General features: G+C 45.6%; 1 protein-coding gene across 2 annotated transcripts; it reads left to right on the top strand.

Annotated features, from left to right (window-relative positions):
- The first annotated feature begins 215 nt into the window (after nt 1–215).
- On the top strand, nt 216–86,891 carry LOC126543358 (uncharacterized). 2 transcript variants are annotated; one of them, XM_072286723.1, is made up of 10 exons: nt 216–475; nt 18,660–18,758; nt 30,630–30,728; nt 43,394–43,492; nt 54,059–54,123; nt 58,916–58,993; nt 70,564–70,687; nt 74,783–75,153; nt 83,519–83,596; nt 86,706–86,891. In XM_072286723.1, exons 1-10 carry the CDS (start codon nt 427–429, stop codon nt 86,832–86,834), a joined length of 1,191 nt encoding a protein of 396 aa, XP_072142824.1. In that variant the 5' UTR covers nt 216–426; the 3' UTR covers nt 86,835–86,891. The 2 variants fall into 2 exon arrangements, with proteins under 2 accessions (XP_072142824.1, XP_072142825.1); XM_072286724.1 differs by lacking the exon at nt 30,630–30,728 and having other exon boundaries at nt 217–475.
- Nucleotides 86,892–144,179: the final 57,288 nt, after the last annotated feature.

Consider the following 144,179-nt stretch of genomic DNA (forward strand, 5'->3'; position numbering starts at 1 on the left):
GCCGTGGCAAGCGCACCTGCGTTTTCATATTCACCGTATGGTGGTACTCCCACTTCTATAATAATAAAGAAGCGCTTACGGCATTAGTCCTGCCTTCCTCTTCGTGCACCTTTAAAGTTTAAATGCTACGTCGTTCTATCGGAGGTCGTTGTGAAGTAGTTAGACATTTCTGCATGGAGCACAGTGAAAAGGTCATCACATAGCCTTAAGCGCTTTTTTTTTCCTTTCTCGACAGCTTTCGAGCTACAGTTTATTGAACACGACGATCACATTCATTTGTCGAGTTGAAAACTTCCTTCTGGTATATACATTTGAAACGTCATCTATCGTGTCACTTATAGGCGAAAATTCATTCTGCTCCTTCAGACTAGCGACAGGACGACGAGTATATACCGTGTAAGAAATCACTTCGCAGATTTACTCGAAATGGGGCGAAATATTGTTATCGCTGTGGCAGTCGTGACTTTCGTTGCAGGTAAGAAGCTTCCAACTGAGTATTATACTGATTACATACAGAAACGCCTGTACTACCTTAAGTGACTAGCATGCGGTCTGCAAATACGTATGTTTCACTCAAGTTGACCATAAACATAAACTTCTTCAACATTCCTGCAACCTATATATTTTTTTAAGAGAGACAATCTCCAATACGTTAAGTGGAAAGAAAGTGCAGGAAAAAATTACGACAGCGTTTGCGACTTGCAGCAGAAATTAGAACATCGAAAAAAGGAGAGTAGACTTGTGCGACCTTGCAGAATCATAGCACTATTTCCAGCGAAGGTATATCTTTCGAACAGTTACATTAAGAATTTCAGTTGCCTGTAATTAGGTCGCACACTTTAAGACGTTACCCGAATATGAGTCACTCGTTCCAAACGTGAATGCGTTCAAGCACTTGTGTAACACATTTTTCGGAAAGCCCATACTTCTTCATATTCTTCAGGTTTACATGCACATCCGCCGTAATGCCCCTCGCCCCTCACCCCGATTAAGCTTTTAATTAAATTTGACCTGAGTGGCACATATAGTTCTCCCAGAGCAGTAGGATCATTTTTGCGATGTTCTAAAACACAGTTATAACGCTTTAGGGTGCTTACATATGTAACTTACTCCAAAGGCCGTAATTTACCCTGACACTTTGAACTTCGCTTACGCATAACCTGTAAACTGCCCCCTATTTTCCCGAAACAGAAACTAGGTGTCTCGTTTAGAGTTCAACACCAATATCCGGGAAATCCGCTACGTACCTCATAGAAAGCACGAAGATAGGCTGGAAATGAGTAATTATTTGCGACAATAAAACTAAGCAAGAAATTCTACCGTTTCCCCTGACATGGCCCCTATTTCCACTGCCTGTGCACTCGGTGTAGCGTATTCTTTGGCTAAGGGTCTGGGAGACATAACGGATAACGGCCGTATAACAGCTCGGAACTCTTTCAAGCACTTTAAAGCACTTCTATCTAATATCGCAAATGTGAACTCAATGCCCCGTGCAGTTATCCTAGGACTTTCGGAAACATTGAGGATAACGGCCACAAAATGCTTTGAAGCACTAGCATAAGAATTTTCTTTGCGAAGACCGTAATAACCTAATGCTCTTAAAACCTTCCCCACTCATTACCCTTAAATTTCCCCTTAACCACTCAAACGAATTATTAGGTCTGTGGTGCCGGATATTGGGTAAACTTCATATGAACGCTTCGTAATATACGCTTGTAGTTCTCTGGCACGATTGATGAAGGTTTTTCTGCGTATAATCAAATTAACCTGCACAGCCTAAACATTTATCGTGCATCCCTTACAACATGCTTCCTATTTCAACGAAATATAAAGAATGTGCCTTGTTTAGTTCACCGAGGAGGGCTGAAAAACAAATTATGCGCCTCCTATACCGGCTGAAAATGCAGTTTATTTGAATTCCGAGGTTTTACTTGCTAAAACTACGATTTCATTATGAGGCACACCGTAGTGGGGGATTCTGGATTAATTAGGACCACTAGGGGATCTATAACGTGCCGTCAATGCACGGGACACAGGCGTTTTTGCATTTCACCCTCATCGAAATGCAGCCGCGGTGAGCGATGTTTTATCCCGCGACCACCTGCTTAGCAGTGGGTGGTTGTGGTAACACCTTTATTGAGATCCTGATCAGTTATGATCTGGCATGCCCGAGTCCTAGGATGGCCCCTCACGAGGAGCGACCCTTTCGGCCCAGGCAAGGAGGGCTTTTTGTAGTTTTTGATACCGCGTTCTGAGCAGCTCCTCCCACGTCTGTTGTGAGAGAGCTGGCGGGAACGACCTGGGAGGGGGTAAGCCCTCGCACCCCAAAAGAATGTGATTTTGGGTAGCCAATGTTTGATTTGTGCAGTTTCGACATATTGGGTTCCATTGCCCGTTGGTAATTATGGCCAGCCAATGTGGGCTGGGGAACGACTTAGTTTGGATTCGACGCAGGATCGAGGCTTGCGCCCCCGTGAGACTTGCGTTTGGAGGCGGGTACATTCGACTTTTTTGCTTGTAGTAGTTTGTTATCTCGTGGTATGTCGTCAGTGCCTCATCCATGGGATCTGAGTCTGAGGGGCACACCTCCTGGTTGATTAGACCTCGGGCTACCCAGTGCGCCTCCTTGTTCCCTTGATTTCCCGAATGGGCAGGGACCCATACGAGTTCAACAGTATTTTCATTTGTAAAGTCCCGTAGGACTCGCGCTGCACAGACGCCTATGCTGCCTTTAGAAAAGTCGACGATTGCCGTTTTGGAGTCGCTTATGAAAGTTTGCACGGAGGGATTCATGATGGCCAAAACAATGGCAGTCTTTTCCGCTTCCATGTTGGACGCTGTTTTTATGGTCGCGGCGTTGAGGATACTTCCCGCTCCGGTCACGACGCTCACAACGTAAGTTTGGTGATTTTGCTTTGCTGCATCGACATAAGTGGTGTGCTGGTTGCTTTGGTACCTTTCTGGATGGGCCTTTGCTCTGGGAGACCGCGTCTTGTCGTGTCTCCCAGGGAGCATGTTCTTGGGTAACGGTTTTATAACCAAACGGCGTTTGACCGCGCCGAGTAATGTTGTTCTTCCTGCTAAATTCATAACGGCATTCAGCCGTAGTTTACTTAGAATGACCCTGCCAGTTGCAGTGCTGGGGAGTCCTCACGTTGGGCTGTTTTGCGGACCTCCACGAGTTAGTCTGGGGTGTTGTATATACCTAGCTCAAGTAATCGTTCAATGTTCGCATACCTCCGGAGACTAAGGCCTGCTTTATGAGCTGTGCCAATGACGCTGTTAACCTTTTCCTTGTCAGAATAATGTCGAAAAGGCGTCGAATCAGAAATACCTATTTTTCTTTTGTTTGGTCCAATCATGCATAATTTGTGTGTAATGTCATATCAGATGGAGAGCTATCGCGGTTTTCGAGACGTTGCATCACAGACAGGTGAAGTGGGGGCGGTCCAAAATAATTTTTGTCCAATCGCGGAGGGCTGATTACAGAATTGGAATAGAAAAGTTTCGAGTAGCTTTACGTTATAACACCCGTGATGCCACGCTTCCTCACTCCAGCGTTTAGCCCTCGAGTGTGCGCGGTCATCGAGGGAGATGTCTTCGTTTAGTTGTGCGCGCGTGACACCAAGGTTGTTAGTTTAGCCACTAAGCTAACGTTTACAAATTGATACTGCTGATAAAATTACCATCAGTACTTCGTACAGCTCTCCCCTAATTTGGTATCACAATCGACGCTTCGCCCTTTGGGCAAAACTCCGACTTTTTGCTTTCGTGTTCCTGTAATTACCAAGGTACAATAATGTCGCACCACGGCATGTCGCTCGTGAAAAAACAAAGTTGACGATTATAGTTGGAACTCAAGAAGGATCACCAACGAAGCTGTGTATGTGGGCCCCTTAATGGCAAACAGCACCTCTTCTGCGGGTCCGCCCGACATCGCACCATCTTCGGGATCGACCCACGGTTGAGAAGTTTTGTGTCTACGCACAGAGACGATCCATGGGGCAACTAGCCGCTAACAGCTTCGCTGTAATTCGCTGTAAAATTGGTTACGTCTTTGTGTGTCTTATTTATTTATTTATTTATTTATTTATTTATTTATTTATTTATTTATTTATTTATTTATTTATTACGAAGATGAACGCGAGAGCACTGTTAGTAGCGCGTGTTCGCGCGGTAGCGCCGAGGGGCGCTAAGGAGCCAGCTGTGAAAGGAGACGACGACGCTGGAGCCAATTCTCATGATGATAGTTTTTTAACACGCAGGCACGATCCTGGGGCAAGTAGCCCTTAACAACATCGCTGTAAAAAAACAAAAAAGAAGAATAAGTGAGGATGAACGTAAAAAGCTATTGCATTTCATATAATGTTCATTTGCTCTATATACTTCCTGTGATTCCTACTCCGGTAACTCTTACTGTTGAACATCTAAGCTCGTCACTGTCGTGTCATTCAGGTGGATGTGTGTAAATTCTGGCTGTAATCTATAAAAAGCAGATATACCCATACGTTGGCACCACTGCGACTCACTGGCGCGCTGCGCGATACTCAAGCTGAATCGCCACAATCTAGTACCCACGAACATCCTCTCTCCTTTGGCCGTGAAAGAGGCATATAAATTGAGCCAGAGCTGCCGTCAATAACGTGGCGTTTCTCATTTCAAGCGAGGAAACCCGCTAGGAAGAGTTTCTCGATAAGAAACTTCCGACAGCGGAGAACTCTCGAAATGGTGGAGAACTTTATTACCGTTAAATAGAGAGCGAGTGATACAGTATTTACATAGGCGAAGTTTATACTTAGTTAACACGGCGTCAATGGAGACACGGAGTTGCCGAAGACCCAGAATGAAGCTTACTAGCAGACTAATCACACGCTATAGATAATGACGACACAGTTCCGATCGAGTACAATCCTCCGTGCAGTTCAACTAAAGCCAAATGAAGTCAATGGTGTCTCCAAATCAAGCGCTTCATTCGAATCCACACGTCACCCCACCGCAGCGCCACGGATGGCGCTGTTCACTTGCGGAGTCGGCTTACGTTTATTATCCCGTAACTAAAAGCTACTAGACGATGTGGAAAGGAAAATACCCCCCGCCCTTTCCACCACTCCAACCGGCACCCATGAAAAAGGCATTCCAACAGATTAGCAGAACATTTGAAATTGAATTATGGGATCGGCTTAGCGAAAGAAAATAGCCGTTGGCCGAAGATTCTCGGAACAGTATGAACTGTAGATTAGAATTGACGGGCACCGACATACGTTGCTGATATGCACTCACAACTCCGACATGTGACGCTGACCTTTAAAATCACCGACGTATTTAAGTGTGTATTTCTATATCATTCTATATCACCATGGTTAGCGCTTGAACTGATAGAAATATGGGACAACGTGCTTTGCCGCAATATGAGCCTTCACCGCACACAAGTGCGCTGCTTACCAATTTCACCTGGAGCATAGGCTTTACGTCCAACCAATGTCGTTATCGTTTCATTGCAGTTTATCTGTGTGCGCCCCACTTGCAACCTGTGCCCCCTGTGAGCTCGCCAAATTAATCGTGATGATAACAACCTATAGCTCCTTTTATGCGAAGCATATTACTAGAGCTCAACCCAGCTCCTCAGGCGCGGCGGTGTCGCCTTCAATGACCTTTAGTGACCCCATGCCATACCACGTGACACCGTGACGTCACGACAGAGGAGAAACGGGGCTCCAATTCGCGCCGTCGCTCGCGGCGTCGCCTTCAAGGCTGACCACGTGACACCGTGACGTCATGACAGAGGAGAAACGGGGCTCCAATTCGCGCCGTCGCTCGCGGCGTCGCGGCGGTATATAAGCAGCTGCGCTTGTTTCTAGGTGGCTTTGGCTCAACTCTTGCAAGATGGGCTGGGTGGGAATCGAACCAGGGTCTCCGGAGTGTGAGACGGAGACGCTACCACTGAGCCACGAGTACGATGCTTCAAAGCCGTACAAAAGCGCCTCTAGTGAATGCGGTGTTGCCTTAGAAACGAGCTGTTTCTAAGGCTCAGGCGTGCGTCGCTTGCTTAGGCGCACATTTCGTTGCCGCGCCGAACGCTGCGTTGCTCGACGCTCACCGCGTCCAATGCGGGGCGCGTAGTCGCTGCGCCGTAGCCCATTACACCCCTTGGGGGGTCGACGGGAACGCTGTCGCGTTCCACTCTTGAAGGCGAAGCAGAGTAACGCATGAGTTGTTTCTTCGTCTAGCCGAACCAAATATAGCCAAGCAACAGCAGTTCACCAGGCTAAACAGTGGTTCAACAACTAAAATAAAGGCTAGTATGCCTCGCATCCTGGGCTTAACCTTAGCTAAGCCACAGCCATTTTTTCTCTTATATTGAGTCCACGTCAGTGGATGTTGCACCCCATGAAGTGTACCGCTGCGACTGATTTTCACCTCCACCAACTGTTTATAAGGGTTGCATAAAGTGTGATATATAGCAATTGTCCTGTGGCGGTCCGAAATATAAGATTGTTGCGAAGGCATGTGAGTTGCTATGGCAACTTGAGTTCACAGGCAGCCTTCATTATTTTCTGTAGTGCGCCGTATGTATACAGAAGCACTACCTGTAGAAAAGAGACCCCGGGCTATGAAGTCCTTCGCTTGCCTGCCTTGGTGTTATGTTTTTCACATACTGTATACATCGGTAACATTTTATTTCTTTCCGTTCAATAGCGGGCCACATTTTATAGTGTCGATCGGTCTGTCTTCCATGTTACAGCAAGAACTATCCTTATGGTAAATACTAGCTGCATGGAAGGTACACGCACGTGGACTGCCCTTCAGAAGCCTTTCTTTCTTTGTGTATTTATTTCCTTAAAGACCCCCACAAGGGGGTATTACATTCCATATCGATTAATGATCGAAACTGCGCGTGGCTGTCACCAACAGGAAATTCCGCCGGAAATGACGCGCCTCCGTTCCCGAACGCATCCAGGTCGCTGTCAACATGAAAAACTTAACGATGCTGATAGTGCTAAACAAGAAACGGATAATGAAAACGTCTGCCAAGGGAAATTTGTTCCTCCCGTTAAGTCTTTTTCGCACTGTACCCAGATGTTCCATTTCTCGCGACTTAGACGATTCCCATAGCATCCGCGGTTTATTAAGGATTTTCACAAGGAAGCGTCAGGACGACCTTCAGTGCTTGGGCAGCAATCTGGTTAAAACATTTATATGCGCCCTGTGCTTTCACGTGCTCTATACTCGGCTGTACAGCTTTGCCGACACAACGCTTTTTTTATTTTGTATTCATTCTAATGCGTATTCGCCACCGTTAAGCGTTCTATAGTATGAGTGTTTGCTATATCGCGTTTGAGTTGAGTGCCCATAGTGCATTAGAGGAAAAAGTCTTTAAACACGCACAGCGCCGAAGATCCGTTGTAACATCGCCTCCTGAATTGCACCATCTTTGTTTCCCGTAGAACAAAACAATTATTAGTGTCCTTCAAGGCAATTTGAATTTCCCGTTACAAAATTGAGATGCTGTATGCCGGTTCTAAATGTTTACTCATACAGGTCTGGCCTCACAGCATCTCCTCTATGATCTGTTTGCAAAGCACCTAATTCCATCAAGCTTTATTTACGCGCAACCGTCGATACGCCGTCTATGAAATCGACGAAAATATATTTGTCGCCATGAAGGAAGCGAGCGCCGGAGGAGGAAGGGGCCTGGAGGTGAAGAGAATCGCCGCGTTCGCGTCCTTTCCGTTTGTGTTTCGACACCACGGTCAACCCCCAGAAGGCGAATGATAGTTTCGGTTTCAAGGAACATGCGCGTTCCAAGGGGTTGCCAGATATCCTAACTTATTTTTTATTTATCTTTTTGGGAATTTTAAATCGGGCGAAGTGCGAGAAGTGCTCGTCTTCGTGCGTCGGTCGAGCTCACCTCCGCTCACCCTTGCCACTCGTCCAGCGATATCAAAAGTCAAATCGCGCTTAGTCATCTGCTTAGGTTGTCGTCCGAAGTATGAAGATGGGAAAGATAAGACAGAGAAGCTCGATCAGGCGTGCAACGAAGGGAAGACACAGGTAACCAGGTCAACCAAGCATTAGACGAAGAGGGCTAAAGCGGGGCATCACATGTATTCGCGGCTCTGTGGTGTTCTAACACCGGGAATTGCAGTCTGCGAAGTTTTTCTGGTTTCCTAATGACAGCTGGTAAGCTCAAATATGTCACTTGATTTTCTGAGATCGTATTCATTTTGCATGAGTAAACCAGTTATGTGCAAGCCTTAGTGGACCGGCATAGGAGCAGTGTCGCTCGACCCATTCGTCATGACGGCAGCCCATCTGCATGCTGTCGGTTAAATACTTCTACTGAAGGGATTGAGTGCGTGTTTGTTGGGCTATATACTTTGCGCACTCTTTACTATGTCGACACACACGTCCAAGGCAAAAGCAAAAAAAAAAAAAGCCATGCAGTTTTATCAAACTTCAAGAGCAATGACGGCAAAAGGATGCACCCACGTAATTTCGTGTTGCGTTTTCATGCACCATTACTAAGATATCCTACTGAAGAAGGTTGAAGCTGTATATTTCATCCAAATTTCGAATCGTAGATGGTAACTTACTGTCCGTTACTTTGCTTTAGGCACAGCGTCGGCGTGTGCAAGTTTTTGAGCACCTGTATTATAGCCGAGGCGCAATATTATTTGTTTTGCCGGCAAAAATGTATTTATTAACACCAGTAATACAAGTATAGAGTATTTAATGCTAACTATGTGTGAACTTGCGATGAAGAGTGCTATTAGAATTTTTTTTTTGTGTGTATTTTAATTGTCGGTTCCTTGCGTTGCTATTGTGTCAAACCAGTGTCCTAATACGCTCTGTGCTTTTTCTGTATATATGAATATGACACAACGTATGACAACAGGCAGATTATATGGGCTTGTAAGCGCTATAGAATTGTACTCCCTCATTCGGCACGTAGTTCAAATAATGAGAGCAATCTTATGCTACCTCCTGTTCATGCAGATGCACGTAGTCAGTCTAAAATACTGTGGTCCTTACTTCATACTGCCAATGAAATACATGTGTCGTACTCTAACTTCTTTCTATAAGTCATAAGATGTGTCGCCGTCATAACACACGTGATAGTCAAGTTCCCTGTGACCAGCCCGTGATGGTTAATTTTTCATTCGTTTGAATCTTCTGGAATCTGCGTTCGCTCATTATGTACAAATTTCACTTGTTAATGAAAAATGTTTCTGCAGATTGACGTTTTCACCCTGCGTCTAGGTCAGTTCTTTTCCAGTACGGAATGTGTAAATGACAACAAAAATGTTCAGCTTTTACTTTTGTTGAGTTTTTGCTGACTGGGAAATTGGTCAGCTTTAGTTTATCCACTTCACGCAACGCGAACAAAATGAACGATTGATGGTGTCAGGAAGTTATTTTCTTTATACTACGCCCCTATATTACGTGTGGGCTAGTTGAACTGCAGCCCTAAACTTAACCACAAGTTAGGAATTTCAAAGCGACTAGTTTCACAAAATGTAATATATTACCTGCGAATATTGGTAGTCAACGGCTGTTTGCTATATAAATATTTTTCATAATTGTTTGGCACTGGTGTGTACGAGCGCTGCCCTAGTGCTTTAAAAAATGAAGCTTCCAAGGAGAACGTCGCTGAAAAAAAAAGCACTTCGTAAACACGGCACACTTAAGCGGGGTTTGCTCCGCGATTTGGCCAATGTCGCCGCGCGGCCAGCAGACCTGCAAGCGACCACGAACACAGCCCGCTTGCATACGAACTGGGACAGGAGGGCTTCGTGGCAAGCCTCCTCCTTCCGGTGGCGCCCCCTCTCCTTCTACCCTCTGATCTCATCAGTGACATCACGGAGGCATTGTTTTGTTTATGAATTATTTCTAGTCAGACATAAGGTAACACCCAGTGGTGGAAGCGGCGCTGCCGCCGCGTATCGGCTAGTATCGGCATGAGACCGAGTGTCCCAAAGGAGGTATAGGGCGTTTCCACCCCCTGCCGCAGTGCTCACTGTGCATGTTCGCGGCGTCTCTTTGCATGTGTGGCGCATTCCGTATGGCACATAGGGGTCGCACCATTCAGATGAATGTAGCGTCCGCGTCCGAGTCACGCTCACGGAATGGGACCGCTTCCACCAGATTCGGGAGACAACCGCCACCGAGCATATAAACGATCTCGACACCTGGATCAGGGATCTCAGAGATTGCGGGAAACGCACCACGAGGGAAATCCCTGAAGACGATAGTCTGGTCGAGGTGGATAGGCGGCTCCTACATTTGTGGGAAGCCAAAAAGAGCATGCAAACCCGCTGGAAAAAGAATAAAATAAACCGTACACTCCACTTGCGCATCGCGCAAATCAACATGAAAATCGAAGAATACGCTAACCAATTAAACAAATACCAATGGGCGAATGTATGCGACAGCATGCAGGGACAACTCGTAAATCCGAGCGTAGGGAAGACCTCAGTAAGATCACTCACCAATACCAGGGCACGAACGATGAGCTCCTTACAGAGCTCAGAACCGGGTACATAGGCACATCCACAAATCCACCAATCTCCCAAAAGCCATACGCTGGTCCGGAGAATCCTAACCTAGACGCACCCATTCTAGAAGCTGAATTACGAGCCGTCTTGCTGAAACTCCGAACTAAATCTGCACCAAGCCCCGATAGCATAACAAATAAGACCCTCCGAAATCTAGATGACGCATCTATCACTGCCCTAACAGAGTACTTCAGCCGCTGTTGGGAAACAGGTTCTATCCCCTTGCAATGGAAGCATGCACAAATAATATTCATGCCTAAACATAGTAAGCGACTACAGCTGGAGAACTTACGCCCGACCTTTCTGACCTCGTGCGTAGGAAAACTCGTAGAGCACGTGATACTTAACCGCCTCCTCAATTTTGCGGAGGACAACGACCTATTCTCGAACTCCATAATTGGCTTTCGTCCTAAACCTTCCACGCAAGATGTCACGCTTCAGCTTAAACATCAAGTTCTCGACCACATATCCAAGAATGATCCCCGGCCTGTCCTGGGTCCTTATCTTACAAGGGCTTTTGACAACGTAGCGCATCGTGCTATACTGGAGAATCTGCACATAGGTGTAGGCCAGAGGACCTACAACTACATCAATGATTTCCTCAACCACCGCACAGTGGAACTAAGAATAGGGGAACTACAATCGGACAAGATCCCTCTCGGAAGTCGTGGCACACCGCAGGGATCAGTCTTGTCCCCTTCCTCTTTAATTTAGCAACGATCCTTACCGGAACAACATAATCAGATTCCAGATATACACCACAGTCTCTATGCCGACGACATCACCCTGTGAGTGGTTAAAGGTAGCGATGGAGATATAGAAACCATGCTACAACAAGCTGTAGACACGGTTGAAAAGTACGTGACCGACAAAGGCATTGCCTGCTCCCCGCAAAAATCAGAACTCTTCCTCCTCAGAGCCCCTACAAACCGCGAATCCGACACTGCATCACCCCCAGAAGTCACTGTGCGAGCCGGAGGAGGCGCGATCTCGGTGGTGGCCACCATCCGTGTACTCGGCCTCTTCATGCAAGCCACCATAAGCCATCATAAGCCATCGCAGCAGAGGGCGACGAGGGCACTGTTGCGGTTTTTGAGGGCGACAGAATTGGACTTGCGGCTGTAGCCTGAACAGCTGTTGATAGTGCTGTGCTGTGCTGGATAGTCACTGATAGTCACTGTGCTGATAGTGCTGTGGATAGTCATTGTGCTGTGCGATGACAGTATTCGGTGACAGTGACCGATTGTGATTGTGTGTCTATGCTCCTTCCTTTCCTTATCTCTACTTTGTTACCACTTTACCTCCCGCTCCCCTCTCTCCCCAGCGTAGGGTAGCCAACCGGATCTTTTTCTCTGGTTAACCTCCCTGCCTTTCCTCTCTCTCTTCATGCAAGCTCACGGGCGAAACGGCAACACAATTCATAAACTAGAAGCGCGCGTTCAACAGACGATGCGACTCATCTCAACAATTGCCAACCGACACTCGCATGAAAGAAGCCAACCTCATAAGGTTAGTACAAGCCTTCGTGCTCAGCCACATCACCTACATGAACCCGTACATCTGCCTAAAAGCGGCTGAGAGAGAGAAAATAGAAGGAATTATCCGGAGAGCCTATAAATAGGCTGTTGGGCTAACTATAATATCGGCCAACGCTAAATTGCTAGCCCTAGGTATGCACAACACCCTCGAAGAATTTGTGGCAGCGCACCTTATATCTCAATACGAAAGGCTAGCTCAGAGTGCCGCCGGGCAAGGGCGTAGCCAGGGGGAGGACTTATGCCCCCCCCCCCCCCCTCCCCGAAAATTTTTCGTGTTGTCCATGCACCGCCGACCAAAGCAGCCCCCGGCGCCGGAAGTCATTGTGAATTTTGTCTAGAACGTCTTTTTCACTCTCGAAAAGCCATTTCACCGCAAAAATTGCGAACTCGGGCTGGATTTCGCGGCAACGCCCATGCACCGGGAGTCACATAACGAACGCAAGCAGCCCCATCCGAGCACTAAGTTCCAAGGACGTTTTGATGGCGAACGGGCTCGCCGCGGCATCTCGAGGAGGCCGCGGAATCTACACTCTATCAGTGAATCTACGGAGCGCGTGGATGTCAATTCCGAAACATTACTGGTATATAGTTCTCATAAACTTTTGATGTGAAAGGTGCATTGACATTTCCAAACGTGTGCTTTAAATTATCAATTGTGGAACTTTGTAAGTTTGACGTTCCCATAAATATTTGACGCCAAAGATTCATTAACTCTTCCAAAGTCGTACGACGGGCCATACAACCAGACAAGCCAAATCAACACACTATCATACAAGTTGCCAATCCCGCAGCGAGGCCCGATGAGACGAAGCGTTGTGGTGGTTCATTCGTGCCGTCATGTCACATGAAAAAAATATCAACATTTTTTTTTTTTCACCTGCGCCAAAGCATCCAGTGAAGACACTAAAGCCAGCCAAGGTAACTACGTTCTTATTTACTTTTACTACTTTGACTTTTAATCGCGGGGACACATTGAGCCTCTTCAATTTTTTTTTCTCACTCCCCTACGCGCGGGCTGCCCGAGCCAGCTAGAGCGCGTGCGTTTTTCTCGTGTTGCCCCAACCACACCGCACGGCGCGCTTCGGTGCGCGTTCGGTTTTCTCTTGCCCAGTACATTTACACCTGGCAGAGTTTTGGACGCTTTCAAGCTAGCAGACGAGAAAAAGAAACAATGGTCGCTCGCCGCCATCACTGTGGGGACTCGACGGATTGCACCGCGTTCGCTTGAGCGCAACCTCTCCAGAAAGTCTTGTCTCGCCGGAGTAGGATACCGAGCAGTATGCGCATGGTACTTGGTCGTCCAAGCGCCTCGTGTTTTCTTCGTGTTCCATTAATAGCCACATTAGTTGCCCAAAGTAGGCATTCGATTGTGACCAACATACTTTCCTTTGCATTTTTTTTCATTACGGTGCCCCCACCCCACAAAAGGAGAAAAAAAGACCTTGTTGCGGCGCAGCGAATTGTCGCATAGTGAAAGTTCTATTTTGTTACTTCTTTTGGGGAAAGTAATGGGCCATGGGACGCTTCAGCTGATTGATACTCTTATTATATTGCGACAGCAACTATATGGACACTAGGCGCATTCCTGCCGTCGCCGTCGCCCTCATGTTCCGCATAAAATCCAAGGGCGATAACATCGTTACCACGCGCCGCATGCTGTATGTGCGAGTGAAGGCGTGTGGAGGGTGGGGAGGGGGGGAATTGGTGAGCCGACGATGGTGGCTCAGTCTTATGTGCGCAAGGGAGAAAAGTGAGGAGCAAGCGCGCCGCTTGCCGTCCCGCGCGATACGTCGGGGGGAAGGGATGGAATGGGGGAGGGATCTAGGATTGTGTGAATCTGTGATTGCGCAACATGTTTATTTGCTTTGTTTGACCCATTATATACCGTGACTTTTTCTTAGATACGCAGATTTATTGGAGACTTATACGTATGTTTAGATATCTTGTTGCGACGTTTTGTGCACACGTGCAGTGAGCTTTGTTTCCAGTGGCACTTTTTTTTTCCTTTATCAAGCTGTATCTTCGCCTTTCTAATGTACCAGGGTGAGTCAAATGAAAGTGAGCCTACCCACCCTGCGAAATTATGGTTCTGTTCATTATCTGCAAGGCCTGCGCGTAGCACAGAGGCATCTCTCATTTACAAAAGTGACACGCAGGTGTGAGAATAAATGTTCTTTAATGCGCACATATACTGGGTTGAACATGGTTGCGTGACTTAATGGACGCTCCAGAAGTTGAGCAGCATGGTGCCGTGAGGTTTTTGACAGCTGAAGGTGTTTCCCAAAAAGAAATTAGTCACCGTATGGCTGCCGTGTACGTTGAACATTGCATTTCATTGGCCACTGTGAAGCGTTAGAACAAACGGTTCAAAGAAGGACGTGAAAGTTGCGAAGACGATCCCAGGCCGGACCAAAGCCGTCGTGCAATTACCCCTAACAAAAGTGCAAAGGTTGATGAGCTCCTGACATAAGAACGGAGGATAAGCATCGATGAACTGGCAGAGCATGTGAACGTCAGTCATGGTTCGGTTCGCCGTCACCATTCACGCCATAATTCATGAACATCTCGGTTATCGGCTCTTGTGTGCGCAATGGATACTGAAGACTTTGAACCACCGCCAGAATACAGAGAAGTTTGGCACTGCCTTTACTCATCTGATCCGGTATCATAATAAGGGTGACGATTTCTTGTCTGCAATTGTGATCGGAGACGAACCATCATGCCACTACTACGAGCCTAAGACACGACGGCAAAGCTTACAATGGAAACATTCGAATTCACCAGCCCCAAAGAAAGCAAAGGCCGTCATTTCCAGCGGAAAGGTGTTGTTGACTTTTATTTTTTGATCGTCAGGGGCCATTACTGATAGAATTTGCTAAATCTTGCGAGACTATCAATTGTTTCCGGTATTGTGAAACGCCGGATTGGCTGCGTGTCGCAATCAAGAACAAACTACGTGAAAAATTGACGAATGGGGTTATCTTGTTCCACGACAATGCCCGTCCCCAAGTCGCTGATGTGGTTAATACAAATCTGGCAAAGTTCAAGCAGGAAACGCTGCAATATCCGCCATACAGCTCAGACCTTTCGCCTTGCGACTTCCATATTTTGGGGCAACCGAAAAAACAGCTCAAGGGAACCAGATTCGTCTCGGACGATGACGTGAAAGTCAGTTGCAGGCGTTTTGAAGCAGCAACCCCAGGAGCTTAATGAGACGGGAATTACACGACTGGTTAGTCAATGGGACAAACGTTTAAATGCTCATGGAGGCTACTTTTAAATAAAGCACCCCTTTTGTCATATATTCGCATCGGCTTACTTTCATTTGACTCGCCCTCGTATATTCTACAGAGCTCCTGCTCCTTATACGTGCTCTCTGTTGCGACTATAATTTCGGTGCAATTACTAACGATACACGACCGGTGACAGCTGCTCCTGCGTAATACATTGGAACAAATGACTGCGTCATTGAGATTTCTCACTGGCCGTTGCATATGTACCAGAATGTAAACAAGGATCTTGAATGACAAAGTTTCATTAACACATTTGTCCTCAACTTGTTCATTTCATGGCCTTTACATTTTTCATATCAGCGGCATGCACTGCTTTGCTGGTTTCGAACTGATGTAGTTCTAAAGTTCGTGTGATATTTTCTTTACTTACTAAATAGGCAAAAAACATGGAAGCATTGACATCAGTTATGTTGGGAACAATTTTTGGCGCTTGCAAGTATAATATTTTATCAAAAATACATATTTTACTTGTATTGACAGTGCGTAGCGTTCAAGAATTCGTTTGCAGCATCTTTGGCACTGGCAATGCAGTTATTATTCCTGTATTTGATCCCTAGGCAAATTGTTTAAGAGGAAGCTTTAGCTCGGGCCCAACTCCGACGCGGCCTATTCAGATACATGTAAAACGCAGAAACGCTTTTCTGAGATAACTCCTGAATCGCTTTTAATTAAATTTGTTGCATTTGAGAGAGTAAGTTAAATTCTAGTGTCTGTTGGAAGCGAAATATCGATTTAGGGCCCGAACTTCGTTTAAAATATCTTGAAAAATTCGAAACATCGAAAAATATAGAAGCACGAAGTCTACAAATTAATAGCTCGGCACCAAGAATAGATATCGCGGTTCTATCAATGGCATCCATTACACCATTCAAAGCGGACAAATTCGATATGTCTATTTCTATCTTATGCGAATTGGTTATGTTATGTACAAGGGTTCTGCAAGAGCCGTATTTTCATAATACTTAATTTTTTCAGACTCATGTGTAACATCAATTTTGTCCACTGTACATGTACTATTATGGGCAATTCACAGAATTGTGACATCAAATTTTATTGCTGATTTACAGAGTTGTAAACTTCATTGTTTCGTTTTCTCAAACTTTTCGAATTTTGCCACTTTTCAATAAAATATGGACGACTTAAATTGAAAATTCGAAACAAACAATCGCTATAATTTAAGTTTTTCTTTTAAATGCAACAAACCTCATCAAATTTGGTGACGTGGTTGCCGAGAAACACGAATTCTCCTTCTACATGTATTTAGATAGGAGCATCCGACCTAATGTTTCCTCTTAGGAGTAGGCCGAGCTGCATTGTGAGCCCTCCCCCCCCCCCCCCCCCCCCCCCGTACGATATTTCTGGCTACGCCACTGCCGCCGGGCGAAACATCCTCCAGAGTCTCGGCATCAGCTACGAGTTGATGCAAAGCACTAAAATAGACATTCCTCCCGATCAGAGGCGCCATCTCAAAATTATACCACTCACTAAAAACCTGCACCCCGAACTCCACAAGGAAAGGATGGCCGTACGGCCCAAAGCCCTACATCGTAAATTCCGCGCCTTCAAAGACGTAGTCTATGTCGACGCAGCAGAATACATAGAACGCAACTGTATGTCCCTCGCAGTAGTGGGCTCCTCAGGTCAAATACCCGCTGGTGGTTCAACCGCACCATAAGCTCTGAAACAGCGGAAGAGGTGGCTATCGCTCTAGGAATAGCCTGCACACATTGTCATTGCATTATTAGCGATTCTAGAGCAGCAGTACGCAATTTTGCAAAAGGTCGAGTCTCGGCTCCCGTAAAACACATACTATACACCAACGAACACCCACGACCATTCCAGATCATCTGGGCGCCAGCACACTCCTCCCTACCCGGCAACGGTGCCGCCCACACCGCCGCTCGAGCACTCGCCAACCGAGCACTCGGATGGCTCACGCTAGGACGAGAGAGGGATCGCATGGTCACTTACAAGGAAATAACTCAGCACTACAGGTTGGCCACGACAATGTACCCTCCAGCACACAAACAAGAAGTAGCTTGGAGACGACTTCAGACGAGCACCTATCGCAACCCCGTAGCCTATAACTACTACTACCCGGACCAATACCCTCATACATGTAACCATTGTAAGAAAAAAGCAGATCTGTTCGATATTATGAGGTCGTGCCCAGCGGACAATCACACAAATCACGAAATAAGTAATACTGAGCAGTGGGAGGCCGTGTTGCTCAGCTCCGACCATGAGCTGCAGGCAAAGGTCATGAAGAGAGTTGAAGAAGCCGCCCGGGCCCAGGGGCTCGTGGCTGCCTAACAACAAGGTCATCCGTCAATACCTTGTTTTCAAATAAACCCTTCACTCGCTCACTCACTCACTCACTCACTCACTCACTCACTCACTCACTCACTCACTCACTCACTCACTCACTCACTCACTCACTCACTCACTCACTCACTCACTCACTCACTCACTCTCGTGCCGCCGATCTTTTAGACAAGAGAACCTCTTAGAGAATTTATTTCGTCCATTTGGGCGATGGCAACCCTGCCAACCATTCTTTCTTTTCGGGCGACTTCACTGGGTTCCAGTTACAGGGATGCTTTTCTCGCAGTTTATCATTTCATTAGAGACAGAAAAAAGAATAGCCTGCTGAATTCCTGAAATTATCAATTATCCCTATTATTTCACTTTCTTATATTATTTTATCTCAATACTCCTAACAGTATATCTTTTCCAATTTCTAAATTATGTTTCTTGAACCCACGCTCTACTATGCACATTTAGTTTTTGATTTATTTCGAATAAACAACTTGAAACCGGTCTGCTCTTTGGCCAATCCTCCCTAGAGGGTATGAGCCAGCATTTCTAAGAAAGGCAAGAGGAGATTCTGGGTTCCCTGCTAAGCATTTACGCCCATAGTGACTTTGAATCCTGATAGTTTTGACCACAAATTTGTTGCGCTCTGGACAATACATTCTCTATAGATGGGGCGATGATTCGAAAGGCATAACCTGCACGACTGCTGATCACGCACATAGCGACAAAGAACAAGATTACATGAATTCTGTACCGGAAGTGGCTGCGACCGAAAAATGTTCCTTTAAGAAATTTTACTTGTGCGAGATCACTCAACCTATGATATCAGTTTTACAGGACGCTTGTATTGCGCGAGTCATAGTTACGAGGTTATGGTGTGTTGAAACTGTGGCCACTTAGTCCAGCTACTGCTAATGACGACGAAAATTAATGGCGGCCGTTTTTCTTTCTCGCAGGCGCCCAAGTCTCTGGTAAAAGCGTCCAAACCTCCGAATCACCGTCTAGACTAACTCAATCGTCTGATACTACAAGAGAACAACAAGGAACAAGCTCAGGTGCGGCACTTTGCAATACCCAGCTAATTTTTATTTTTCGGAACCGGACGACGCACGAATTTTATTACAGCAAGGCCAGGCAGGGGCAGTTGTTGTCTGTTTTCTATGAAAACAAAAAGTTCACCAATGATTACGATACTCCCTAATGCGAAATTTCAGCGCAGCTCTATACGTGTTTGCACCTCACGATATCTTGGCTAGGGTGCACAATCTGTCTCGTGTGACACGCTGCAAACAGAGCGAAGCAAGTAGAGCGCAAGCGCAACGATAGCGGCAAGAAGAGTCGCGACAGTCGAAATGTGATATGCGGCTCAAGCGCATCGGCTTTTGTACACGACTCGTCAAAGGTTGCAGCGTAATCGCTGGTACCTGCGTGGCTTCGAGAAAGTACACTACACAATTCGCGTGGCGCATACAATCAGATTACAAATCCTGTGGCGCCATCTCGTAGTCATATGCGGAACTATAATTTGCTCCTCACCCTTTCTCCATACTCTCCTCCTCCGCTTTCTGCCTCATGCTTTCACTATAGCCTCCTCCTACGCTTTCCTCCTCACACTCTCTTCTTTCATATCTCGCTGCGCTTCGCGTCCGCTTTCATCTTTCACTGTGCTCGTGCGAACGATTACGCCGACTTAACGACGTCGCGGCACGCCAACGCTCGCCTCAGGAACGGGCGCTTACCAGCTGCGCTCTAAATTTCGCAACTTCGCGCGAAAGCCAAAGTATCATTTACGATAACAAATTAGTAGACAGCTTTACGAAGTAAGGACAGTAGTTTCGTCGGCCATGTAAACTTGTAAACATAGCACACTAACCAAGAATAACCTAACACAAAAAACCACGAATAATCCACTAACAACCTTCAAAACTCAACAGAACTGCTGACCTTTTGCCTTGGAGTCCGGTGGCATACAGCTTGGATTTCTCCTGCGACCAAAAAGGGAGGCGACGCGCGTGATGTCAGCAACCACCCCGCCTCGTTCCTGCCGACGATCAGTTGCCGAAAAGAAAAGAAAAGGAGACAGTTCGAATTCACCTCCTACACGTCAGTCATACAAAGACCCACTTTTTAAAAGATATTTCTAAAACCCGTGCTACATCTTGCTTTGGACAGGCCATCGGAAGCATATCTATTTCGATTCCTGCTCAGGCGTCACAAATTATGCCACGAAACTTTTCACAATGAACACTGTCCCCACTGGAAATCGTGCCATATATTCCTGGAATCAGTGCGAAAAAGAAAATGCCTCAAGCAGCGACTTATCAGATAGCTTTGGAATATATGCACAAAGAATACGCAGCCGCAACAAACATTTTCACAGATGGCTCTACAACTTCACATCGCTCATCGTGCGGACTTTTTGTTCCCTCTACCGGGCTACGATTCTCATTTCATCTTGAGCGAGGGCCATCAGCTACTTCAGCAAAGCTATACGGCATTAAAGAGGCCCTTGTGTATATACTTCGACAGCCGCCGCCAAAGAGATCAGTGATTTTCACGGATTCCAAAGCAGCCCAACAAAGTTTGTGGAACTGTCACAAGCGTTGTAATAATCAACCTGCAGCATTTGACATTGCTTGTCTTCACCACAAGGCTAAGATTGCTGGATGAAGCTGCCCGAAATGGGCTCCTATACCGCAATTTCTAAAGAAAATTTTTTATGAAAGCAAAAAATATAGCAAGAAGTATGCCTATCAAGACAAATCTGCCGCTTCACCAAGATAACTTCCTGCGTTACATTGACCCAGAAATGAGACCGAAAATTGCACGACCACTTCCTCGACACTTCGAGACTTTGTACCATCGTCTTCGACTGAACGTGGCATACACGAACAATTATCTCTACCGCATAGGTCTTACCACTAACCCCTGCTGTGATAACTGTGGCAACTTAGATACAATGGAGCCCATATTACTAGAATTCCCCGCGTACCGCGACGAGAGAAACATTTTCGAGCAACTAATGGACATTACTTGCCACGATCCATTAACATAACTCAGCATCTAAGGTCCAATGCCCAGCCCTTCAACACAGCGGCGGGTTTTGGATTTATTGTTCAAATACCTGTCAGAACTTGGTCTAATAGGAAAGCTGTAAAGATTGAACATTTCATATAGAAAAGCCTAAGTTTACCCGCCATGTCGCCTGTAAATATTAGTGTCAGGTCCACTTGCACATTCTATATTTATTTTTATTCTCTTTTTCTCCCACTCTCCTCTGGAATTTTTTTATCCCATTCCCCATCCCTATACGGAGTAGCATGCAAACGGTTGTATACGTGCCGGCAAAATTCTGTTTTTCTAATAAAGAGCCTCTCTCTCTCGCTCTCTCGCTCTCTCTCTCTGAGGCAGAACCGGCCCATTGTTAAGAGGGAAAGTCGCCACCAATCGCCCGTCAGTCTAGCGTTTTTACCGCTACCTGTATGCTGTCTGTACATATTGTATAAAGCTTTTCATTTCCCATTCGTCTGCTCGAATAGTCCGGCTCTCGTCCTCTACCCCAAAGTAACAGCAGTGCATGACAAGCTGTGATATTCGAAGCCAGATAACTCCCGCTATACCACTAAACGGTAGCCACGATTTCAATCGGCTTCAACCAATTTGGTAGGGGGATCACCAAAACTCTGTCGCACAAGAAAGTGCTAAAGATATCTGCTCAAGGATTCTGAAGGGGAATGGAGCGATTTTACCTTAGTTCGCCTCAAGGCTTGCATGGATTTCCGGCTTCGGAAGCAAGACCTATTATAAGCAAAAGCGGAGACGAGCTGTCATGTCCCGATGGAGAAGCTCAGGATAGAGGATCTTTTTGATGTTTATTGGATGGGCATTTCTGCTTCCTTAGCAAGGTGAAAGAAAACCATTCTTAACGTAGGTAACTGAGGAGAGAGTCGAATTGGTTTGGGGAGAAATTCTTGAGAAGAGAAACAGTAAACACAAAAAATGCGCGAGAAGGTAGAAGAGAAACAAAAAAAGTGCGAGGAGGACGAAGAGCAGAAAAGGCGCGAGGAGACTGAAGAGTGGAAAAGGCTCGAAGAGCGAGATCATACTCTTGAAATGAGACAACTGGAAATCTAGCAGAGCCGAATAAGCTCGGCGCGTCCAAGTCCCGTTTCTGGTGGAAACGATACGCCTAATCTGAGAATACAGGGCCTGATGCTACCGTACAGTACAAGCGGTGGTGTCGCACTTTTTTTTAATGAATTTCGAACGTAAGTGTCAAAAGATTGGGCTGGACGAAACGTTCTGATCCCAAAAGCTTCTTTCTGTTGTCGCAGAAGAGGACACGGAAGCTCTCCAACGCTTGTCTAAAGAGGACTACGATAACTATGGGAAGGTAAAAGCAGCGCTTCTTCGCAAATATGTGTCTCGGCTGAGGCATTTCGACAATGGTTAAGACAGGCAAAACGGAGCAGCGAAGCGCACACTGAGTTCGCGCACGAGTTAGAATCTAACTTAAAAGAGTGGCTCGAAAGTGCAGAAGTGTATGGCAACCACGACATGGTGCTTGAATGCATAGCACTGAGGCAGTTTTACCGAGTTCTTCCAGAAGAAGTGAGACTTTGGCTGCAGGACAGGCTCCCAGAGGTAAACCTAGAGAAGGCAGCCCAGCTCGCGGAGGAGTATTACACGCCCCAAAACTTCCAAGAAAACCTATTCAGGAAGATAGGTTAGTTAAAAAGGAGTATTCTTTAAGGCGGTTTTCCTCTCAACCACACTTTGCAGCCTAATTATAAATTATATACGAGCGATGAGTTTAGCAGAGGGCTACCGAATAGAAATGAGGCGGTAAGGGAAAAACTAACAGTGATAACCCGGTCGGCAGAGGCCCCTAGAGGTAAGGCAGTTGTAGAGCGCGCGTTCGAGGCCCGGAGACCAATTGTCTGCATTCGTTGTAGAAAGCAAGGCCATATTTCCTTAAATCGCATCGAGCAAATCGCGTTCGCCAGCATTAGTCAGCCACATGAAAATGGGCGGTTTCTCGAGCCATATATGCTGGATATCGTGGTAAACGGGAAAATGTGCAGGGTACTTCGCGATTCAGGCGCCACCATGGATGTTACTCATCCGTCCTGTAGGGGGATGTGCCTGGATCAGAACGGAGGGGAATGTGCCTGGATCAGACAAGTCGCACAAGAGCAGAGTCCGTGCTTGCCACTTTCGAGGGCAACTCTCGAGGGCGTTTTTGGTAGGTTGGAAACCGAGGCAGCGTTGAGACCGAGTTTCCCCTAACACTTTCCTCATCTTTTTTCAAACAAATCGGAGCAGTTTCTTCAAGAGGGGGGGGGGGGGGGGGGGGGGTCATTCTGCGCCAGTCTCGCTTACATGGCATTCACGAGATCGCGGTCAGGCGTCCTGTAAAAAAACTTGAAAGCTAATCTTCAAACGAGGAAACAACTGACAGTGTAACGTCCCCACAGCAGCCTACGCCGGGAGACACGTCTGATAAAAAGCGGAGGCCGGAAACTTGTGACGAATCAATTACTCGATCAGTGACAGAGGGCGAAGAGCCTTTCGAGACGCGGGAAAACGGGGCGCCTCGGGCAGAAATGAAGGGGTCACTGCTTAGTGCCGCATCCTCTCACTGGGAACAGCTTAGTAAGGTTGACCGATAGGCGCTTATAGCGACACAGATAAGTGGCCCTTCGCTAACTGTTCGGCAGGCTACTGTGAATGAAGGAGTGGCCCGAAAGAACATCTCGTACTACACTAGGTGTCAGGTGTTAAGTACCGCCAATCTCAGGATTCCAAGCGTGGGACATACAACCAACTACTCGTGCAGGAAAAGTACCGGCCACAGCTTTTAAAGTTAGCGCACGGGAATGCCTGGGCGGGTCACCTAGGTATCAAAAGACAAAGGCTAGGCTAGCGCAGGATTTCTACTGGCCGGGATGCTGGAAAGAGGTGGAAGCACTTGTTTGGTCGTGCCAGTGAGTTGGTAAATCAAATGACATGTGGAAAGCCCCATTGAAATTGGTGCCCATTATTACAGAACCGTTCCGGATACCTGTCATAGATGAGGTATCCCCCCTCCGGGAATCGCATTCAGGTCGCCGACACACTTTGACCGAATTGCGTGTGGGAACAAAGTTTCCCTAGGCAATTCCACTTATAGAACTAAACTCCCCATGCGTTGTAGATGCATTATTATCCACATTCTCTCATGTTTTCTTCCCGGCGAAGATTCAAAGTGACAACGGGAGCGTGTTTACTAGCTGGTTAACAACACCGTTCTTGGAACGCTGCAGGATAAAGATAATTCGTAGCTCTATTTATTAGTTCCAGTCGAATCCTGTTGAGCGGATGCATTCCGTACTTAAGCGGGTGTTGAGAGCACTTTGTTTTGAGCACGACGAAGACTGGGAGGCTTGCAGCTCGGCAGCACTCTTCGCAATAAGATCCGCTCCACACGAGAGCAGTGGGTTTGGCCCAGCCGAGCTAGTTAACGGGCGTAACCTAAGGTCACCAATGAGAGGACATATGGGAGGGTTATCAAGGGAACCTACGTTATCAAGGGAATCTACGGTAGTTGTAGAGGTAAATATGAAAGCTGCTCAAAGTGCAGCAAATACGATTACGATAAGTCATCACGAAAGCGCATATTCCACATTGGCGACGAGGTAATGTTGCTAAGACAGGGCAAGAAGAACAAAATGTAGGTTCAATGGGAAGGGCCTGCTAAAGTAGTGTCGAGGCTCTCCGACGTGAACTACGAGGTGAAGCTCGGCAGAAAGCAAAACAAAATTTATCACAGCAGCCTAATGAAACCCTACTTTCAGCTCACGAGGGTTGCAATGTGGGCTTGTTGGTAAGGCATCTTCAAGGGGAGTACGGTAGCGCGATTAAAAGACGGGACAAAAGAAGACACATAGGGACACACACAGCGCTATATTTTTTTGGCACTGTGTGTGTCCCTATGTGTCTTCTTTTGTCCCGTCTTTTAATCGCGCTACCGTACTCACCTACTTTCAGCGTCAGACAATAGTAAGATTAACCGTAAAGGCGCCGCAAGAGGGACAGACTGATTTCTTGGGTCTTCCTCATGGAAGCGACGCCGCTGCAAGCAAGTTTCTTGAGCTAATCACTGATGTACAGCGCCTCTAGGGAAGCCAACGAGACGACTTAAGGGCAATTTTTCAAGACTTAGATCCGGTATTTTTTGTCTGGTCAGGGTAAACAGCACTAATCGAGCGCGATATTCTGTTGTCGAGCGAACCGCCAGTCTGCAGCAAGCTGAACTGCATCTCGCCACGGCATAAGCAAATAATGGAAGACGAGATCCACCGCATGTGCGACCTGGGTGTCATTGTGCCCATTTTCTGTAAAATCTTTATTATGCACTGTGACGCGAGTGAACCCGGCCTAGGAGACATACTTTTCCAAGTGGAATCCGACGGGCACGAGCGGCCCGTTTTATATTTCAGCCGGAAGCTTGGTGTCAGAGAGGAGGCGTATAGTACGCCTGAGAAGCAGTACGCTTGTCTTGTGGACTGCCGATAAGCTTGCTTGTTATGCCTCGGGGTCCGCAGTTATTGTTGAGGCGGATCATTGTCTTTTGACTTGGTTGCACACCATGTCACTAAGAAATGGCCGTCCACACCGGTGGAGTTTATCACTTCAGTGCCATAATTTCTGTGGTCGCTGAAAGAAAGGAAAGCTGCATACGAATGCTGAACGACTTAGCAGAGCTTTTAAGGCTGCAGCATATGTTTATCCGTGAGGAGTCCTCGGAATTTCTACCTGGCCCTTGCGCCATAAAACACCACACGTTATCATCCTCGGAATTTTAAGGTTTTAATGCTGCGTTTTCATCTATACTCTTATCTATTCCGTTATATTACATTGAAGTTGATTGGTAATCACTTACGATGCACTATAGTGGGAAGGGTATCGAAATATTAGTATCACCGATAAAAATGAGCCTTGTCATTGCTCGAGAGCCTACCGCTTACACTCGAATGAGCGATCATTTCATGCCAAGTGAAAGAATTTCACTATCGCCTCAGCTGTGTCTAGCCTACCCAAATCACTGTTGAGAATTGCTTTGCAATCTATTCTTTAGCGGTTTATTTTCTCTGAGTGCGTCTTCTTTGAGATCACTATTTGTAGAGGTCCGTATCCCTGGCTTTTTACCGGGTGCGTGACTCGTGTTTAGTACAATAACTTTAATGGCGCTGTTGAGAGCACAACGGGGTTGGAGCATTTGTTTTTGTAGAGTTTGGTCTGGTGCTGTGGCGGACATTGCTAGTTACCTGCTTACGCCTAAGTGATTTGACATTGATTTTCCGTCCCTCCAGTGGGCTTTCTCAGCGCCAAGCGAAGGAAAGACCATCGGATGAAAGGGCGGCAAGGCCATTCCCTTCACGTCATCAAGGACGTCACTCAACCAGCACATCTCATACGTCGAGCTGCGTCGAACAGCTCTACGGAGTATCCAAAGGGATTTAAGGCAGAACAGGCCCATTGTTAAGAGGGAGAGTCAACACCAGTCGCCCTGTTGGTATGGTGCGCTCTTCGTTTCCTCTTCGTCTGCTCCAAGAGTAAATCTCTCGTCCACCACCCTGAAGTCACAACAGCGCCGAGAACACACAGCACGCACAAAGCTACGAACTGCCGACGCACCTAGACTCTGCCCCCAACGCAGATCGCTCTCAAGATACAGCCGGGTGACCGCGCGCAGCCGCTACATGCACAGTTGCAGCCGGAGAATGCCACCCCCCTCACTCTTCCCTCCCTCCGGTGCGTCGCAACCTTGGGTGCCTCGCGCAAGATGGGAGACGGCGCGCTTCCTGCCAGCTTTCGTCTCTTTAGCGCGGGCGAGACTGAGCCGCGATCATCGGCTCACAGCGTAGTACACACGGCGACAGTGTTATCACCCTTGGACTTTGTACGGAACCTCACGGCGACGGCGACACCGACGGCAAAAATACACATGGAGAGTCCATATAGTTGCTATCGCTGTAAAAGTTGATAACTATCAATTTAACCCGAGGAAAAAATTTCGCCGACAATTACGATACTTCCGAATGAGAAATTTGAGCGCAGCTGCATACGTGTTTTCATTTCGCGATATCTTCGCTGGCGTGGGCATTCTGTCTCGTGCGGAACCTTGCAAACGGAGTGATGTGTGGCGCGGCGGCCTCGCTAATCAGGAAACTTAGTCAGGAACAATGGCATCAGACTTTCGACCGACTCGACGGGCGGTTGGGATGCAAGAACACATAGTTCCTGCTCAAGCACTTGCTTGATCCGACCCACACGAAGTCTGCATCACACAAGAATCTCAACCGCGTCATACACGCGTTTCCTGGCACGAACCAGGAACTCCTCGTTAAGTTGAAAGACAAATACAACAACACCTCCACCGACATTCCCACCCCCTTAAATTACAACGGGTCCAGAACCCAGACATGGACAGAGACATCATGACGTTGGAAGTCCGCGCCGCTCTCACCCGCATCAAGACTACCGCGGCCGCCGGCGATCACCGTAACACCAACAAAATGCTCCGCAACCTCGACGACCAGTCGGTCGCTGCACTTTCGGACCTTTTCACCCACCACTGGCGTGAAGGTCACCTTCCAGACTCCTGGAAGCATGCCAAGGTAATCTTCATACCCAAACCAGGCAAACGACTTGATCTGGGCATCCTCCAGCCCATCTCGCTCACGTATTGCCTGGGGAAGGTTATGGAGCACGTAGTTCTAAACAAACTCCACACTCACGCAGACAAGGAGGACCTACTCCCCCCCCCCCACCATGTTTGGGTTCCGGGCTAGACTCTCTACCCTGGACACCATGTGGCAGATACAACACGACATACTCGACCCGGGTCCCATCCGGGCAACACGCACCATTGTCGGCCTCGACGTCAGTAAAACGTTCGACAACGTGTCGCACGCTTCTATACTGACTAACCTCTCGCAAATGAATGTAGGCACTCGCACCTACAACTATTTCGCTAACTTTCTCCCCAACCGCACTGCTGAGCTCGACATTGGAGACCTCTGCAGTGACAAAGTCACCGTGGGCACCCGGGGAACACCCGAGGGAGCCGTTTTGTCCCCGCTCCTATTCAACATTACTATGCGAGGCCTTACGACACTTCTCGACACCATACCTCACATTAAGCACTCAATATACGTCGACGATATCACCCTCTGGACAAGCTAGGGCTCGTACGGGAAGATACAAGATTCACTTCATAGGCAATCGACACCGTCCACACTTACGTGCAGGCAAACGGTCTCGTTTGTTCACCCACCAAATCTTAACTGTTATAAGAGACCGACGTGTTCGCCGACCCGTCCCCGACCCTCAAGAGCCGATCACGCTCCACATTGCCACCCACCCCATACCCCCCGTATAGACCATCCGCGTGTTAGGCATGCTGGTGCAGAACCAACACGCAGAACTCGGAAGCCATCCAACGCCTCCGAACCACAGCCCACCCAATCAACGGCCTAATCCGTCGCATTGCCACTCGCCCCAAGGGAATGCGAGAGACCGACGTCTGCCGTCTCACACAAGCCTACCTCATTCGTAGGATTGTCTACACATACCCTTATTAGCACCTCCGCCGCAAAGACGAAGAGGCGGTAAATAGCATCATCCGCTCGGCGTACAAGGACTGCCCAAGTCCGCTAGCACACAGCGTCTCCTCCAGCTTGGAGCATAGAACACCCTCACAGAGCTGATAGAGGCACACAAGACTGCACAGACACACCGTCTTTCTCGCACAGAACAAGGTCGTTACATTCTTAACCGTCTTAAATCAACCCTACAGGTGACATCCACCCCACTTCTCCCCTCCCGACCGGAGTCTGCAGTCGGCTGGTCATCAAACCCATGGCCAAGAATATGCTACCCGGCCGCCACGATAGGCGCCGCGAAGTGAAGGCACAAGCCTTAGACGTCAGCCACTCCGCCGACGAACATGCCATGTAAGTGGACGCGGCGAAATGCGACTCTAACACATACGTAGCCTGCGTAGCGACGCCAACCACCACTCTCATCAGCGCCGCTACAGTGCGCAGACACTCCTCCACCGCTGCAGAAGAGGTCGCGATCGCGCTAACCATCGCGGATCCCCGCACACACACGGTTCTCAGTGGCTCTAAACAAGCCATCCAAAATTTCTTAGACCACTCACTTTGTCTCCCCGCCGCACACATCCTTCGCGGTTGCGCTCTCGACAGAACTCTAAGCTTAGTGTGGTTACCTGCTCACGCGGGGAACTCTGGGAACGAAGGGGTCGACCGTTTAACCCGAGGCCTAACTAACCGGGAGGCCAGCCCCTCGAACCTGGTGCTCTCGCAGAGGCCCCCAAATCCTATGCGGACATTACCAACTTCTACAAGGAGATGAGACGCGTGTACCCGCCTCCCAACCCCGACCTCGACCGAGCGCCAGCCACCATGCTTCGCAGGCTGCAGACCGATTCCATTCTCAGTTATTCTAGGCTTTATTTAATCACTGGCGGGAATTACGACCCCGTCTGTACAAAGTGCTACCATGGAATGTTCGCCACTCGGGCACAAATTCTCTGGGGATGCGAGGGTAACCCTCCCCCCCAATCATTACTGCCAGCTCCCTCCGAGGAGTGTTGGAACCACCTGCTGACAAGAGCAGACAACAAAACGCAACTCGCGCTCGTCTCGTGGGCCCAAGACGTCGCCCCCACCTGGGAGCCACACTAGGCCTACCTGCCCTAACTTCCTACCCTGCAGTGGCAAATAAAGTAGTTTCTCTCTCTCTCTCTCGCAGTTTACTATTTTGTTAGAAACACAAAAGGATACATTGGTGAATTTCTAAAGTTATCATTCATCCCTATTATATCACTTCTTTAATTTACAACATTTTATCTCAATACTTGTAACAATATGTTTTTCTAATTTCTAAATTATGTTTATTTCAGCCACGCTGTACTATTCACATATAGATTTTTGATTTAACTCGAATAAACATACTTGAAGCCGGCTGCTTTTTGTCCAATCATCTGTAGTAGGTATGAGCCACCATTTCTAGGAAAGAAAAGAGGAGACTGTTCCCTGCTAAGCATCCCCCACAGTGGGTTTGTGCCATTTGTTGAGGATTCATCATCATCATCATCATCATCATTTACGCCCACAGTGACTTCCAGTCCTGATAGCTTTAACCATAAATTTGTGGCAAGACATCCTCTCCAGGTGGGGCGGTGATTCGATACGCATAACCGGCACGACTGCCGATGACGCACATAGCGACAAAGAACAAGATTTAACAAAAAGTCAAAAGAGAAAGAAAACTATAGATAGGAATCATATTACACGAATTCTATGCCAGAAGTGGCTGTAAACGAGAAATTTATTTGTGCGACTTTTATTTATACAAGACCACCCAACCTATAAAAGCGTTTTTATACGACGCTTGCATTGCGCATGTCATACTTACGTGGTTATGGTGTATTGAAACGGTGGGTCTCCCTCGGGGTCCAAGAAGGAAGAGGTCCACTGCATCGTACCTACATGACATTCTTACTCACTTGCGACACATGTTCGGTGGAGGTTATTAGATTACGCTTGCTTTTGTTAATCAGTCGTAAGAGCTACAGGCTGCAAGATTCAAATGGAGCTAGTGTTGCCACTTTCAAAGGTATCGGCACCTTGCTTTTCGCAATTGGCAGTAGTGCCATAACTCACCGCATAACGGGTCGAGGGAGACTTGGGGGAGAGGTCTTCGTCTTGCACTAGACACAAAATAGGATGACGATGATCATAATCGCACTGACGCCGGTTATATTTCAAACACTTTCAGTTGCTAATCCCACTTAGTCCTAGCTATGGCTAATGCCGGCGAAACTTACTGGCATCCGTTTTTCATTCTCGCAGGTGTCGAAGTCTCTGGTGAAGGCATCCAAACCTCCGAATCACTGTCTACAGCAACTCAAGAGCCTGATACTACAAGAGAACCACAAGTAGGAAGCTCAGGTGTGGTGCTTTGGAATACCGGGCTCGTTTTCATTCTTCATGACTGAACGACAAGCGAATTTTATTGCCGCAAGGTCAGCCACGGGCAGTTGTTGTCTATTGTCTATGAAAACAAAAAGTTCACTGATGATTATGATATTCCCTAATGAGAAATTTCAGGGCAGCTCTATACATGTTTTCATCTCGCGATATCTTGGCTAGCGTGGACAATCCTTGTCGTGTGACAAGCTACAAACAGAGCGAAGCTTTGCAAAACAAGTAAAGCGCAAGCACAACGATAGCAACGAGCAGAGTCGCGATCGTCGAAATTTGATCTGCTGCTCAAGCGCATCGGCTTTTGTACACGACTCGTCAAAGGTTGCAGCGTAATCGCTGGTGCCCGCGTTGCTTCAAGAAAGTATACTACACAATTCGCATGGCGCATACAATCAGATTACAAATCCTGTGGCCCCATCTCGGAGTCATATGCGGAACTATGATTTGCTCCTCACCCTTTCTCCATACTCTCCTTCTCCGCTTTCGGCCTCATGCTTTCACTGTAGCCTCTTCCTATGCTTTCCTCCTCACACTATCTTCTTTCATATCCCGCTGCGCTTCATGTTCGCTTTCATCTTTCACTGTGCTCGTGTGAACGGTTACGCCGACATACGATGTCGAGGCACGCCAACGCTCGCCGCAGGAGCGGGTACTTAAGAGCTGCGCTCTAAAGATCGAAGCTTAGCGCGAAAGGCAAAGCATCGATTGCAACAGCAAGTTAGTAGACAGCTATGCGAGGTAAGGATAGTAGTTTTGTCGGCCGTATAAACTTGTAAACATAGGCACACTAACTAAGTTAACCATCGTGTTGCGCGCGCACAAGCAAACATGAACACATCTGCCTCGATGAGCGCGTAAACTCACTGTCAAAACGCTGGCGTGAGGAAAGACTGAAGCAGCAGCGAGGGAAATGATATTCGTGGTGTATATCGCTTCAACGAAAAGTAAGCGCTATTGTGCCACCCTGCGTGCCTATCATCGAGGCGACCGGCGCTCCCTTTCCCACGTCCACGTTCTTCTGAAGTGGTTAGCCTTGCTGGGCTCCAAACATCCACTGACGACCCTCAAAGTTCCACGATCTTCCGTCCACTTTCCATAAGTCGAACGGAGGAGTCCGGAGAACCACGAATAATCCACCAATAACCTTCAAAATTCCACAGTACTGCTGACTCCTTGCCATGGAATGCGCTTTTATGCAGCTAGGATTGCTCCTGCGACAAAAAGGGAAGGCGACGCGGGTGACGTCAGCACCCGTAACACCTCGTTCCTGCCTACGATCGGTTGCCAAACAGATTTAAGGTAGAATGAACCCATTGTTAAGAGAGAGGGTCGCCACCAGTGGCCTCGTCGGTCTGGGGCGCTCTTAGCGCTACGTGTACATATTGTATGAAGCTTTTCATTTCCTCTTCCTTAGCTCCAAGAGTCCGTCCCTCCTCCTCGACCCCGAAGTCATAACCATGCATTACGAGCTGTTATATTCGATGCCGGATAATGCCCGCTATACCACTCAACGGCAGTCACGATTTCGATTGGTTTCAACCAATTTGGGAGGGTGATTGCCCGACGTTTGCCTTTCAGATTGACAGACCTGTCGCACAAATAAGTGCTAAGGACATTTGCTTTGCTCAAGTTTTCTGTAGGGGAATGTAGTGGTTTTATCTTAGTTTGCCTCAAGCCTTGCATACATTTCCGGCTTTGGGTGTAAGGCTTATTTAGAGGCAAAACCGGGGACGAGCTGTCAGATCACAACGGTTAGCGCTTGAACTGATCGCAATACGGCAGAACTTGTTTTCCCGCAATTTGAGCCTTTACCGCACTTAAGTTCGCTGCTTACAAATTCCACGGGAGCATTGGCTTTACGTCCAACCAATGTCGTCATCCTTTCATTGCAGCTCATCTGTATTCCTCACACTTAGACCCTTCACCACTTGTGTGCTCGCGAAGGTAATCGCGATGATAACAACCTATCACTCCTTTCCCCCTTATATTGGGACCATATCAGTGGGTGTTGCACCCATGACAGATACCGCTGCAATAGCTTTTCACGTCCGCAAATTGTTTATAAGCGTTGCAGAACGTGTGATATATAATGATTGTCTTGTAGCAGTCCGGAATACAAGATTTTTACGAAAGCATGTTAGTTGCTAATGCAACTTGAGTTCACGGGCACTCTTCGTTATTTGCTGTGGTGCGTCGTATGCATACAGAAGCACTATATATATATATATATATATATATATATATATATATATATATATATATATATATATATATATATATATATATATATATATATATCTGTAAAAGAGAGACTCCGGCCTATGAAGCCCTTCGCCGGCCTGCGTTGGTTTTATGTTTTGCGCACACTGCACACATCGATAACATTTTGCTTCGTTCCGTGCAACAGTGGGCTTCATCTGATGATGTCGATCGGTATCTCTTCCAGCTTATAGCAAGAACTATCCTTATGGTGCCACTACCTTCCTACAGTTAACCCATGCCCCTCAGTCCCCAGCAGCTGTGGAACATTTGACCAAGGCGGTGGTCAGACCTGTAACGTAGCAGAGGGTGCCAAGATTCTGTGGACTCGGACAGGTTACCAATGGAGACTGACCCTGGCAACCTTCAATAAGCGAACCTTCTCGTGCGAAGGGCGTTTAGTAGGACTCTTTGAGGAACCATCAGGCATTGCTTGGGATATCATTGGCCTTGGTGATGTTAGAACTGGTGAGGCTTATATAGTAATGAGTAGCGGCCACGCTGTCTGCTATAGTGGACCCCAGATAAGAAGCAATACGGGGCAAGATTCCTAATCCATAAGAACATAGCGGGAAACATTGACGAATTCTACAACAATAATGAGAGGGTAGCAGTAGTCGTAATCAAACTTAACAAGAGGTATAGACTAAAGGTAGTACAAGCCTACGTTCAAACATCCAGTCACGATGACGATGAAGTAGATCAATTTTATGAACATGTTGAATTCGCGATCAGAAAAGTGCAAACTCAGTATGCTGTAGTAATGGGCGATTTCAATGCAAAAGTGGAGAAAAGGCAGGCTGGTGAACAAGCAATTGGAAACTACGGCGTCGATTCTAGGAATGCTAGAGGAGAGCTGCGGGTAGAATCCGTAGAAAGGAATGAGCTTCGAATAATAAACACCTTTTTTAGGAAGCGTAGCAACAGAAAGTGGACCTGCAAAAGCTCTAATGGCGAAACAAGAAATGAAATTGATTTCATACATTTTTCCGACCCTAGCATAGAGCAGGATGTAGAAGCGATAGGCAAGGTAAAGTGCTGTGATCATAGGTTAGGGAGGGCTAGGATTCACATCAGTTTGAAGAGGGAAAGAGCAAAATTGGTCAGGAAGAAACAGGTCAACCTAGAGGCAGTAAGGGTAAAAGCAGACAAATTCAGGCTGGTACTTGCAAACAAATATTTGGCCTTAGAACAGATAGATGATGGTGACATAGAGGTAATGAATGAAACCGTAACTAGGCTGGCTTCAGAGGCAGCAGCTGAAGTGGGAGGCAAGGCACCAAGGCAACAAGTAGGCAAGCTCTCCCGAGTAACAAAGAACCTAATAAAGAAACGACAAAGAATGAAAGTGTCGAACTCAAGAGATAGGATAGAATTCGTGGAACTGTCCAAACCGATCAACAAGGCGAAAATAAGGGATATTCGAAACTATAACGTGAGAAAGCCCCAAGAAGCCGCAAAAATGGACGCAGCCTGAAATCGGTGAGAAAGAAACTTGACATAGGGCAAACCACGATGTATGCACTGAAAGATAAGCAGGGTAATATCGTCAGCAATCTCGAAAATATAGTAAAAGAAGCGGAAGAATTCTATAGTGACCTGTACAGTACCCAGAGGAGTCAGGATACCTCAATTAGAAACAGTAATGAACAAGATAAAGCAATTTCTCCTATAACTAGCGATGAGGTCAGAAGGGCCTTGGAAGACATGAAACGAGGAAGAGCGGCCGGAGAAGATGGAATAACAGTCGATTTAATCAAAGGTGGAAGAGACATAATGCTTCAGAAACTGGTGGTTCTTTATACAAAGTGTCTATCGAGCGCAAGGGTCCCAGAAAACTGGAAGAATGCAAGCGTTATACTAATCCACAAAAATCCTTATATCCTTAAAGAAATGAAAAATTATAGGCCCATTAGCTTACTCCCAGTACTAGATAAAATATTTACCAAAGTAATCTCCAATAGAATAAGGGGAACACGGGACTTTAGTCAACCAAGGGAACAGGCTGGCTTCAGGAAGGGATACTCTACAATGGATCACATCCATGTCATCAATCAGTTTATCGAGAAAACCGCAGAGTACAATAAGCCTCTCTATATGGCTTTCATAGATTACGAAAAGGCATTTCATTCAGTAGATATACCAGCAGTCATAGCGACATTACGTAATCAAGAAGTACAGAACGCTTACGTAAATACCTTGGAAAACATCTACAGAGGTTCTATAGCTACCTCAATTCTACACAAGAAAAGCAGGAAGATCCATGGCAGACACACATATCTCCATGGCAGACACACGCGGACCGCATTTCAGAAGCCTTTCCTTCCATTCAATATCTATTAATGATCCAAACTATGCGTACCTGCTCGCCACAGAAAATTCCCAAGGAAATTATGCGCCTCAGTTCCCCAACGCATCCTGGTCGCTGTAAAAATGAAAAAAATTACGATTCTGAAATTGCTTAATAAGAAACGGATAATGACAGTCCGCTAATAGAAAATGTATTACTTCCCTTACGCCTTTTTCGCAGTGTGCGCAGGTGTTCCATTTCTCGCGTCATTGACGGTCCCCATGGCACCCAATTTCTTAAGAATTATCGCAACGAAGCGTCCGGACGACCTTCAGTGCTTGGGCGGGTATCTCGTTGAAGCATTTATCTGAGCCCTGTGCTTTCACCGGCTGCATACTTGGTAGGCTTATGCATATACGACTGTATCGCGCGCACATGCGAGAATTGATTAGTAAAACATCATTGCTGCTTTTCTCTTAACTGCTTATAAATTTTATATACGATCGCGTGGCGTACAGATGTTAACATGCGAGAAGCCTTTGCCAACGCAACCCTTCTTTCATACTCATCCTCAGTCGGCATCGCCACCGTTTAGGCGTTCTAGAATATGACCCTTTGCTATACACGTTTGGGTGGGGTGCCCGGCATGCATTAGAAGAAAAATTATTTGAACACGCGCAGCGCTGACGATCTATTTTAACATCGTTTCCTGAATACCACAATCTTTGTTTCCCGTGAAATAATAATTGGTGGTCATCAGAGCACTTGAAGTTTCCTTTATAAAATTGGGATAGCGTGTGCCGCCTCTAAATTTTACTTGACTCCACCTCCGCCGACAATAAGGCGATTCTCCGCTTCGATTTGGAAAAGGCTTTTGACAACATGTTACAGTCCTTTATTCTCAAGAGCCTTACAGAGTTTCACGTCGGCAAGCGAGCGTACAATTTCGTGCGCTCCTTCCTCTCCTCGAGGTCCACTAGACTCAAGATTGACGAGTTTTTGCCCCACGAAATTCAGCTTGCGCCAAAGGGAACACGTCAGGGAGCGGTGATCTCCCCAACGCTGCTCGACATCTCCATGATCAACCTGTCGAGGACCTTGAACATGATCGCAAACATTAACCACACGATCTACGCGGACGACACCACCATCTGGTGCCTCAGCGGTTGTGAGGGTCAGGTCAAGGGTGCTTTGCAAGAGGTCATCGATGTGACGGAGCAGTATTTAATCCCCTCCGGGCCAAGGTGCTCACCCGCTAAATCCGAGCTCTTACTGTACAAGAAGAGGTACAGAGGTGGTTTTCACCACTCCTGGAAGCCAGCAACGGAGAGCCACATCACGTTATTCACCGGTAACAGCTCCCCAGTTCCGCGGGTGGACACTATAAGGGTCCTAGGAACGTTTATCGAGTCTAACGGGGCCAGTGGAGCCGCGATCAAATGAATTTGTTGCAAGCCCGAAAGGTCCGAAGAATTGCCAACAGGTACCGCGGAATCAGAGAGGACAATCTGATCCGGATCATCCACGCATTCGTGCTATGCAACTTCGCTTATTCGGCGGCTATGTACAACTGGCTCGTGTCGGAGTGCAACAAGATCAATGCCCTGATCAGAAGAGTCTCCAAGCGTGCCCTCGGCTTTTCCGTCCTAACGAACACAGGAGACCTCCTCAAGTTGGGAATCCACAACATGGTCTAAAGAATTGTTGAAGCCCAAATGTTTTCCCAGTTTGCCAGACTCTCTGGTACCCCATCAGGATTAGCCATACTTGGCATGCTGAAACGTAACCCCACCGTCGTCGGTCCCGACGCTGTGAAGCTGCCCAACGACCTAAGATCCAAGATTTTCATACACAGGATACCACGCAATATGCATCCGACCAACAACGAAGGACGAAGACGAGCCAGAGGTAAAGCTCTGCACGCCAGTGCCCGCTTGGACAAGGATGGAATGTGCTTCGTAGGCGCTGCTTCGTACGCTCAAGAAGAAGCCGTCTCCTCAGTGGTCATCGACTGTGATTCAAAGGTCCTCACCTGATCTACCATCCACACTTCTAGTTTCAGCATTGCAGAGCAGGTTGCAATTGCTCTTGCGTTGACGGACAGTGCACATGACACGATTTATTCAGACTCCAAGGCCGCAATCAGGGCCTATCAGATGCAAATGGTGGCTCTCCAGGCCCTACGTATATCCAGAATGCTAAAGACCTCAAATATCACTCATTCGCCTGGTTCCCGGCGCACCTTGGAACCATTGAGGGTGCCTCACCCAACCCCAACGAGGAGGCGCACTTGGCTGCACGAGGTTTGACTGACCGTGGGCGGAGTAACGCGTCCTCTCCTAGGCGACCCGAGCCCCTCTGCTTTTACAACGAGATCTGCAAACATAATTATCTCTCAAGAATACTCCTGCCTTTGCCGCACTCCTCGCTGTGCAGGGTCCAGGCAGTCACTCTCAAACTTGTACAAACAAGCACTTACCCGAGCCCCGCGGCACTATACAAACAGTGTACCCTGAACGGTTCCGAAGCCCGGACTGCCCCCTTTGTGGTGGTTATGCGGACTTCGTGCATGCCCTGTGGGGCTGCGCCTCTGCCGGTCCCCCTTTCACCCAAGAGGAATTGATGAAGCTTATTAAGACCAATGACCAGACCTCTCAAATCCTGGCAGTCCAGAGGGCCCGCGATAGGGCCGTCAGGTTTCATCTGATGGTCCCCCAGTGGGCCTTTCCAGGTGACGTTGAGTCTAGTCGCGTCTATTGTGGACCGAATAAAGTTTACTCACTCACTCACTCACTCACTCACTCACTCACTCACTCACTCACTCACTCACTCACTCACTCACTCACACTCACTCACTCTGTGCTCGCTGTGTCCCCTGTACGTTCTTTTTGCTATGTATCTGATTCTATTAAGCATTTTTTACATCATCATCATCACCAGCCCGATTACGCCCACTGCAGGGCAAAGGCATCTCCCATACTTCTCCAACTACCCCGGTCTTGTACTAATTGTGGCCATATTGTCCCTGCAAACTTCTTAATCTCATCCGCCCACCTAACTTTCTGCCGCCCTCTGCTACGCTTCCCTTCCCTTGGAATCCAGTCCGTAACCTTTAATGACCATCCGTTATCTTCCCTCCTCATTACATGTCCAGCCCATGCCCATTTTTTTTCTTGATTTCAACTAAGATATCAGTAACTCGCGCTTGTTCCCTCACCCAATCTGCTGTTTAATTATCCCTTAACGTTACACCTATCATTCTTCTTTCCATAGCTCGTTGCGTCGTCCTCAATTTAAGTAGAATCCTTTTCGTAAGCCTCCAGGTTTCTGCCCCGTACATGAGTACTGGTAAGACACAGCTGTTATATACTTTTCTCTTGAGGGATAATGGCAACCTACTGTTCATGATCCGAGAATGCCTGCCAAACGCACCCCAGCCCATTCTTATTCTTCTGATTATTTCAGTCTCGTGATCCGGATCCGCAGTCACTACCTGTCCTAAGTAGATGTATTCCCTTTCCACTTCCAGTGCCTCACTACCTATCGTAAACTGCTGTTCTCTTCCGAAACTGTTAAACATTACTTTAGTTTTCTGCAGATTAATTTTTAGACCCACCCTTCGGCTTTGACTCTCCAGGTCAGTGACCATGCATTGAAGTTGGTCCCCTGAGTTACTAAGCAAGGCAATATCATCAGCGAATCGCAAGTTACTAAGGTATTCTCCTCTCCATTAACTCTTATCCCCAATTCCTCCCTATCCAGGTCACTGAATACTATGGTGGCTGTAGAGCCGCTATAGATATCGTTCAGTATTTTTACATACGGCTCGTCTATAGCCTGATTCCGTAATGCCTCCATCACTGCTGAGGTTTCGACTGAATCAAACGCTTTCTCGTAATCAATGTAAGCTATATATAAGGGTTGTTTATATTCCGCACATTTCTCTATCCCTGATTGATAGTGTTAATATGGTCTATTGTTGAGTAGCCTTTACGGAATCCTGCCTGGTCCTTTGGTTGACGGAAGTCTAAGGTGTTCCTGATTCTATTTGCAATTACCTTAGTAAATACTTTGTAGGCAACGGACAGTAAGCTGATCGGTCTATAATTTTTCAAGTCTTTGGCGTCCCCTTTCTTATGGATTAGGATTATGTTTGCGTTTTTCCAAGATTCCGGTACGCTCGAAGTCATGAGGCATTGCGTATACAGCGTGGCCAGTTTCTCTAGAACAATCTGCCCACCATCCTTCAACAAATCTGCTGTTACCTGATCCTCCCCAGCTCCCTTCCCCCTTTGCATAGCTCCCAAGGCTTTCTTTACTTCTTCCGGCGTTACTTGTGGGATTTCAAATTCCTCTAGACTATTTTCTCTTCCATTATCGTTGTGGGTGCCACTGGTGCTGTATAAATCTCTATAGAACTCCTCAGCCACTTGAACGATCTCATCCATATTAGTAATGACATTGCCGGCTTTGTCTCTTAACGCATACATCTGATTCTCGCCTATTCTTAGTTTCTTCTTCACTGCTTTTAGGCTTCCTCCGTTTCTGAGAGCATGTTCAATTCTATCCATATTATACTTCCTTATGTCAGCTGTCTTACGCTTGTTGATTAACTTCGAAAGTTCTGCCAATTCTATTCTAGCTGTAGGGTTAGAGGCTTTTATACATTGGCGTTTCTTGATCAGATCTTTCGTCTCCTGCGATAGCTTACTGGTATCCTGTCTAACGGAGTTACCACCCACTTCTGTTGCACACTCCTTAATGATGCCCACAAGATGGTCGTTCATTGCTTCAACACTAAGGTCCTCTTCGTGAGTTAAAGCCGAATACCTGTTCTGTAGCTTGATCTGGAATTCCTCTATTTTCCCTCTTACCGCTAACTCAATGACTGGCTTCTTATGTACCAGTTTCTTCCGTTACCTCCTCAGGTCTAGGCTAATTCGAGTTCTTACCATACTATGGTCACTGCAGCGCACCTTGCTGAGCACGTCCACATCTTGTATGATGCCAGGGTTAGCGGAGAGTATGAAGTCTATTTCATTTCTAGTCTCGCCGTTCGGGCTCCTCCACGTCCACTTTTGGCTATCCCGCTTGCGGAAGAAGGTATTAATTATCCGCATATTATTCTGTTCCGCAAACTCTACTAATAACTCTCCCCCTGCTATTCCTAGTGCCTATGCCATATTCCCCTACTGCCTTGTCTCCAGCCTGCTTCTTGCCTACCTTGGCTTTGAAGTCGCCCATCAGTATAGTGTATTTTGTTTTCACTCTACCCATCGCCGATTCCACGTCTTCATAGGAGCTTTCGACTTCCTGGTCATCATGACTGGATGTAGGGGCGTAGACCTGTACAACCTTCATTTTGTACCTCTTATTAAGTTTCACAACAAGACCTGCCACCGTCTCGTTAATACTATAGAATTCCTGTATGTTACCGGCTATATTCTTATTAATCAGGAATCCGACTCCTAGTTCTCGCTCCTATCCCACTTTTTAGCACTTTATATGCTTCTTTTGGCCTCCTAACTTCACTGAGCCCTATATTATATCCCATTTACTGCCCTCTGATTCCTCCAATAGCACTGCATTTTTTTACGCTGAACCGCAGATGCTACGTCGGTGACATCGGCTAAAATATGTTTGTTGCCGTGAGGGAAGCGAGAGCCGGAGGAGGAAGGCACATCCAGGTGAAGAGAATCGCCGCCTTCGCCTTCTTTCCGTTGGTACTTCGGTGCCGCTTGGCTCGCTGTTCCTGGCGCGCATACCGTTACGCGTAATCACGACGTGAAACATGACCGTATTTTTTTCTTTCGTACTTCTAATCTTTAAGACAAGGAAAACTCTTAGAAATTTGATTCATTCAACTTGGAGCTATTGCTAACTTCGCCAACTATTCTTTCTTTTGGGGCGACTTCACTGGGATCATAATACAGGGATGCTTTTTTCGCAGATTACAGTTATATTAGAGGCACAAAAGGAGCACCGTGCCGAATGTCGAAAATTATCAATTATCCCTATTACTTCCCTTCGTTATCTTAAATTATTTCATCTCAATACTCTTAACAGTATTTTTTTCTAATATGTAAATTATATTTCGTTAAACCACGCTCTGTTATGTACATTCTATTTTGTTTTATTGTTTAGAAACGTACTTGAAACAACCTGCCTTCTGGCCAATACCCCGTAGTGGCTATTAGCCAGTATTTAAAAACAAGACAATGTAACACTCCGTCTTCCTCGCTAAGCATCTAGGGCCATAGTGACCAGAGCACTCCAGGGGCCCGAGTCGTCCGAGGCGTTTTTCGTCGGGCCTGAGCCGGGCTCGGGCGGCATGAGGCCGCGGGGTCGAACCGGACTCGGGCCTGCTCATTTAAGGGCCGAAATCGTGCCTTCGAGCACACGTTAACATTGACCATTGCGTCATCCTAGGCACTCTGTGCCAAGCTGAAGTGACACGTGCAAATAGCTGGCTGTTGTATATCTCAGCAAAGAAAATAGAAAAAAAAACAGATCAAGTTCTATATTTTTTCTTTTTCACGAAAACGAACATTGTTTCCACGTAAGGAAAAATAAATTAAGCAAGAAAGCTGCCATTCAAACCACTTCCCTGTTACCGCTTTTGCGATTGTACTATTACAACGCAAGGGGGTTTCTCTTTCTACTCGTACGTTAAATTTATGCTGCATGATCGTGAATTTGACAATTTCTATGTATGTATATACTATATATTCGCATGCTAAGTGACCCCATAGGACCAAATCGTACGATCAAGATAAATGGATGCGCACAAGCGGAAAAATAACACCACAAGCAATGGGCCAGATCCCTGATGTTGCCATGGTTTTTTAAAAACAAAGATCTCGGTCTTTTACTCCTTATACACTGCAGGTGATTACACCTCAAGAAGGTGAGGCTGATGTACCAATGAGGTACAAGCTGTAAGTAAAAAAAGAAGGTTTTTTTCTTTTTTTTTTTTTACTTACAGGCCGGGCCTGGTAATTCACACGTAGGCCCTGCCTAAGCTTAGTATTAAACGCCCTGGCCCGGGTCGGGCCCGGACTTAGTAACACGGGCTTGAGGCGAGCCGGGGCTTAGAACCATGGGCCCGGGCCGGCCCTGGAATCGGTATCACGGGCGTGGGCTCGGCTCGGGCTTCATAAAGACCGAGCCCAGCAGCTGTACTAATCGCCAAAAGGCTGCTATTGACCTGTTTTTTTTTTGTGCTCTATGTAGTATTGGAGTATTAATGTATTGTACCAATTGTTGAAGTGCTGCTTTTGGCCCACCCTGTAACGGCCGACAGGCCAACAATAGGAGTAAATAAAAAAAGATCAGGCCAGCATAAATACAGCATAAATCAGGCCCGCGCACTGCTTTAAAAGTGACATTGAAACCTGATAGCTTTGACCATAAGTTTGTTTCGGTATGGGCAATCCGTTATCTCCAGGTGTTACGTTCGAAACGCATAACCTGCACAACTGCTGATGACGCACAAAGCGACAAAGAACAAGTTCTAACAGGCAAAAGAGACGGAAGACTAAACACAGGAATCATATAAATTCTATACAGAAAGTGGCTGTGAGCTACAAATGTTTATTTATGCGACTTTTACTCGCGAAAGACCACCAAACCTATGAAAGCATTTTCATAGGACGCTTGTATTGCGCGGGTCATAGTTACGAGCTTATACTGTGGGTTTCCCTCGGGGTCTAGAAAGGGAGAGGTCCATTACAAGACATGTTCCGTGGAAGTTATTAGATTACGCTTGCTTTTGTTAAACAGCCGTAACAGCCACAAGACTGCCAAATTCATCGGGAGAAAATGCGGCCAATACGATTTCATGGGTATCGGCACCTTGCTTTTCGCAGTTGGCAGCAGAGCTATAAACCACAGCCTAACGAGTCGAGGGAGATCGGCGGGAGCGGTCTTCGTCTTGCATTGGACACGAAATAGTATGGCGAAGATGACAATCATACTGACCGCGCTTCCATTACAGATACTTCCAGTGACTAATCCCACTTATTCCCAGCTACGGCTAATGCCAGCGAAATTCAATGGCGTCCATTTTTCTTTCTCGCAGGCGTTCAAGCCTCTAGTGAAAGCGTCAAAACCTCCGAGCCACCGCCTAGCGCAACTCAAGCGTCTGGTACGCCGGGAGAACAGCCAGAAGAAAGCTCAGGTGTGGCATCATGTAATGCCGGGCTAGTTTTCATGTTTCAGGACCGGACTACGCACGAATTATAGCAATGCACGGCCAGCCACGGGCAGTTGTTGTCTTCTGTCTATGAAAACAAAAAAAAGAAAATGTTAGGCGAGCCTAGTCTTTGACCTAGGTGTCTCTTAGCGGCACTCGCACCTCAGCGTTGGTCTTTAGGTTAACTTTAGGCGAACGCAACGTACGAACCAAGTATCAAGCGAGCGAACGTCTTTCCCTGGCAGAATATGCGGGAAGGAGATAAGGAACGCGAAGAGCAAGTGCAGCACGCGCCACCTGGCGGTACGTGGCCCCGTAAACTGTGGCGCATGAAGCGCACCTTACGTTAAACCTTACGCGCCCTCTCCGTGCTGACATCAGAGCACGTAACGAGCGCGCGCGCGCAGATGCTGCGAGCAAGCGAGCGAGCGACCGAGCAGGTGCGCGCTCGGAGAGGACAAGCGAGAAACAAGGGAGTGACGTCCCATCCGCTCTGCAAGGAAGATGCTCAGTCTATGCCAAGCAACTGTTTTTCATTAATTAGCCAGTTAAATGCAACGCCACCTTCTTGTATGTGACGTCAGTAGTGACGTCATTACTTCCGCTTTCTACTTCCGGGTATCCAGGAATTTCGTCGTTCAGTCATGCACACATGCCGGGTCTCTAAGATCTACGATTCGGTACTTTGGTGTGCGCTTATCAGTGATTTCTAAATAATTTTAACTCAACTTGTAACTAAACGTATGCTCTGGTATCATATATATAATGAAACCCATGAATTTCGTACTGTACAATTCTTGTTATTTTTCCTGATTTACTTTGAATTTTGTCCTCGGTCATCTCAGGAGGTAGTGATGCTTAATTTATTCTAAATAATCCAGACACTTCAGTGACCGAACTTGTTACTAAACTTATGCTCTGATTTATCTAAAATGAAACCCATGGATCTTGTACTGTGCTTTTTTTTCTATTTTCTTATTTATTTTGAATTTTGTCGATGGTATTTAGTGATTTCTAATTAATTCTAGTAATTCCAGACACTTCAGTAACTCAATCTGTAGCTAAACTTATGCTCTGATATCATATCTATAATGAAGCCCATGAATTTTGTTGTGTACTATTTTTTCTATTTTTTCTTATTTATTTTCAACTTCGTCCACGGCCGTGTCAGCAGGTGAACCGTAAGTGCTGCGCAAGAAACAAGTATGCTACTCTGTGATTCGGTCACTAAAAACTGCAGGTGCGTCCTCCGCCGAACGACGTTTAAAGGGCCCCTCACCAGGCACCATAACAAATTTTGGTTATACGCTGGAAGTTGTTACGTGTCCTCTAGGGAGCATTCTGCCACAACAATTTTTCAAATCAGCTCAATAATAGCCGAAATAGAAATATTTCAGTGCCGCGAACCCACGATTTCAGCAGGTGGGCTCCACTGCCAAGCAAGACGCTCTCTCCACTCGCCCCGTCTAGCCTGACGGCATCACGTTGACGGCATCGCGTGCGAGCTGTGCGATTGTCTCGTTTCGCTCAGCACACGACTTTGCGCGCTATACACCAGGACACCTGACTAGAGGTACAAGTCTGCTACACGAATACTGAGGCAGAACAAGCGGATCGCAGTGCATGATCACGCGCGGGAACACGGTAGGAAATGGCATAGTTTCGGTACCTGCGCACGTGACTGCACGATCATGGGAACAAGCAACCGAAGCGGAAGTATATCTCTCTTGCTTCGGTGCAAAGTCAAACAAAAAACACGCAGACATTCCGTTTGTGTGTTTTGTTATTTCTCCAAAAATCAATTCGTCAATTCAAGCAACAGATGACACAAATAACATATGGTCCCTATAACAAAAACCAGCGTCTTCCAGTGAGAAACCAACGCGTTTTTTGGTAATGGGTCGCACTGCGTACGCTGGCACTCGCTGGGACTCACTGGGACACCAGTGAGAACGCTGGATAAGAGCTGGGTCACACTGGAAGAGGCTAGGCTGATGATGATGATGATGATGATGATGATGATGATGATGATGATGATGATGATGGCACTGGAAGAGACGCTGGTTCCACTGCCATGACGCTGGGGCGCACTGGTTTGTGCTGTACAGGCGCTGGTTCTCGCTGCATATCGCTGGTTCGCACTGGAAACTGCAGTGGTTGTGTTTGTGCCGCGCTGGTTCCAGTACGCAAGGACGAGCGCTGCTAAATATTAAATGCTGTATACAATTTCATCGCTTGGTACTAGTCTCTTGTCCTAAATAACGCTATGTCTTGGGGTCATAAAACCCTATTTCATGTCGCAGCTTGGAATAAAGGTGCGTGAGCTGCCCTGCATGCCTTGAATAATTGTCGAAGTCACGAGTCACCAGAGCGACGCCACACTGCGAGCACCGGTACGTAGGCGCAGGCACACGAGTACGTCCTCCTCCGGCTTGGAGCGCGGCGGCCACGAGGAAAAGGAAAAACGGCGTTCGGTTTGATATTTCAGATCTTTCCGCGGCGCGTAGCGATGTAATACTTTCCAGACACAATCATTATCACGCAATATATGATCTGCGCTTGTCAGCTCAAAATGACCGGACCTGGTGAGGGGCCCTTTAACAGTTGCTAGCCGATGAAAAGCGGTCACCGGGTAAAAATAAATCTCTACACGTGTCAATGCCACCCTTTTGAAGTGCACCTCCCGATGCTGCAAACAAGTACAAGAGGGAAAAACAAAACTTCCATAGTAAAGGAAAAACAACGAAGCAACAAAGAAACAAAGTCCGGTAGTTCATCAGCGGGCGTCGAAAGGCTTAAGACGCCCACATGGACGACTTCAGATTGTGCGTGGAGCCGTAGTGATTGCAACATGCCGCCTGGCATGACCACATATTCCAGTGCGCCAATACGTCGGATTATCTTGTAAGGTTCGAAATAACCTGGCAAAAGCTCTACGTCCTCGTAGTTGTATTGGGGTCGTATCCAAAACACGGTCGCTGTGCTGGTAGTTCACGTAGCGTCGTCGATGATTGTAGTGTCGACTGTGCCTCCTTTGCTGGTTGTTGTTGCACAGGCAAGCGAGCTGTCGGGCTTGTTCAGCGCTTTGGAAATAGGCGGCGACATCGTGTTCGGCTTCGTCGGTGGCGTGCGGCAGCGTGGCGTATAGAGTCGTCGCTGGGTTACTTCCGCAAACCAGCTTGAACAACCTCATGTGCGTTGTTTGTTGCACTATTGTGTCATAAGCGAAAGTTACTTATGGAAAGAAGGCATCCCCCGTTATGTGTTCGACGTCGGCGCACATTGCGAACATGTCGGCAAGGGTCTTGTTCAGCCTCTCCGTACGGCCATTCGTCTGGGGTAGTAGGCAGTTGTCCTGCTTCTTGTTCGCCTGTGTTGTAGAATCGCTTTGGTAAGATCTGTTGTCGGAAAGAGCTCTTCCTGCTGTGCTTGCCGCCGTCCACCCATCGCAGCTCGTGTGCGCCGCCTCTTTGGCGAGCGTATGGCCGTTGCTAAACGCTAATTTGAGCACATGCTCCAGTTGGTATTATTCCCCCTTCGTCCAGCAGTTGGGCCCCCACTTCATCTGGGGTCCAAGAGATAACCGGGTGACTGGCGTCCGAGCGGCGACGACCGGGCGCTCAACGCTAAAACGATCCACGATGGCTATCCCCTTCCACGTATTCATGATTTCACAGGCCACTTGGAAGGATGCAAAAATTTTAGTAATATGGACCTTGTCAAAGCCTATCATGAAATCTCCGTTGAGCCTACCGATATCCCGAAGACGGCTATTACTACACCGTTTGGCCTGTCTGCCTAAGTTTTCCTTTGTTTATTCCGCGTGCACGAATACCTAATTCTGAATGCAAAAGCTTCTAAAGTGAATAATTATATTTGTCTCTGACCCGCCGTTTCGTGGTGATTGGTTGTTTTCACATGCTGATGGCTTCATCACATTTGATGAAGACACGGTGAAAGTTAACGAACGCATGTGACGGCATTGTGAGTTGCCATTATGGTTTGCATTAAAAGATTGATTATTTCTGCAAATCTGTGCTGCAAACTTCATAAACTTTGAAAGTGATAGCTGTCGCCTTGTGTATCTCATGAGCGTATGGCTCTGCTGTTGCTGTTGTGAAGGGTAGCGAAACTCAATGGGGCCTCCCACTGCAATGAGAGGGTTGTTGGATATGACGGACGTTGGCGCTGAAGATTTAAAGGAATGGTGATTTTAAAGTGATAGCTTCGCACTATGTCGTAGACAAAACAGGTTTTAACATTGTATTTGAATGCTGCTAGAGCGAAGGTTTCCTAGGCGCATTTCGATGGAGGTGATCTACAAAAATTCAGAGCCATTCCACTCTGTAAAGGTGGCTTACCAGCGGAGCCTTATATAAATATAAATAAAATAAAATAAAACAACAAACCAACATAACACAAATATGCACGTTAGGTTTATTTGTATTTACATGTATCTCGTGACCACATTAACTATGGCTTTATGGTCGCTGTGACAGTCTGGCATGGGCTCTGTGATGATACCAGGGCTGTTATTGTGCACGACCAATGGCGCGTCGTAGAGACATTGTTTTGATGTAACACTGAAGGCCGAACCTTTTCGAGAGAAACTCCAAGGACCACTCTGCACAGGGACGAGGCACATCGACGTTAAAGTCACCCGCAATTACGATGGGGTTGGGGTCCACCGAGAGGGTCCACCCAAAGGCGTCGATCATAAATTCTTGAAGATCTTTCTTTGACGTTCCGCGATGAACGCATGCGGTAACTACAAAGGTTCCGTTCCTAGTCTGTATGGTGACGCTCGTCGGCACATTCCACGGCGAGGCTCTCGCCCGTCGTCGGTAAGGCGCAACGCCTTCGCTGTGGTTGTTTGCGCAGATCGCAACACATCAAACTATCATCCATCATCCTTCACCGGTTTTGACACATCTGGCATCAAACGTAGCTGGGACACAAACGCCGCTACGATTTTGCCTCATGCTTAAGCTATTTTAGCTCCCTAGACACCGTCATTGATTTTGCCTACACACATCACAAAACGCCGGAAACTAGCCCAAGCTCCGCTGTCAACACGCCCGTGTACCGTGCATTAGGTGCGCTTTAAAAAACGTGAAGTTGTCAAAAGTAATCCGGGGACCTTCACTACGGCATGCTTCATAATGAAAAAGAAAACTCCACTTTAATTAATTAAAGTGGAGTAAAACTCCACTTTAATTCGTTAACGATAAATGTGGCGAATAGAGTCACGGTGGGTTTTTAAACCGATAACCCTGCCGCGGCGAATACGCAATAACTGTTGTAGGCGATAACGGTCTGTCCACACGGCACGCAGTAAGCAGCTTTCAAATTTTCAGTGTGATTCGTGCAGCCCCAGTTCGCTGCACCCCATTATTCTCAGGGATGCTGCAGATCGTTTTTGCGCGGCTTTGGACTGCTCCAGTACACACGATAATGTCAGACCTCTGCTCTATCCGAAGTGGTCAAAAAGTGCTTACTAAGCCTGCGCTACTGCTGCTATATGGTGGTACGCGCTTCTGCCGATACCGATGGAGTAAGAGCTGAAGCAAGTGGCATGTGCCGGTGTTGTTTTCACCCGATTGACTTCTCTGTATTATGTATAACGACTGACATCACTTGTAAAATACACGATAAGTAAGCCACACAATGTCAATTCCGCCGTCAATGTGCATCAAATCGACAGTCATGCCACATAATTACCGCATGAGAACTTTGCTATAAACGCAAAAGAACATTCGTATTACTTATACTCCGACACCGTTGGATATGACGTAAAACTTCCATGCTGTTCTTCTTCTTCCTATTTAATAATAATAATAATAATAATAATAATAATAATAATAATAATAATAATAATATTATTATTATTATTATTATTATTATTATTATTATTATTATTATTATTATTATTATTATTATTATTATTATTATCAACATCATCGTTGTCACCTTTGTTTTTATACGGTCATGGAAATGATCAGTGGGTGTTGCTCAGCGAAAACGATAGACCAGAGTTGACATGGACAAAGTAGAAGAAACGAAACGTACTCAAAGTATACTATTATGATCGACCTGCCAAGAGTGACAGGCATTCAGGAGTACATTCCCATGACAAGATGATTTGCCTCGTCCCAGAAAAGGCTGTTACGGTAAGCCTGGACATCGACTTGTCAAGTGTGAGAAGCGTTCAAGCGGACGTCCCCTATCGACATAATTTCCCTTTTATCTGAAACGGTGTCACTCCTTTTTATTCCCCGAGCTCGCACAAAATGATGGACGAAGAGAAGAAAAACCGAACGTCAGGAGCTCGACGGCAGAACCTGACGAAGGCACTAATGTATACTTCCACAGGCTCCCCAAGAAGACATCGTCAATCACAAGACAACATGGGGTAATTAAGGCCGTTTTGGTCCCCGTATGATCGACTTGTCAACTGCGCGAAGCGTGCAGTCGGGCATCCGCGTGTCGACATAATTGCCCTCTTCTCCGAAAGAGCGTCAGCCCTTTTATTCCCCGAGCAGACACAAAGGGAATGACGAAGGGAATAAAATCCGAAGATCAGGACCTCGATGGCAGAACCTGACGAACGCACTAATACTTCCACAGGCTCCCCAAGAAGACGTCGACAACTATAAGACCGCATGGGGTAATTAGGGCCGTCTTGGCCCCAGTATGATCGACCTGTCGATTGTGAAATGCGTGCACGCGGGCGTCCGCGTGTCGACATAATTGCCCTCTTCTCCGAAACAGCGTCACTCCTTTTATTCCCCGAGGAGACACAAAGGCAAGGACCAAGGGAATGAAATCCGAACATCCGGACCTCGATGGCAGAACCTGACGAAAGCAGTAATACTTACACAGGCTACCGAAGAAGACGTCGACGACCACAAGAGCGCCACGGGTTAAGGCCGTCCTGGTCCCCGCGTTAATCAGAACCGCTCGAGACACGATGAGAGTCAGAACCATGTACCAATGACATGAATACATTCTTTTCCAATTTGAAGACCCAGCTCACCCGGTCGAGATCGTATCAATACCGACACATGCATCACAATCATAAAAAAAATCAGGAAGAGGAAATTTCTCTTGCGTTTTAAACTGGTCGTTCTCTCTAGGACTTCCTGATTACATACCTGGGAAAACAGAGGGAAGGCAGATATTTTTACCCTAGTTTCTGGCGGTGACATTGGCTTCACGATAAGTGAGCTCCTCAATCTCGGAAGTTGTAGTGGTAATTGATTCTTTGTCTTTATGTTGAACTCTCACTACGAATAGGGGCTCGCATACATCACGTACGTTTCGTTTTCTAGTATACTCTCCCACTTAACACTAATTAGATTGGTATAGGTGCCTGGTCACGAAGGTTTAGTTATTAATGAATTGGCAGACAGCTTGGCGAGAGCAGCCCTTGTTGGACCAATTATTCCGATCCTTCCTGCGTCGGCTTTTATAACCGCTGCTAGTTTCAGGAAGTGTGCAGTCATGCAACACTCTTTGAATCTATCATTATCAAGTTTAGCTGATTACCGACACCTCTTATTTCCTTAGAGCAGACACTTAATTCTGCCGTGATGGAAAAATTGAAGTCCTGTTTACAAAGTTTAGATGTCGAATACCTACATTAAACAATTATCTGCACCGATTTGGTCTGTCGCCGTCCTCCCTCTGCTCTTACTACAGTGAGCATGAGACAATGGCACACTTCTTCCTGTCATGTTGCGTCTTTCATCATTAACAAAACAGAGTTTACAAAAGCACTTTCATGTTGGTGGTTTGAATATAACGATTCCCGATATTTTATCTTTCGGAGTCTCTTCTCTGGCACACTATCACAGAGATGTTGGTTCAGTTTTTGTGAGGTATTCATAATTGAGTCAGGACGATTCGCTTGCTAAATTCTTAAATTTTATCTGACTTCATTCTTTCAGCTATTCCAATTTTTCAGTAGTGTTTTGTTATAGATTTGTTTAATCTTTTTGATTAAGTCATCCGATTCTTGGCCGATCCCCAAATTGTGGGTAAGGAGGAAACAAGCAAACAAATTTGAGATGAAGACGCTGGAGCACCTACATAAAAAACGCCGGTAACTTCGCGCTTTAATGATTTTGGGGCTCCTGTGGCGTCACGGCTTCTGTTATAGATGACTGGCAGAAAAGCAATGCAGTTCCAGGAGTGCAAGCTTTAGTGTCAGTAATTTTTATGCTACCTTTATTTACAGCAGATGGAACACGAAATCAGAGGGTGGCAGCACAGGTTGTAAAAAGTCGCATAGGTATCACGCTCGACGAATGGGCCAACGACCTTACGTTTAAGAGTACCAAATGCTTTTTATAAACTCGAAAAATGAATTTACCGCCACATTTGGCTCGCAGATAGTGAACTTATTCCGTTGTGTCATGTTCTCTAAAATGCAAGGAGCTCTTGTCGCGGTCGCAGGGCGTGCACGTATATTTTATAAAAAGTGACACATTTCACAAATATGTAGATCTACTGCAAATCGCCGCGGGATCCTTGCGAATGTGTAGCGCTGTTTGCTGTCTTTAGAAATCATTTTGTATTGCGCATCACTAGCTCGCAAGAAACAAAAATAATGTGTCATATAACGGGATAGCTTTACGTGACACAAAAAAAAGCAAAATGACAGTGAGAAAAAAAATTATCTTAGTTGTATATCTAACGTTTTAGCGGTTTTGCATCCTTACGGTTTCTGGCGTTAACATAGGCGTCTCTTCGATTCCTGGAATCAGAGCAAATTGCTCAGCGATCAACGGCGGGCGTGTCTTAGCTGATTGAATAACCATTTATTTCGACTTCACGTAGCCTGGAGTCTCAGGCTATAAGTTCATGTGAATATAACCACATGATTTCAATAGTTTATTCTGTATTTCCTAATGCATACAGCTTTTATCGTAATGGTTTAGTATGCATTTTATTGAAAAAAATGAAAACTCGGTGCGACATAGTAAGTTACATTAGCCACACCTGTATTAAGTTCCTAATCATGCTGTGCTTTTCCCAGGCAGGGAGACGGTTAAACGCACACACACATACACACACACCAACTGAAACAATTGCTCGACGTGTATTCGTCAGCGTAAAATGGCCGTAGTTTTCGTTGACTGACCTTAACGTTCTCAACGGGGGATGCCGTAGTCGAAGGCACGAAATAATCTTGAATTAGGGTTTCTTAACGTTCATTAAAACCTAAAAATACACGTGCGTCTAGTTTATTGTTTAAAAAAAAGTGACCAAAATAGACCCGTTTCAACCCATGACCTCATACGAAGCAGCAGACCATTATAGCCACTGAGCCAAAACAGTGGGTTTCGCGAGCTTTAAATTGGTCGTGCCCACTGGTCTATATTCGGTTTCATTAAAGTTTCATCAATCCTTAGCTAAGAGGCAATGGCGCGCCGTAGAGTGACGCGTGCATAATGAAATGAATAACTCGGGACTTCTTCCTTTAATGCTAGCTTCCGCAAAGAAGGGAACTATTCCTGGTTGTTCAAACTCATGCGCCTTACTTGAAGCCCTTCAGGGAAGCAGCTATGTGAACATTGACCAGTTGCAGATAATTGTCTGCGTTTACTCCCGTCGCTCGGCTGTATGGTACTCGGCTTCAATACGTCCCCTGTGCATATCGTGAAACATGCGCCCTTCACCGCCATTTAGCAATCTTAAGTAGTTCTATGAAAATCGGCTTTTGAGCTTACGACGAGTGCGGAAACAAAAAGACATTTTTGCTTTTATAAGACTCCTGGTGAAGCCGCACGACAATCCGACCGGACAAAATTGACCTATATTTAGGCAGACTGATTTTTGGAGATTCTGCACCGTCTTTCTCGAAGTCCGACTGGGCCTCTACACGCGTATCGATTGCAGCAAAACTGCTCATTCACTGTTGACTCGCAGACCGCTCGTCTTCTACGCGCCGCGGTTGTCAGATCACACATTGCAGATTAGCGCTCGGCGATGAAAGCTGTTGGAATGCTCCTGATGTTTTTTTTAATTATTCTTATGTCTATTTTGGTTTTCTCCGGTACACTGTGCGTGTCTCCGCGCGAATTTTGAGTCTTGAAGGCCCGTACTTCACGTGGTGTAAAAGCTGCGAATTAAAGGTGATTTCACGAATTGCTGGGGTTGCTAAGTTACCATTTCTTTTTCATTTTTAATCTCCTTTTTTTTGCCTGGAAGGGAAACAAACGTATCTTATTCATCTTGTCAAGTACGTTCTTCATTTCGGGAAATCCTCGGCGCACGCACACGCACGCAGTCTGCGTGCCGTGCCGCCGCACCGCACGCCGCTTGCTGCGCCGATTACTTTACTCACTCAGTTCGTTGTCGCGCGCTCCCCGCATACCGACCGTGCACACTCGCCTTCCATGTTCTCCCTCCCTGCCACACATCGTTGCCTACCGTCCCGTGCCTGCTACTTTACACAGTTGCATACCGTCTCGTGCCTGCGTGTCTACGCCACCTGGCGTCGGCCCGGCATCCTCACAATCTTATTGGCATTCTTCACTTTTCCAGGTCCAGTCTCTACTGCAGCTCAAATCAGGGACTTAAATCCGGACTGCAACGTAACTGATGAAAGAGTAAGTATAAACCGTGTGCCCTCTGTCGGACAGCACATGAAATTTTTATTGCACTTATTACTCACGCATTTAACTTAGTCATCTCGTTCTCAAGTAAACATTTACGCTACGTTTCTAATGCATCAACGTCATTCAGTTGGGGCCATATAACGTAAAAATTAGTTTATTCTGATTTTATTCCATCTCCTGACGTCAGATTTTCGTTTCCGCCGACGCAAGCATCGAGCACTGACCCGCACTGATTGAAAGGTCCAATCAAATGTTCTTCTCCTTTATAGGAGGTCACTTTCATTTGCTTTCGGTGTCAACGGCATTGCGCACCTTGATAGTTTTTCCTTATGACAAGAGGCGAGAAGAGTGCAACAGACAATGGTTTTCGGTGCGACCGAGCCAGTGCATTGAACGTAGATAACCGAATGATGAGGGTGTTGACGGCGTCTGCGATCGGCCCGATTCCCTTTGCTTAGATTGCGGTGGCCGGTCGAAAATCGTGGCTGAGTGCAACAGAAAATTAAAAATTCTCAGCGAAGAAGAGTTGGCAGAGCGATGTTGTAAACGTGCCGAAAGGGCTGGACAACATTATACTGCCGCGTAAAAATGTTTATTATACGCAAATAAATTCCTGGTTGCCGGAGGACCCGAGTAGCCACTGTCAGAGTAATCGGTAGATAGACATCTGTTCCTTTGAGAACGAGTACCCTCCAGCTATTCTGTAGAAGATTCAGTTTTGTTCGGCAGTTTCGTGGTGTCGCGTGACAGACAGGCGAAGTGGTGGTGGCCTGAGAAACTTTTGTTCAATCGTGGGGGCTGATTTTAGAAATAGAAAAACAGCTTCGAATAGCTCTACGTTATAGCGCGCTGCGTTTGCAAACAGCGGTAGGTACCGTCGATACATTCTTGGTACTATAGAACCGCTGAATAGGTTTCGCTCACATTCACCGGCCCCGCTTAATACTTATTTAATTTCTTATTTGTTTTTATTCTGGGGTCTTACGTGCCCAAACCACGATTTCATCATCAGGTATCTGGTAGTGGTGTCCTCCGGAACAATCTTGACTAGCTGCGGTTTTTTAAGGGGCACCGAATGCACGGTAAACGGGTGTTCTTGGATTTCACCCCCGTCGAAATACTGCTGATCGAGACGGTATAGGCCTAGCTTGTCGACCACTTCTGTGAATTTCACCGTAGCTCGACATAGTGCACTTATTTTTGACAACACCAAAACGGGGGCTTAAACAAATATATTTTCTTGGTGTCGTCACTGCGTATAGCAAACGAAACTCACTACGTGCAGTCCAGCCGAGCCATCTCGCTGAGACGGTCAGCTTTTTCTTTTCATCTTTTCGCCAGCGTTTTAGTATACTGGGGCGCTATAACGTAAAGCCATTCTAAAATGTTCTGTTCCAATTCTGCAATCAGCCCTCCGCGATCGGTCAAAAAACAGCTTTCGACCACCGCCACTTAGTCTGTCTGACATCACAAAACGGCGAGAAGAGACGTGTGAATGTTAAAGATGCATTAATATGCCGAAAAACACTGAATTTTTTTCTGAATAGCCGGAGGCTGTCCAGTTCCGAAAGGCATAAAAGATACCTGCCGCCGATCGCCCAGGCACTCGCTACTCGCACCTGCCGGAGAGCATGGGTTTATTTGCGCTTAACAAAACATTTTGCGTGGACGTATAGCGTTATCGAGCCCTTTCTACACTTATAGGATGTCGCTCTGCCAACTCTTCTTTGCTGAGAATCCGCTTTAGCGGCAGTTTAAACGGTCCGTTGCACGCCGCCGCGATTTTAGACAAGCCACCGCAAGCTAAGTAAATGAAAGCAGACCGATCGCAGACGCAGGCACCTCCCTCTTCATCCAGTTATCTATTTTCAGTGCGCGGGTTCGGCCCCTTCGAAACCCTCTCCACTTGAGCGTGCTCCTCGCCTCTTGTCAGCCGATTGGATAAGAAAAACCGCTCAAAGTAGGCAACGTTATTCGTTCTTAAAGCAAACAAAAGAGACGTCCTATAAACGAGAAGAGCGTTTGATTCGGCTGTTCGGACAACGCTGCGGGTCACCGCACGATGCTTGCGTCGGCGTGCAAGTAAAGTGGACATCAGGGGTGCGATCTTGTACGCGTTCCAAAATAGAACGGAGGCGGTTCGTTCTTTACGTCACGAAATAGGCGGTATGTTCCGTTCCGTTCGTCCGATAGCAGACGACACGGAATGATTGACAGCAGATATCACGTCACAATTGACGTCATGGCGTTCAGCACATTTCAAATTGACGAATCGTATTTGGCTCGGTGGAACGAACCGCCTCCGTTCTATTTTGGAACGCGTACAAGATCGCACCCCAGGAGATCGGAGTAACAACAGATTCGGATAGTTTTACGTTATAGGGCCCCTGAGCGATGCTTTACGGACCAGGTGTACGTTGGACATAATATCGTTCTATGAATTACTGTTTCATGTGAAACACAAAATGCATCCTATTCCTACGCCACCATGAGCGGCAATAAAACCGATCTGCTTGTCTGGGTGACGGAACCGGCCAGGTATATCGTCCGATCATGCCAGCTGTGCAGGCCCGCGCAATCTGCGCTGTGGGCCACGGTCGTCCGATCACTCTACCCATCGGCACAATAAAATCTGATAAATTGGCCGTTCGTCTGGCGTCCGATCCAAGGACGCATATTGTGAGAGCATTTTTAGAAATTGTTTGGGTAGTTGCTGGTACGACAAGTCAGACGCCGGATCATACCGCGCGTTTCCTGCTCCTATGGGAAAGCATCGCCGAAATCGCGCTTTCATTCGGGCTTGCTTGAATGACAAACTCTGCAGATTTTTTTTCACGCTTGTAAACTTTTTAGCACTTTTAAGCTTGCTTATGACATCCACACTGCAATTAAGGCAGCTGTGATTAAGCAGCGTGCGTTGTGAACGTGTGCTAGGCCATTTACACTGCTAATGTGACGTGCTTTGAGGTGCATCTGCGCACTCCACCTACAAACAAGTCTAATCTTAATGTATATTTCCCGTAGTGCGGTGAGAAATTGTAATGGTACACTACTAACGATCGAAAACATCATTCTTGGCTAATGCAAGCCACGCCAAACAACATACAAGTGCAATTGCTACGAAATATTTGCCGCATAATCAATGAGCTAGTATCGGAATCCAACGTTAGCCATTTAATGAGGTGGGCGGTTTTCATCAAAAAGGAACATATGAAAACTTGAGCTCCTTGTATCTTTCGAGGCAACCCACAAGGACGCAGCTCGTAGGATACTGCGTTTCCTTCTTTATAAAAATGCGAACCACACACGCCCCAGCGATAACCCCGCAGCAACTGAGGCGTAGGCACGCCGGCTCGGCTGGGGATTGCCTATGGTGCGAAAATCAATGCCGGCGACAGCGACACTGCATCTTCGTGACGTAGCGCCGTGACGAAGGTAGATGCATTGGGGTGTAATTGCCGATGGCATCATTGTTATCAATAGATGGGCCAAAATACCTACTTCCTAGTCAAGCCCTGTGCATAACGACGCTTTCCCATCTCTAATTGTTGTAAACGACAACAATGGTGATCCGAACCTTTATGCACCCTCACTTATGTATTAATGAAACTATACACCTGAATTCTAAGTTCTTAAAGGTTCAATTCAAATCAAGCTCATTTATGTACGACATTCTGGAAAGAAATATACGCTAAGAGCTCAATCAACAGCATGGCTACGCCCAGACAATTTCACAAGAAGGCTGCATACATGTACGCACAAAAAAGAACAGCACTGTTATAACAAATCACAATTTCTAATTGCACACTCCTACTATTGTTACAAACGCGTTATAGATATGACTCGAACTCGACGGATGCGTATGACTGCTGAGATTTATGAATATATATATATATATATATATATATATATATATATATATATATATAAAGAGAGGCAGCACGAAAGAGGCAATATTTCACTCAAGCCATTGTATACAATTCAAGTTATCATAGTAGCTATACGAAGAAAATCATTCGCACTTTACTCCACAATAATACTGGCGTTAATACAGGCATGTTAAGTTTAAACTGCCTCAACTTCCATATTAAAGTACGGGTTGTAACATATGACAGTAAAACATCCTAACTTTTTTTGTAAATATAGCATTTCCCGGGGCACCAAGTTCGGGAAAGGGAAGGGAGTGGCATCTTCTCTACCGGGAAGGTATCATATATACGAAAACACAAACGGATGAACATGTGTTTTATTTATGGCTATTTTTTTATTGCATTGGCATTTTATTGGTTATCCTTCCTAATCTAGCCCTCCTACCAGCACTGGCGCAAGTGAGGAAATGACGCAGCTCGCTAATAAAAAGTTACTTTGCGGTAGATTTAGTTCGCCATAACTGAACATAGCTACACTTTATAATGCGTCTTATATTATTCAATACTTGAATATCTCGTAAAAAGATTCGGCTGATCCTACATATTCGACTGCAAGTAATAACGTCCCGATTCCCTGTTTTTCTGTATACCTAACTTGCATAAGTTAGATTTTAAGCATGTGCTGTAAGCACAAATGGGGCTCAGAAATTATCATTAAAGTAAATAAAGCTTAAGTTTGCCAAAGATGAACCTGAATAATAACTAGAGGGACAAGGAAGAAGTCTGACCCGTTAGCAGTATTGACGTATTTGTTTAAAATTGAAATGCATTGAAATTCATGTAGAACAGGCAATAAGTAGCGCTTTCGAGAACTTTTGCTTTTCGTCACTTTTACTAGTTATTTTATTTTTCAGAGCCATGTTTACCGGAGCTGCACGTTTGCCTGCCAGCTGGATGAAGTCATTTTCTTAACCCAACAGCAGCCATGTTATGTAAGTAGATTCATTCTTCGTGGATTTGTAGTTGTAATAAAATCGTACCTGATTTTATGTAGCGTGAAAATTTGCAACGTCTAAGCCCGACATTTATTATGTCCGTCACCGCTGTAGAAGAGGCAACTGAAATAGAATCTGTTCGAAATTTTTCTGCCCGCCGTGGTTGCTCAGTGGCTATGGTTTTGGGCTGCTGAACACGAGGTCGCGGTATCGAATCCCGGCCACGGCGGCCCCATTTCGATGGGGGCGAAATGCGAAAACACCCGTGTACTTAGATTTAGCTGCACGTTAAAGAACCCCAGGTGGTCGAAATTTCCGGAGTCCTCCACTACGGCGTGCCTCATAATCAGAAAGTGGTTTTGGCAAAATTTTTTTTTTTTTGAAATTTTTCTGGCGGCGGTATTCGCACCACTTCGCCTGTGGCCCGTGCTTGTTTTTTAACTGTGAGCGTACCACCAAACCAGCGCAGAATTTATTAAGCTCCCCTTCAATTGACCTAGTAACCGCAGTCGTACAACCGAGCTAATGTTTTCATATGCAGTGATCAAGAATGATCTTAACTCGAACGCCACCATGCACTGCGCAGTAGCTGTTGTCACTTTGAGCCCCTGAAAGCAGGCAATTTCTTCTTAAATGCACAACGGTTTCCGTTATCGGTGACATGGTGAATTTTTCACTTCTCCGACCCGTGAGATGCATGAGTCTGGAACAACTCTAAATACGTATATGTCTCGAAAGCAAAACACATCTACAAATGACTGTGACGGACACGGATATCTTATTGCAGGAATTTCATCTTGAAGAGGGGCATATGTTCGGCGTAATCCGGGACCTCTGAGTAGAGCATCAAGACAATATATAGTACGGCGAAATACATTTTGAGACCCATGCAGCTGGTTACTACTTTTCACTCCCCAGTTTGATCACGGAGCACATTTGCTCATTTTTGAACACTTTTCAGGTTTAATTTCAAACACAATAGCGCCTTTATATATTTTTATACATCTTAAAATTTAGTAAATACAATTAGTATGCAACCGTTCTTGCGGGAAATGCAGGGCGGCACTTCAGAATCAGAGCCGCGCATTTCCTGATTGTTAAGAAACCTTTGGGGAAGTGGGAGGCGAGAAAGAGTCTTCACCATTGCTTAAGTAAACGCTCGTTATTTACGCTATAATATTGAATTTCGTATAATGTAGAAAAGATACATAAGAGTGGGGATGCTTATAGCAGTCACAGAGTCGGGCCTACTCAGTTTATGTGATTGTTAGTCTACTGGAGATTGAGCAAGAAGTCAGCAGGTAAACCTCCCGCCCCGAAAGTTCGTGGCCGGGGACAGTACGACGGTACTGTCCCAGTATTTTTCTCCCTCCAGGAACAGGCTGGCTCGAGGGCAACGCCGGCAGGTAGTGTTGTGTTTCTCCCGAAAACTTACCTCTGTGGGATTTAATGGGCGAAGCCCGCAAGTTCCTCAAGGGAGGAAAATGAATCGCCAAAGAGATATGACCTTAAGCAAGGGTGACACCTTCGCAAAACATGTGGGACCTTAGTAGCCTCGGTGGCGCTGGGATCAGCGCGTCGAAAGAGTTCTTGCATAGTCCGAATATATTCGCACAGACCCTCATGTGGGCGTTGCGTTCGGGCGTCCAGCTCACATCGGATGCGGTATACGTAGTCTACCTGCAGGAACTCCACTCGGAACACCGCGATGAACTAGTCCGAGGACAGGAACAGAGACTGAAGGCGGAACCTCGAAGAGGAACGGGCAGGACTCATTAGAGCAAGTCAAGCTCCGAGACACCCCAAACCGCCCTGTATAGGGCCAAATCATATGCAATATCAGTGACCGATTCCCCGGCGTCGCGATCGCTGAACGTTGCTACATCAACGTAAGCTTCGTCAGTGCCATGGGTGGCGCGCGCTCATGACGCCTGCGCGTAGCGGCGGCAATCTCCACGAGTCAAGCCGTTAAAGTCTAGCACAACGTGGTGATCTGGCACAAAGGCGACGTGTCTATCGCGCCTTGTGTCTCACTGGCTTCGCCGGCTCCAGTTCCCGCCACAGTCGAGCGGGTCTCGGTTCATCGGCTTCCGTGATTGCCTTGCGTGCCGAAGAGCACGTCTCCATGGAACAACACAAAGGGAACCAGTAAAAACAAAACGCGAAAAATATGGGCACAAGAATAACGAGGCACAAGAAGCGGAAAGACAACCTCGAGGGACACTACAACCGCTATCGTGAAAATGCCAAAAAACCCAGCTAACAAACGAGCAGCCTTGATGCCTATCTTCTGAGAACTGCCAGCTGGCCTCATGTTACGAGCGCCCAATGTGGGCTCAGGGCCGTGACTTCAGAGCCAGTCAACAGATGAGGTGGTGAGGTGGTGAACCTTTACTTACCGAAGCGCCAAACCAACTGGGCTGCTTCCTGGTCGCCGTTCCTCGCGCCCCGGCCCCAGGCTGGCTGCACGTGATAGGGGCGCATGTGCCAGGCGCAGACGGTGATGATGGCGGCATAGACGTGCAGCCATGCGGCTGGTATCCCCACAGTATGAAGTTTAAAAAGATTACCGCCCCTTTTAGTCCGTGGAGATGGTCGAATAACGAAGCTGTGTTAGATAGACCGAGTGTTACGCCATGCAAGGAAAACTTCGCAAGCGGTCTATATTGTAAATCTTTTGGTTCGCCGTTTTTTCACCTCATCTGCGCCTTCTCGTGCTTTGCATAGTGAGCTTGCGTTAGGAGTGCTTTTTCTGCGATTCTCCCAGTGTTTTCATGTGTGCGTGCGTGCGTGTGTGTGTGTGTGTGTGTGTGCGTGTGTGTGTGCGTGTGTGTGCGTGTGCGTGTGTGTGTGCGTGCGTGCGTGCGTGCGTGCGTGTGTGTGTGTGTGTGTGTGTGTGTGTGTGTGTGTGTGTGTGTGTGTGTGTGTGTGTGTGTGTGTGTGTGTGTGTGTGTGTGTGTGTGTGTGTGTGTGTGTGTGTGTGTGTGTGTGTGTGTGTGTGTGTGTGTGTGTGTGTGTGTGTGTGTGCGCGGCGTGAGTGCGTGCGTGCGTTGAAGCTGCCTACGACGACGAGTCGCGGTAGGCAGCTTCTTCCTCAGGAGTACGCACTACACGTGGTCTTCTGGGATGAAATGTGCTGAACCACTAATCCAAAACTTCGTATATTGAGCGCAACGCCGACCACTGGAGATGCGGGCACTGCAGTCGTTTCGACGATTGACGTCTTTGTATTTCTTAATGAGGTTGCACACAGGTTCGGCTGCGACGGAGAGAACGACGTCAATGACGGTATGCCCGCACTCCGCCGTTGTCGCTTGCGTTTGACGTCTCAAGTTTGCTCGGTGGCGTGGTTAGCAGCATCCACCCGGCATTGCCGCTTGCGATACTTCAAAATTAAATTGCTTCAAAATTAAATCTGTCCGTCACGTACAAAAATGAATGGCTCATACGCCCGTAAACGCGGCCTCCCCATTACGACGACAGAAGAGAAGTGAAATTCTACGCTGGAATGACGAGCGACAACGGAGCCAGCTGTGGAAGAAAATTACGACGACGACGACGACGAAGGCGGGAGCAGCGCCACGAGCGAGATGTGCGAAGCGAAGCCTTCTGGGTGGCCTCTGCCTGTTCTCTGCGGGGAATTGATTAAGTATCGGGTGTCTTAATTTTCTTTAGTTTTGTTTTGTACTTTCCTCTTATTGTGTCGTCAATCTGATTGTGAGCTCCTAATGTCTCTTTCTTCTCCCGGCCAGAGATCTTTCCTCTGGACGGCTTCGCTTCCCACTAATGGCATGCCTATAGAGGCTTTCTTGCGCAGCGGCATTCACAGCGTTCCAGTGGCCCTAGTGCCGACGAATGGGGGATTCATCGGCGTGAAGAATCCCAAGGCGATTCAAGAAGTGCTGCGGGAAGCAACCCCGCATTTCCAAAGCATAACCGATGTTCGACAATTTGGCAGAGGGGGCATTCTATGCTGTTCGCCAGACAAGAGCTGTGTCTCCGACCTTCTGAAGTGCGAAATGTTCGCGAATCACCCGGTGAGGCCTTTTATTCCTGCCCATCTAGCTTGCGTCAAGGGGCTAGTTCGTGGAGTCGACGCGAGTCTGTGTGCTTCCGAGGTGCTGCAGATGTTCTCCCCGGCAGGTGCCGTCTCCGTCTACCGATGTTCACGCGTTTGTGAGAGTCACCAACCCACAGAGTCGGTTATTGTCACCTTTGCAGGCACAAATAGGCCGTCAGAGATCACGGCGTGGCCATTAATATACAGGGTGGAAGCAATTTCTCCCCACCCAGTGCTATTTGTTCAGTGTTGGCGATATGGCCACAGTATTAAGAGATGTCGATCAGAGCTTCAGTGCCGCATTTGCGGAGAAGGCCATGATGGAAAAACGTGTTCCTCTAAGAGCGAACGATGCTGTTTGTGTGAAGGTTCCCACCCTGCGGACTGTGCGCAATGCCCTGCGAGAGACCAAGAGCTCGAAATTCTACAAATTATAGAACGGAAACGGTGTTCGCGTCGAGAAGCTTGTGCACTCTCATTAGAGAAATCATGTGGCTATGCTGAAGCTGCTGCTGGTCACTCCAAAGCAATGGATGCATCTCTTGGTGATGTTGTAGCTGCTGCCGTAGAGAAAGCTATGGCAAAAGCCCTTGACAGTTTATTTACGAACCTTTCAGAGACCGTTGGACAAGCTCGCACCTCTCAGTTGTCGCAACTTTTGCATGTTACTGCGCGTCCAAGTGTTGCTTCTGAAATCACAGTCTCTGATGAGAACATAGAGAAACACGTATCGGCAGAGGCCTCGCCTCGCAGTACTGATGCCTCCGAAGCTCCCGCAACTCATGTAGAACATGAGGGCTTTCACCGTTACGAATCTGGTTCAGATATCATGGAGAACATGGATTTGGATGCTAGAACTTGTAAACGTCGTGCTTCTCCATGCTCCCCGAGAGCTACTACCCTCCACAAACTAAAAGCTAAAAAGAGTGAAAGTAAGAGCTTATCAAAGGATGATTTCCTAAAGGATGACACTCTACAGACGGCAGTTAATACTGCCGGAATATCGTCAACTTACGAAGCTTGAAAGTGCTGCAGTGGAACTGTCGTTCCATTTTTGCTGCAGCCGCTGATCTCTTATATCTCTGTGAAGATCTTTCTCCTGATTTGATTATTCTGCAAGAAACTTGGTTATACACAGAAAAGAGTTATCATTTAAAGAATTATCGCAGTTTTCGTCTAGATCGTCCTTCTCGTAGAGGGGGATTAGCATTTTCCATCTCAACAAAAATTTGTCATAGAGCTAAAATTAGTCACCAGTCATTCTCCACTGAAAGTGAGATTCTAGCATTGGATGTAACGCTTCCTGGATGCGCCCCATTTTCGATAATCAATGTTTATTTTCCTACAGGAGTCCGCAATTCCGGCACTCTTGATGCCGCGGTTGCAACATGCAGAGAGGATATGATCATAGCTGGTGATTTTAATTCTCACCACGTATCATGGGGTTATCGGTCCGACTCTTGTGGTAAACGATTGTTAGATTGGGTTTCGTCAAATAACCTTAAATGTGTAAATTCGAGAACCCCAACTTATGTATCCGGCAAATCGCGTTCGGTGTTAGACCTGACTTTTTCCAGTTTGGGCTGTGTAATTCCCTGTTGGTCTGCTATTACCTCGGCCACAAATAGCGGCCATCTTCCAATAACTTTTGAAATAAGGCACCCAATTAATTTGGTTGAAAAGCATGTCCGCACCTATGTTAACTATAGTAAATTTCAAGTTTCACTGCGATCAGCTTTTGAAAAACAGGTTGGCCTAAATGATGAAGTTAAGGCAGTTAATTTGTGTCAAGTGCTAAGTGACAGTTATAAAAAATGGAAGTTCAGTATGCAGCCAACTAAAGGTGGTTATTATTCACCATGGTGGAATCCGGACTGTGCACGCGAATATAGAAGAAGAAAAGCAGCCGGGAGAAAGTTACCGCATAATCAATGTCCACGTAATTGTAATGACTATAAGTTTGTTGCAGCTACATTCAGGCAAACAGTTGACAAAGCGAAATAAAATTATAACACCAAACATTACAGTTACCTATCGCAGCCTAGTAATAAAAAAGCCCTATCTCGGTTTCTTCGGTCTAAAAAGATTGTTTCAGCCCCAATAAATGTACAGCCTGTTAGCTTAACTTCCACTGAATTATTGCAGTCACTGGAGGCTTAGAGCGTCGATTCACATCACTTCGCCCCTATCATATACCGGCACCTGAACCAGCTAATGAGTACATAACCATCACATTAGAAGAATTAATGAGAAAGGTAAAGATGCTGCCAGCTTCAGCCCCAGGTCCTGATGGCATAACTACAGCAATGATAAAATTATTATTCGAATTGTCTCCCCAGAATTTGCTTGATTTTATAAATTATTCGAATAAAAATGCATGGATTCATCCAGATTGGAAGGTTACCAAAATAATTCCACTACTCAAAAAGCCAGGCGATGGATATACAATAGACAACATTAGACCTATTTCTCTGACCTCAAATCTTGTAAAGTTAATCGAGAGAGTTCTGTATGGTCACATCGATAGGTGGATAGGAGAGAACCAAATATTAAGTGATTCTCAAATAGGATTCAGGCCCGGCTGCTCAATTTGGTGTGCTCATGTTGACTTGGAGAGTAGAATTCAACTCGCTCGCCGCAATAACCAGTACGAGGCCTTAGTGACATTAGACATTGCGAAGGCGTATGACAGTGTCGACCACAGTACTTTAATCAACAGACTCAATAGTGTGAATCTTCCACAGTATATAATTGCATGGATTCAAAATTTTCTAAGCGGAGAAACATTTTATTGTTATCAAAACGGTGTTTCTTCTAAAAGTTACAAACAGACAAGGGGCGTTCCTCAAGGTGCAGTACTTTCCCCAGTATTATTCAATATTTTACTAAATCACATCCCGACACATCATGACGTGGAGGTATACGTATACGCTGATGATATCGCATTTTTCACGGTATCGAATGATATACATAGCCTATATAAAGCTTTGCAGTCGTACTAATAAGATTGAAATTTGGCTAAAAGGAATACAAATGTCGCTAAATGTCAACAAAAGTGCGATCATTGTGTTTCCTTTACCTCTTCCTATCCGAATAGCACTGTCGTATGGCCAGGGGATTATTCCGCAGGTACATCCTTTAAGATATCTGGGAATGATTTACACCGAAAACCTTAATTGGCAGACACACATAGAATACATCGCATCTAAAGGAGCACGCGCTGTTGGTTTATTACGAAGAGTCTGCAGCAGTCGTTTTGGAATGCGCAGGGAGACCTTGCTGATGATTTATTGTATGTATGTCCGCCCCATTCTAGAATTTGGATGCGTGTTATTTTCAGGAGGTCCTACGTATAAGTTACGTTCTCTGGTTCTTTTAGAACGCAAATCACTACGTCTGTGTCTCGGCCTTCCAAAATTTGTAGCCAATTTTATTTTATATCATGAAACTCACCTGCCTTCTCTTCAAACTCGATTTCGTATACTGACAGTCCAAACATTTCTAAACATCTATGCTTCTCCCCAGAGACGCTCCTACCATATTTTTATTCGAGAACCAACTGCATTCTTTGAGAATCAATGGTCCAGACTGCATTGTCCCCAGGTAGTTTTTGTGCAGAAGCTATTAGAGCCATTACAAATATGAATCCGTGATGTGGCTTTTCAATATTTACCTACTTCGACAGTAAGTGTTGAATTTGGCGATATATTTCCCAGTAACGCTAAGCCCCTACCTATTCGATACCTAAAAGGTTTATTAGGTGACCGCCTTGAAAACCTCCAAATAACTGCAGTAATAGCCACAGATGCGTCCGTCAGTGAAGAGAAGGCCCGAGTGGGCATTTTTTTGAGATCATTAAATTGGTCTTTCTCTCTTCGACTACCCGACCTTACGCCAATATTTCAAGCAGAGTTATTGGCGATCATTCTAGCTCTACGGAAACTTCCCACATCTATTTCTTCAGCCGTAATCTTAACCAACTACTTGTCTGCTTGCTCCGCTTTAGCTGTGCCCAATTCAAGTATCATTCTCCGAGAATTTCATTCATTCATTCCCCAACATTTACGCCTCGTCCAACTGGTATGGGTGCCAGGGCACGTGGGGCTCACTTTAAACGAGTCAGCAGACTCACTAGCAGCGGCATCTCTTAAAGGCCCGGTATTGATGATCCTAATACCTTCGGCATACGTCACTTCCGCAAGATTTAAAAAAATTTCCATTCATGAAGAACATGCCAAATCATGTGTATTAGATAACGCCGATTTTCAGCACCTTAGATTTCCTTGGCACAGCGGATGGTGTGCAACAAGAAAATGTGAAGTTTCATTTACGCGTATGCGTTGCCGAATACCACGGCTTAATTTCTATTCCCATAGGTCTGGTTTGGCACCTTCTCCTAAATGTTTTTACTGCAGTGAACCCGAAACTATGGATCATTTCTTTATAGAGTGTCGTAGGTTCAACGTGCATAAAAAACGACTTCTACAAGGTCCCTTCCGCCAACTTGGATTAGCCATCACGCTACCTATCATTCTGTCTCTGGGGCCGTCGACACTAGGACACTGTAATAGGAACGTATGTGATGCCGTATATAATTTTGTAATGGAAGCAAGGAGACTTCCATGCTAATTTTACTGTTTTATTTTCCACAACAAGAAACCAAAAATATTAACTTCTAATTTTAAAAAGCTATATCATGAAAATTATTATTAACGATTAGAATTCATTTAATATCTCATTTTCAGTAAAAAAAAAAATCCAGTTTAGGTATTTATTCTTTTTCGACCCACTGCCGCCCGATTCATGGCCGATCCCCCGTAGTGGGTTGTGCTATAACTACAGGCACCAAACCGAACCGAACCAAGCGAGTTCGCGGTAGAGCCGAGGGGCATCTACGAGCGAGCTGTGGAAGATGACAACGACGCTCGAGTCATTGCTGATGATGATAGTTTTAGCGAAGTCCGACAACGACGGCACAGGGTCCGCAAACAAAGCTTCGCTGTAAAAAATTTGGAGGACGCTTAAGCTCCGTCTTTAAGAGTGGAACGCGATAGCATTCATACACCCCTGACTCCTTTTTATGCTTCCTGGCAACTGCAGCTTATGTAACTGTAACGTTAACCGGAAGACGGTGTCGGCGAACGCTATGCACGAAGGCACGCTTTCTGGTAGAAACGCGGCCTCTTGCGTGAGCCGACCTTCTGTTATTGCTTCGCACTTTTAATATTTCAGTATGAGAAGATCTAACATAAAAGATATGCGTTGTCGGTGTTTTTTATTCGTTGCATTTGTTTGTGCGCTGCTATTCTCAAGATTCCGAGGAATATGTTTGTAAAAAATTTAGACAAGGTATGAGCAACCTCCGTGATAGCAGCTAGCTCGCAATGAGTTCGGAATGATTTTTAACGGAAACACGATCGATGCTGGACTCGGTATGCCGGACGCGGGACACCGGATTTTCTGTGACACGGGGCCCTTAACGCGATCGCGTTAAAAGTAATTGCGTCCAGCGTACCCCACATCTTTTTACCGACTTTCAGTACATCATACAACTGACGATTTCCGATTGTAGCATAGTACATCGGTATTGAAGAGAAGCAATAGTGAAATTAAAATTAATTCAATATCAGTTACTTTGATGTGACCAAAAATAAAACCCAGCCGCTTGAACTTATTGCTTTCTTGATGGCATCATAATGTATGGAGGTAAGGCATCACTGATAGAAATTCCCAAACACTGATGTCACACTGGAACGATAGCTGTTATTGTAGATGAGCCATGGTTCTGCTGTAGAAGTTCTCAAGCACTGGACTTCTGAAGGCTCTCTAGAACCGTATTGATGGAATCCAGCACTTGCAACGCACTTCGGGCTGTTGGCGTCTATAGCTTGTCCAGAAGAACACAAATAGCACTCACCAGAGAGCTGATCATGACAATAATTTGCTGAACTTGGTCCTTCAATTTATCAGCCACAGACGAAGTGTCCATTGCTCTAAAAGTCTGATCTTGCTCAGTAGGTGCATGTAGCCTCTGTAGTTCAGGCCAAGCGCCGGCGGCCGTGCCATGCCGTTTGATGCTCCTTTGACCTTAGAACTGATGGCATTCTGCCTGGGCGGGATAAGGGGTGGTGATGTACACGGCTCGCGTTGGATAGACGTTGTATAGACCCTTTGAAAGTTCTTTATCGGCGTCGGCTACGTGACCGTCATCGCTTAATAGATGTTGCTGCTTCTCGGTGAGACGAGTGGTCTCTAACGATTTTTTTTCAATATTGTCATTTCCTTTCGAATCAAAGGGCATTCCTTCGAGGAGGCATCGTGAGGGCTGCTTCAGTTTGTGCATTTCAGCACCCTATCCTCGCAGATGTTAGTGGTGCGTGGTGGAGTGCTTCGAGAACACATGGTAGTGCTTTCGCACGCACTACTCATATGACCTTTCAGCAATGGAGCGGTTTTTGTTTAAAGGGGCGAACTGTGGGTCGGAAGTGGCCTAGCTTTACTTGTGACGGGAGGGATTCACTCTTAAACATGATCTTTACGTGCCATGACGTGCCGAGATGAAATGCGTTTGTAATGACGCTGTCTTCTGTAGCTGCCTTGATTAAAATCAACAGATCGGAGTCGGCAATGGCCTCGTCAACATCGTAAATTACGCCGTAATTACGTCGTTGATTGCGACGTGTTTCTATCACTGTGATATATCGGCCACTAGCGTGCCACACCTGAAAGTTGTGTTTAGCATTCACTATGCTCGTTCATCGGATCCCCCGGCAGTTGACAATCCTTGCCGTATTCACTTATTTGTGGCGTTACTAGCGCATCGTCTTTCGTTCCATGGCTCGCTTCGTGCTCGTAAGCTTCATTTGAAGCTTACTTGTAATGCTCTAATTTTGCTCACTTATGTTATATACCCCTGGCAGAAATCGCTGATTTCGCATTGTTGCTTTCTGTAGGACATCGGAAAACTACCGGCCATGAATTGCAAGTGCCTACCTTGTGCGCTTCAATATATGACGTCCGAAAATTTGTATCACATGACTTTGAATACGAGGTCTCGATAAATGTACTTGTACAGTATTAAGAGGCTGTACGAGGAACGTTGAGCTAAGTAGACGTGAAAAAGTAAAGTGAAGATATCTCAGTAAAAATTAAAAAAGAGTTTCGCTTAAAACAGATTACCGCATATGCGTGGGATATCAGCCGACATTTTCCCTAACCATCTAATTTGGCATCGAGGTCTTGTCGAGCACCCGTACGCTTGACTCTGATGAATATAGAGAAATAAACACGATATACATAATAATATACCTTCGCGGAAAATGATAAAGCGCTTCGTTAGATCAGCTATTGTCGATTTACCACGAGAACATCTTCGCTAATTGCAGGTTATGTCATGATAATCTGCATGAGCAACTTATACAAAATTTGTGCTTGTTTTTTTCATACTGATAATTTATTGCCATTAATACACTGTTGTTGCAACTGTCTTTTTGTTTGCTTAAACCAGCTCGCAGGAACTTCAGCTGCGCCTCCGTTTGCAGAGAGTCGCTTAACTCGCACTATGACGGGCACGGGAATCTGCAAAGACGGGGAATGCATCAAACGAGAGCAAGATCATATAACGTTTCCAGGTATAGTCTGAGAAAGCTTTCATTTCTTATATAATAGATTCCATGAAAATAAACCCCGCTAAGTTTCTCCATTTTTCTGCTCATAATTTACGCATGCAAGCACTGGCATCTAGGCGCCTATCAGGTTTCATCTTATACGTACCAACATAAGTACGGAGAACAGTTTCCCATGTACACTTCCACGCCTCTTCAGTCATTAATCAGGGGTCTACAAATATGGCCCGAGTGCCGCATGCGGCCTACGGACGTCTCCCGCCCGACCTGTAGCCAGTGGCGGACCCACCGGTGACCGCCGGCATGCCAGCGGGAAGTTTTTAGCCACAATACATCTGCTGTGCCTCTTCCTCGGAGCCGGGTTTCTTCACAAAAGCTTTAAGCTATTGCGCTTCTTCCTGAGAACTGGCTTCACTGTCGTTCCAAGATCACACCACTTTGCCGCAGTATTGCCGAAGAATCAGGATCCTCATGAGATCATCGCTTAAGTAGCGTGCTACGCTTTAACGGGCCGGTTCCGCCCACCACGTCAGGTGACGCCTCGAAGCTTCCTGACTTTGTCCAGGCACGCTAGATCTTGGGAGCTTTTAGCAAGCTCTTGGTCGCGAAATTGAAGCATATGTATATATGGGCAGTATAAATCTTTTCTTCATTCTTCGTCGTCGTGTTCCTGAACCTGACATCGGTACGGCAACACACACGGTACGGCAGTAACGCAATAAGAAATCCCAATGCCAGCTAGAGCTTCTCGACAGAGCAAAGACGGCACTGTAATTCTGGAAAGACCTTCGAATGCTCAGACAGTCAGTGAGCACGAGCCAGACAAAAGCCTCGCAGCATGTGTTTGATTTCAAAGCGAATAACTTTCTTTCGCTTTTCCGGCCATTTTTTTTTTTTTATTTCGGCGTCCGTGGTCAGTGGTCGATGGTGAACGGACTTCCACTGCAGTCCTGCACCCTGGCGCTACAAGGTTGCCGGGCGCGTTACAGGCAGCCGTGGTCGAATATTGTGGGCAGCGGCAAACGCACGACGATCTCGAGGTGCGCTTGTCGCCGCCTATAAAACCAAATTGCGCAACGCATTCACCGTCGAAAGCCAACGTATCTCATAAGAAACTTAAATCAATGAAGAAGACACGATGTGTACACAGGCGCAGCGTAATCTATTTCCGGGCGTAACTGATTATTCGTGGGGTTAGAGTTTTATTTTTGCTTGGTACATTACATTTTACAGCGATGCGTGACATATTTAGCTCTTTACGCGTGCGCGTTCTACACCGCGCATTACTGTGGCAGTTGCCGCCAGTAACCATGATAACCACCCTAACCGCGATTACGTAGCAACATGGCAGCGCCCATACAGACCAGACTAACCGCTTCGATCTGAATTCATGCTTGTTACCGGCTCTCCGCATCACGACATAACATTCGTTTATTTTGTGATGATTGTGTAATCTATCGTCATTTTACTAACAACGATGATTGTCGTGCTCTCCAGTCCGACCTTAACGCCATTGAAACCTGGTATAATTATTTGCTAATGTCGCTCAACGTCAATAAAACATCGCTACTTACTTTCCACTGACGCTGATCATTTTTTTCAGCTAAATGCGTTATCGCCGGCTCTGAAATATGTGCAGTCACTTCTTACAAGTACTTAGCTGTTAACTTGTCCAGTAACTTCGGTTAATCTTCACACATTTGCAGCATTAGGAACGACGCCAATCGTATTATATGCTACCTGTGCCATAATCTGCGTCTTGTTCCCACTTCAGTAAAGCTACTGGCCTGTAGCTTGCCCGACACAAACTGGAAAACGCATGTTATTTAGTACCCATACCAATCTAACCTGGCAACAGCACTGTAGTCTATAGAGAGTCGCTCAGCAAGGTTCATTCACTCCGATTACCCTTCCCACACTACGTACGCGTAGCGCCACTAAACTTAAGTCGTCTCTGAACATTCCAACCCTTGAGCACAGCCGCAAAACATCAAAATTATCTCTTTCGCTCACTCTCGCTCGCAGCTTCACCAGACCGACATCTAGCCGGCGCATCGCATTTGATCCCGTCATAGCCACTCAGAATGTTTATCCCTCTGCCAATCGCACCGCTGCGTATCTCAAATCTTTCTAGTTCAAACAGCGAAACACTGGAATCATCTTCTTGCTGAAGCGGTGCACCACTTCAGTCATTCATCTTTCCAGGCAGTCATCGAAAAATATAGCCAACTAGATATGCTCACTCCTCGTGCAATACCCTAAATGGGTTAGTTGAGATATCAATAAATAAATAAATCGCAAAATATGTCATCCCTTAACATATTCTCACACTAAGAGCAAAGCATTGGGTATGTCTTGTCGCTATTATTGAGATTAGCTCTATGTTTTTACGTTGCTAGGACTAGGACTATACACAGGCAGCACCGAGCCGGAAAAGTGATTTGATTTCCAATTAAGCTGATGGCATCCCAGCATTAGCACTGGTGATGCGTTGATGATGCGCAACACTATCAAGGCCTAACTGTTCACTGCATTATTACCTACACCGCTCTAGTATGGTACGTGATGGCGGTGGCAAGCAAACGCCAAATAGACGCCGAGCCGAAGATGCGGTGTGGGTGAGCATTTACAAGGGCGTTCGCCGTTCGTCGAAGGAAGCTTCAAGGAATCAGTTTTTCTAAGTTATGAGCGCACAGAGCGTCGAATTTCTCAGATCGTTGTGTGATCCCGGCGCCCGAAGCCTAACGAGACGCGTCCGCATAGCAGCAGGATGGGTGCTAATAGATTGTCATGGCTTGGGTAATTTTGGCTCGAGGCACCATATATCACCCTGTCGGCTAAGATGTTCTTTGCGTTTGCGTACGCTAAACGATAAACACACGCTGAACTAAATATCTTGACGGGACGCACACCGAAACATCCCGCAAACGTGCTTGCGTTTAACGTATGTAAGGCGATGAACGCTATTCAAAAGCTGTGTACCTTCTCCAGACCAGTATCGGTGCTCTGGCTGCCTCCCGCAAATACGAAACGATGTCTACCAAGGCAAAAATGTGAACAAAGTGGACGCAGCTTGGCGCGTCTTGTGGTTTCAAACCGTTATTCCTCGCGAGGCGCAGCAACCTCCAGGATCGTCGAAGCGAGCTTTCGCGCGCCGGCAATTTTAAAGTTTGTTTGGCCTAAAAGGACGGCCTCGTATCATGCTAACTAGGAAGTAATATTTGAAGGTTGTACTTAAGTGTACAAATACTTGTGTTTTTCGGCCCTGTGGATATGGCAAGTTTTAATTTCTTACAGACAAACGCTTTTCAGATAAAACCTAAAATTTGGAAGTCGAGAAATAATTCTTTATTTCATTGTGCTTTTCGACTGTGGATGCGCTCTTCTTTTAGCACAGGCTAAGCACTGACATCCCTTCAGCTGCAATAAATCATACATAGAAGGCGAGTGAATAAAATCTACAATCTGCATTGTGGAGATTGGTTTTACTTCTGTCAAGCTGCTAAGTGTCAGTCGACCAAAAATATTACTTTGGCGCTTCGACTCTGCAAGTTAATATTGGCCGAAATGACCATATCACTGCCTTCCCGCTTCCACAGTCTCAATTTGCTATACTGCTAGCTTCAATATCGCCGTTCAAAGTGCCTTATAGTTTGAATTTCTATTCTTGCCCTGTACTGCAAATATTGTTAATATTCACCACTCCTTTCTGTTTGGTTACTAGGCCTTCAAAGAAATTATATTTAGTAAATGAATGAATAAATAAATAAATAAATAAATATCAGTTTGCGAATATTTATCGTCATTGGCACAACTGTGCGACACCTTGAAGTCGGTGCAAGACTCTTTTTAGTTTTGTTTCGTTTGTGAACATTCTTATTCGCGAAAGAGTAAAATTTTGCCATTATTTAAACTCTTTGTTTCTGTTACTTCCATTTATACTGTGCGCGGTGATAATCCAGCAACAAACTACGCTTACTTAATTGTTATGTACTAATAATGTGTTGCGGAAAGTAATTGTTCTAGTTATGGAAACGATACTGTTAAAACCGTATGCCGGCCTGACATTCTAATATTATGTCGTTTCACCAACTTTTTCAGATACGGTTCCGAAACAAGGATCAACAGCTGAAGGTATCCCAACCGGAAATGTCCTGACTGAAAATGTCACAGCTGAAAATGTCACAGCTGAAACTGTCACAACTGAAAATGTCAAAACTGAAAATACCTCAAATGGTTATGTCCCAACTGAAAATGTCTCAGCTGAAAATTTCACAATTGGAAATGTCTCAGCTGAGAACTTTCCAACTGAAAATGGCAAAACTGAATATACCCCAACAACTACAAATGCGGCAACTGAAAATGGGTCAACTGAAAATGGCAAAACTGAATATACCCTAACAACTACAAATGCGGCAACTGAAAATGGGCCAACTGAAAATGATCTGGACTGCCGAGAAAGTACGGACCAGGTATGTAGAAAAGATTATGGCCCCTTCCCTAAAACATGTTTATTTTTTTGCGTTGATATCAATATCAAAGAGAGTTTGAGATTCTCGTGCCGCAAAAGTTGTATTTGCCGGCCGAAATAAAGACGCCGGAAATGAAACATCCGCAGCGTTTATATCGAGGGGGTCTCTCTCCTACGTACTGACCAATCCCAACTATGCTGAGCTTCAGCAGTTTGGAGTGTTTCGGATAGCATGGCACATAATTATTTATTTGCGTGTAACATTCTTCGGCTAGGTTCCCGGCTATAGGTCGCTTTGTGCTCCATTCCGGTCGTCGTTCTGTGTCGTGTTCCAAAAAATCCGTACCGTCATCTAGGCTTTGAAATGTGACCTTCTTTGAATACACACGTCTCTAAGTTTGCCGCCAGCTACTTATGGGTGTACGAACCGACGACGCGATACCTAATAACCATCACTCCAGTCAGCGTGGGAATGACGGTTGGTACATATATTTGACTACATTTCGTCGTTCTGGCTTCGAACGGTTTCGTGAGTTTGCAAACTGATCATATTAAACGACGTGTTGCTTTATAAATAATTAAATAAGCACCATTAAAATTGTCCGACGGCAGGATACGAACACACAAAGTAGTGCAGAGGTAGACACCCGATAATGAAAACATCTAGCTACGGACGCGTGCATCATGAATTTGTCGCGGTGCAAGCGAGCGTGTTTCGATTTGGCCTTTGCGAGGCGCAGTTAGAATGCAGGCGCCAGCTTACGTAGGGAAAGCAACGCGCGCCAGAATTACGTCTGCAATAAAAGGAAGAAGGTTCTCAAAAAGACGTGTTGGCACGCAGGGGAACGTATCCGCGTGCAAATTATGCGAGAAAAAAAGCGCAACAATGTCATTTCTTTGGAGTTACCTAACACAATATTGGTGGCAAAAATGAATTTACTGGAGAGATCGTCATAGTGTGTGTGGTATTCTTTGGAGTTGCTTATATCCAAAAATACGGCAGTCTTGGTTTCAAGGGGAGAGTATGGTCTTCATAAGTAATGATTAGAAAGAATGCTGTGCACTATATGACAAGTCCCCATTTGGGTGTTTCTGGTCTTATTTATTTATTTATTTATGTATCATTTTTATTATATTTTATCATATTTATTTATTTACTTATCAAAGTTAATTATGGCATTGCAGAGGGGAGTGTATAATACCTAAGAACCTTTGGCACTTCAGTCTTATACAATACAGGCTATGAGAGGGGGAAATGCAAGATTAAATAATGCACAAGAGCTCACAAATACAAGACAAAATATAAAGCAATTATTTCTTTGCTATAGAATGTTATCTAGGGCATTCATCAATGAGTTATGGTGTAGAATTGCTACAACTGATGCGGGGAGGTGATTCCACTCCTTTGATGTGCGTGGTAGGTAAGCTTAAAAAAATGAAGTGGTCCGACAGCATGAAACACCGACTTTATAGCTGTGATCCAGTCTATGTGAAATTTGCTGGGGGGAATGGTTATTTACTTGAGTAAATCAGGGTGATGGTATAGCTTATGAAGAAGGCCTAAACAATATAATTTACGGCTGTATGCTAAAGATATTCAGATTAAGATGAGGCTTCATTACAGTAAGGCTTGCGCTGCGATCGTAATTAGATAGTGGAAAACGAACAGAGCCTTTCTGAACCACTTGAAGTGGTTCAATTAAATTAGAATGACAGAAATCCCAAACCAAGGAAGCGTATTCAAGTTTTGCCCTGATATGGGATTTATACAGAAGTATATGTACTGACACAGGGGACATGGAAAAGTTGCGGTGAATGTATCCTATCATGCGGTTAGCATGGTTAATGGCTTACTGAATATGAGTTGTCCAAGACATGTGAACACCGGCATAATTCAAGAGAACACGTTATCTAATGAAATAAAATTACATTAAGTTGTAAACAGGGAAAGGAAGCATGCTATTTGATTTGGAAACTCGCATAAATTTGAATATTTGTACATTTATTCTATTTTGCAATCTCTGCGCGAAGAATAAACAGCATTGAAATGTGTCTGAAATTAGTTAATGTCATCGAGGCGTATTATTTTCCTAGAGATAACGGAGTTATCTGCAAATAAACAAACGTTGCAGTAAACGCATGAAGGCAAGTGACTAATATAAATTAGTAAAAGTAGAAAACCAAAAACTGAACCTTGTTGTACACCAGAGTGCACAGCAGAGGACCCTCAATTAACGTTGTTGGCAGATGCAAACTGAGTGCGGTTAATAAGAAACGAGGCAGTTGGCATTAAAAGTTTCGAGCCTTTGTTAAGCACACCACATTTGTACCGTAGTAGTTTGGGCACACCTTCTCAAACGCTTTCGGTAAGTTTGAAAAATGCAATCAGCTAGGGAAGGTTGATCGGGAATTACGTTTACTAAACATCATTAGCTGCGTTTCACATAAGCACGATTTGCGGAAACTGTGCTGCGAAGGAGCGATAAACAATTTTCGTTTTAAGAAGTTAGCGAGGCGGTAAGGATTTCTCACTTGATGCGAGTGATATTGGTCTGTGACTAAAAGAAGAATTTTCGTCACCTGATATATAAATGTCGAATAACCTTGTCGATCACGATCAGCAAGTGATGCGCGAAATTGTAGACAGGAGCGCCAACACTAACACGCCGTCGTTGTTATGCCGTCGTCGTCAATACATCGTCTACATGCCATCGTGATCATTCTTTCGACATGTCACGGTTATACCATCGTCATATCATCGTCATATCATCGTCATATCATCGTCATGTCATCTTCACTCTGATGCTATCACTGCGTTGTCATATCATTCTCCTCACATACCCATATTCGAGCCATCGTCGTCATACCAGCATCGTCAATCGGTCATTACCAGTCCTTCGTCATGATATTGTCCCCTTTGTCGTTCTTATAGTGTCCCACTCATGCCGTTGTCGTTGTTCCATCGTCGTAACTTTGTTGTAGTGATTCCACTGTCTTTGACGCTGTCGTCGTCGTCATACAGACGTCGTCATTCCAGCATGGCCATATATTCACGACATATACCAATGTAACAATTTTACTATCTTCATGGAATGGAAGACGAAGTGCTTCTCTTGTGGAACACATCACGCCCGTCTCTGTGCTTCTCTGGACTTCTCACTGCAGTTGTGGGGTCTACCGCCCCCTACATCACGGTGATGGATGGACCCTCACGGTGCCCGTTCACCCGCGGACATCAGTTCCAGGAAGCGAGGAAATACATCCAGTGATAGCGAGGACACAGGGCTGTACTCCGCATCAGGAGACGAGTCCTCGGAAGATAGCTTTCGACTTGTCCAGTACCTCAAGGCCAGACGAAGAATTCTCAACGGATCTTCGGCGTCCAACTCGAACACCGTGAAAACTACACCTGAACGATGGCGTCACTCCATCCTGTTTGTGCCACAGAACGCTGCTGACAACCTACGCGTCCTAAACAGGCAAGCACTCTCCGTCTATCGAGAAAACACCGTGCCGAACGAGATCAAGGCGAAACATCCTGGCAATCGATGTTATGAACCCGAGCGCGCTGAACATAATTCAACATGTAACGCAGCTGGGTAACATCAAGGTCCGCTCCATCATGCCAGCGAATGGTGCCACAATAACAGGAGTCATCTATAACATTGACAATGAAATACCTAACGCAGACCTCCCAGTTCTGATAAAACCAGCAAGTGAACACAACGTCATTGTACATGTTGTTCGCCTCGGTAACACACGTTGTGTGAGGATAACGTTCAAAAGTGACTGCCTTCCATCCTACGTGATGGTTGGCCACTTTCTCCACCAGGTTCGACCACTTATTCCAAGACCAATCCAATGCTTCAATTGTCAGAAGATTGGCCATGTGAAGGGTGTTTACAGAAATACCCCCGTGTACCCTCGATGCGCCGAACCCCTGTCTGAAGACAACTGCAGCGCTACAACATTGAAGTGTCCTAACTGTCAGGGTGATCACTCCGCCTCTTACAAAAACTGTCCCCAGATCAAGAAAGAGATCACCATTCTTAAACAAATGGTGAGAGACAGCTCTACCCACAAAGAGGCCACGGTGAAAGTGCGGCGAAGACGACGTAATCGTCAAAGGACTTCACGACGGAGAATATCAACTTTTCAAGAAAAGTCAACTCGTCACGCAGCACCATCAGCAGAAGTCTCCAGCACCCCAAACACCGATGTCGGAAGGGAGAAAACTGCCAGATCTCTCTCTACAAAGGAATGGCCGCCACTTCCGCGTACACGACCGGCAGAAGAGCCGCAGAAGAAGCCGCCCCCAGTACAGCAAGGTGCTGTATCCAAGGGGTCACGGAAAACAGATGAGCAAGTCTCTGATTAGGCCTTTAATGAATGCCATTCGCGTGTTGCCAAGCAACATGCACACACCGTCGGCCAGAAGTGTCCTTCAAGTACTGGACGCTCTGAGTCCGGTGCTGGCAACCCTTGAGTAGATCATGGCTCCCCAGCCACTGTCCTTCAGGGATGAGGTCCGACAAGTGGCTATGTCACAGTGCAATGCCCGCGGACTCAGAGCGCGCATTTCGGATTTCCGTCGCTTCGTGTATGCCAATATGTTTCCGATTATCGTCATTTGCGAGCCGAACTAATGGAACCCGACCAGGCTTTCTGGATATGAATCGTTTATGTCGCCAACTGTTGGTGAAAACATAAGGTTTTGCTTTCTGGATATGAATCCCTTATGTCGCCAACTGTAGGCGAAAACAAAAGGTTTTGGTATTTATCCGCCGTGACCTCACTTACGGCTGATAGGCATCTGCCACCTGTTCAAGTTTTTCACTGGCAAGGATTGGGGAATGTCGACAAGTGCTATGTTACAACTGTAGAGGGTGCTTTTTCGAGGCTTTGTGCGATACAGATCGCCAGCAATCACCAACACAGGTAAAATGAATCTACCCACAATACAAAGTGTTCAGGCTCAAGCGCTCCGGATCTGTCTAGGCCTGCATCGGAGTGCATCAGCAGTGGCTACGATATCAATCGCTGGAGACCACCTTGTCAAGACCCACATTGAAATTGAAGTACTCAGGACCGATATCAGGCATATAACCGGAACTCCTCGTCACCACTTAGCCTCTCTACCAGCGGACAGAGCTCGCACATCTTTCAGCCAAACGATTACCGGACATGATGAATCACTGCCATCTTGTTTCACTCCGGCTGCGAGACCTTCGATTCCTCTATGGTGCCTCACTCAGCCAAAAATCAATCTCACAATACCTGGCATCACGAAAAAAGCTGATCTATCATCATCAGCCCTTAAACAGGTCACACTATTATTTTTGTACGAGAGCTACCGTGACTCAGCACGCATGCACACTGATGGATCTGTCTTGCCAAACAGCTCCGCGGTGGCAATCGTGATACGAGCGACAGCCACACCAATCAAATTTATGACGACTCACGCGACAACGTCGACGGCAGCAGAGCTCGTAGCACTCTTTACTGCCCTTCATTACATTGGTAATGAACAGCCACCCAAGTGGACAGTATTCTGCGAATCGCAGGAGGCACTGCAGTCTCTACTGTCACCTTTACGACGCGGACCGCACGAGCACTTAATATTTCAAATTACAGGGACGTTACATCATGTAAGTGATGCTGCCATGAAATAACCTTCCAATGGCTTCCAAGTCACTGCGGGATTATCGGCAATGAACGGGCCGATCAAGCTGCTCGTTCAGCCCATACTGAGGAGCACCACGTACCAATTCCACTTTCTAGAACTGACCCAACACGGAAGCTCCGCCTGCTTGCTCGGCAGTACACCATGGGCCCTATAACGTAAAACTATTCCAATATGTTTCTATTCCAATTTCCTGACGTCAAATTTGTGTAACCACCGACGCAAGCACCGGGCGGTCACCCGCAGGGTTGTCTGAACAGACCAATCAAACGCTCTCCTCGTTCATAAGAGGTCACTGTTGCTTGCTTGAAAAACGAATAACATTGCCTACACTGAGCGGCTTGTCGTATATAATTGGCTGATAAGAGGCGAGGAGTACGCTCAAGTGGAGAGGGATTCACTGGGGCCGAGCCAGTGCAGTGAAAATCGATAACCGAATGAAGAGGGTGGTGCCGGCGTCTGCGATTGGTCGGCTTTCCCTTACTTAGCTTATGGTGGCTGGTCGAAAATCGCGGCGGCATGCAACGGAAGCTTAAGAATGATGCTAAAACTGACCCCCAGCAAAGAGTTGGCAGAATGAGGTAGTAAACGTGCCGAAAGTGCTTGAAAACGTTACACGGTCACGCAAGAAGTTTCATTATATGCAAATACACCCATGCTCTCCGGCAGGTGCGAGTAGCCAGCGTCTCAGCGATCGGCGGCAGCCATCTTTTATTCCTTTCGAAAAGGGGCAGCCTGCGGCTATTCCGAAAAAATTTCAGTTTTGTTCGGCATATTAATGCATCTTTATCGCGTACACGTCACTTTGACGCGGTGAGTTTGTGCGGTTTTGTGACGTCGCGTGACAGGCAGGTGAAGTGGGTTCAGCCCGAAAACTTTTTACCAATAGCCGAGGGCTAATGGCGAAAAGGGGTCGAATCAGAAATAACTGTTTTTCTTTTTTCTGTCAAATCATGCATAATCAGTGTGTACACATCATATCAGATGAGGAGGTATCGCGGGATTTGTGACGTCAAGTGACAGACAGGTGAAGTGGGGATGGTCGAAAAAAGTTTTCGACCAATTGCGGAGGACTGATAGCAGAATTGGAATAGAAAAGTTTGGAATAGTTTTACGTTATAGCGTCCCATGTCACAGTGGAATGACCCCCTTTTAAGAAATTCTCTACTGTACTCCCTTGATCCCACATTAAGTCTTCCAGCGCCATCACAGCTTCGCCGTGGAGACGCCACGCTCTTGTATCGACTGTGGTTGGGCGTTGCCATTACCAAAGCCTATGCATTCCGCATAGGGATGACCGACACCGCAACCTGTGACCACTGCGGCCAAGAAGAATCAATTGAACATAATATGTGTGCTTGCCCGCAGTACAGTCCGCAGAGGGAATGCCTTCGCCACGAACGTGAACTGGACAACCAACCAATATCGGAAAAAAGAATTCTACACCACCGAAGAGCCCTAACGTCCCAGAAGGCCGTGCAAGCGCTATCGCGATTTCTGCGATCTACCGGCCTTTGCGAACGTCTTTAACTAGAACGCTTTTTGTGTGTGTGCGTCTCGATATGTGCGCGTCTTTTTTTTTTTGCGTTTTCTTCTCTGTCATCTTTCTAACCTCTATCTCCCATCCCCAGTGTAGGGTAGCAAACCGGAGACTGATATCTGGTTAACCTCCCTGCCTTTCCTCTTCATCTCTCTCTCTTACTATCTTCATCCAATCGTTCTTTTGCCATCGTCGTCATTGCAACTACGAAATACCATTGTTACAAGGCAGTCGTCAAGCCTTCGACTTCATGCTATCGGCATAACGTTGTCATGATGCCGTCTTTATCACGCCATCATCATCACAACGTTGTCGTCATGCCGTTGTTTTCAATCCATCGTCGTCATTCATCACTGTCACTCCAGCGCCGTCATCCCATGATCGGCATGCCGTCTACATCGCATCGTCGCCGTTCCGTCGTCATGCAGTAGTCCTCATGCAGCAGTGGTCTTTCAATCGTTCTTATGCATTCGTGGTCGCATCGTCGGCTTCACATTGCCATCATGCTGTCTTCGTCAAGCCGTCATCATCACACCGTTGTTTTCACTCTCACGTCGTCATCCCATTACCGTCATTTCGTCGTCATACATTCTATTGCCGTCATTGCATCGTCGTCATGTCATCGTAGTCCTTCTATCGCTGCCATGCGTGGCACGTGCATGATCGAGCGCAAATAACTTATGTTGAGCGAGGTGGTTCCGAAGTGAAAACATGTAAAACTAGCTAGTTTATTCTCTATCTGCAAATTTCCGTTAAGAAGAAACGGCGCTTTTCCCAAATTTTAATTAAACGATTCCCGAAACGCGTTGGATTAGAATATTTTTGTGTCTGTGCCTCAAAACTCCGCACTTCCTTGCCTTATTACTCAATTTAAAGACTGCGGGCCGCATACTACTCGCCACCACAGTGCATGGGGCAGTCGTAAACAGCAAACGAGACTAAAGCAGTTATTGTATAACGAAATCTTTTCGCTGTCTACCTATATATAATCGGTCTGTGCCAATATTTACGTACATTTTTACAAAATCTACTGTTTCAGGGGTAGTTCATCCTTAAGTAGGGATGTGGATGCACAAGAATTTAAACGTCTTGCTCAATGCACCAACACAAATTAAAATTTTTTATTTGTCTTTTTTTGTCTAGAACCACGTGTACCTTAGATGCACTTATGTCTGTGAACTTGACGAAGTAATTGTTGCACCTGAAAACTCAAGTTGCTACGTAAGTATGTTCGTGCAGTATATTGCATATAAATAGGTATAATACCTCTAATACTATAGTCTTGAGATTACATCTAGTAATCTAAGTTTCTCAATAATAGAACAATACGCCATCTACAATTGTTCTAATACGAAGTTTACGCAAGAATTTCAAGTTGGGATCACTCTGTCAGAGAATAGCGACAACTAAAAGCAAATACATTTTAGAAATAAGAACTGGAGCTACATAATTCCAAAATGAAGCATACTAAACAAATTTCAATCTTATGGTTTTATATTGGTACACGTGAAAGAATCATGCAACATGCACCGTAAGATTTTTAAGTATCTTCACCTGTATAAATCGATAATGTACGAGTCAATGTAAGCTTGTGTGTCGTTGTCTACGCGTTTCTCTTCTAAGACAGACTGTCGCGGCTGGTCAAATCTTTCATTCCACGGACGGAGCATGATATAGCTCACCAACACCTAATCCCGAAGAGAGAAAGGGCACCGCCATCTAGATGCTCACGGTGTTACTCACTTACAGTGGTTCGTGTCACGCTCAATCCACGGACTGAACCGATGTTCTTGCCTGACGGATTTCTCTACCATTACGAACGCTTTTGTAAGGTTCTTGGGGCTCAATTGCTCCCTAAGATAATGCGAGGTTCTGGTTGGTTTCATTTTCTCTTTATCTAGTTTTTTTTCTCTCGTTCAAAAAATAATAATAATTGGCTTCACTGGTAAGTATTCGAAAGGTTCTTTACGTACTCTCTTATTCCTTCATCTGATGCTTTTTGAATGTGTGTGAAAGATGCGCGGCGTCTTCGGATTCATGGCGTTTGCAATCAGCCTTACAATGCAGGACTCATGAGCTTTTGGTATCTGAGATAAGATAAGTTCTCAATCAAGCCCTCTCTGATAGGCATGATATCATATTCCATAGACTACCAGGTCCCTGCGGCATCGACAACGTCAGTGGTGACCTCCTCTGGTGATGCTGCCCAGTCCTGTGTTCTTATTGTGCGCTAAAATGCGTTGTTATTAAGCATTATACTATTTCGTGCGATGTTTATTGAATTCAAATGTGCAAGAGGGCAATCTCCATTCGAGAAGTAAAAGAAGTGTGTGTCGTATACTCGTTTGTGGAAGTTGGGCCTACCGCTGGAGAAGCGGGATGACTCTGCGTTTCTTCCTAATTTTAGATACCCACGGCGGGATCCACAATGCTATACTGATCGCCTGCATGCAAGGGTCAGGCATAAACGGTATGCGAGCGAGATGATATAACTCGATTAACCTTTGAAAGCCTCTGCGGAATCGATACACACGCTAAACCATGGCTGCTTAATAACGACGAAATGTTGTGCCACAATGACGTGTAGTGTAGGCACACAATCTTGGACAGGCTCGCATGGCTAAAGCATGTTGGTGGGCTAGTTGTTTGGAGTTCATGCTAACGCAGAGAGACGTGGCGCCACGAGGAGAAAAAAAGAAAATGACAACACAACGTTGCAAGCCAGAAGAATATTTTTCGAAGGGGCCAACGTCACTTCAGGAAAAGTGAATTAACTGTGTGGAGTTTTCTGGGAGCTATATTAGGAAATATAAAACTGAACTTGCCAAATGTATTTCTTCTTGCATAGGTGGGCAAATTATTCAACATCGCTCGTAATAAGCCTAAGATGGCTTTGGAAACATGCGCGCAACATACAGGCATGCATGGCCTTGCAAAATATGTTTAGAATGCCGGCCCACAAAGTGTCTTTTCCCCCGCCAATTTACGTTATTCTAACCTTTAGTTCATTGCACATGAAATATCAGCGTGGAAATGTTTATCGTATATTTTTGTTGCATTTGTATAGCAACCCACGTCGCCAGAAGCAGGTATGTCCCTACACACACCATAGGGCGGGTGTCGAAATTTGTTACGTTAGGAATCCTTTCAAGGCTAGTCCGGAGTGCGGCATCCATCGCTTAGCCGATGTGCTCACTGCCGTCGTTCTCGCACGAGGGAACATGAAGATTAAGTTTGTTCGACCCTAGAAAATTATGCGATTGTCATAGAGATAAGTGCGAAGGGAAATGTGCTGTCACTCGCTCATGTCACCCGGTGCGAGAATAGCCGCGCGTAGATATCGAGTACAGTGTAGCACAGCAAAGGGATGAGACATAATGAACTCAACCATAAGCTGAGGTATAGTCGCTGAGTTTGGCTGGTCGTAGGTGCCAAAATCGGTTGTAGTGGCGTCAATGGGAACATACAATATCAAATTTTAACTGCGCGCCATGGGGATGTTCAGTAATTGGGGCATCATGGGCACACTTCACTCCGCCGTAGCTTTCGCTGGGCAAGGCCTTGAAGGGGATCACAGATGTTCTTTGATTGCCAATAACTCCGCTTCTGCGGAACTTAATGAAGTACTTATTGCTGCAAAGCGCTTTGGAAATAGTCTGTTTTAACGTCAAATTCAATTCTTGACTTCAAGAAAAACAGTCTAGGACCCTTTTAAAGAAGCTGACATCAAACACATGAACAACTATGATCATTTGGGCTTCCGTTTGCTTAGGAAAACGCATCTCAATACCATTAAAACACTAATTCAAGTTTTCAAACGCACTATCTCGTTATAACGCTTCTATGCATACGTCTCGACTACTAGACGCGCCCTTCTAGCCACCTGATCACACGGGGCTAGAGAAATAAAATCGCGCAGTTTCAGTTCTCACTTACGAGTTGCAAGCCTCTGAGGCACCTCGCTTAGCAATGTGTCACGCAATACACCATGTATCGTCGTGAGAAAGCGTTGCAACAAAGGCAAATGATTCAATGGACAGGCAGCGTTAGATAATACCAGCAGAGGATGAGTCAGGTGGATCGCCTTCGAAACGAGCAAGAAACGTTGTGACTGTGCTAGTTGCGCAGATTGGTGCTATAGCTAGCTGCTTGCGACTTGCAGGATTCTTGTTTATTACTTTCATTGTTCCAGCAGCACTCATTAGCCTCAGTTGCTGCGGTCACCGAGTTTGGCTCAGAAAACAAAGGGCCCTAAAATTTTTCTCAACTTCCCTATTCTTGTCAACTTGCTTTCTTTTATCCCCGAGTAATTTTCTTTTGTTCCATACAGATCTCTAGAGCCAACGATAGGCTAGCATCTACAAACTTCACTGGAGAACCTAACAGAATCGAAGGACGCTGCAAAAATGGGGTTTGTGTTAATATCACCGAAACCCAATATTCGGTCCCCGTGTACTGATCAATAAAATTCTTATCCTACTTCTATTGTGGAATAAAGTAGGCCGTCAGCGCATCATCTTGCTGCTTCTTCATTCGCATGAGAGAGATCCTAACTTATTATACGCGTAGTGCACAGCCTGTAGAAGCGCCACGGATAGCCACCTAGCGGGCGCTTCCAACACTACACGCTCGGGAACAGTAGCAGTCGACAAGCTATTGCAGCAACGATGGCTGAAGTTCGCGGCTGCAATTTCTCCTTTGTTCGGGTGCCAGACTGCTTATTGAGCGGTGGCAGCTGCAGGGACGACACTGGGCTCTGTGGGAGCGGGTATGAACAGGATGATACCGGTGTTTCGGACAACCCGGCCCGCATACGTGCCAGGTGCGTCCCGCAGAAAAACGCCATGAACCCCATTTACATCAAGTGGAGCTCATGTTAACTAGCCGCTAATTGTTTTTTTGTAATCTGATGTCTCAATCATTTTTTTATTTTACCTTTGCCGTAATGCTGCTTCTGTACCTCAATAACAAGCAGCCGTCGTTAATGCAAACTAATATCTCAAACAAATCAGCACGGTGCGATGTCTGCACATGCCATTGTGATATTTCTGTCGATGAATACATGTGACATCGCTGAATAAGTGCAGTCAAAGTAGCTTCAAGAAGAGTAACTACGAATTTATGGACGGAAATGCGTACACTAGTTAACGGAGTCACCAAACGCACGAGTTAATAAGAGCGCGTGTTCGCGATGTACCACCGATGGAATTCTGCTGCATACGCCGATGAACTGCCGTTCCCGCTGCAGTTTTTGCACTTTTAAATTCCCAAGGGAGCTGCTTGGAAACATACCAAGCTAAAGTCTGACCAACTTTTCAGTACTTTTTTCATGTTACTAAACAGAGATGTGTGTATCTGTGTGAAAACTTTTATTGTAATGAGATCCGCAGGCTCGATTTCTTAAGCCAAGGAGGGCCGCTCCCACGTTGGCACTGCCAGGCCAAGCCTTTCAGCGATATCATGGGCCCTCTGGACTGCCTTTAGTTGGTCCTGAAACAATGGGCTTTGAATCCTTTTCTCCCACTGTGTCCATTCTTTAACGAGGTTGGGGAGAGTCGCGGGACACCCCGCAAGCATATGTCTGATTCCTATGATGCCATTACAATCGTTGCAGTACATCTTAATCTCCCTCTCTGGATATATTTTATTAATGGTGTACGGTGTGGGATATGTACCCGTTTGCAAGAAGCGCAGTAAGACTGCCTGAGCCGTGTTCTGTTTTGAATGTGGCTATGGGAATTGTCTGCGTCCTAAATAGTAATGTTTGGTAACGTCATTGTATGTTATTAAATGATCTTTAGATTCCCTGGCTTGATGGTGAACGGCTCGGTTGTGACTGTCACGGTTAGCAAGTCCTTGTGCCAAGTCATGAGCAACCTCATTAAGGTTTACCCGAGTCTCGTCCACTTTCCCCATATGCGCAGGAAACCATCGGATTTCAGTTCTCATAATCCCAATGTTTTCAAAGAGTTTAGCGGCAACTCCAGCTACGTAGCCTTTATCAAAACACTTTACAGCGGATTTCCAATCACTGTAAATGCAGGCCCACTTATTACTCCTGATGGCTAGAGCGATTGCCGCTTGTTCCGCCACCATGGGGTCCTTGGTAAAAATAGTGAGGCGTCTTGCACCTTCCCTTGATAATTTAATACAATGGCCGTATATGCTTTTTTACCTTTCACCCAGGCAGCATCAACTATAGCTGCCATTTGGTTCTGCTGCTCTATTTCCTGCAAGAGTGCTTTAGCTCTTGCCTTTCTCCTTTCGACGTTATATTCTGGATGCATATTTCTGGGGAGAGGGTTGGTTCTGATCTTGTTCCTAACTTCAGTCCTTAATTCTACTTTAGCCTCTATTGGGCTCCTTGATGTATTCAGTTCTGCACCTATTGCCTGTAATATGTTCCTGCCAGCTCGTGACTTTGTCGATCTTTCGTGTTGCGCTAGCTGTTGGGCCTCCGCGATTTCTTCCATTGTGTTGTGCACCCTTAGACTCATGAGTTCGTCGGTTGCAGCGTTACTGGGCATCCCTAGGGCTACTTTAACGAGCTTCCTGAGCATCACATGAAGTTTGTTAAGTTCTGCCTGCTTCCATTTGAATAATCCAGCCACATAAGTGAAGTGACAAAGAGCAAAGGCGTGTATCAGCCTCAAAGCGCTGTCTTTTCCTAAGCCTCTGTGTCTATTGGTAATTCTCCTTAGTAACCTAATGACTTCATCTGTTTTATTCGAGATATGTTGTATTGTTCTGTCGTTAGCATTGTTTCCGTCTATGTGATACCCAAGAACCTTGATTTTTTTCAACTAGCCTGATTGTGGATCCTTTATGAGTGTGTAAGCACACTCTTGGCTCATCATCCGTAATGTAACCTCTTGGTTTGCGACCTTTTCCGCGATGTTTAATGACTAAGAGTTCTGATTTGGCTGCCGAGCATTTAAACCCCATGTCTTTCAGTGTGTTCTCTACAACAAATAAACTTTCCTGCAATCTGGTCTCTGTCTGTCCTACATTACCTTTGGCACTCCATATGGTTATGTCGTCGGCACATGTCACATAATGTATACCCTCAATTTCCTCCAGATTTCTTGCAACCTTGGACATTGCTAAATTGAATAGCATGGGTAAGAGCACAGCCCCTTGTGGAGTGCCCCTATTTCCCAAATTCTTAGATTCTGATTTAAGCTCACCCAACATGAGTTGTGCAGTTCTATTTCTAAGAAAGTCTTTAACCATTTTAAAAAGTCTCTTACCTAAACCCATCTCTGAGAGAACGTCAAGTATTGCCTTAGGCTTTATACGATCAAAAGCTTTTTCCACATCCAATCCCAAAAGAGCTTTCGTATGCGCTGGGCTGGCCTGTATAAGTTGGTGTTTGATCAGCAGCATAGCATCCTAAGTTATCAGCCCGGGACGAAAGCCGATCAAGTTGTGTGGGAGGATGTCGCTCTGCTCAACGTATTTCGTGAGTCGGTTTAGAATGACATGTTCCATAGCTTTGCCTAGACATGACGTTAAGGAAATAGGACAGAGGTTGTCCAGAGTGAGTTGTTTGCCTCGCTTTGGTATGACGATAGTATTGGCGACCCTCCATTCCTCTGAGTATACCCCTTTTCTCCAACATTCATTGAAGTGTTCAGTTAGATAAGAAATTGATTCATCATCTAGATTTCTTAATATCTTGTTAGTTATTCCGTCAGGTTTGTGCGTCAGGTATGTATATTCGGGGCTCTCGTCTCCTTCGTTTGGTTGTTTAAGTGGGAGATATTTGGCTGCGAGATTATCCATGACATCCATCTCTGCTTTATCTTGGCTTTCCTGATGAACCAACTTAGCTATAGCTGTTTTCTTGCTTGTCCTTGTTTCATTCTCGTTGAGCAAGTGCTTGAGGAGGTTCCAGCTGCCTCCATGTTTGAGTTTACCACCAGCCGAATTACAGATCTCATCGCACTGTTGCTTCACGCGGATCTTCGAATGATCATCAATTTTTCTGTTTAATTGCGCATTTTTTTTCTTAGCCTTCTGTTAAGTCTCTGCGTTTTCCATCTCTATAATATAGCCTGTTTGGCCTCAATCAGATGCTCCAGCCTGCTGTCCATAGCTTCAATATTTTCCTCAGTCCTGATTTCTTTAGTGGCCTCTCTGACGTCCTCTCTGAGCTGGATGAACCATGTCTGAAGAGACTCCTGCTCGGCATCTAGAGGCCCCACTTTCCTTCTGTTCGCCCTGATTTTTCTGAACTGATGCTAATCATCGAATTTGAAGATTCTAGTTTCCTGTCTCGGTATGCGTATGGTTATGTTTATGATGTAATGATCGCTGCCGAGATCCAAGTTTGAATTTTCCCAATTGGCTCCTCTTGAATTGTTTACAAAAGTAAGATCTGGTGTGGAGTCCCTGCTTGTGGACGTGCCACAACGGGTGGGATACGCCGGATCAGTAATCAAGCATAACCCCAGATCGATGGCAACACTCGATAGCTCCTCTCCCTTCTTTGTGTTCCAAGTGTATCCCTATATCATAAGAAGCCAACAAACACTGACACCAAGGACAACATAGGGGAAATTACCTGTGCTTAATAAATGAAAGGAAGAAACGATAAATTAATGGAAATTAAAGTGGATGAAAAAACAACTTGCCGCAGGTGGGAACCGAACCCACAACCTTCGCATTGCGAAGGTTGTGGGTTCCCGGATGTTCTGCTCAAGGCCGCCACCAGTGGCGCGTCCACCGGCGCGCACTACGCGCACAGTGCATAAACATAGAACGCACCTTCCGAGCTAACGTCCACGTTGGTGGCAAGCAATAACTGACCAATGTGCCTTTTACAGCAAAATGAAGCATTGCGTGTTTAAATACTTTGAAAGTGCATTCAAAGAATACACAGAAAACGTGATAGATACGCTCAAGCTTTTAGTTATTTACAATAGCGACATGCTCTGTTTTCCATTTGTGCCAGCCTGCCTTTGGGTCGTACCAACCCCTAAATGTTAGAAAGTCGTCACTGCGACGTCAGCGCCTTCGTAGTTCGGACCGTCGCAAACGACTCTGTAATTGGGTTCCAAACACATTTCTTAACCCCATCCACGTCGTACTTTCCCGCGCCAAGAGCTGATTCTCCTCAAACAGCCCCATCCATGCAAGGCGTCCAAGAAAACCGGAACTGAACCGAAAACCGAAATTGAACTGTTATATTCAGCCAAACCGTAACCCAACCGAGCCTATATGTTTTTCGCCATCTTGGAACCGGTCAGAAAGCGGAACATTTTGAAAGAACCGTTCAGACTGGTCCGACCACTGGTTCAGTCCATGGTCATAATTTTCTCCGAAATTGTACAACCGTGCAAGCCACTGTGATGAGAAGATTAGAAGATGTCTCTTGCCTCAATTAGTCGCGGAACGTGGAGTGTTACCTGTACAACAGTCATGCTATACAGTGATCGCCACAGTGATCTCATTGGCTGACTCAACTGCCCGCATTATATATATATATATATATATATATATATATATATATATATATATATAGGCGCGTGTTGTCTAGACCTGTTAGCCCTTATTAGTGGGTAAAACATATTTATGTTTCAGACCTCAGAATTAGTAATTGCAGCAAACTGCCTGACTCCTAGTTTTACATTTGTCATCAGCGCAGTTTATACACCACCTCGTGCTGCGCTCGAACCAATGCTCGACGAATTTAATTTACGCATCACTCACACCATGCGCTCATTTGTGATCATTGTCGGCGACTTGAATGCCACATGCTTACTTTGGAGCCCGATTAACGGAGATACGCGCGCCGCATAAGGACCACAATTCGCGACAGCCACTGATGGTGTAATACTCAATAGCCCTCGATTCTAACCTACGGTGCAATCCAACCTTGCTCACAGACGGATGAATAGCACGTTAGTATCTCTTACTCTCGCCCACGGTGCTCTCGCGTCGTACGGCTACGACTGGTATGTTAGCGATTCCGAAACTCGGACCATGAAAACATTCAATTCTCCTTTTTTTTATTGTTAGGTGTATGCAAGGAGATGTTGGTGTCTGCTAGATGGCGCCTGCTACTCTTCTCTTAATATATAAATGAGCTGAAAAAGCGTCAAACAAACAATGAAGAAAATACTATAGTGACAGCAGTTCTAAATTTCATGCACAAAACAAAGACAATTGTTTCTGAGCAGTTGGTGAACGTTCATGATTGTATTGCGCTTAGTGTTGCTCTAGCGGAACTAATGGACGAACCTAAGGGAACAAAACGTGGACGCACGTGGCGCAAAAGCCCTATATACTCGAAATAACATTTAGTAAAGCAATGAAAGGGGCTAGCTGGTGGACGTTCATGATTGTATTGCGCTTCGCGTTGCACTAGCGGAACTAATGGACGCACCTAAGGGAACAAAACGTGGACGCACGTGGGGCAAAAAAGCCCTCTATACTCGAAGTAACATTTAGTAAAGCAATGAAAGGGGCTAGTTGGTGAACGTTCATGATTGTATTGCGCTTAGCGTTGCACTAGCGGAACTAATGGACGAACCTAAGGGAACAAAACGTGGACGCACGTGGCGCAAAAGCCCTCTATACTCGAAGTAACATTTAGTAAAGCAATGAAAGGGGCTAGTTGGTGAACGTTCATGATTGTATTGCACTTAGCGTTGCACTAGCGGAACTAATAGACGAACCTAAGGGAACAAAACGTGGACGCATGTGGCGCAAATGCCCTATATACTCGAAATAACATTTAGTGAAGCAATGAAAGGGGCTAGTTGGTGGACGTTCATGATTGTATTGAGCTTAGCGTTGCACTAGCGGGACAAATGGACGAACCTAGGGGCACAAAACGTGGACGCACGTGACGCAAAAGCCCTATATTCTCGAAATAACATTTAGTAAAACAATGAAAGGGGCTAGTTGGTGAACGTTCATGATTGTATTGCGCTTAGTGTTGCTCTAGCGGAACTAATGGAGGAACCTAAGGGAACAAAACGTGGACGCACGTGGCGCAAAAGCCCTATATACTCGAAATAACATTTAGTAAAGCAATGAAAGGGGACAGTTCGTGAACGTTCATGATTGTATTGCGCTTAGTGTTGCACTAGCGGAACTAATAGACGAACCTAAGGAAGAAGAAGTCCCTCCGAGCGGCCGTTGCTTCTACGGTGAGATATTATTTTCTGTTTTCTTCGAAGAATCAGTGCTGTGTTGAGACTTCACTGTTGTCCAGGGAGAACAGACATCCCGTGGAATTCCTGTGTGCTAGAGATCACGCTCAATATCGCGTGGTTTGGCTGCGCTGCGCAGCCCATCTACGCCTACCACGGCGGTAGGCAGCACAGAACACCGGCACGAGCCATATGTCCGACAGCGCGTTCCTAGGCACATGAGTGCCGCAGAATCGGCGCCGCACTCGGAAGTGCCGCAACAAGCGCCCGATTTCATGAAGCCGGCGACGCTAGTTTTCAACGCGCCCTACCTTCCAGCGCACCGTCAGTGAATATGGCTGAGACAAGCGACAGTGAAGCCAAGAAACCACGGGTTGACGACGACAAGACATCTACCTATGACCTAAGTGAAGATGAAGACATAGACTGCGATGAAACGCCGTTCTCCTTCGTAACGTATAAAAAGAAGCGGCCTGAGGGAATTCCAGTTGTTTTTCGACCCTCACAGGAAGGACGAAACTTCTAGCAAGTGAATCCATCCAAACTGAGCTGCGTCGGAAATTGTCTCCGCGGCAGAAGGAAAAGTGCAGTCTTTCCGCGTGAATAGAGATGGAAGTTTCTCTGTCCACGTTACTTCTGTCTCATCTGCAAGACATGTACTGTCGATGAGCGAAGTGGCTGGTTTGGAAGTCAAGCCATTCATTCCGGCGTCTTATACCAAGAATGTTGGCAAGATACGCCATGTGCCAGTTGAGTATACGGAAGAACAACTGGTTGACATGCTGAAGGATTTTGGAGTGACATCAGCCCGTCGACAGGCGCGCTACAATCGCCAAGAAGACGGAGCGGTAGAATCACGCCCTCTGAGAACCGTCATCCTCCATTTCAGAGAAGACAAACCAATGCCTCAACGAGTGCATTTAGGTTTCACGAGTCACCCCGTAGAAGAATATCATGGCCCTGCTCTAAGATGCTACAACTGCCAGAGATTTAGACATCTATCGAAGAACTGCCGCAGTCAGCGTCGCTGCAAGATATGCTCTGAAGACCACAACAAATTCAGAGTGCAAGTCTGTGTGTCAACCAAAGTGTGCCAACTGTGGTGGAAACCATACAGCTTCCTACTCCGGGTGCCCTCAGAGCAGAGCTGCCTCACGGTTACGCAGACATGAGCTAAAATATGGAAGGCTGCCTCCTCGTAATGCGCCCCCCCCCCAACCTTGATGCTGTAAGGTGCGCGCCTCCAACTCCTAGCAAAGAAAAAGAGCAAGGGGTCCATATGAGCTATTCTGCAGCTCTGCACTCAGGTCGACAACGTTCTGACAGCGAGCGGCCTCATCCCCCTTCAGAGAATGCTACTCATCTTGCCCAGGCTTCGAGTGAAATTCGCCGACCTTCTCAGCAACGCCCTCAGCCAGTGACACAGCAACCTCATCTAACGTCTGAGCGACTGCCTCAGCATTCGCCTCAACCACACCAGTCATCCCAGCGACCATCTCAGTCAACTCTTCAGCGACCTGCTTCGAGCACGCTTGGAGCTTCAGCGTCGTTTGGTGATTACGCGTCTTTACCTGTAGCACAGATGATCCTGCCCATGCTATTCACAGCTCTGCGTGCAATTCTAAGTGCCATTCCACAAGCAAACAATCTACCAGAGGTAAAAGCACTACTTTCTATGGAATCGTTGGTGCATCCACAACTACCAACAGCTCCACGGCAGGCTTACAATGAATAATCGTTACAACAATGTTTTCGTATTTCAGTGGAATGCTAATAGCCTTCGAAATAAGTCAGCTGATTTTCGCAAACTACTAGCTCAACATAACTTTCCTGTTTTATGTATACAGGAGACAGGCGTAAGAGATGACTTTCGTCTTTCAAACTATGTTATATATAAATCATCGCGCATTGCCGGAAGTAGCAGAGCGATGTTATGCGTGAGAAAGGACCTGCCGTCCTATTTAATACAGTCGAGCGATTTAAATATGCCGGAGTTCGTAGCATGCAAGATATCTTCTAGAAATACAAGCGTCACAGTGATCAGTCTTTCTCTACAATGTTCCAGCAAAATATAAGTAGACTGCTTGGTGAATGTGTTTGGTATCCCAAACTCACATGTGCTGGTTTGTGGGGACTTCAACGCACATAACGTCATCTGGGGCAGTGAATATAACGATTCCCGCGGAAGCATTATCTAGTCTGCCGCAGAAGAAAGTAATCTAATCGTGTTAAATGACAGCTCTCCAACGTTCTTGCGGGGGTTTCGTTACTTAAGCTGTATAGATGTTACGCTCTGTTCACAAGACCTTCTTGATGGCGTTGAATGGTCAACGTACATAGAAACGCCCGGTAGTGATCATTTTCCGATCCTAGTAAAACATCGCCTCATACGGAGTGAGGGGACCCGGCGCTACTCAAAATACACTAATTGGCAAAGTTTTCGTCTCCATTTAGCTAACTCATTGGGCGAAAATCCGAACTTTGAAAATTTTGCAAATATATTGTGTGTCTTACAAGATCTGCACAAAGCAAGTCATTGTTCCAAGTGAATACACTGCAGTCGACGAGGAATATGGATGTCTAAGAGCAATTAGAAGACGCGCAGAACGGGCTTACCGCCGCAGTGGAAAGCTGGATGACTACAAGATGGCACAGAAAGTTCGGCCAACTTCGCGCAGACGCTTACAAAAATTAGGTACGAGAAGGTGGCGAGAATACTGCGCGTCGTTGTCTCCGTTTACTCCAGTTCCCAGAATATGGTCCGTTGTCCGATCTTTTAGTGGTCCAGTTACCCAGAGCCATCCCTTCCGAGCCCTTGCCGTAGCTCGAAGCACTCCGGAAACATCTGTTGCTGACGAATTCTGTCAACTTATATCCAGACCAGGAATTCCGTTTACTTGCCTACAATTTACAAGTTCGACAACACTAGCAGAACAGAAAGTTCGTGCGTGCTTTATGTCTCAACATCCTGAACTTGACTGTCAGTTTAGTCTAAATGAATTGAAATGTGCTCTTTCGTCATGCCGTACAAAGACAACCGCAGGCCCAGATGGGGTCACGTATATGATGTTAAAGAACCTAGGTCCAATAGGAAGAATGGCTCTTTTGGAGATATTTAATGATATCTGGATAAGAGAGACTCTTCCTGATTCATGGAAATTAGCCCGGGTAATTCCAGTTCTAAAACCAGGAAAGACTCCCCTTTGTCTTGACTCCTACCGACCCGTCAGTCTCACGAGCTGTTTTTCCAAACTAATGGAGAAGATAATAGACCGTCGACTGCAGTGGTGGTGTGAACACACAAATGTGTTTTCCAATTACTTGACCGGTTTTCGACAAAATCGGGTTACAATGGATTCAGTATTAGACATTGCCACATGCGTCGAACATGAACGTAGTTGCGGAAATGTGACAGTAACAGTATTTTTAGACATTCAAAGAGCATTCGACACTGTAAGTCACATACACATCCTTGCTGGTATGTTAGAGCTTGGCCTACATGGTCGAGCACTGCGATGGGTATCAAATTTCTTAAAAGACAGAAAAATATTTATGGAAACAATCGAAGGAGAGAGTAATTATCACAGCATCACGCAGGGCGTTCCGCAGGGCAGTGTTCTCAGTCCGTTTTTATTCAACTGTGTCATGGCAGCCTTGCCACTAAAGCTCCCGTCTGGTCTACAGTATTCGCTGTACGCAGATGACATCTGCATATGGGCCTCTGGATCTCATATACAAGACATTCAAACAACGCTGCAAGAGGGTCTTGATAATATCGGCACCTTCTTAAAAGAAAGAGGCATGAGTCTTTCATACGCAAAGACAGCTGTACTTCCTTTCACTAGACGACAGCTGAATAATTTCCAACTTACGCTTAATGGGCAAACTTTGATGCTTGTGAAAGAGCATAAATTCCTTGGAGTTATTCTTGACCGCCAGCTAACATGGGCTTCACACATCCGCGCAATTGAAAAGCAGACCAATGCAGTAATAAACGTACTTCGGCGACTCGCCGGCACAACGTGGGGGGGATCAGTCTCTTCACTATTACAGGTTCATAACGCACTCATAAAACAAAAAATTGCTTACTCGGCACCTATTCTCCATGGTTTATCGCAAACTTCTGAGGAACGTCTTCAACGTTTAATGGCAAGAGGGCTGCGAGTGTGTCTTGGGGTTCCGCAGGCGACCTCTAGTTCTTTAGTAATTACAGAAGCTCGTCACCCACCATTTCCAGTCATACGAGCGGTTGAAACATGCCGACATATTTATCGTATCTTAACCCAACACGAGAAGCATCCATTAAACCTTGCGCGTACCGAAAGGAACAGAAGCAAAATTTACGATGTTGTTCGAGAACATAAAGCATTCTTACCAAGATTTGAATTATTCAAAGTGGATGTTTGTTACCCTCCTTGGATGTTAACATGTCCTCAAATAGAATTATCGGTTGAAGGGATTATATCTAAGCGAGACATGTTCATAGTAGCCACACAACAACTGGCACTCTTCCAAATTTACTCCTTATATCCCCATTACATCCACGTTTATACAGATGGTTCGTGTCATAAAAATTCCTCGACTTCAGCATTCGTCATTCCACATTTAGCGCTAGAGCAAACATTTAAATTATCCCGAGAGACATCTTCCACCGTGGCAGAACTGTTTGCAATCCTGTGTGCTTTGCGTTTCATAACATCAGAAAAACATTCGCAAAAATGGGTTATATTTAGCGATTCGCAAGCCGCTCTCACATTGCTACAGAGCAATAAGAAAAATTCTTTGAACACTTCGCTATTGTATGAGACACTCAAAGAACTTACAAAAGCAAGCGCAATGAACCACGTAATTGCATTCCAGTGGATACCTGGGCACTGCAATATTCCTGGTATAACTGCAGCGGACGCAGCTGCGAAATCGAGCGCACAATAACGCGGAGACAACCAATCTTCCTCTATTGCGTAGTGAAGTCCGTCTGCTTCTGAGACAGATTTCTTGTCGCCTCAGCAAAACTACCTGGTTTGATCAGCAAACTAAAAACTCGGAATTATACTTTATAGACCCATGTATAAACTTATCAATGCCGGAAAATCTAAGGGACAACAGAAACTTTGAAACATTGGTACACTGCCTGCGTCTTGGTACTGCATTTACAAAGCATTTCTTGTACAGGATAAATCTTGTCGCTAGTACGCAGTGTTCTTGTGGCCATCCAGACGAAGATGTGAATCATCTTCTTCTCGAGTGCACGAAATACGACCCACGAAGAAGGGTACTGCAAGCAAATTTGTTGATGTTAGACAGAAGACCATTCACTCTAAAAAAGATACTTGGCCCATGGCCAACTGCGGGCTTTCAAAAAAGAGCGCTTCTTGCTCTGAAAAAGTTTTTAGAGGACACCAGCATTTTGGGAAAATATTAGGTATCAGATGATCCGAATACGCTGAATGAGTAACACAAGCGATGTCTGTGGTTCATAATTGGTTTATGTGGTGATCGCAACTTTTACGCAATATGTATAATTGTGTTCTGTACTTGCAGTGCATTAAATGTGCTGTGTGTTTCTGCTGTACAAAATATCTGACTTTATATATGCGTACGTGGACTGAAGTAATGCACAGAACTTTGAGACTGATGTACTGTTGGACTGTATATTTTTTATTCATCCAGTGTTCTACTGAGTGCCATATTTCGTGTCGCTATTCTCCCTTTTTACGCAAATTTGTTTCCTTTGCCAAGTGACAAGGAGTAGCCGGTGCCACCATAAAGGCGCCAACCTCTTCTAATATTCACTTCAATAAAAAAAAAATGAACCTAAAGGAACAAAACGTGGACGCACGTGGTGCAAAAGCCCTCTATACTCGAAATAACATTTAGTAAAGCGATGAAAGGGGCTAGTTGGTGGACGTTCATGATTGTATTGCGCTTAGTGTTGCACTAGCGGGACTAATGGACGAACCTAAGGGAACATAACCTGGACGCACGTGGCGCAAAAGCCCTCTATACTCGAAATAACATTTAGTAAAGCAATGAAAGGGGCTAGTTGGTGGATGTTCATGATTGTATTGCGCTTAGTTTTGCACTAGCAGAACTAATGGACGAACCTAAGGGAACATAACCTGGACGCACGTGGCGCAAAAGCCCTCTATACTCGAAATAACATTTAGTAAAGCAATGAAAGGGGCTAGTTGGTGGATGTTCATGATTGTATTGCGCTTAGTGTTGCACTAGCGGGACTAATGGACGAACCTAAGGGAACAAAACGTGGACGCACGTGGCGCAAAAGCCCTCTATACTCGAAATAACATTTAGTAAAGCGATGAAAGGGGCTAGTTGGTGAACGTTCATGATTGTATTGCGCTTAGTGTTGCACTAGCGGGACTAATGGACGAACCTAAGGGAACAAAACGTGGACGCACGTGGCGCAAAAGCCCTCTATACTCGAAATAACATTTAGTAAAGCAATGAAAGGGGCTAGTTGGTGAACGTTCATGATTGTATTGCGCCTAGCGTTCTTGACGGAAGTAATGGATGAACATAAAGGAACAAACGACCACGTACGTATTGCAAAAGCCCTATGTACTCTAAATAACGTTTAGTAAAGAATGAACCGGTATAGTTGGTGGACGTTCATGATTGTATTGCATCTTGCAATTCAAGAGTTGTTTTGTGTGCTCACTTACTACCTGTAAAAAAAATGGCATGAGCAACTGATGATATCTACATAATGAGAAGCACTGGTGATTTGTAGAGAATTTTGGCTTAAATATTGCAACTGTTGTGTAGTGAATGGTAATGTAAAAATTACATGCAATGTTGTTATATTTATAATAACAAAGAGTGCTTCTAATGGCAAGGTACAAAATAAAGGCAAACTAAAACAGAATGGCATGTGCCCAGTGCCACATATCTGCTGTGGCCCCTGTGGCTCATAATATTCTACTGCTCTATCAGCAGAGAATATTAGCAGAGAATATCTAGCAGAGAAGCGAGGGCTGAATACCTACAAAAGACCCTAGCACCACAAGAAACGACGGTATATGTGGACGCAGCCACATACGCCAGAGCAGCGCGTCAGAGCAACAGCAACGCGGTAGCAACGGTGATCGATTCGAACCTACGCGAGATCACCAGCGCATCACTACAAGGCTGTACGATAGTCGAGGCTGAAGAAGCGGCCGTCGCTCTAGCGGCAGCGGAGGGCTATCGGTCTAAACGGTCTTTAACAATCCTTACAGACTCGCAAACAGCGTGCCGCAACTACCTACGCGGCAGAATAGGGCACGGAGCACTCCGCATACTCCGCTCCGGAGACCACATAACAGAACGACGAACAAAAGAAGAACCAATTAGGCATACGATAGTATGGACGCCGGGACACACGGGAGTGGCAGGGAACCAAGAGGCGGACAGGATAGCTCGAGGGTACACTTATTACCGAGCATCCAACGTAGGCGACCTCGAGGAGACCGAACCTGTACCCCAAGACTATTCGGCAATAACAAATTACTACAAGGGCTGCAGAAAGCGGTATCCACCACCGCACAACTCCCTTAGCAGAGAGGACTCTGTCGCGTGGAGGCAGCTACAAACGGGCTCGTACCCGAACCTACACGTACTCAGCAAGATTTATCCCACACTATACAATGACACATGCCCCTGGTGCCACGAAACACCCACGCTGTACCACATAACGTGGGCATGCCAGAAGATACACGTGGTACCCGTTATACCAAACCCGAGTGCGGAGCAATGGGAGGGAGTGCTCTCCAGCGATCGCCAGGTCGACCAAGAAGGTCTGATTCGGCGAGCACAACTGGCAGCAGCATCCCGCGGAGCCCTGGACTAAGGGCAACCGACCATTGTGCTAAAAGATGGACGATTCCATCTGAAGACCACAGAAGACAAGCGAATCTAGAGCTGATAAAGTTTTTCACTCACTCACTCACTCACTGCTCTATCACCTGGACCGGCCCACGAAAACGGGGAGATAAGCGACACTACATCAGGAATCGGCCTCCCAAAACAGTTAGACATCCCACCAGCTAGCCGACCCGCAAAAAAATGGCTGCATTGACGAAGAATGCATCGCATAAAAAAAAAAAACTTCTTTCCATAAACATGAACACTCAGCCGCTCTGGTCAAAACATTTTTGTAGTATTGCCATAGCAACTTTTTATCCTTGATCGAATTTCTACTATTCTGATTAGTAAGAACATGTCTCAATTATTTACAATGATTGTGTTCTGACTGTTTGTGATAACTTATACAGTATATCTGATGGCGGAAATAAACTTAAAGATTTTTTTCGCACATATCTTTAAGCACATTCTGGCCGATTGCCTTAAGGTAGCGTTTGCTATTGTGTAGGAACACCAGTACGAAGAAATTCAAACAAACGAAACATTCAGCGTTCCTAAAGAGGTTTCACACGGCACGTTTCAAGTTTCAAAGGAGTTGCAATGGTCAGCGTAAGCGACTCGCGCTGCACGCTTTTCATGCGTTTCATTTATGGTTAGGAGCAATCAAGCAGGTGCGTCGTGGCGGTACAGTGCTGCATACGAGGTTGAGTTGAGCTCTCTCGCTTGCGGGATATATAAATTACTGCCACGTCCAATATTTAAAAAGAAGAAAGCGTATGTTAATCACGGATGCCTAATCGTGCCTGTCCTTCTACACTTAGCCTGTGCGTACGAAATAAGGTGCGAGGTGCATGGGCGACAAATACTCGATTATTTCTCTACCACAGCAGTACATTTATCGTCCGGAAAGCAAGCAGAAAAACACGAAAACATGTGGAAAGTATGTCAAAGGGAAAAAAATTGCCGTTGAGAACGCTTTTTTGATGTAGACAGATGTGGAACAGCTGAAACAGCGTTTGGAGCAACGTTGAACAAAAAAAAAATCTTTATTTTGGAGGAGAATAGTTTCAATATGGAGCAGCTTAAGGGGGCCGAAAATCATATTTTGGGAGCTGCAAACTTGAAATTTGTAGCAGCCTATTCAGAAAACACTGCAAATCTGGAGTGCACCAATGAAGTAAGTTATCGTAATTTTTACACCAACGCTTTCTTTTTGAATTCACACCTCCAGCGCTTTAAAAAAAGACCTTACATTTGCCATAGATCGACTGCAGAAGGTGCGGAAAACTGCTCAGTAGAGCTTTTCAGTTTTCATCAGACACACTGAAGTCTCATAATTGCAGCTCCCATATGTCGAACTGATGGATAACTTCAACTGTATTTGGCCTCTTGTCGCGGCGACAGACAAAGTGAGAGAGGCATAAAGGAGAGATACCTCCACCTGCACCACTAATGTATCGCAGGTGTGACGAGAAAGTCGAATATCAAAAATGAGGGGAGGTACCCAAATTGTTTCTTTTAAAAAAATAAAAGAAGAATAGAGAGAGAAAAACAAGAAAAGTAGAAAAGGGAAACGAAGTAATAATCACCATCGGCCAAACCACAGCAAGGGAGCGGGTTGGTGCGGGATTTATTGAAAATTAATTTACGTAGATATTTCTTCATCTTGATTACAATTCACTTCTCCTTAAAGTCTTGAGGCTTGCTTGCCTTGGTTTTCTACTTGGACTTGGAAGGAACTTGCTCCGAAGAGTTGGACATGAAGAGGTTTGTTGTATCCTGCTCTTCTTGGTTGTTCTCGTAGAAGTATAGTAACTTGTTCAACTTTAAAAAAGTGAAGGGCTGGATGTTGAGCTTCTTTTCTGAGGGAATTATTCTACAATATCTCAGGAGTGGCCCAAGTGATCCGTCGAGATTCATAGGGTGTTTAAGTAGGTAGGAATGTTCTCTTTGTACCCGACGTCCGACAAAAGTGCGTCTTACACCTAGCACTTCCGAGGGTCGGTTCTCCTTCCGTATAACATCAGGTCTGTGTATCGATTGAATAGTCTTATGGAATGAATTAAAATTTTAAATGAAATGAGTGAATTATTAAAAATTAAATTTGTGGAATAGTGTCTGCAATTACCTCCATATTTCGAACTGATGGATAACTTCAACTGTATTTTGCCTCTTGTCGCGGCGACAGACAATTAAATGGAGAAACAAGCTCGGTAATTGAATACAGAAATGCGCGGTACTGTTATTTCAAGCGATATTTGAATTTCCGCCAACCGCTGATCGCGCAAATACGTACGACGCCCGAACACAAACCTAAATTTCGGTAAAACATTACAGTGTACGCATTTATTATTTTTTTTTTCTGCCATGCTCGCGGTTTTTCTGCCAGCTCCGGCAAGGTAAGTGTACCTGGTAGCGAAGCTCTCATGGAAACCTGTACGTTCAAAACGTGGCTGTTCTTCGGCAGTTCATGGGGCTTAGCGCCATCTGTGTGAGAAGGGAACACTTCCGGCGGGACAAGAATAAAGTGACGTTATGTTAGTTAAAAAAAGATGTGACGTCATTTCTGCTGTCAAAGGCGGGAAATTCAACTATATGGCCTGCCTTTAGAGCAGTAACTTCACATGTCCCACAGTTTGAGTCGATGGCAGTTTTAAGCTTTTTATCGCGAAAAGCGATGCAGCGAAGTGCTAGTCTTAGCGCTGTCGCAATTGCACCCACACGCAGAACATGGTTTCTTTGCGGGCCGAAGAAATCTTTGTGAGCTGAGTGCTAACAGCATCGTTTGGTGGCAGGTCTGTCGACCAGCGCAGCCGAGCGAAGACAGCCAAGAGAACAATTCTATGATGATCGAAATTCACTAATTTTGATTGAAAATGTTGACCGACGATGAAACACGCCTCTCAAACAGAACACCATAATTAAGACAGATAGATGTTGACAAGCAACAACCAAACCTCGGAGGGGGGTGTGCCTTTTGGCACACTACAAGAGCTACAAGAGCACTGCAAGTGACCCAGAATGTTTCTGTTTCCCTATGTAAACAAGAAAAATAAACGACTGCTTCCTTTTGTGTTCAATCCGCCTCTTTCATATCGCGATGGCGCATGCGCCCTGCCCTAGCGGATTAGTCGCAAAACGTTTTGGAAGGGTCGTGCGCGTGGCCGCGCGCCGGGAAGTCTCCCGAAAAAATAAAAAAAGCGCTCCGACGCGTGTGGTGCAAACACTCGTGCCGTGTACCACTTTGAAACTCTACTGGTAGCTCTACGTTGGCGCGGTGCGGAAAGCGTGCGTAGCGTAAGACCGCAACTACACTTTAAAAGAGAAAGCGGCCAGGGCATCGTCCGAGTTTTCCAGACTGCACCGTGAGCTAGGTAGATGTCGCTTTTCATGAATGGCACGCTAATTCAACGAAAAACCCGAGCGTTACACTTGGGCGGCACTTAAGTACATCACGTTGCTGACGAAGTCATTTTGCAGCGTCAGCCCTCACTTGCTGGTGGTGGCAGCCCGTTCCTGACTGCACGTACTCGTAAGGCGCGGCAACACTGGGTCGACACGAGACCGACAAGGCGCTCACTCCAATGGTTGACTGACTATTGTACGTCACTGAAACCTTTTTATCATGCCAGGTAGACAACGACGCTACCGACGAGCGCGAGTTGTACTGCGACAGGCTTTTTTGTCGAAGGCACCGGCAAAATCAGCGTGCCGACCATCGTTCGACCGAACCCCGCGTGATCGGTCGTCGAACCGGCAACACAATAGCGACAGTGTCTTCGCTTGTATACATAATTAATCGTGCTCAAAATGAGTCAGGCACGCCTACCAAGTTGAAATGCACAAGCCTTAACCCTCTCAAGCCGTGCTCACGAAGTTTCAGCCAATGTCGATCCTGTTCAGCGAAGGTTAACCTGGCGCCGTCAAGTTCGTGTACTCGCTATCGGCGGATCTGAACTGAAATGTAAGCAGTTAGGTCGAAGGAAACTGCTTTATTGTTCAATTCTGGCCTTAGCGATTTGATATCAGCTACACTTCACTTCGCACGGCGCGTACACAATAAGCTGTAAGCGGCGACACAGCACTGTGCCAACATCTCTACGTCAACGCATACCTGTACGCTGTCGGCCGCATTCGCTACGTATATGGATGGGTCTGTACGTGTTGCTTTGCCGACACATTTCTCAATTTCAGAGATGCACTGTTTGCCTCTGCGTCAAGCGCCAAACAAGAGATGGTGTATCCGGTATACAGCAGCATAAACAACCGCCTCGCTCATTTATACCAACGCCGTGTGAGCGATGGCATCCGCGCGTTTTCGTGAGAGGACAACCTAGCCTACAAATGAGCACTTATGCGAGCACAATTTTCTCTAATAATGTTTTATGGCACGCTAAAACTGTAAGTATGATGGAGTTAAAGAAAAGCGAGAATGAGTTAATTAACAGCCCGTAATATATGTATCTGGATCACAGTTGCCGTTGTTTAAGTGGTTCGGCCGCTCATATTGACTCGTCTCGGGGTGTAACAACATGGTACAATGCGCAGATATTCATGTTTTGCTACATTTTAAGACTATTTCTTATCAGCGATGGACCTTTTCCACAATATTTGATGATAACAACGACCTGCGGCTGTAGATGTCGATATAAACAAGTGCACCGCTTTAATAAATCCGACGCAGAATGCTGCGCTCGAAGACGTTTTGAATATGTGAAACGTCTAAATGATGTGTATAAAGAACACAAAAGGTGATGTCCAAGTCCAGAAATCAGTGACAAATTCCGAGGCAGCCGTGCCGCCAAACGAAACTCAGCGTGCCTTTATTGGCCGCACTCTTTGCAGAACAGCGCACTCAGGCCTGCTCACCCAGTATTCATTGAGTGCTACATGGCTCCAGGAACGACATGCTGTCCCGAAGAAGCCATTAATAATGACTCGCGATCAACGAAACGCACAACCGATGCGCACTCAACGTGGGCGCAGGTACACAAATGAACCGGCGAAAGCCCCAGGACCCTTCCAGAACCTTTTCAGCGGCGTGCGGCAGAGGGCAGCATAGGAAAATGAAAGAGGCGGATTGAGAAAAGCGGCTCAGAAACGGTAAAGGAATTGCAATAGATGGAGCCGTGACCGCATTATTTTTCCAATCTGCATGAGCTGATACAGCATTACTGGTTCTTGGAGAAACTTGGCGGCTTTTCCACTAAAATGTTTGCGATCCGTGAGTTTATTACTTCCATTTGTTCGGTAGGCTTAAAAATGAAATATTAGAGCTCTTGCGCTCCACTAGAGACGACGAATTCAACATTGTTGCAGCCAAAGGTAAAACCGAATCGAAAGCGTTCTTGTCGAAACCGAAACCAAAAGAGAGCTAAACCAGGCATCTAAATTCTCGGAAGCCAAATTAACGGTCTCGCCTGCCGGCAAGCTAACAGCAGTGAGTAACTCGGCCGCAGGGCCCTACGGGAGTGTCCGCTCTTTACGTATCTGTCTCTATACTTTGGGCGCACGATTTCTCTTTTGCGTCGGTTTAGCCTGTGGCGCCTCGTTGCCAACGGAGTACAGTATCAACATGCACCAGCAGCTCATACACGCCGCTTACAGGTTCGCTTGCGATGGCACCAACTAAGAAAAGTGCTGCGCTAAGCGGTGCAGAAAGGCAACAGCGTCGACGGGTGAATCTCGCTCTGGTCCGAGACACGCACGCGTAAAGCAGAACGCCGGCGTGAAGCAGAACGCGTTCTCGATTCGAACTCTGCCACTTGCACTCCTGAAGTTGGTAGCGTCGCAACCGAGCAACACTGTGGAAGCTACGCAAGTAGTGCGGCCTCCAAATTTTATCACTCCACGCGTTCCGCCTATGCTTCGCTGGGCGCCAGCGGCGTTTGCTCGCGTGAGCATGCACGTGAGACGGCGTCGACGGGATGAAAATAAAAAAAACTACGAAAAGAAAATTGATGTAAAACAACGTCTTAGCAGCCAAATAAGCGCATGGTTTGTCTACTTCTAAAGATAAATTCTGATTTTCATTCGGAACTGATCTTATATAGAGAACATTTCACAAAAAGCGGTCAAAAGACACCGAACTATTTCTAAGCGCGAACGGAGCCACTGCAAAAATATCTCTAGCCTCAACAGCGTTGCACCTGGTGTATGAAATGGAGTATAGCCTCCAAAGACACTACGAAGTGGGACGAAAATGCTCGTGCCGTCGCTGAAGCGACTCGGCAGCTGGACGCCGCTCGCCAACAAGACGCGGCACGCCAAACAAACCTGCGACACGGTCTCCGACCCGCAAATAGTGCACCCTTCGCTGCAGCAGACCGTGACCAAGCAAACATGCAACAGCTTCTGTGAAGACACGTTTCACTTTCGTGTTATACCGATTTTTTTTATTGAAATGGATATTAGGAGAGGTTGGCGCCTTTATGGTGGCACCGGCTACTCCTTCTCATTTGGCAAAGGAAACAAATTTGCGCAAAAAGGCAGAATAGCAACACAAAATATGACACTCAGTAGAACACTGGATGAATAAAAAATATGCAGTCCAACAGTACATGAATCGCAAAGTTTTGTGCATGAGTTCAGTACTCGTACGCACATGTAAAGTCAGATATTTTGAACAGCCAAAACACACAACACATGTAATACACTGCTAGTACAGAACAGAATTATACATATTGCGTAAAAGTTGAGATCACCACATAAACCAGTTATGAATCACGAACAACATTTATGTTACTTATTTATTGTATTCGCATCATTCCTATGAAAGAGGGATCAACCCTAACTTTTTATATACAATTCAAACCCGAAGTTGTGTAAAACTTATTGGTGAACCGACGTGCTTCGGAGCAGTAGGAATGTTATTGTGAATTTAAAAGCGAGGTATTTTTTATTTTTCTTAAAATTATTTTCGGAAGAAATAAAAGAAGTAAAGTCTGAGCTTGAAGTCATGGATGAAGAAAAAGCAATAAGCGACGAGAAGGAACACGTGGTTTCCAAAGAAATAACAGAAATAAGGTATCAAGGGGAAGTCACTAATGATGTTGGAACAATAGAGCACGCATTTGAGTCTTATTTTGAAAGTTTCATAGGAACAAATAAATATGATATTGAACGTTTTAGAACGGACTTGCCATTAATGCCAACATTATCAGACGAGGTCTGTGAAGCAGTCGACAGAACAGTACGCCTACCGGACGTTCAGGATGCGATTGACGAACTTAGTCCTGGCAAGTCGCCGGGGCCTGATGGTCTTGGAGGGGCTTTCTACAAGAGCTCTAAGAGTGGAATAGCTGTAGCATCCCACCGCGTGGTAAGGAGACGTACAAGAACAAGGAAGCGCCTTCTTCTTTTCGGACATCCCACGTTATTTTAATTCCTAAACTGAAAGACCGTGGGAGGCTTTTGGTGGTTGAAATCTACAGACCAATAAGCTTGACGAATACGGACTATAAAGTTTACGCTAAAGTCCTAGTGCGACGAGTTCAGGCTTTTATAAAAGAACTTGTGGACCCCCATCAGACACGTGGTATCAACGGCAGGTTAATCTTTCCGGATATACATACTGCAAGGGCCATACTGGAATGTTGTAATGAAAAGGAAGACCGAGTCGCCATGATACAAATATATCTTGAAAAGGCTTTTGATAGAGTCGTGCATGATCTAATATTCTTGCTTTTAGAAGTTGTTAACGCCGGTTCAGTGATAACAGATGGAGTAAGAATGGTGCGCGAAGATTGCACTGCTAAGTTAGCAATTAACAGGAAATTAAGTTGCAGTATATTTTTGTAATATGAACTGGAGCGTTACCCCTGAAAAATATCTTGGGGTGTCATTGCGACATTATCGTGACAGTGCAGAGTATTGAATCGAAGAACTAAAGAGAGTTAAATATCAGACAGAAAAGTGGGGCGGGAATAATTTTTCAGTGCTTCCAATAGCTAGTGTGTGCAATTTGTTTTTAGCTACAAAAGTGTACTATGTATTACGAGTGTTATGCATGGCAAGAATTTCGGTGCAGGAATTTCATAGTGTGTTTGCGGTATGTATATGGAGGTTCACCTGGGAAAGAACTAGCTGGTGCACCCGCCATGGTTGCTCAGTGGCTGTGGTGTTGAGCTGCCGAGCACGAGGTCGCGGGATCGAATCCCGGCCACGGCGGCCGCATTTAGATGGGGGCGAAATGCGAAAATACCCGTGTACTTAGATTTAAGTACACGTTGAAGAACCCCAGGTGGTCGAAATTCCCGGAGTCCTTCACTACAGCGTGCCTCATAATCAGAAAGTGGTTTTGGCACGTAAAACCCCATAATTTAAAATTTAGCTGGTGTAACTTCCTTTATTGGTGAAGAATGAGTGACTAGGGCTAAGACATTTCATTTTGAAACAGCTTGTTAGTTGGTTCTTTTTCTTAAGGGATCAAAGTGATACACAGGGTGTTTCAGCGAACATGTTAAAAAAATTTTTAATGTTGCCTGTGACAGATATCCCAATTCTAGTTCATGAGCTGGTCTACTCGAAGCGGCGGACATTACTTGCACAAGAAATTGACATGCAAAATCGGATAATTAGAGAAGTCCACTAATTAAGTTTTTAACTAATTACATTATGGCCCATATTGCAATTTACAAATTCTAGCCGTGGAGTTCGCAAGGCGGATCCACTTAGAACAAATTTTCAAGATGACACCAGTTTCGAGATGTAAATTCCCGAACTTTGCGGAGAAATGCATTGGTGTTTGCTACGACTGCTGTCCCTGTCACAGATCTGAAGCCTTTCTTACGAAAGAAACTGCGAAACCACTGGCAACGCTTGTGGGAAATGGAGACAAAGAATAAGCTTCACTTGATTGATAAAGCCACAGTTAGGTTTCTGGCCCCCGTAAACGAAAAGACAAAGAATAAGCTTCACTTGATTGATAAAGCCACAGCTAGGTTTCTGGCCCCCGTAAACGAAAACATGACGAACTGATGTCCTATTCTGTCGACTCAGGATAGGACACACTATGGCACCCACATTTTTTTACTGACTGGAAACGAGCCTCCAACCTGTGGTAGATGTGGTGAAAGGCTGGCCGTTCTCCACGTCCTTCTGGAGTGTCGGGAAGCCGAAGCTTAGAGAAAGAAACATTTTCCTCCTGTATATCGCCAGCACACCCCTCTCCATCCTGCAATGTCTCTTGGTGCAGACACGTTCTTTCACACCAAAGCAGTTCTAGGTTTCTTGAACAATGTCGACTTGCAAGTTTTTAGTCCCATAAATTCATAGCCCATCCTCTTTCCAGAGGATGCCGCTGTGATGGTAGTTTTGTATAGCACATTCCTCCAGGCCCTTGCATCTCAAGGGCTCTGTTAAGGCAGTAGTGCTTATTGCAAATGTTTATCTGCAAAATCTTTCACTATATCATCATTATTTCACAATGTACCTTTCGTGTCCATTGTACCGCTGATTCACCATTGGCATAATTTTATCTCATATAGGTTTTATGCACTTAACAGCGACTGTTTTTAGGCCCCTTTACAGCCATGTAACATCTACCCTTCGTCATTCATAGCTCCACTGCGAACTCATTAACACCGTCCTGGTGCGCTTTGGCCACATTTGTCCCTTGCGCCACAACAAACTACATTCATAATCAATAATGAGTCTTGAATGAAATTTTTTTTACACTTATTTCTGACATAAAACCAGCCGTGCAATGCACCGCCAAAATAAAATTCTATAAATACTTTCCATATGGCTTAATTTAAAGCAAAAGATATATGTTGTTTTTTTCGTCATTACTTTCCCGAGATTCTTCCGATCTCGTTAGTTCTGGTTCATTGCGCAGATGAACTCCGCTGCTTTAAGACTGCCAAGAATTGTTACGTTAGGGTGAACTAAATGAAAGTTACAAGTGCGGGTGTCAGGCCCAGAATTTTCTATCAACTTTTAACTGAAGAATTACAATACATTTTGCACGTTATGTAAGACTGATTTTTCTAGAAGAATGTGTTCTTAATGTCAACTAACAATATCCATTTTTATGTTTCGCCGAAACGTAATTTTCTAAACCTCGTTTCATTCCTTAAGTGGTTTATGTTTTCGACAACGCCGCAGGTAGCACACAATATCGTGCTGGATAAGTTAGCTTTAAATAAACTGTCTCTCTGGCAAGCGAAATTCAAGCGAATGTGGAGAAGGCACGTTCGAATCCACCTATGGGCATGCATTGCCACTCTCCGCCAAACTAGAGGATATTCCACGAGAGCCAAAAAATGGCAGACCCACGCGATCCCATGTAACTTATTGAAAATGGCGTCAAGGTTAGCTTGGATGACTCACTGTGTGTGCAGCGCAGACCGCACAGCCAACCCTGACGTTGCTGGCTAGGCCACAGTGGGCCGGCAAACACTGCAGCACAAGAGTTGCTTAACTTGCCTGCCATTGCGCGTAAGCACTTAATGTCGCTGACTCGCTCCTTATTCTTACAGTCATGGCGATTTCGGGTATCGCGAAACCGGCCGCGAAACACTGAAGATCACCCACTCGTGAACTATACTGCGAGAACTTTTTCTCTTGAAAAAAAAGTAGGACAGCTTTTGCCTCTTATGAGTTCTATTTTATGTTTCCAGTTTATTATTCGCAGGTTCACTGCAAATTTCAGTTTACTGGTTGCCTGGGACTTACAAAAAAATTAAGAATTCTTACATAGTTCACGGCCTTATAGGAGTAACTCCTGTTGACTGCAGTTTTCAGGTAGTACGAAAGTGTCAAATGTCGGCGTTGAGGCTGTAACATAAACTACTACTATGTATAAACACACTACATAGAACCAGAACTCTGATGATAGCGCGTATGAGAAGCAAGACATCCTGCACCACGCACCACATCAAACAGACAACTTTATCAGCGTACGACGTAAATTTCCCCCCAGAACTAGACTCGCTTTAAGGTGCTCTTCGTAATTGTATCTTTCTGTTCTCCCAATAGCTGGGTAAATGTGTACAGCCGCCCTGATTTTTAATAATATAGCGCGAGCGTCGACTGAACTGCTGGTGAGCGCCTTATAACGGCGATAAGCGTGCAACAAGGCGAGAGTTCGCGCACGAGCCTTGTTGCCTTGTTGCACTCGCCTTGTTGCACGCTCTTGTTGCACGCTTATCGCCGTTATAAGGCGCTCACCAGCAGTTCAGTCGACGCTCGCGCTATATTATTAAAAATCAGGGCGGCTGTACACGTCACAGGGCGGTATAGCCAAGCCGATACCGCCATATAATGTCTTACGTGGTTTTGGTGACAGATCTCATAACTGCTGTCTCGCTACGCTTTCAATACCGTGATGTCTGTTCGTAACGGAAAGCGAATATCCTGGAAATGAAGATTGATCCTTGAAAAATGCCCACAGAGACGCTCTCAATGCTTCAAGCCAAGTTTAGTGAGAGGGCACTCCGACACTCCGCTGTACACGAACTTTTTTCAATGTTTGGGACGTTCCAAGAGGAGAAATTAGATTTAAAATTCATACCCACTTCGGCCGACTTACATCCACAAGATTGCCGAAAGGGTTAAACAAAAAAAACCAGCGAGAGCCGTCGCCACGCCATTTACCTGATTTCAGAAGCTGCTAGTGGGACGTGGAGCTCTCGTGAGTGGATTTTAAGTGTGAACTTCTGCTTGAGATGCATTGCCACGAACTTTTATTCCACGGCTGCTCACAGAGGACAAAAAGAAAGAACCGTTTTTATTTTGTGCCAGCCTTTGAAAAATCACATAGAAAGTGACTCATACCTCCTATTTACGATCATTATGGGCGGCGAAAGCTGGTGCTATTGGCTTGACCCCGAAGCCGAAAGCTTTAAAGCACAATTGAATGGGCGTTTTTCCCCAAGTCCGAAAAAATGTAACAAGTGCGCTCGTCTGAACGCGATGGCTATCCTTTCTTCTTCTACTGCGCTTGTGGAATTGTGCACCTGAAATTAGTTCCTCCTGGATGCACAGTCAATCAGCATTGGAGGTATTCAGGTGATTGAGAGGCAATGTGCGAGAGAACGGCGCTGCAAAATGGTGGAATGCGGGTCATTGGTTTCTACATTTGGACACCACCCAGGTCACGCTGTTTTTTCTGTAATGCGTTATTAAGCGTTTCCGGGCAGGGCCGGCGCTGCGCCCCCTCTTCCCCCCCCCCCCCCTTCTTTTTTTTTTTCATCGTAACGACCTTCCTGTGATCGTTTTTCTTTAACTTTAAAAAAGAAAATCTAATATAATAAAGTTGCGACCATGTAGGCGGTGAAGACAACTTTACGGGAATCACACAACAGCATTAAGCCTGAGGAGTATCAGTGTTGCTTCTAACAATCGCACAAAATACTGGACAAGTATATTTACTTCACTGCACATTAGTTTAACGAAAACTAGGTGCTTTTTTTTCCTAATTTAAAGTACAAATATTTCAGACTTCTTCTTGTTCACTTCGGTTGCCATTTGGTGAAACGTCAGAACGAAACTAAATCTGTGCATATAGGCCCGTTGCGTGCAGATCCTGCAAAAGTTACTTATAAGATATATTGTCCATGAGCCACCGTTCACAGTCTTCCTGTTGGTCGCGTTTCAGATTCACAGTCCTAAGTACACTTTCGCGGACCTTCGCTTATAAGAGATCGGGAAAAGAATGCGTATAATTTTATTCATTGTAGTATTAAAATCATCTTTTGATGTGACGATGTGCAGATTTGCACATGTCTGAATATTAATTTATAATTTTTTTCAAACAATTGCTGCAACCTCGTTGCAGGCGAAGATGGAATGTTTGCCTTTTGAACTCCAAGCTGTCAAGAAGCTTTTCTTTTGTTTGTTTTGGGAAGAAAATCCCTAAGGAGATTTATGAGAATATGAGCGATACGCCGGGAGAAAAGTACCCGTCCTACCCATTATGAAGAAGTTTTGGCCATGTTTCGAATAGGGTGTATTTGTAACCGAAGATGCAGCAAGGTTCACTTCAGGTCCTGAAATTGTTTATCATCTCCACTTCGTGATATCTGAAGATTGAGGAATTAGGTAAACTTGTTGCTAATTCACTAGACATACCCAGGGTACGCATTCATGTCACAAGCCGTTGGCAATGCAGAAGCTGTCGGCAAAATGGATGCTCCAATGTTTGAGCGCCGACGAACGTGTGGAAGCATTGAAGCTCGTTTCGCAGCATTCGGAGCCCTCTGGCAGTGACTTCCCTGGTCGTTTGGCCATTGTCGAGAAAGTGTGAAATAAAGTGAAATTATCAAGACTTTTCGTCAGTTCTTTCTAGATCAAGCAAATAACTTTTCAACACCTGCGGGTATATGATGTGAGTTACATGACTTGCTTGATAAGCAGGCGTATCTTCTTCCGTGGCTAAGTCGACTTCGTTCGAGCATATGAGATCTGTCGACCTGCGCTTACGCGAGTGATGAAGCTGCGCACGAACGCTACTAGACGATAGTAAAGAAACCAAGAAAATTCACTTCGCTCATAGTGTATTCCTGACAAAACTTTCTCTTTGCCCGGCAGTGGCCAATTCCGTTATAATCACTAAGAATTCTTTCAGCGTAAACAGAAAGAAGTAATCTCTTAACTAAAAGAATGCCTGTAGTTTCCGTTAAGCTAACTTTTCGATCGTGGAAAATAGAATTTCCAGTTTTTTCTTAGTTTTTTTAAGTGTTGTATTTTCCAGTGTGACTGCTGCTAAATTAAGTGAAGGCTGGTTGCAGTGCAGCCAGCTCCATAGCTGGTGAGGGTGCTTTATGACTAAACATTTCTGAGATTTTTCAATTCAAAGATCATTGTTAACTGGATCTAGACGCCTATGCCTGGTGATGTAAGCATGACCGATCCATCAGTATCAATATGATAGCGAGCACTATACGGTTTGCTTCAGCTAAATTCTGCTAAGTTTTTAAAACTCCAGGTGTGCGCTACGAGAATGAAACCAACTCAGTATTGTTCGTTGTCATTTTGAGCAACTCAATATGCTTCTTATTGTGAGCTTAGATCATTAATTAAACAATTAATTAACGAGCCTTTGAGGTAATGACAGAGGAAGAGAGAGAAATGGAAGAGAGGAACGGCATGGAGGTTAACCAGACGGGCTTCCGCTTTTCTATCCTGCACTGGGGGAAGGGTAGAAAAGGGTAGGGATGAAAAGAGAGAGAGAAGAGATAGAGCACAGTTTCTTGCACGTTTGAAGGTTCGCACTGACACTACACACGGTCGCCAAGACCTGTAGACTTGAGGTACTACAACAACGCTTTCGTAGTTTTCTGCGCCATCGATGCGCACAGCCATGGTCCAAGGACCTTCATCTCCGAAAATGGTCTACATGCAGTCCAGCCAGTTTAACACTGTCCGTAGAGCTTTACGCTCGACATCGTACTGGGACCAGTGACTTATAGGATGTGTTCAATTGTTTCTATGGTTAAACAAGAGTCTCACATGGGCATATCCCCATTCCAATGCGGAACGAGTAGGCCTTCGTAAATGCCACCCCGAGCCAGAGGTGGCACAATGCTGTCAGTTCAGAGCGGGAAACTCTTGATGGCACATGTAGCTTTAAGGATTTATCAAGTCTATAAAGATGATACTTCGGGAGGTTAGTAGAAGAGCAGTATTTGTGTATTATAGTTTTAGCCACGACATGAAGTTGTCTTGCAACGGCGGTTCGATCTGGATAAGAAGATTGGAACTGATCGGGCTTCCAGATGGGCAGACTAGGTGGCGTCGACGGCGAGGTCGTTTACCAGCAATGCCGGCATGTCCAGGTAGCCACTGTAATATAATTCCATGCCCTTTAGCGATAGTTGTATGGGGGTCTTCCCTTCATTCACATGTCAGCTGCTCATGAGTGCTGTGATATAGAACAAAATGCAGACTCTAAAGTGGTGCTTTAGAGTCGCGAAAGTTGACCGATTTCTAATGTGTCTATTGCAGGAGGTATATGACGGCAGCACGCAAGGCAACACGCTCTGCCTCCATTGATGTTGTCATGTGTGACCGTTTGAATTTCATTGTAGTTTTGGTAGCCGGAATGACAACGGCACCTGAAAAACTGGTAGATGATCGAGACCGATCCATCGGTATAGATATAGGCAATTACAGATTAGCAATATCTTCAATGACATCGATGATGTACAGCCCGTCGAGCAATACCTAATTAAATTCTATTAATTAATTAAGTAATTGATTAATTATATTTCCATGAAGATAGCTGCTCTGGGATATTTTCATTTTTTCTCTGCGCGTTCAACTTCCCGACCCCGCTGAGTTTTGGGTTCAAACTCATCACCTACGCTGTCGTTTAAAGCTGTCTAAACCTGTGCACTAAATTTAGCAGCGTGGTTAGGGTGTAATATCACACGACTTACTTGATTCAATCGCTATAGTATATGTATACTATAGCTCTCTCTCTCTCCCTCTCTCCTTCTCTTATATATATATATATATGCGCGCATGTGTTTGTGTGTTCAACAGTGTGCGTGTGTCAATTTGCTCTGGCGTTAACTTAGACAATCATCGTGATATGTGTTTTTATTCTATTTTTCTTTATTTTCATATATCTTTTTTTCATATATTGCAATATTTTTATTCCATATATCTCGATACTTCCTCCCTCGTACAGCAAAATTATGAGCAAGCGACGTTCGCGGGAGGGGCAGGGTTGCGAAAGGCTTGCCTAATGTGGAATAACAGCGCACGTGTTCGCACACCTAAGCCGAATGAAGAAGAAAGACAGACAGTTACGCTAGAGCTATAAGAAGCATCTTTGAAAAAAAAATCAGAAAAGAAAATGAAGAACGGCGATGAAGTTCACGCGCCGCACGTCTTTTGAGATCTCCACCTTTAGAGTGCATGTATGCACAGTGTGCGAGGTGCGGTGAGCGCCACTCATCGCCTGTCAAGGGCTCTGCCACTCTGGGTCAGCGGGTACGGACTGCTACGGAGGCGCATTTCCATTCGGCCGCGTCTCTCGTTGGCAGATGGAACAGTTTAAAGCTCAAGCACTTCAGTTGAAAGCTCAAGAGGCTTAGATCCATTTTTCACCCGCTTTCGCTTTCACTAAAGGTGCGTCCAGATGTCATTTTTCTTTTAAATCGAAACGGAGAAATCCTCAGTGAAAGAAAGATAGACGTTCTTTGGAGAAGCTACAGCCAGGCAAAATGGCGCATATCCTCAGCATAACAAATAACGAGAGCGCACGAGTTCTCCCTTCCCCTCACACTATTTGAAGCAAAGAAGAAGCAAGAAGAGAAATGCTTGGTCGACCTTGGCATTGAACTCTACTTACAATTTCTCTTGGGCGGCTCAAAGAGCACGTCAGTTCGCAGCCTGATGGCCTCGGCAAATATAGAAGTGATAGCTCCGATTCTTCCGTTATATTTTTAAATTCTGCGTTAATGTGTTTAGGATTGCATGCAAGTGAATACAAGGGAGTAACTTTACAGCGAAGCTGTATATGGCTAATGTTCGCCGCATGTTTGCTTGACGTGAACAAAAACTATCATCATCAGTGGCTCATAGCCCCGTAAGCATTCATACTCCCGTAAGCAGGCAAAAAATGCACTGGCTCATAGCCCCGTAAGGCAGAGGCCACAAGCGCCGAGCAAAGTGAAGCGAGCAGTGCTTAAATTCTTTCTAATCCCGTATACAACATACAGAACAGCATGTCGAAAGCTGTCATCGTCAGTGGCTTATAGCCCCCGCGAGCAATGGCTCATACCCCATCGGCAAGCAAAAAAAATGCAATGTCTCATACTCCCGTAAGGTTCATGGCTGCTCACTTTGCGGGAATTAGCTGCGAAGACACTACCCCTGTTGTCATTGTCGGTGATTTCAATGTGGATGTGTCGGTACCGAAAAGGGAGTGGTTTAGGCTTTCCGTCTTGCAGACATAGCCCTTGCGATGCCACACCGAACCGGCCCAACGGACCACCCAGTGGTGTACGTGCATTGATTTGACATTATCAAAGAATGTGATTGCAGTTGCGAGTGTAATAATGATCATCGATCAAGACAATGAATGAGTTCGTACATTTGTCCAAAATCATTTCACCTCCGTATCGTGTGCTAAACAGCTTCGCTGGTCAACCACCTTCGCAGAGTGAAATGGGTCATAATTTTTTTAATGACATGTGTACGTACACCTAATTAACCCTGGTTGGTATAATGTAACAATCTAATTAAACTGTCATTCCTTGTCACGCTTCGCCAGAGCTTGCTCCAGGCAGCCCTTCGCCCGCGTCATCACAGGGTTCGGCCAACCGGGAACGCTTGATGACAGGAAGAGCATATAATCGAGGGAAAGGAACATTTACATTATGCCGGCCCCATGAGCTTGTGTGAGGGATATACGTAATCTCGGAAGGGGGGGGGGGGGATCCAAACATTTATTTTTTATTTGCATAAGAAACATTACGCAAATTAACAACAAACAAACATGAAATCATTATACATTATCACTTTTCTGTTCCAATCGCGTTTTGTAAACGCGGCGGCGAGTTCAAGAAAGCGTCGATAAATGCACAGACATGATTAGGATACTTAAACGCAAAAAATACAATTATTGTACTTTAAGGAAACTTAAATTTATATTCTCCACTGGCAAAACGTATTAGGCATATTTACATAAAGCTGTAATAACAACAACAGCAATTGTTGTTATTACATGAACCAATGTGATGTGAATGTAAGGTGGAATGTGAAAAAACAAAAGCGGGACGAAGCGTTTAAAATTATTGCACTATTAAAGTAATAAACGCGGCGCCGTTTTCCTATCCACTTTCTGGGGTATTTATGTTTATATTACAGAACTCACCCTGGGAGTGGGTAGCTCAATTGGTAAGAGCATCGCACGCGTAATGCGAAGACCTGTGTTTGTATCCCATCTGCGGCTAGTTGCTTTTTCATCCACTGTCATTTCCACATATTTGTCACTTCTTTAATTTAACGAAGAACTACAAGTAATTTCGCCTATCGTGTCATTGTTTGCTGTCATTGTTGGTTGGCTTCTTCCGATATGACTAATTAAAAAACCAACCTCTCGGTTTACTTTCTTCTGGTTCATTGCATAGCGAAGGGTCTCGAATCCGGCAGCTAATATGCACAAGATAGCGTATTGCACTGCATAAATATTCGTCTTCTAAGGCATCTAATTTTATGTCAATGGTCACTGCTATAAAACTCACGGCGCAGTTAAACATGAAAACTTGCATTGAGATGCACGAGTTGGACACTGAATGCATTTAAATAACAATTCCACCCTCTACGGAGCGGCGCAACACCATACCTTACGTGGTAATTAGGGTATAAGCTGCTTGCACATTAAGGTAGTAATGCTTCCTCCAAGAGATAAGAGCTGAAACTCATGAAATAACTCTATGTGTGGCAATTTAAAATGGGGATAGCCCACCTGTATACCACCTCACTGACTATCGTGGCAACTGACGGCAAAAGTGCTAAGTGCCAAGATAGCATGACGATGCTCTGTACCTTTAAAGAATCTCTTCTTGCAGACTTCAGATATTCATAACACCTGCTTGCGATCTATATCGTGCCACAGTGAATGGGTTCTGATCAATCATACTGGCAGTCGCTTCCGTCCATAGCTCAGTTGGTAGAGCGGTGAACTGTAGGAGTGATGCGGGTGAATCATACTGGCACCAGCAGATAGTAATAGTAAGGAAACTTGTTTGCTGCTACCCCAAAAAAACCAGCAGAGGAACACGACAAGTCAAATGGAACTGCGACATATTATTTCAGCAAGCACCTAGCGCTCACTTCGAAGAGAGCGCTGGAAGCAGCAATATACTGCAGTTGTTTTCAGAATCACCGAACATCCCAAGGTGCCAGCGGCAAAATCGTGACAGCTTGGAAGGAAAAACGCGCTCCACTTGAAAGTCCTCTCTTAAATCTCAAAAGCTTGCAAGTGCGCATTTCTGAAGCATCGGCACGTTTCAGCTTTCACCACAATGAACGTTTTACGCGCTTAATAAAGTTTTACAACATCCTTTCGAGGGCCTCTTTTGACGCGCCGTGAACCCCTTTCGGGTAGCCAAAGACGGGACCAATTCTCTAATGTTCGGCAATAACTTTGCTACCACTGAAAGCCCGTGCCACTTGGCGAAATTACGTCTTCAAACTGGCATCCTCACGAACCACACAAAAGTCCACGGTGGAAAGCAACCTCACCACAAACGTGCGTTTCCCCCATCACAGAAGGCCCAGCGAAGTGCGCCTGCGCATACCCTTTTACGCATAAAGGTTTCTAAACGGAGTCATTTCGCAAGTGACGCAAGGACCCTCGCAGCCACAATGCTGTTTGGTTAGCCGCGCGGTGCTTGTTGGTTTCCACGACGAGGCCGCAACGGAGACGAAAGCGAAGGGGGCGACAACTGGTGGCGCGCGTTTTGTGTAGACGCGCGTCGTAGTTGCACGTTGCGACGGCAGAGGGAGGGTCCGTCGGCAGCGCGCGTGCACGCTTCTTTGCAGAGAACGACAATGACAAGGCGTTTACGGCATGCGCCTTCGGCGTCCTCTGCTCCCACACGTAGCAGACGACGCGGCCAAGCTACAGAAAACGCGTAAAGCGCGCATGGAAGCTTTTTAAGGAGGGAGAAACAGAAAAGAACCTTTCACTCTTTTCAGAACTCTTTTAGAGGCGTTTCGCGCGAAGCTTCTGCGGAGCTGCCTGAAAGGGTCGATCGGGAAAGGGGGCGTTCGTCAATGCACCGACCGAAAAAGAGTTCGTGTCCGAAAACCTTACAGAGGCCGGCGGTCGAAGTCTCGCCGAGAATGACAAAAGGGAGCGATCCCTGACAAGAATAAATAACACACACCCGGTCAATCCGCGAAGGCAGTCTCCGACGCGACAGGTCAGTAAAGGGAATAAAGAAAGGGGTGGCATTCGCCAGCACGGTATATAGCCAGCGCCGGGGCCCGAACAACCCTGTTCGGGAACAAGCGAGAGTTTTTACGCTTGAAGAGGCTCCCCCTAGCGGAGGAAGGGGCCTTGAATGGAAATACGAGAAGTCTGCTCGCCTGGACCAGCGCTTTGCTCTTCGGTACTGCCAATAAGCATTCTCCCGTGGCGGTCTAGCGGCCCGTGCTGTAGGGTTAGATGTGCGCATATGTCTGGATTTCATTTTCTTTCCTTTTTTTTCTTTTTTCTCTTTTGGCTGTTGTAACTTCGTTTAGCCCCGACAACGAATGCCGTTTACTTCTTCCGCTCGACTCACGGCAAACATTTTCCGAGCGAGTTCACGGCACGTTATATTTGGCGCACGCAAAGGAAAAAAAGAAAACAAGAAGAAACGGGTTGAGGTCTGTCCGTCCGCACGTTCGCGTTGTGTTGTCCACGACGACTTCGGCGCGTCCAATCTAACCTGGGCCTCTGTGCCCTCGCCATTGTGAATATAAAGTCGTCGCTACTGGACCACCTCAGAAAAGTGCCCGGTATGATTTATTTCTATAGGGTCAACCCCCGCCCGCCCACGCCCGAAGCTTTCTCTGGAGTCCAACTCCGTCTTTCTGAACTCATATATTCTTTTTTTTTTTCGAAGTTATGATTCACGACTCGCCAGAATGCCTTCAGATGCGTTTTGTATGCACACGCCAAAAAGGAGTACAAAGCAAATATTACAAGGTGCCCCGCAGAGAAATGGACGAGTTGTGCGACGTACAGGCGAGGTACAACGACCCTATTGTGCTTTTTTTTCCCGCACCGACGTTCCTTTAACATGGCATGATTGTGAAGAAAACATTTTTTGCTTACATGTGCACGCAAAATACGAGAAAATATGAATTTGGGGTGAGAGTCATTGCCGACGCGTTTGCGCTTTTACCAGCGCAGCCCTTCATCACAAAGCACCATTATCCGCTTCAGTGCTTTTGTTTGTTTTGTTATTCAATATATACAGCAGTGAAGTTCTTGCAGGCTTTTCGCGATGAGTTTTTGTCGACCAGGACAGGTGACAATCGGAAATGATATGTTGTATTTATTTGCGAGCTGACAAAAAAAAAAAAAACTCAAAACTTTTGCTTTCCGGAGGCTTGTTTGCTGGAAAATTATTTTATGCGAGCGCACTTTGGAAAAATAGGAATAGAAGATCACACAACAGGAAGGAAACTCGCGTCGGCTGCTGCTAGTCACACCAAAGGGAAGAGTAATAACAGATCAAGGTCACCCAAAGAAGGAACAAAACGCAGACACCATGAATTCGAATTGGAGACCGAATTCACAACCCCTTTTGTTCGTAAACGCTGTTTGAGAGTCAGCTACTGTCTTCACTAATACGTCCAATAATCACCGTTGGCTCGGACCTGTTCTTGCGAACAGTTTTTGTGCGAGAAGTTCTTCTTCAATAACGTAGGCCTAGCTGGACCAAGATTGTAAATAAAAGTGATGAGAAAGAGTGTGCAAGAAAAACTTATTGTCAAATGGTTTCAGACGCTAATTCACAAACTGCGAAATTTCTTGTAGAAGAGGCAATCGAACTGGGCATCAAATCTGATAGAATCGTCGAGGAAGCGCGGTTGAGCCTGTTCTGATAAGGCCCCCGTCAACGATTATTGAAGGATTCATTCCAAGAAAGACATTTGCATTCGCATAGTTTATAACTAACTTGCGACCAGACTAGTACGTTAATGCCTACATTTGAATGCGCTTCTTGGGACGAGAAGAAGACGAAGTGTATCTGTTCGGTCGCTGTTTTTATGTGGTGCTCTGAGTTTTCTGGTTTTTTGGACATTTACGGCTACCACTGACGACGATTGATTAACAAGACGTCGGGTGAAGGTTTAACGAGCCCGGCGCCTTACAGATACGCCATTTCTTTTTTGAGGACCTGGTTATTACCCTGCCGCTACGGTGGTCGGAAGCCGAGAACATCGTCACGAGCCTTATGCTCGTCCAAACGTAACAAGCCATATGAATGATGCTACGGGCCATAATGAAAAGCCTGGGGCCTTGCAAGCGTCACAAAGCTTCATAAAGCCGGCACGTTTGGTTCTCCACAACTCGAAATCAGCTTCAGTAAAATCAGGAATAATGGCTGACGGTGCAGCCGAGAGCAAGAAACCTCGCCTAGAAGACAGCAAGTACGATGATACAACATCGAATTATGAGCTAAGTGATGAAGAGGAGATGGGTGAAGATGCACCATTTACTTTGGTCACGTATAAGAAAAAGCGAGCCGAAGGCATTCCGGTTGTCTTTCGCCGAACAAGTGAAGGTACTACTTTTTGGCAAGTAAACCCAAACCGAGTGTCTGCCGAAATAGTTTCCGCTGCCAAAGAAAAAGTACAGCCTTTCAGGATGACCAGAGATGGAAGTTTCAGTGTGAGCGTTGCTTCCTTAGCATCGGCGAAACGCCTTTTGATGCTCACAAGTGTAGGTGGCCTAGAAGTCAAGCCCTTCATCCCAGAGTCATACACGCGAAACGTTGGGAAGGTAAAACATGTGCCTCTGCAGTATACAGATGAACAACTTCTAGACTTCTTGAAAGACGCAGGAGTTATATCGGCATGCAGACAGATAAGGTATTCCCGCCAAGAAGATGGAGCAGTAAAGTCACATTCACTTCACTCGGTAATTCTGACTTTCAGAGACGATCGCCCTATTCCAGGAAGAATTTACTTGGGTTTCACCAGTCACCCTGTCGAGGAATACCTATAGGACCAGCACTTCGCTGCTATAATTGTCAGAGATTTGGGCACATGGCGAAAACCTGCCGCAGCACACGTCGATGCAAAATCTGCTCAGAAGATAATGACCACAAGGAGTGCAAGTCACTTCTTTAACCTAAATGTGCAAACTGTGCGGGGAACCAAGCCGCCTCCTTCTCAGGCTGCCCTCAGAAAAAGGTAGCGGCACAAATGCGTCGACATGAACTAATCCATGGAAGACAACCGCGACGCAATGAACCCGCACCAAACTTTGAGATTGTTCATCCAGTGTCAGATCACCCACCTCAGCGAGCACCGGAACCATCAGCCAAGAGCACCAAAAAGCTATCCCTCCTCTAGAAAACAACCAACAGTGTAATCAAGAGACCAATCAAGAGGATCACAGTGAAGCGCCCAGTCTTATGCATCAGTGCTACGGAAACCCAGTCGACAACAGGCAGAAAGTAATACGCAAGAAAGCTCCAGTATTCGCACACATTTCTCTCAGCGACCTTACGCATCTACTGCAGAAGTAACACCAGCTAACAGGGAACATACCACAGCATCGGTGACACAACTGATTTTGCCAATGCTTTTCGCAGCTTTTAAGGCAATCCTATCTGCTCTGCCGAAAGCAAACAACCTACCAGAAGTGAAAGCCTTGTTGCCTCTAGAAGCACTATTGTGTCATCAATCCGGGCCGAAACTCCGGCAGGCAGTACATGAATAACCGCTACAAAAATGTCTCCATATTTCAGTGGAATGCCAACAGTCATCGAAGGAAGAGTGCTGACTTTCGTAAACTGCTTGTGCAATACAACTTCCCAATACTTTGCATTCAAGAGGAGTGAATCAATGACGACTTTCGTTTCTCTAATTATGTGATCTACAAGACTTCTCGTCAAGGTGCTGTTGGCAGAGTGCTCCTGTGCGTCATAAAGGACCTACCATCTCATCAAATTGAGTCCAGTGATTCAGACTTCCCGGAATTCATCGCATGTAAAGTATCCTTTGGCAAGCTCTGTATAACAGTGATTAATCTATACCTACAACCTTCAAACCGGATTTCTGCAGAAGCGCTAGTGGATATCTTCAAAATAGCTCATTCTAATGTATTTATATGTGGTGACTTCAATTCACACATCATCTGGGGCAGTGATCATTGTGATGCACCGGGTAACGTTATTGAGTGGGCCATAGATATATGCAACTTGACTATTTTAAACGATGGGTCGCCAACATTCCTTCCTGGATATAATTACTCAAGCTGCATAGATGTTACCCTGTGTTCACATGATCTAATGAATGGTGTGGGATGGACAACAGATATGGAAACGCGCGGAAGTGATCATTTCCCATCCTTGTTAATCACCCTAGCATGCACGATGATATCAGGCGTTACAGCAGACTAACCAACTGGCAAGCTTTTCGGTACCGCCTAACGGATCAAATTAATTAATATGCAACAGTGGAAAGATTTACAGAATTTTTGCAGTATAGTATGAACATATACACAAAGAAGCTCCCAATTCCAGAAGATTATGCTGCAGTTGACGGAGAGTACGAACACCTAAGAGCCATACGACGCCGATCCGAAAGAGCTTACCGACGGAGCGGAAGTTTAGAAGCATACAGAAACGCTCAGAAAATACACAATGTAATGCGCAGACGAATGGAAAATTGAGGCAAACGGCGCTGGCGCGATTTTTGCGGCGCGCTGTCTCCTCATACGTCTGTCCCACGAATTTTTCTAGTAATTCGTTCTTTAAGCGGACCTGTAACACAGAGCTTCCCATTTCGTGCTCTCGCTGTAGCTCGGGACACGTGTGAAATAATAGTTGCAGATGAATTTTGTGAGCTCATTTCCAGACCTGCTTTTTCATCGCAAAGTGCAGAATTTGATATTTCAGTAGTGTTGGCTAAGCGAAAAATTACTGCTTGCTACTGGGCCCAACATCCTCAATTAGATCATACTTTCCCATTAAGCGAGCTTCAATGTGCAATTGCATCATATCGCCAAAACTCCGCTGCTGGGCCGGACGGCATTACGTACAATATGCTAAGAAACCTCGGACCGACCGAGTGAGTGAGTGAGTGAGTGAGTGAGTGAGTGAGTGAGTGAGTGAGTGAGTGAGTGAGTGAGTGAGTGAGTGAGTGAGTGAGTGAGTGAGTGAAGTAACTTTATGTGGGTCCAGAGAAGACGCAGGGGAGACCCCGCGCCACCCGGCTAGTCCCACGTATAGGGACCGCCAAGCCGAGCTTGACGGCCCGATCGCGGGCACTCTAGACCGACAGATACAAATGCTCTCTTAGACATGTATAATAATTTATGGATAGAGGAAAGTGTACCTGACTCTTGGAAAGTCACTCGAATCATACCAATTTTAAAACCTGGTAAGACACCCTTGTGCCTTGAATCCTTCCACCCAGTTAGTTTGACAAGTTGTTTATGCAAAGCAATGGAGAAAATTATTGACGCGCGACTTCAATTTTGGTGTAATGAAACGAATGTGTTGTCCAACTACTTAGTAAGTTTTAGAAAACATAGATGCACAAAGGATGCAATATTAGATATAGTAACCTGTGTGGAGCACGAGCGTGCACGTGGAAACATGACTATAGCAGTATTCCTGGACATCAAGAGGGCATTTGACACTGTTAGTCACGTTCATGTTCTGCTAAGCATGTTGGAACTTGGTCTGTCTGGCTGGTCCTTGCGATAGATTTCTGAATTTCTATCCGGTCGCAAAATATTTGTTCAGACGAGTGAAGGAAAGAGTGCGGAACATGTTGTCAAACAGGGAGTACCACAGGGAAGCGTACTCAGCCCCTTCCTTTTTAACTGCATCATGGCTGATTTAACAAGAAGGCTGCCATCACAGTTAAGGTTTTCACTGTGTGCAGATGATGTGTGTATTTGGACATCTGGTTCTAATGCTCAACTACTTCAGATGGCATCGCAAGATGCCATAAATATCATCAACCAATTTTTGAGAGAGAGCGGAATGGTACTTTCACACGCAAACACAGCTGTATTGCCCTTCAGTCGGAGGCAGTTGAAAAATTTCACTCTTAATCTGGAAGGACACCCTTTAATGATTGTCACACAGCATCGATTTCTTGGCATAATACTTGATAGACAGCTATCCTGGGCACCCCACATAAAGAAACTCGAAAAGGAGGTCAATGCCATAGTGACTGTATTTCGCAGACTTGCAGGCACACCATGGGGCAGATCAGTATCGTCCATGCTGACTGTTTACAATGCATTAATACGAAAAAAATTGCGTATTCCGCGGGCATCTTACACGGACTTTCCCACACGTCAGAAGAGCGACTTCAAAGACTTTTAGCTAGAGGACTACTACTATGTCTAGGAGTTCCACGAGCGACTTGTAGTTCTCTTGTAATAGCTGAGGCTCGCCAATGACCATTTCCAGTTATGCGAACTACAGAAACATGCCGGCATTATTTCCGTCTTCAAACCCAGCATAAAAACCCCCCATTGGCTCTAGACATAATGAAACGAGGTAGAAGTTATGTTCATATAGAAATTCAAGAAAACCTTCACATATTGCCAAGAAATGAATTTTGGAACTCTGACATTGAATATCTTCCATGGCTGCTTACAGTTCCAAAAATCGGATTATCAGTAGATGGGATGTTCAGAAAAAGAGACATGTTCATTCAAGCTGCTCAACGACTAGCACTTTACCAGATATATATGCGGTATTCAGGATACACACACGTCTATACAGACAGCTCCAGTACAGCAACCTCTTCAACTTCATCATTCATTATACCGCACCTCAACAAACAAGAATCATGTAAGTTATCTCGTGCGACTTCGTCCACAACGGCTGAACTGTTCGCAATCCTATGTGCGACAAAATTTATATTGTCAGTAAGAGATGCGCAAAAATGGGTAATTTTCAGCGATTCACAGGCGGCTCTAACATCACTCTGCAGCACAAAGGGGAAAACATTCAGTGACAGTATAACATATGAAACACTTAAAAACCTCACAAAGGCAAGCGAAGCGAAACATGCAATAGCATTCCAGTGGATACCAGGGCATTGCAACGTTCCTGCGAACACAGCAGCCGATGAAGCAGCACGACAAGCGCACCTGAAAGATGATACGGCTCCGCTCCCAATATCAAAGAATGAATCACGGTGCATTATAAGGACAACGTCTTTCAAAATGTCTAGAAACCACAATTCTAAGAGCTCAGACTTATACCATATTGATCCATTTATTGAATTCAAATTTTCATTGTCATTAGATAGAACTATGGAAACCCTTATTAATCGATTAAGGCTAGGCACTGCCTACACAAAGCATTTATTACACAGAAGTGGCCGAGCGGAAACCCCCGAATGTGATTGTGGATTTGTAGACGAGGATATATATCACCTTCTTCTAGATTGCCCACTTCACGACGTACCAAGATGCCGACTTAAATCAGCGCTAATTAAATGAGACCGCAGACCTTTCAGTTTAAGGAAACTTTTGGGCCCTTGGCCAACAACGGCCTTGCAGAAGAGCGCTTTAAAAACACTAAAGACTTTTCTTGAAGACAGTGGCATTCTTGGACGTTATTAGCGCTTTCATTGTTCCTTTCATTTCAATGTCACTGTATATACGCATCTGTTTGTGAATTATGTTATGTTGACTGTTCTGTTGTGACTGTATGTGATAATGCACTTACACGGTGTATGTACCACCCGCTGACTAGACAATGTGTTATTAGGCGACAGCATCGTTTTTACTTTTAAGGCTTTTATCTACATAAGTGTGGAGACATTTACTTTGTATATTGTATATACCATGTGTTCCTTACGTCATAGTGTTCCTGTGGAAACGTTGCGTGATACGTACTGGTGCTTGTGGGAAAAGAGTATTTGATATGTAATATTGAACCCTGTATGATGTATGACGGAACCACTCAATAGATAAGGAGTAGCCGGCCCCTAAATTGCGCGCCCACATCTCCTTATATCACATCAATAAAAGAAATTTTAAAAATGCCTACATTTATAACGAACAGTGTGCATTGTTTGTTTGTTTCTTACATTAACAACAGAGCAAAGTAGTTGTAGATGATCTAATTATCATTATTCGAAGCAAGGGTAAAACTGCGCGAAAAAACGAGGACAAGCGGAAGGAACACACAATACACCGCGAGTATTGTGTCTGTTTCTTGCCCTTGTCCTCGTTTTTTCGAACAGTGTTAACCTTCCTTCGAGTATGAATCAACTAGCCAGCAAGAACGTCCTACTAATTATTATTGTGTGTGAGTAATAGCTTAACCACACCTAAGCGAGACATGCATCTTAAAGGTAGGAAGTTACCTTGACAGTGTTGTTCAACGAAGGGCTTCCTGCACACGTCACGAATATTTTCTTTTTCTGGAAGAGGACGAGCATTGGAATATTTTTTGCGGACGTTCGTAGCCAGAACAAAGCAAAGGCAGTTGATGGGACTAAGAGAAAGAGAATTTTATCGTAATGTTTCGCTGCACGAGGAAGGTAATAAAAGAAAAGAATACACCCATTAGCTGCGAAGGTTTTCCTGTGAGAGAATGCACATATTATCAGTCATTGCATAATCAATTTTCACTCTTAAGCGATTTAATCATTTGACACGTTCAATTTTGATAAAATTGAAGACAAAATTGCATCTTAGAAATTATCACTTATATTTTTGGTATAAGATAATAGCACCTTAGTCTTTTTAAGAGATGAAACATAGCCTCTTTTCAACAACTTCGGCAAGTTATGTGACTTCACCTGCATGAAACTCTAATATGAATCTAGAGCTTCGGAACATGTGGCTGAACAAACACGCAGTTTAGCAATTTAGTACTGATGAGTGATAACTGGAGTATTATTGCATTTAGCAACAGATTTTGAAAATTTAGTTCCAGAAGCTGGTGCTAGCACAGCATTTACGCTAAGTTCACATTGCTTCAATACAGTTTCGCAGCGATTCCGAGATATGTGCCCTAAAGTGGACCATCAGAAAAGTAACTAGTGCAACTTATTTGCTGACTACCCACTACGATTTGTCGCGCGAGTAGTGGCCGCCAGTGCGGACAGCAGTTGTCTGCAATTCCTTTCTGTGACATCCCAATAGTTGATGCGACAGAACTGCGCCGCTTGCAACGTTCGATTCTTTTATAGCTGTGCTTTAACCTGTATATTAGGTACTGGCAGAAAGCAGACAAAATAACTATCATAGGCTATTCAAATGTGACTGGCAAAGTAATTTACTAATGAAGTACCGCGAATTCTTGTTAAAAATGTGCAGTATAGGATCAAACAAAAACAAATGTCTACTTCGACGTCGAACTATATATACATATATATATATATATATATATATATGGTACCTCAAATAAGAATGAACGATGTTAAATTCTTACGAAAGACTAAATATTTTAGTGAGTTGCGATATGCTCAAGATATAGCTGCGCGAAAAACGGACACTTTCTCTCTCGTTCTCGCAGTCATGTGCCTTTCTTTTTTTCTCCCGTGTGTCCGTAACTTTCGAGGAAATTTTTTAATGCGAAGGTTAATGCCTCAGGGCATACAGGGGTATGGGATGCGGGCGAATAAAGATGAGTAAATGAATGAGAAACCATCTCGTGTCGACCAGAAGAAAACGACGAAAAAACTTTTACACAGACTATTGAAGGGGATTAATCTTTTTTGTAAACAAGACTTTGTCTATTATTTGCTTTTGTTTTTGCTATCGAAACATTAATTTTTTTTCATGCCACTCGTGTTCTAGTTACATCTTTATTTTACTTTTTCATTCTGCGTACATACGAAGGCCGTTCCGAAAGTAAGTTTCGTAACTTATTTTTGCATGAAAACTTCATTGCGAAAAAAAAATTTACACCACGGTATCGTGCACTATACACCTTGCACTATGTTTCCACATAGTCACCACAAGCATTGAAACATTTTGAAGAAACCACTCAGGTAAAGCTCGGTGCCCTGCGATGCAAGGAATTGTCGCACAGCCTGCTCCACCTCAGCATTGTTTTGGAAGTGACGTCCCGAGAGTGTGACTTCCAACGCAGGAAACAGAGGTCCTCATTCATGCCGGATAACAGCACGCACTTCCACGGCGACCTCGTTGTCAGCACACGTCTGTCAGCCATCGTGTTTTGCACTCGAATAACCTCGGCCACGCCGGTCTGTTGCTACTCTCTCTACTTCGTCGCTCTGCGCATGCGTCATTCCTCCTCCGCTGACGCTCCTTCCATCGTTGAACCAGCAACGCGCGTGCATTCTTACGGCGATTGTTTGTTTCACCTGGTGTAATATCTTCTCTTTAAAAAAAATGAAATGACGAAACTTACTTTCGGTACGTCCCTCGTATTTCATGCCAAACATGATTTCTGCCTTTATATATTTGTGGCATTTTATGTTCATGGTGTTGCCCTGCTTAAAGTCAACATCTATAACTGCATTTACTATTAACCTGACTTGTACGTGCTACGATATAATTCTCACCTCCTGGTGTTTCATTCGACGCAATTAAAATTCTATTCAGTCCGATTCAGTTAATGCTGACGGTTTTTCCTGGAACTAAAACTCGTCCCACTGTAGCTTTCCATCCGGCAATAAGGCTCGAACATGAACGACAGTACAGGATTCTTTCAAACGTCTGTCCCAGGGCACGAATAAGATCCGCTTTTGCACTTGCATTTTTACGCCCACGGCGAACGGGCTGTTATTTCAGCTTTCTTTTTGCTTCTTCGCGTACACCTCGGTGCAACTGCGGGATGCGACCTCGCTGGCTTTCAGGCACAAGATTTATCCACCGGTAGGTCACTCGCACACGGCGACATTGGAGGTCACGGTAAAACCGGGCGCGTTTTACGACTTCGTGTCGGCACCGTCCAAAAAAATCTCGACTCGGGTCAGGTCGTCCGCACTCCCTAATCCCCTTGCTCCCTTCTTTTATGCATCTTCGACTGGCAAGGCTCGCGTTAAACAGGACAACAAACCACTGTCGGTCAGTAATGGCCGCGATTACGGGCAGGACCCCGGGACGTCGGACTTTGGTCCAACGCGTAAGCCACCGCTCTTTTATCCGCGTAAAACCGCAATCGTAACCCAGGGCTTAGTTGGCGCGCATTGATGCAGGGATGTTTCGTGTATGGAATTTGCTGGACTTATAGCTCCTGGTTTACACGTCTTCTTGTGTGTCTTTGTTGCCGGCGGCTGCTAAACACGAGTTCAGCATTCGTTGATAGCAGGATTAATTTTTACAGCACCAGGTGGCGTCCTATAGGTGTTTCGTGTTGTGCGCCGTGCGTCGGTAGGCGGTGAGCAGCTCGTGCAACCGAACTCGTGCAACAAGAATTCTGAACTAAGCATAATTTTTTTTTCTCTCTGCGGTGCTACATGACCAGGTTTTTTACGTGAATTATACGAGTGCACACGTGTAGTAAAACGTGCAGCCTCATTTGTTACGAACAGCTGGGCTCTCATGACACGCTTTATTACATCTTGTGCTCACGAACTAACTTGCGATTTTTTTATTTATTTTTTTTTACTTTCGAACTACTCTTTATCAACCGCGCTCTGTTCCATTGTGACGATATGAATGGCTGCCCTAATAAAATGAGTTTTTAGTGCCGTAGTGCTGAGCCATTGTAACTCGTCATCGAGTTCAGTTGTGTTCTCTGAGGATCGTTGCACGTTAAGACGAGGCGCATCTGCAATGGAGTTGACGTTGAGTACAAAAGAACACTGCCCTCTCCATTTATTGTCTCGTGCAAAACACATGAGTACTCATTGTCCCCGTGTTGATATGTCGCTGCATCCTTTTCACTCCTCCGCTTCCCTATCAGGGTATATTGATTGCCGCCACCTGGGTTTCACATTATTAATTATTTTTCATTCAACTTTACTGTCAATCGATTTCTTTTCTTATTTATTTCTTTTAGTTTTTCACGGGCGTGGATAAATTGAGCATATCGCATAACATATTCTCGTAGTTTCTTTTTTTTTCACGTAATGCAAAATGATGGGAATTACTAGATAGCGATTATCACGACAGGTGAACTTTGCTGCTCTGATCATGTTTTAGTTTTCAATGTAGTGTGCAGCTTATATGTGTTTGATTCATATGTTATTCTGACTTCAGGCATTTGCCGTCGTTGCTGCAGAAATATCATGAAAATGGTGGAACATGATGCTTCCTTTCATACAACCATTTAATGCACATGTACACGTCTCTGACTACATCATAGAACAGGTCAGTGTCAGAAGGCAAACACAGACTTTTCTTACCTCGCTGTGACACTGGTTGGAAAATTTCGATCTAGCGCTGAACAACTGCAGACGTGGTTGACAAAATACCGAAACAGATATTAACAGGATGGTGTTTCTGAAAAAAAAAGGAGCTGTTTTCAAGGTAATTCAAGGTAATTTATTGAAAGAGCAAATTAGAAAATGTTCTTAGGATTTTTCTGTATCGATAATTAAAGTCATCGATGCTGGCAGCACCCGCATGTGAGGCCCACTAACATTCAGTCTTTTGGCAACATGTGCCTTCCGACATTCTTTACTCACCCTGGAGCCTACGTAGCTACGTTGTAGGAGCAGCTTCTGTGTACGAAAGTATAGAGCCATTGCTCATTACGTTCGCCCGAAAAGAAGCCCTTCTTTTAAAGGAAGTCGATGCGCGTTCTCTGTGACATGCTCCCCAAAAGAAGAGCAGAAGCCTTTTTAGTAACGTTCGCACCCGAGACCTGTTCAGCACGAATGACAAGTCGTACTCTTGGCTCCGGTGCGCTCTAAGTTTGCGTGGGATGCGAACACCTGACGCCACCATACGTCACGCCGCGGATGTCGCCGAGGAAGAGAGAGACAAGAACTCGGCGGAGGCTGTCATCTTTCGATTCGCGTGCACCTCGTCTCCCGCTGTGCGCAAGAGTGCGGTTTCGATTTCTTGCTGCTGCGCTGACAGCGACGGCGACCGACAAATTGCATTCATGGTCACGCTCGGCTGTTCCGTGGGAACGTATACGGCGAGAGGTCGTGTATGATACAACAAGAGCGAGTGAGCCTCGCTTTAAAAGCGCCCGCGCGAAGAAAGCGTCAAAAGACATCAATATCTCGACAGTAGAAGCAGGGAAGTTGCGCCGCGTAGAAAGGTCTATCAAAGTACAGAAATCTTCAGAGGCATTTCTATTGCGCCGCCTCTTGCCTTTCTTCTTCTGCATTATGCAACAGCTTTACAGTACGCGGTCTGTCTCCATATAAACGCCGTACGCCACGCAACTCACACTCCACAAAGAAAGCTGCATGCTTTCTTTGTGGAGTGTGAGTCACGCCTTGCCGCAGCCGTGATTGCTGAGCCGAGACATAGCGCGGCGACGTTGTTTCTATGTATTTCTACACATCGTGTACCATTCGTCGTATCACATTGCTCACCAAATGAAAGCAAGCCACCCTGATGCCATTGAAGCTCTTTACACGTGGCGTGACTTGGGAGTTCTAGGCTTTGCGCGCCTAAAGTTAGGGAAAGCGAAACGCCGGCCGTACAAACGAAGGTAAAAAGGTATACTAAAGAACGCAAGCAGGGCATGGCGCTTTGGGTGCGCAAAGATTCTATGCGGGGCCATCTCTGAAACTCCCTAATAGCTCGCGTTTTCTCCCTGCCTAGTCACGCTCCCAGTGAAGGTGCGCGATGTCACAAATACTTTCTCACTTGCTGTCTGACGATGGCCTCCCGATTTATTATTGCTTTACTATTTCTGAAACCCTGCCTGCAAGTTTCTCACCAGCATTTCCACAATTTTAAATTGTTGGCTGAGTGAAAGGATTACGTCAAGTGAAATGAATTCACACGATGACTAAGCACAACGGCACCTCAGTATATTGTTGTAGAAGAGAAAGATGGGATGGAGAAGAAATGGAGAAAAAATCTTTTACCGCATACATGGACTGGGAACCACTGACCATGAAACTGATTCTTGTTTATTAATTGCTGAAATGTTGGAATATGGGTTACCAAGAAGCAGTCTGTCCAAACAGTATCAATAATAACCCCACGATGTAACCACGATGTAAGGAAAGAAAATAAATGAACAAGAGCGCAAAGGAAAATGGCAGAAGGAATAAGCCAGAGGGAGAGTTGAGATACGAGAGGCAGGGAGACTAACCTGTGGAAAGAGGCTTCTGGTTTTCTACCCTACACTGGGTAGTGCCAAGGGAGAAATGTAGAAATTATAGCGGGGAAAGAAACAAACGCATCAAAAAGTAAAAACACGGAGGAATAAATGACACGAAGACGTGTCACAGCCAGAACCCAAGAAACGCATTTAACATATAAAACATGAACTTGCGCAAAGAGCAGATCTTAAACATCGCAAGTGAACACACCTTGGCTGCTTAAAAACTTTTAAACCGAGTGCAAGTCCAGCTGGTGGTCAGAGAATGGCACTGCCAACAGCACGGTTTTGATGTATGACGTGTTCAAAGCTCTGTATTATACAGAACGCATTCATTTCTTCACTTCGAAGACCCCACCCATTCATTCGCACACACATGCCCTGCCGTAAGTCTTTTGGACAAGGAAGCGCTACTGTGCGTTGCACGTGTGGTTTCTTTCTTGAAATCATCGGGAACTCATTACCTGCCTTGGCCCGGTTTCTTTTCACCTCACTGCCGCGGCAGACAGTGCCACGAACGAATATTAACGATGAGCGCGTAGTTAGTTTTCTGTCAGCGTCGCTCCATTCACCTTCACATAGCCTACTTACTTTCTACCACTTCTCGTAGACCTCGTTCCTGCCTGCCTGTCTTCTTCTTCTTCCACTTCTTGTTACTAATATTCTTGCTCTTCCACTTCTTCTTCTTCTTCTTTTTCTTCATGTGTTTCGTGTTTTTCTTCTTCGATAACAACAACAACAACAACAACAACCGAACAGTTAAGGCAAGATGCGAGTGTTGAGGTCAACAAACCCCAAAGGCTCGTTCACTTTATATACGAAGGTGTTCACAGGCAAGTCAAGGAGGCTGATACACGAGGGAGGCAGTGCCAAATTAAAATAAGCACGTGATTCTCCTCGCAGCCCTGGGCTTATTTTTTTGTCACACGCCGAATGGGCGCAGCAATTCAAACCAAGGAGCACTTTGAGAGAGCAGAGGGTCCTGAAAAAAAAAAAAAAAAAACATCCATGAAATGCAATAAGGGGGGGGGGGGGGCAGAGAATATATTGTAAAGAGCGTGCGAGCAAAAACTACCAAGCTGGTTGAACAATAAACCAGCAGCAAAAATAAAAGGTAATAAGTTAGCTTCCTTGTGGTCCCTGCGTTGAGCGAAGAAATAAACCGCCGCAGAAGAACAGTAAGGTTATTCTACACTTTAGACGAGACGAGAAATAACGCAAGAAAAAGATCGAGCACACAAAGACAGTTGGGGGGCCTCGTTGAAAAAAAACAAACTTAGACATCCGCGAGCTGCAGCAGTTTTCGTTAGCTCCCCAAAATACAGAAGAAGAAAAAAAAACTAACGAAGCGAAGCGGGACCGGAAGAAGAACGGGGCGGGGGGGGGGGTAAAAGGGGGGCGGCGGGGGGGGGGGGGTGAGAGCTAGAGAAGCAATAATGGAGAAAATTGAGATTACGGTTTCGACATCGCAACACGCGACCGCGAGGCGCCAGTGAAAAAATTGAGAAACGCTAGGAAAGAAAAAAACAGGGAAAGCAAACGTGGAAACAGACGTGGGAGCCTCAGAGTCTTCTTTCGGTATCCAGTGGTTCAGCTGTGGCTGCCGCCACGGCTTCTGCAGCGTGAGGCGCACGACGAGCACGCCTCGCCGTAAATTAATCCCGCCATACACCGTAGCAACGAAAGGGAAGGCGCCGGGACCTCCCAGAAATGGGCGATAATGGTGGCGGCGGAGGCCCCTTCTCTTGAGGTCACTTCTGCTCCGTTTTATCTTTACGTACATTTTGTTATTACTCACGCCCCGCTATTCATCATCTCCGTCGAAAAAGAAAGTGAAGCACAACTACATCTAGCTTTTGTTGTTTTTTCTGCTTTTGTTTATTTGTTTTTCCTTTCACCATTGGCGGGAAGCATCAATGTGTTACTACGGCGTCAGCTATGCACCTTAACACTACCATTTCTTTTGGGCCCCTACCATGAGGTGGACAAAGTAAAGCCTTCTCTCTCTCTCTCTCTCTCTCTCTCTCTCTCAACTTTTTTAGCAAGAGTTTATTTCTGAACGAATAGTGAAAGTATACATTGTGGAAATCTCCTTGAAGTGAACCTTTGCTGTAACCGCTGCGTTAGATCGGCGGCTATGGCGTTATGCTGCCAAGCATGAGGTTGCAGGTTCGGTTACCGTCCACGTCTATGAAATTTTGATGAGGGTAGGAGGGCAAAATGATCCTGTGCTTATATACTCTCGCTGGTCAAAATAAACCCGTAGGCCTCCACAACGGCGTTTCTCATAGCCTCAGTGTCGCTACTTTCTGGCGTGCTCTCCCATCAGTCTATCAAGCTTTCTAAGATAGTTGTAGTGCCTCGCAACAGAGATAGCACCAGCCATTCCACAAGATAATTTTCTACAATTATGCACGCTTGAGTTTGCCTTATGCTGTTCGCAAAATTTATACGAGAATGTCCCCGAACCACGGCTTTTTCTTTCACGCCCGCTTTTGTCTTCAGCGCCAGCTGCTTCACGACGCGAAAACTTGTCGAGCTCTGTCCCACCTGTCCTGTCCACAGAGGGGCAAGTGGAGTGACTTTTGAACTTTATTGACCGTCTTCATATTACTTACTTCCCGCTGTTTAGACATGTAAATTTCTTCTGGCGAAAGCGGTTTCCTGGAGTCTCTAAATAAATATCCCGATCAGAAATCCTCCTAGGGGATTAGGAGACTGTCGCCAGCTGGCGCTTGCACATTACAAACGCCAACTGAGAGCCTATGAATGTCTCATAGACGGTGTTGTAAAATATTCATACCTCCTAGGCACCTATACGGGCTTTGTGACACGCTACAGAAATTTCCCCAAAATGTCCCAGTGGGTATCTAGTATGCATAACCGCAAGTGATTTTCGATAACTAATTTTATTCCTGAGATATAATTTTTTTTGTCTGTTTCCCATTCAGTTATGGCGGAGCGGGCGCCCACTGCCGAAAGATTGCGTGACATGTACATCTTCCGAAATTCTGGCCATGCATGAAAGTATTTTGCTTAAATCTACTCAAATTTTCCATTTACTTGTGTCAAAGTATTACGAGCTTCAAGACTTTTAGTTACAAAAAAAAAACGCAGAAGAAGAGGAAGCAGCCCGTTCCTTCAGCATCGAGTACATGGGAGCAGTACAGTCGTCGCGAGTGTAGAAACTGCCCATTTCATTTGCAAGTGACGCCATTTTGTGAAAGCTGTTTGCCGTCAGGCTCTTGTTTCTAAACCGCGACTGACTCTACAGGCGTTGTGGTTCAAGATAACAGTGGTTCTTACGACGTCATTTCTGAGGTGGTCGCTCATGTTGTTTGAAAACGTTGAAATACACCAATACAGATTTTTAAACATACTGCGCGGGGTTCAACTCCTCCATACGCAGCGCTCATTACTGAAATTCTGATTCACCTTAGCTGACACGCACGTATGACGAAAGCCTCGTGAGGAAGTGCGCAATCAAAGTATATTAGAAACACTGCCGTGTTGCTTGACCCTTCAGCGAACAGCAAGCAAAATCAGCTGTACACTAACGTTATAATAGCGGAATTTCAAAGCCAGCAGTCAGTGGAGAACTGTTGCAGGTGGATTTGTCATGTGCACAAGCAGCCCCGGGATCATCCGCTGTTAGTGTTCCTGGCGTTCGGCTTCATGGCTTTGCAATATACGATCCGCATTCTCTGCTTCAATTGTCCCCTTACTTGCGGTGCTCGTAACCGTCAAATTTACGAAGATGCTCGAAAAACTATTTGAGCAGTAAAGTATAATAGAAGGCAAGAGAAAATAAAGAGCGAGATAGAACGGTAGGGTGACCGTGCTTTTGCCAGCTGGCATGTGAGAGATAAGCATAAAAGAGGAATGGTATACGTGCGCTGATTTGATGCTACAATCGAATAAGCACAGCGTCCAATACGCTAATTTCATATTTCAATTCAATACGTCCAATTTCAATTTCAATTTCAATTGCATATTTCAATTTCAATACGTTCAATTTCATATTTACTTTTATCCTTTTTTTCTCCCACTCTTTTCTGGAATTTTTTAATCCCATTCCCCATCCCTATACAGAGTAGCATGCCAGCGGTTATATACGCGCCGGCAAAATTCTCTGTTTTTCTAATAAAGAGCCCTCTCTCTCTTTCTCTCTCTCTCTCTCTCTCTCCAATACACCCCACGACCACTATATCGAGTAACTACCAGGGTTACATAATTAGGCTGTCAATTCTATTCCCACTTTATTACGGGCTTACTTAAAACTGCAATTATTCAGGAGTAATCAGAATTCTGGACTGGTAGCTATATACAGTTGCGCAACAGGGGCTGCCACGTTCAAATGTAGATAATCGTGCTATAAGCAGGGTGATATACCCACGTGTAAACACCCGATTTCTTCAGACGCGAGTCCAACTCATTTGTCCGAGCGCTTCTGAAAACAAAAGCACTGCCTTTACCACGCTTCGGGCGTGCTCAACGCCTGTCCATATGCCGTATACTTTCACTTGGATGCATAGGCTGCGCAAGAAAACAGCCAAGGTTCTAACTTTCTCTCGCCGGTTGCCCGGCTTTCTCTCCGCAGTCACTTTTCTTCGGCCCATCTCCCCCGTCCTTCACTCAATCCACCGTTGTTCCCAGCCAGCGAAGCAGCCGGCTTTCCCATGCTTCCACATACACAGGCGACCCCCCGTCGCAGGACTCCCGTCTGTGTAGCAGCACCTATAGGCGTCTAGAAAACGCAGCGTCCAGCGGCGCCCGTGCGAGAATACGGCGGTCCCCGAAAAAAAGCAGCAGGTGGTTGGTGCGGACTCGGCGCGCGCAGATGAGACGCCGTAAAACGGGGCCTCTTCCTCCCACGTTCTCCAGCGGCCCAGCACAAATCTCGCCACCGCCCCACGCCCTACACCATGCATGCGTCGGACGCCCTCGAGGTGTCGGGGAGGCCAGGAGCATTTAGGCCGGTCCACGACAAACAATATGCGCATGCCTCTCGGGAGACCGAGGGGAGGCCGCAGATAACGCTCCGCAGGAAACACACTCGCCCCGGGGCCTACAAGTCTGCATTCTTCCTTCTGTTTTGTTTATTTCTATCTTTTAACGGGCTCCACTACGGCAGCATTGGTGCATTCGCATAGAGAATTTTTCTTGCGCCGTTTTCGTTAACGGGACCACGGTCTTCTGGCATCGTATTTAGCGCAGACAGCAAGCAAGGCGCGTGCTGTTCCTTTTTGCTTTAATGCAGATTGGATGGCATAAGCGGGAAGGCACAGCGCGCGTCGAGCCAACCCAGCCGACAGGCGCAAGTGGAAGGAGGCTGCCGTTACAGGTGATTGAAAGAAGTAGTCAAGTCTCGCGGGGCCAGGCAATGATGTAAGACTTCCCTTGCACTTCTCGGTTTCGCGTTCACTGACCTTCGCGGTCGGCTGGGCGCTGACGACGCACTTTCGGCTGGGGCTTCGCGGAAGAGCCTTCGGGGAGATCTGCCCACGTGATTGGTGCCCCCGGGGTTTGGGGGCTTTGTGCGCAATTGCGGTCGATTTGACTCCGTCGACTTCCTCTTTTTGCGTTATCCGCGTCACCTCTTCGATATCTCTTGGTTCTTCCTCTTTGCTTAACTTAAATACTTTTTTTTTCGACGATTCTTCAATTGGTATATAGATGGGGTGTACTTGACGTTATCTCAAAGCGCAAACACCACATGAAAAGGGAAAAAAAGAAAAAGAAAACCATGACAAAGGACAGGTGCAACTCTCGACTGGTTATTCTCTGACAGTGTTACTGACTATGTAGTTAATATGGCCACATGCGCACCTGCATCAATAAGAAATAGATGGACGCTGAACAAAGGATTCGTTATATCGCGGTGATTTAAGGGTCATTTCGTCTGCTATCAGTTTTGCCTTTACATCGCCGTACGTGTTCGTTGCCTAGGGAATTGTTGTAGTTTATTAGACATATGAGAGAATAGCTCACCGGAGAGCTGGCTATCCCAAACATCAGGAGTAAACACCAGCGACTAAGAAACTTTGGAAAAGCAAAAGAAAAAATAAAAGAAGAGGGGAAGCAGAAAGAAAAAATAGCAGAGTAATATATCGTTACCGAACTCAGGCATAGCCTGCTGTATAGTAGGCATAGTCAGGGCTCACTGTATCGGTGCCACTAAGGCACGCGTTACCAGAACAACATCTGCCTGTGGAGTTACTGCGTGAAAAACAACACAAGAATAGGTCCTTGCACGCAGTATTGAATGCTGCCCATACAAAATTTGTGCAAGTTCACAAAAATGCGCACGGAGTAAAATATAGAGGATATGTTGATTGAACGTTGGTGCAGTGAGAAGTGGCCGCTAATTTTTTTAGTCGCTTTAGTCGGAGGCGTTGCCTGTTTTCTTTATTTTGTACGGTGCGCTGCCCGGGAAACAAGCTTATGCTTTCAATCAGCTCTATCTGCTTACTAGAGAGCCCGCACGAGCTGTGTTAGTGAGCTAGAACCTGTGCATAAAACCACGTCTATGTAAACAGGACATCCAAACATTGTTCCGCATCCGTTTAAATAATTTCCGCATTTCTTAAATCATAGTCATTCTCTCGAGACGTCAATATGTCTGGAGATGTGCGAATAAAAAGTGGCTTCTTGTTTTCACCTGATGTCTTTCTTCACTGTCTAGAACATAACTAAGACCATGAGGTTGAGATTTTGCGTCTGCGTGCCTACAACGGAACCAGAAACAAATTATCCGCAGCGTCCAGCCGACTGCCAAACGTCGAGAAAAGTAGAATTTTCTTGGATTTCTTGGCTGAACCTTGATGCTACGTGAGGAATGTGACGGTTGCACGTCAAGGTATCGCTGCCCCTTTTGATTGTGGGACTGATGTTTAAATGCGAAGAAATGTTTAAGTTTTCTCTTATACCATTCTACTAGAACTTCTTTGTTGTTGTTGTTGTTTGTTGTTGTTGTTGTTGTTGTTGTTGTTGTTGTTGTTGTTGTTGTTGTTGTTGTTGTTGTTGTTGTTGTTGTTGTTGTTGTTGTTGTTGTTGTTGTTGTTGTTGTTTTGACGTCTGCACCACCTCAACAAGAAGACCTGAAAGTTAGTCATTCTTGCTTCTCTAAGTAAGCTATACTTTTCTACTGTTAATGTGAAACGCAGGGGTGGAGAAATGGTCGTGAGTGCACTATCGCACTCAGAACTTTCTTTGTATAACTGCCTCCAATATGTTCATTTTTTATTTTATTCTTCTGTGCCGCTAGAAGCTGTCTAAAGCAACCTTTACAAAAAAAAAAAAGATGTCTGGATCTCGTCTATGCAATTGAAGTGGTATAACACATAAAATAATTCAGATGCGTAATTGATTACACTTTGAATTATATTCTAAACTGTCAAGTTGCTGTTTGTGGCGATCTCAAACAACACCTTAACGTAGTGCCGATATTCGAATAGCGGCGATGTTACTACAGCTGTTCCTTGAAAATATCTTTGCGAATGTAAAGGTGCTTCGCAAATCTTCGCCGCGTATTTACAAAAAAAAAAGAAAGCTTTTTCACTAGAACTGTTCGTAGCAGAAGATGCCAGCCAACTGCAACTTTGGACGTAATATTAGGCAAACCAGTAGCCCCATGGAAAAGAGCATTTACGAACAAAAAGCTTCGTGAATTCCGCCGCTTGTTAAAAAAAAATTGTGGTGTTTTACGTGCCAAAACCGCGATCGGATTATGCGGCACGCCGTAGTGAGGTACTCTGGAAATTTTGACCACCTGGAGTTCTTTAACGTGCCCCTAAATCTAAGTATACGGATGCTTTCGCACCCATCGATATGCGGCCGCCATGGCCGGGATTCGTTCCCGCGACCCCGTGCTTAGCAGCACAACATCATAGCTATTAAGCAACCACGGCAGGTCACCGCTTGTTTTCTCGGTTGGCTGGTTTATGTGATAAAATTATAGACAGACACATTCAAGAGCTAACACAAATTCATCATCTTCTTCTGCGTTGCACATAAAAGGCATGCATTGAAGCAGAACATTTCACAGACATCGACACACTCAAGCATTGGAATGTTCAAGGAACGTTGAGAAGTGCGTGACTGCTCAATAAAAGAAATTTAAGCCCTGGGTGAAAAAAAAGAAAGCTACCTCCTTTATAGACTTTCTGAATAAGTTACTCTAGCAACATAACACTGCGCATACGTATACTGCGTCTTCATCTCTGGTTAGCATCCCTGCATTTCCCCACGACAGCAAGGTGCATCGACATGACAATTCTTACTTGTCAAGAGCATACCACTTTTTACTTATTTCCTTGCGTTAGATGAAGGTTCAAATCATCAAACCCAAGAAACCATACTGGCAAGCGTTGGGGCCGCTCTAAATAAATTAACATAATTACATCTGTCTATGAACCGGAGCCTGCACTGATAAAAAAAGTTCTTACGCTAGAATTAGGTAAGGTACCAAGGAATTGTGACGTTTAACATATCATTAACGAAGGCGACAACAACTGCAAACAGCACATACGAACAAAAAGCTTTGTGAAATTGGCGAGCTTCGGTTTCGGTACTCAAGAGGTAGGTGCGATGTGACGCCATGCACCGGACGTCATTTGGATGCGCCGTGACGTCATTCGCTCACTCGCTATCTCTCCGATTCTCCCTCTCCCATGATTACTTTGGGCTGCTGAGCTCGAGTTCGCGGGTTTTCTCTCGGCCGCGGTGGCCGCATGCCGATGGGAGGCGATATGGAAAACGCTTGTGTACCGACCCACTAGGAGCGCGTTAAAGAACCTCAAGCGGTCAAAATTAATTCGGAACCCGCCACTATAGTGTGCCTCATAACCATATCGTGATTTTAGCACGTAAAACCAGACAATTTGAAGAAACGCGCGCATC

This window comes from Dermacentor andersoni, chromosome 3 (genome assembly GCF_023375885.2).
Source record: "Dermacentor andersoni chromosome 3, qqDerAnde1_hic_scaffold, whole genome shotgun sequence".
NCBI lineage: Eukaryota > Metazoa > Arthropoda > Arachnida > Ixodida > Ixodidae > Dermacentor > Dermacentor andersoni.

Coding starts and splice junctions, on each gene's coding strand:
- LOC126543358 (XM_072286723.1), top strand. CDS start 427: ATGGGGCGAAATATTGTTATCGCTGTGGCAGTCGTGACTTTCGTTGCA. Junction 476..18,659: donor AGTCGTGACTTTCGTTGCAG/GTAAGAAGCTTC, acceptor TCTTTCTCGCAG/GCGCCCAAGTCTCTGGTAAA. Junction 54,124..58,915: donor GCAACGTAACTGATGAAAGA/GTAAGTATAAAC, acceptor TTTATTTTTCAG/AGCCATGTTTACCGGAGCTG.